This window comes from Glycine soja, chromosome 11 (genome assembly GCF_004193775.1).
Source record: "Glycine soja cultivar W05 chromosome 11, ASM419377v2, whole genome shotgun sequence".
Lineage (NCBI taxonomy): Eukaryota > Viridiplantae > Streptophyta > Magnoliopsida > Fabales > Fabaceae > Glycine > Glycine soja.
In genome coordinates this window covers 14,174,880-14,319,058 of record NC_041012.1, presented here as the reverse complement: position 1 = coordinate 14,319,058, position 144,179 = coordinate 14,174,880, and the positions used below count along the sequence as shown (strand labels likewise).

Here is a 144,179-nt window from a genome sequence, read left to right as displayed (position 1 = left end):
CAATCTCCCCCTTTTTGATGATGACAATACAATACCTGAAATCAAGATTCAAGCAAGCAACAAACAATTGTATATAGATAAAATGTGCATTCGTTTACTCCCCCTATATTTCGGAATTCATGATCACTTGATTTCTAAGTTTGTTAAGCTTTTTCTTAAGCTTTTTCTACAACCTTTTCTCCCCCTTTGGCAACATCAAAAAGCCAAAGACCTCGGAAATCAACACAGATATGACAAAGGAGTAGAAAATATATAAATATCAGAGTATAAAACACAAGAAGCCAAACTCACAAAGAAGAAATAATCAAACCAGAATCCAAATAACTGAAAATGTCAACAATCACAAAACATCCAAGACTGAAATTTTAAAGAAAAAACACAAGATAAATAAGCAAAGTACTTAGCATAATAATGTAAATTCTAAGAAACTAAAAGCCAAAATACACGGCTTATAAAAGATAAATAATCAGAAACTAAAATCTAAGAAGACGGAGGTGGTGGTGGAAGATCGAAACTCTGACGAATGTATCCGACATCCTCTTCAAGCTGTGTAAGACGAATGTCCATACCGGCAAAGCGTGAATCTAACGAGTCGAAGCGGTCACCAACATAAGAACGAAGACCCCGTAATTCGGAGAGGACTTCATTCATGAGTGCAGAATCTTCACGATGAGGAGGAGGTGAAGGAGTACGTTCATCTTGAGGAGGGAGTGCATCCTTCTTCAGCCATTGTCCATTTCGATCTTTACGATACCCAAAGGAGGTCACTGCACCAGCACCAATGGCAAAGGAACGCTTGACTTGAACAAAGGGTTCATCATCAAGCGGAATTTGAAAATGACGCAAAAACAGAGTAATCAAATGTGGATAAGGAAGAGGTGCATTGGCCCGTAATGCCTTATGCATTCGGTACCGAACCAAATGGGCCCAGTCGATCTGACGACCGGTTAGAAAAGCCCACATAAGAATCAAGTCCTCCTCAGAGGCTTGTGCTAAATTTGAAGACCGAGGAAGCAAAATTCTAACAATGATATAATGCATGATGCGATTATCAAAAGTTAATGACCCGGCCAACAATCTACCGGTCATTTCAGCTTGATCATTGCAGACCATGCGACGAGCATCATGACTCGAATAATCGAATTTCCAATCATCAACAATGGTGCCCTCAAAAGGTGCACCTTGACTGGGTAAATGAGTCAAAGAAAAGAAAAGTGACTGATCAATGACCATAGAAGTACCATGCACCTCAGACATAATAATACCATCCTGAATTTTTAAATTGCAGTAGAAGACCATTACAAGTTCAGGATAATATGGCAATTTAAATGACATGAAATCAACAAGACCAGAATTTTGAAACACTTGATAGCAATCAAACGTTTCATCATTAAAGAACTCTACGTCTAGGTACTTAGGGTCTAAGATTATTCTAGAAGAAAACTGAGAAAGGTACTGTAGACGTTGATCATCGGATGAAAACAGTGTTGATGATCTTGGAGATGACAAAGAAGGAGGAATAGGTGCTGTGGGTGCTCCGGATGGGCCGTGACGGCGATGGGCAGCAGCGGTAGCGGTGGAGGATGATCCCTTTCTCTTCTTTGATGGCTCTGCCATTTGATGAAGTTTTTCTGGATTTTGATCGGTGGAAGTGAAAGAGGAGTGAAAAAGAGGAAGATTGGGCTTTACGGGACGTGATTTGGTGAAGAATTGAGTGAGAATCGAAGGTTTGAAGTTCTAGGTATGGAGGAAAACGTGGAGGAAGCTTTGGCTGCGCAGCAGCTCTGATTTCGTGAGTATTTATAGAAGATGACGCATTGTAATCGATTACAGGTATTGGTAATCGATTACAGGCCCAATAAGCCTTCTGGTAATCGATTACAGGATGTTGTAATCGATTACAGGCTGCCTGTTCATGTGTAATCGATTACACTGGATGGTAATCGATTACCAGAGCCTATCCTAGGCTAGTTTCTAAGAGAATATCTATATTTAAGCTCAAATACATCCTATATGACTAATTTTCACTACTAATACACTAAATTCAATCATTCAATTACTATATACACAAGAAATCATAAATTCTATCATAAAAACAAGAATTCAAACAAGATCAAACAAAATAATCTACAATCAAAAGGTAAAAGTAAATCAACCAATCAATCAACCAATCAATCCTATTTTTCTAAATCTCTTACATCTAAGAGACCTAATTCTCTTCTAATAGAGAAAAACACTTCCTTGGGGAGAGGTTTAGTGAAAATATCAGCAAGTTGATTCTTAGTATCAACAAATTCTAATACACAATCTCCCTTTAAGACATGATCTCTAAGAAAGTGGTGTCTAATCTCTATATGTTTAGTTCTTGAATGTTGAACTGGGTTTTTGGATAGATTTATGGCACTAGTATTATCACACTTAATAGGTATGCGATCAAGAATGATGCCATAGTCAGATAATTGTTGCTTCATCCATAAAATTTGTGCACAACAACTACCGGCAGAGATATACTCCGCTTCAGCAGTAGATAAAGCAACACTGTTTTGTTTCTTACTATGCCATGAGACAAGAGCCGATCCAATAAATTGACAAGTTCCACTTGTACTTTTTCTATCAGTTTTAGATCCGGCAAAATCAGAATCAGAATATCCTATTAAGTTACATGTTGAATTCTTAGGATACCATAATCCTAAATTGATTGTTCCTAATAGATATCTCATGATTCTCTTTACTGCACTTAGATGTGATTGTTTGGGGTTGGATTGAAACCTAGCACACATGCATACACTAAACATAATATCAGGTCTACTAGCAGATAAATAAAGAAGAGATCCGATCATACCTCGATATTGTTTTATGTCTATAGACTGACCAGATTCATCTTTATCTAAGTAACAATTAGTGCTCATCGGTGTAGACATGTGTTTTGCACTATCCATCCCAAATCTTTTGATCAATTCCTTGCAGTATTTGGATTGATTGATGAATATACCTTCTTGAGTTTGCTTGATTTGTAATCCCAGAAAGTACTTTAGTTCTCCCATCATTGACATTTCAAATTCACTTTGCATATCAAGGGAAAACTCCTTGCACAATGAATCATTAGTGGATCCAAAAATTATATCATCAATATATATTTGAACCAACAAGATATCATTATGCTTTCTCTTTATGAATAATGTGGTATCCACTTTACCTCTGGAGAAATCTTTTTCAAGAAGAAAATTACTTAATTGTTCATACCATGCCCTAGGGGCTTGTTTCAAACCATAAAGAGCCTTTTGTAATTTATAAACATGGTTTGGTTTATCAGAAATTTCAAAACCAGGGGGTTGTTCAACATATACCTCTTCTTGAATTAAGCCATTTAGAAAGGCACTCTTAACATCCATTTGATAAAGTTTAAAGTTCATTATGGATGCATATGCCAAAAGCATTCTAATGGCTTCTAATCTTGCAACAGGAGCATATGTTTCTTCATAGTCTATTCCCTCTTCTTGATTATACCCTTTTGCTACTAACCTGGCTTTATTTCTAATGATTATACCATGTTCATCTAATTTATTTCTAAAAACCCATTTTGTTCCTATGATAGGATAATTTTCAGGTTTTTCTACTAATTTCCACACATTGTTTCTTTCAAATTGGTTTAGTTCTTCTTGCATGGCAATGATCCAATTATCATCTACTATGGCTTCTTTTATATTTTTAGGTTCAATCATAGATACAAAAGCCATATTATTGCATAAATCTTTAAGAGAGTGTCTAGTTGTTACCCCTTTTGAGATATCACCAATAATGTTGTCGAGGGGATGATCTCTTGAAGTTTTCCATTCTCTTGGGAGTGCATCATTGGATTTGCCTTCTTCTGGAGGATCTTCATTGTTTCCTTTGTCATTTCCTTTGGAATCTTGTTCATGAATGTTCATATGTTCTAAAGAATCTGCAATGTCATCTAGCATATTCTTTGTTGACAATATAGCATTAGATTCATCAAAGGTAACATGAATGGATTCCTCTATATTCATAGTTCTCTTATTATATATTCTATATGCTTTGCTTTGTAAAGAATATCCAAGAAAAATGCCTTCATCAGATTTTGCATCGAATTTTCCTAGATTATTTTTACCATTATTAAGTACAAAGCACTTGCAACCAAAAACATGTAGATGAGAAATATTAGGTTTTCTACCGTTAAATAACTCATATGGGGTTTTCTTTAAAATAGGTCTTATCAAGGCTCTATTCATGATGTAACATGCAGTATTGACAGCTTCAGCCCAAAAATACTTTGGAAGAGAAGTATCATTTAATAAAGTTCTTGCAATTTCTTCCAATGACCTATTTTTCCTCTCAACAACTCCATTTTGTTGAGGGGTTCTCGGTGCAGAAAAATTATGTTCAATACCATGTTCATCACAAAATAATTCAAAATCTTTATTTTCAAATTCACCCCCATGATCACTTCTAATGGATGCAATCTTGAGATTTTTCTTGTTTTGTATGACTTTAGCAAGTTTCCTAAATACTTGGAATGAATCACTTTTATGTGTAATAAATAATGTCCAAGTATATCTAGAAAAATCATCAACTATAACTAAAGCATAGTAATTTCCTCCAAAACTCATGGTTCTAGATGGACCAAATAGATCCATATGCAATAACTGTAATGGTCGAGTGGTTGAAACAACATTTTTAGATTTGAATGAGACTCTTGTTTGTTTGCCCTTTTGACATGCATCGCATAGTTTATCTTTTTCAAATTTCAATTTAGGCAAACCAACTACTAAATCTTTTGAAATTAATTTATTTAAGTGATCCATGTTTATGTGAGCAATTCTTTTATGCCATAACCATGGATCATCATCTTTACTAAGAAAGCAATGATTGTTTTCTTGTTTTATGCTTAAGTCTATCATGTAAACATTATTGACTCTATGTCCTACATGCTTTATATTAATGTTATGCGTATGTTCTATAAGACATTTCTGAGAATCAAATGATACTAGATAGCCTTTGTCACATAGTTGACTAACGCTAAGCAGGCTGTGCTTAAGGCCTTCAACAAGTAGAACATTTTCAATGGAGTTTGAAGAATTTGTACCTATTTTACCCACTCCAAGAATTCTACCTTTGTTGTTGTCACCATATGTTACATGCCCGCTTTTCTTTGGAGATATGTGTGTAAAATTTGATGCATCTCCAGTCATATGTTTTAGGCATCCGCTATCTATGTACCACTTCTTTCTCAAAGATACCTGCATAATCAAGTTTTTGACTTAGGTACCCAAATTTTATTGGGTCCTTACATGTTAGTATAAACTGAGGATCCTTTTGGGACCCATATCATTTTAATGTTACTGTAATTTTTCTTGAAGTAGCAAGATGATATGCCATGTCCTCTTCTTCCACAGTAAAAACAAGTGATAGAATTAGAATTACATTTTTGTGTGGAAGTGAAAAAGTTTTTATGAACCTTTTGTAGTTTTTCAGATTTATACCCTAGTCCATTTTTATTAGACATATATCTTTGTTTACTTAATATAACATCTAAATTATTTCTACTATATGAAAATTTTGCAAGAGAATTTTTTAACCCTTTAATTTCTTTTACATATTTATCACAACAACTACAAGAATCTGTTATTTTCTTGTCATTAATAGTGGAGATATTAACTTTTTCATTTGTTTTAGAGATTGAGACTTCATTTCTAAGAAGATCTAATTCTTTGTTTAATTTTGAAATTTCATTTTCTAAATTTGAAATTGTTTTCTTTGATGATGAAACTAATTTTGCAAGTTTAATTGATTCTTTATGCAAATCAACAAATGCATCTTGCAATTCATCAAAGGAAATAGATAAGTTGTTTGAAGATGTTACCTCTTCATCACTTTCGTAACTTTTTGCCATAAGGCAAAGATTTATCTCTTCATTTTCAGAATCATCAGAGGATTCCAAATCATTTTCATCCCATGTAATGTATGCTTTCTTTAGTTTCTTCTCACTATGATTTTTCTTTTCAGATTTTTCCATCTTTTTCTTGAAGATGGGACAATCAACCCTCAGATGTCCAGGTTGATTGCATTCAAAGCATTTTAGAGTAGAGGATGAATTTTTTGTCCTTCTCTTTGATTTAAAATTTGGTCGCCTCTGATTTCCTCTTACTTTAAGAAATTTGTTGAATCTTTTTACAAAGAGACTTAGATCATCATCATCATCTGCATCATTATCCTGATCACTTTCTTCTTGAATTGAGGATGATGCTTTAAGAGAAATTCCTTTCTTTTTCTTGTCATTTTCTTCATTTTGGTGCAATCTCAATAGTTCCATCTCGTGTTCCTGCAACTTACCAAATAAAGTGGCAAGAGACATGTTAGACAAATCTCTTGATTCAGAAATAGCCGTTACTTTGGGTTGCCATTCTCTACTTAAACATCTTAGCACCTTGTTTATAAGATCTTCATTTTGAAATTCTTTGCCTAAGGCTGCTAGATGATTTACTATATGTGTAAATCTCTTTTGCATACTCTGAATATTTTCATTTGCATTCATTCTAAATAGTTCATACTCATGAGTTAGTGCATTTATCCTAGATCTTTTAACATCTGTAGTTCCTTCATGTGTTAATCAAAGAGTGTCCCACATTTCCTTAGCATTCTTACAATTTGAAACTCTGAAATATTCATCCATTCCTAGGGCAGATGTTATTATGTTTTTGGCTTTTAGATTGTATTGTACTCGTTTTCTATCCTCTTCAGACCATCTATCTCTAGGTTTTTCTATGGTTATGCTTTCACTTGATGAACTACCATCTATTGAAACTCTTTCTACTGTGGTGGGTATATAAGGCCCTATTTCTATGGCTTCCCAGATATTTAGATCTATTGCCTCGATAAAAAATTGCATTCGGGTTTTCCAGTAGTGGTAACCCTCTCCATTAAAGATTGGAGGTCTATTGATAGAATTCCCTTCTGGAAATAAGGAATTTGCTGAGGCCATCTTTTTCTTGAAGCTTCTAAACTTTGTACAAGAATGAAGCTCTGATACCACTTGTTAGACAAGTGGCCTCAAATATCTTAAGAAGGGGGGGTTGAATTAAGATATTCCAAACTGTTTCCCCTAATTAAAAATCTATTTCACTTTTTACTCAAGTTATGAATTCCCTTAATGACAATCTTCTTAAATATTAATTCAAATGAAGCAACTTGAATATGAATATAAAGCAATAATAAATAAAGGAGATTAAGGGAAGAGAAAATGCAAACTCAGTTTTATACTGGTTCGGCCACACCCTTGTGCCTACGTCCAGTCCCCAAGCAACCCGCTTGAGAGTTCCACTATCTTGTAAATTCCTTTTACAAGTTCTAAACACACAAGGACAATCCTTCCTTTGTGTTTAGAGATCCTTTACAACAAGAGACTCACAGTCTCTTAATCCCTTAGAGAATGAGAAGAAGAAGAGGAACAAATCTCTCTAGAAAGAGATGGATTTTACAGATTGAGCACTCAATTAATTCCTTAATGAATTGCAATTGAATTGGCCAAGGAATTCTTAAGAGGATAAAATGAATTTGCTCTTTGAGAGGATAAACACTTTGTTGTTCTGAAAATCTCTGAGCAATTTCGTGTTTAAGTCACATATATATAGACCATTGGTGGTCATGAGTAAAGCCTTTGAAAAGTTGTGACTCTTGAAATTATTTTTCTGAAAATCCTGTCTGGTAATCGATTACAGTAATTGTGTAATCGATTACAGCTTTTAAAATTTGAATTAAAACGTTCACTAACTGCTGGTAATCGATTACCAAAATTGTGTAATCGATTACAGCTTTTAAAATTTCGAATTCAAATTTTTATAACTGTTATAAAATGTATTTGGCCACTGGTAATCGATTACATCCTCTGGTAATCGATTACCAGAGAGTAAAACCTTTGAGAAACACTTTTTATTTTAAATCACTTGGCCAAACCTTTGCTAATTCAATTAGGAATTCCCTTCCTAATATTCTAGTGATCATCTTGATGTTGTGACTTGTAATCTTGAAGTATTGTCTTGAATTTTAATCTTGAAAAGCCCATTTGCATCAATTGCAACACATCATCATGATCATCATCAAAACATCAAAGCCAATTGCATCTACAAATTTGCATTTGGGTTTTCCAGTAATGGTAACCCTCTCCATTAAAGATTGGAGGTCTATTGATAGAATTCCCTTCTGGAAATAAGGAGTTTGCTGAGGCCATCTTTTTTTCTTGAAGCTTCTAAACTTTATACAAGAATGAAGCAACGATACCACTTGTTAGACAAGCAGCCTCAGATATCTTAAGAAGGGGGGGTTGAATTAAGATATCCCAAATTACTTTCCCCAAATAAAAATTTATTTCACTTTCTTTTCAAGTTATAGATTCCCTTAACAATGAACTTCTTAAATATTAATTCAAATAAAACAATTTGAATATGAATGTAAAGCAATAATAAACAAAGGAGATTAAGGGAAGAGAAAGTGCAAACTCAGATTTATACTGGTTCGGCCACACCCTTGTGCCTACGTCCAGTCCCCAAGCAACCCGCTTGAGAGTTCCACTATCTTGTAAATTCCTTTTACAAGTTCTAAACACACAAGGACAATCCTTCCTTTGTGTTTAGAATTCCTTTACAACAAGAGACCCACAGTCTCTTAATCCCTTAGAGAATGAGTAGAAGAAGAAGAATGAATCTCTTTAGAAAGAGATAGATTTTACAGATTGAGCGCTCAAATAATTCCTTAATGAATTGCAATTGAATTGGCCAAGGAATTCTTAAGAGGATAAAATGAATTTGCTCTCTGAGAGGATGAACACTTTTTGTTCTAAAAAAACTCTTTTCAAATCGTGTCTCAAGTCACACATATATAGGCCTATGATAGCCATTCAATAACCACATGAAAGGATGTGACTGTTGAGAATGTTTTCTGAAAAACTCCTCTGGTAATCGATTACAATAAGTGTGTAATCAATTACACTCTTTAGAATTTAAATTAAAACGTTCAAAAACTGCTGGTAATCGATTACCATATATGTGTAATCGATTACACAGTGCAAATTTTGAATTCAAATTTTAATAGCTGTTGTAAATCAGTTTTGGCCACTGGTAATCGATTACATCCTCTGGTAATCGATTACCAGAGAGTAAATTTGTTGAAAAACACTTTTTTAACTTAAAATTCTTGGCCAAACCTTTTGCTAATCCAATTGGAATTTCCTTCCATTTTAATATCCTTTCTAAGACTCTATAGACTGTCTTGATCATCCATCTTGATTATCTCTAATTGCTTTGTCTTGAGTAAATCTTTGAGAAGCATATGATTCATGTAATCCTTTGGCATCATCAAAACATTCATCTTGATGAAAGCATACATCACATGGGATGAAAATGATATGGAATCCTCTGAAGATTCTGAAAATGAAGAGATAAATCTCTGCCTTATGGCTAAAAGTTACGAAAGTGATGAAGAGGTAACATCTTCGAATAACTTATCTATTTCTTTTGATGAATTGCAAGATGCATTTGCTGATCTGCATAAAGAGTCAATTAAACTTGCAAAATTAGTTTCATCTTCAAAGAAAACAATTTCAAAGTTAGAAAATGAGATTTCGAAATTAAACAAAGAATTAGATCTTCTTAGAAATGAAGTCTCAATTTCTAAAACAAATGAAAAAGTTAATATCTCCACTATTTCTGACAAGAAAATATCAGATTCTTGTAGTTGTTGTGATAAAGATGTAAAAGAAATTAAAGAGTTGAAGAATTCACTTGCAAAATTTTCATATAGTAAAAATAATTTAGATGTTATATTAAGTAAACAAAGATATGTGTCTAATAAAAATGGACTAGGGTATAAATCTGATAAACAACAAAAGTTTCATAAAAATTTTTCCACTTCCACACAAAAATGTAATTCTAATTCTATCACTTGTTTTTACTGTGGAAGAAGAGGTCATGGCATATCAACTTGCTACTTCAAGAAAAATTACAGTAACATTAAAATAATATGGGTCCCAAAAGGATCCTCAGTTTATACTAACATACAAGGACCCAATAAAATTTGGGTACCTAAGTCAAAAACTTAATTATGCAGGTATCTTTGAGAAAGAAGTGGTACATAGATAGCGGATGCTCAAAACATATGACTGGAGATGCATCAAATTTTACACATATCTATCCAAAGAAAAGCGGGCATGTAACATATGGTGACAACAACAAAGGTAGAATCCTTGGAGTGGGTAAAATAGGTACAAATTCTTCAAACTCCATTGAAAATGTTCTACTTGTTGAAGGACTTAAGCATAGCCTGCTTAGCGTTAGTCAACTATGTGACAAAGGCTATCTAGTATCATTTGATTCTCAGAAATGTCTTATAGAACATAAGCATGACATTAATATAAAGTATATAGGACATAGAGTCAATAATGTTTACATGATAGACTTAAGCATAAAACAAGAAAACAATCATTTCTTTCTTAGTAAAGATGAAGATCCATGGTTATGGCATAAAAGAATTGCTCACATAAACATGGATCACTTAAATAAATTAATTTCAAAAGATTTAGTAGTTGGTTTGCCTAAATTGAAATTTGAAAAAGATAAACTATGTGATGCATGTCAAAAGGGCAAACAAACAAGAGTCTCATTCAAACCTAAAAATGTTGTTTCAACCACTCAACCCTTACAATTGTTGCATATGGATTTATTTGGTCCATCTAGAACCATGAGTTTTGGAGGAAATTACTATGCTCTAGTTATAGTTGATGATTTCTCTAGATATATTTGGACATTATTTATTACACATAAAAGTGATTCATTCCAAGCATTTAGAAAACTTGCTAAAATCATACAAAACAAGAAAAATCTCAAGATTGCATCCATTAGAAGTGATCATGGGGGTGAATTTGAAAATAAAGATTTTGAATTATTTTGTGATGAACATGGTATTGAACATAATTTTTCTGCACCAAGAACCCCTCAACAAAATGGAGTTGTTGAGAGGAAAAATAGGTCATTGGAAGAAATTGCAAGAACTTTATTAAATGATACTTTTCTTCCAAAGTATTTTTGGGCTGAAGCGGTCAATACTGCATGTTACATCATGAATAGGGCCTTAATAAGACCTATTTTAAAGAAAACCCCATATGAGTTATTTAATGGTAGAAAACCTAATATTTCTCATCTACATGTTTTTGGTTGCAAATTCTTTGTGCTCAATAATGGAAAAGATAATCTAGGAAAATTTGATGCAAAATCTGATGAAGGTATTTTTCTTGGATATTCATTACAAAGCAAAGCATATAGGATATATAATAAAAGAACTATGAATATCGAGGAATCCATTCATGTTACCTTTGATGAATCTAATGCTATCTTGTCAAGAAAGAATATGCTAGATGATATTGCAGATTCTTTAGAACATATGAATATTGATGAACAAGATTCCAAAGGAAATGATAAAGGAAACAATGAAAATCCTCCAGAAGAAGTCAAATCCAATGATGAACTTCCAAGAGAATGGAAAACTTCAAGAGATCATCCCCTCGACAACATTATTGGTGATATCTCAAAAGGGGTAACAACTAGACATTCTCTTAAAGATTTATGCAATAATATGGCTTTTGTATCTATGATTGAACCTAAAAATATAAAAGAAGCCATAGTAGATGATAACTCGATCATTGCCATGCAAGAAGAACTGAACCAATTTGAAAGAAACAATGTGTGGAAATTAGTAGAAAAACCTGAAAATTATCCTGTTATAGGAACAAAATGGGTTTTTAGAAATAAATTAGATGAACATGGTATAATTATTAGAAATAAAGCCAGGTTAGTAGCAAAAGGATACAATCAAGAAGAAGGAATAGACTATGAAGAAACATATGCTCCTGTTGCAAGATTAGAAGCCATTAGAATGCTTTTGGCATATGCATCCATAATGGATTTTAAACTTTATCAAATGGATGTTAAGAGTGCCTTTCTAAATGGCTTAATTCAAGAAGAGGTATATGTTGAACAACCCCCTGGTTTTGAAATTCCTGATAAACCAAACCATGTTTATAAATTACAAAAGGCTCTTTATGGTTTGAAACAAGCCCCTAGGGCGTGGTATGAACGCTTAAGCAATTTTATTCTAGAAAAAAAATTCTCTAGAGGTAAAGTGGATACCACATTGTTCATAAAGAGAAAAATATATGTTGATGATATAATTTTTGGATCCACTAATGATTCATTGTGCAAGGAGTTTTCCCTTGATATGCAAAGTGAATTTGAAATGTCAATGATGGGAGAACTAAAGTACTTTCTGGGATTACAAATCAAGCAAACTCAAGAAGGCATATTCATCAATCAAACCAAGTACTGCAAGGAATTGATCAAAAGATTTGGGATGGATAGTGCAAAACACATGTTCACACCTATGACCACTAGTTGTTACTTAGATAAAGATGAATCTAGTCAATCTATAGACATGAAACAGTATCGAGGTATGATCGGATCTCTTCTCTATTTATCTGCTAGTAGGCCTGATATTATGTTTAGTGTATGCATGTGTGATAGGTTTCAATCCAACCCCAAACAATCACATTTGAGTGCAGTTAAAAGAATCGTGAGATATTTATTAGGTACAATAAATTTAGGATTATGGTATCCTAAGAACTCAACATGTAACTTAATAGGACATTCTGATTCTGACTTTGCCGGATCTAAAACTGATAGAAAAAGCACAAGTGGAACTTGTCAATTCATTGGATCCGCTCTTGTCTCATGGCATAGTAAGAAACAAAATAGTGTTGCTTTGTCCACTGCTGAAGCGGAATATATTTCTGCCGGTAGTTGTTGTGCACAGATTTTATGGATGAAGCAACAATTATCTGACTATGGTATCCTTCTTGATCGTATACCTATTAGGTGTGATAACATTAGTGCCATAAATCTATCCAAAAACCCAGTTCAACACTCTAGAACTAAACATATAGAGATTAGACACCACTTTCTTAGAGATCATGTCCTAAAGGGAGATTGTGTATTAGAGTTTGTTGATACTAAGAATCAACTTGCTGATATTTTCACAAAACCTCTCCCCAAGGAAGTGTTCTTCTCTATTAGAAGAGAATTAGGTCTCTTAGATGTAAGAGATTTAGAAAAATAGGGATTGATTGGTTGATTGATTGATTGATTTACTCTTATTTATTGTTTGTAGATTAATTTGTTTGTTTGATCTTGTTTGAATTCTTGTTTTTATGATATAATTTATGATTTCTTGTGTATATAATAATTGAATGATTGAATTTAGTGTATTAGTATTGAAAATTAATCATATAGGATGTATTTTAGCATAAACATAGATAGTCTCTTAAGAAACTAGCCTAGGATAGGTTCTGGTAATCGATTACCATTTAGTGTAATCGATTACACTAGAACAGATGGCCTGTAATCGATTACACAATATTCATGTAATCGATTACCAGTAGGCTGCCTCCTCCTGTAATCGATTACCATTACTTGTAATCGATTACCACGCGTCCTGCTCTATAAATATCACGTTTTCAGAAATCTCCTGCGCAGCCCCTTCCTCCTTGCGCCGTACCTCCATTCCCAAACCTCCAAACCTTCCTATCTCACTCATTTCTTCATCAAATCGACTCCCGTAAAGTGCAATCTTCTTCTTTTTCATTTTTCTTTTGATTTCACCGATTAAAATCTACAAAAAAAACTCCCTCAAATGGTAGAATCATCAAAGAAACGAAAGGGTTCTTCCGCCTCTGCTTCGGCTTCAAGAGCTCATCGTTCTGGAGCCACTAGCGCATCCACAGCACCAATTCCACCCTCATTGTCCTCTTCCCCAGTGTATTCTTCCGACGAACAGCAGAAATGGTACTCCAATCTTTTCTCATCTCGTTCCATTATCGACCCTAAGTTTATTGATATGGAATTCTTTTCTGCTGAAACCTTTGATTGCATTCAAGCCTTTCAGAACTTAGGTCTTCTACCTTTTATGTCATTACAATTGCCTATTTATCCTGAATTGGTTAAAGCTTTTTATTGTAATCTTGAAATTCAGGACAGCACTCTGATTTCTGAAATTTTTGGGATAAAAATGGTCATTGACCAATCCCTTTTCCATGACTTAACCAAATTACCCAGTGACGGTGTACCATTTGAAGGTACACTGAATGACGACTGGAAATTTGATTTCTCTGCCCATGATGCCCGCCAGTTGGTTTGCACCAACAATGCGGATATGACCGGACGTCTTCTTGCCGGGTCATTGGCTTTTGAAAGCCGCATCCTTCACTATTTAATTGTGCGTATTTTGCTTCCACGGTCTTCCAACCTTGCCCAGGTTTCTGAGGAAGATCTAATTATCATGTGGGCCTTTCATACAGGGTGTCAACTTGACTGGGCACACTTAGTCAGATATCGCATGCATAAGGCATTGCGATTAAATGCTCCACTACCATATCCACAGCTTGTCACTCTCTTTTTCCGCCATTTTCAAATTCCTCTTGATTCTGAACCTTACGTTCCAATCAAGAGATCCTTTTTAATTGGTGCTGCTGTGATTGCTTCTTTTGGTTACCGCAAAGAGCATGATGGCTCTTGGGTCAAAAAGGGTGCTCCACCCATTGATGATGAAGGCAACCTACCAGTTGAAGATAATTCCTCTCTTCTTCGAAAGCTTTTGGAAAAGTTCGATGGTCTTCAGACTTTTGTTGGTGACAAGTTTGATACTATGGAATTGCAAGTCGACATGCGGTTTGATGCCATGGAATCAAGGATCACCAAAGTTGAAGAAGATGTCTCCTTCATCCGTACTTGCTTTGATCCACCACCACCGCCTCCATCATCCTCTTAGCTTATATGTTATTATTAAGACTAAGTATTATTAGTGGTTAAGTATTATTAGTACTCTGTTTTATCGCCGTGTATTTGGCTTTTTATTGCTCTAGTTATCGTAATCTTGCACTATAATTATATTTCTAGACATTGCTTTTGTTGATTATGACAATGTATGGATTTATTTTGGTTTAATGGTTGGCTTTGTTTGGATATTTATTGTGTTAATGTTTGGATATTGATTGCCTTGCTCTAGTTCTTTTTGATGTTGCCAAAGGGGGAGAGAACTTGGGAGAGAACATGGGTTAGAAATCAATTAGAAATTTAGAAATTTATCGTTAAGAAAAGTTAGGCATACATGCCAAAAGATAGGGGGAGTAAGGGTTGTGTGAACGTGCTATCATCTTGCATATAGCTTGTCTTGATTTCAGGTATTGTCATCATCAAAAAGGGGGAGATTGTAGAATAAAGGATCAAGATGAATGTTTTGATGATGCTAAAGGATTACATGAATCATATGCTTCTCAAAGATTTACTCAAGACAAAGCAATTAGAGATAATCAAGATGGATGATCAAGACAGTCTATAGAGTCTTAGAAAGGATATTAAAATGGAAGGGAATTCCAATTGGATTAGCAAAAGGTTTGGCCAAGAATTTTAAGTTAAAAAAGTGTTTTTCAACAAATTTACTCTCTGGTAATCGATTACCAGAGGATGTAATCGATTACCAGTGGCCAAAACTGATTTACAACAGCTATTAAAATTTGAATTCAAAATTTGCACTGTGTAATCGATTACACATATATGGTAATCAATTACCAACAGTTTCTGAACGTTTTAATTCAAATTCTAAAGAGTGTAATCGATTACACACTTATTGTAATCGATTACCAGAGGAGTTTTTCAGAAAACATTCTCAACAGTCACATCCTTTCATGTGGTTATTGAATGGCTATCATAGGCCTATATATGTGTGACTTGAGACACGATTTGAAAAGAGTTTTTTTAGAACAAAAAGTGTTTATCCTCTCAGAGAGAAAATTCATTTTATCCTCTTAAGAATTCCTTGGCCAATTCAATTGCAATTCATTAAGGAATTATTTGAGCGCTCAATCTGTAAAATCTATCTCTTTCTAGAGAGATTCATTCTTCTTCTTCTACTCATTCTCTAAGGGATTAAGAGACTGTGGGTCTCTTGTTGTAAAGGAATTCTAAACACAAAGGAAGGATTGTCCTTGTGTGTTTAGAACTTGTAAAAGGAATTTACAAGATAGTGGAACTCTCAAGCGGGTTGCTTGGGGACTGGACGTAGGCACAAGGGTGTGGCCGAACCAGTATAAATCTGAGTTTGCACTTTCTCTTCCCTTAATCTCCTTTGTTTATTATTGCTTTACATTCATATTCAAATTGTTTTATTTGAATTAATATTTAAGAAGTTCATAGTTAAGGGAATCTATAACTTGAAAAGAAAGTGAAATAAATTTTTAATTGGGGAAAGTAATTTGGGATATCTTAATTCAACCCCCCCTTCTTAAGATATCTGAGGCCGCTTGTCTAATTTTGCAGTACAGGAATAATTTTGCAGGCCTTGAAAGGAATGCAAAAACACAAAAAATGAAGTGCAGAATTTAAGATAGAATAGAATTTTGAAAGCAGAATATGAAATAGATTTAATAGCAATTCAAATTATCATAGTTGCTACAAGCAATGATCATATTGTGAAAGTTTAGTCAATTTCATTAGAGGTAGTTCAATGGAATTAATCCCTAAATTCATTGAGATATCAAATTAGATTGAAACATCATCCAATCAATTTGTGATTAAATTTGAAATTAGGAAATGAATCCATAACCTAATTCAGTTCCAATCCTAAGCACCCTCATAATCATGAAAATGAAAAATAGGATTGAAGAAGAAGATGAATATTCACACAGGATTTGAAATACTAAACCAGAACTTAAATTCCTTCTTGCTTGGACTAGATCCTTGGACTGATTAGGTTTTTAGCCTTTCATGATCATCACCAATGGAAGAGCAACAAAATTTGTGCAAGAAAAATGAATAACAATTGAGAGAAAAAGAGAGAAAAGAGTTTTTTCTAAAAGCTTGCAAAAGAAGTTTCTAAATTCTATTTCATACAAAATGGAAATAACTAACTAACTATACTAATATATATTGTGACTAATTGGAAGGAAAAGATGGGTCTTGATTAGGCCCATCTAATCTATCTAATTAAGCTAATTACACAAAGCAAAACCTAATTTCGCAGCCCAATTATCCAAGTGCAAAGGCTCTGACTTCCAAGCATAAAATGACCCTCAAAACAAAAGAATTGGCCTAAGCTTATTTCTAAAACAATTGTAGCTTTTTCCCTTAGCTTTCTAGGGATTACTCATATTCACCATTTGGCATTTGGTAGTGTCCTATATGATGGAAGATTGCTTGAGAAGCTTCTAAGGAGGCTGGATCTTTGAGCTTCAATAAGGTTATTCAATGGTGATTTTTAGCCATGGAGTTGCAGCGAAAGATAAAGGAGAAGAGGTGAGAGAATGTGTCATCCACTAGGGAATAAGCCATGGAAGGAGAAGCTTCACCACCAAGAGTGTGCCTTGGATTAGAAGCTTAGAGAGGAAGCTTCAATGGAGGAAGAGAATGAGAGAGAGAGAAAGTGGCGTGGAAAATTGAAGAAAGGGAGAGAAGTTGAACTTTGAAGTATGTTTCACAAGACTCTCATTCATCCAAGTTGTGAAAAGTGTTACACATGTTTCTATTTAAAGTCTATGTCACTAACTAAATGATATTCACTTTATTTCATGTGAATCAAAGAGGAATTTCCAAGGATATGTCAAAGGTATCTTAGCATATTCCCTTTAGATGCCACAAGAATGGAAGGTGTAACTCGAGCACATGGGAAAGGAATATGCCACAAGAATATTCTACAGGAATATTCCAAGAATATGCCAAAGGCATCTTAGCATATTCCTTAAGAAGCTAGAGGGGGGAAACTCCACACCCCTCTAATAGCTAAGCTCACCCCCATGCCAAAATACATGAAAATACAAAAAAGTCTCTATTACAAAGACTACTAAAAATGCCCTAAAAATACAAGGCTAAAGCCCTATACTATTAAGGTACCCTTAACTCGTAGGGTAGGGTGTTATTAATTTGTAGGATATCCTACAAACCTAAAATTGCAAAAATACAAGGCCCAAAAGAAGGAAAGCCTATTCTAATATTTACAAAGAAAAGTGGGCTCATACTTAGCCCATGGGCCCAAAATCTACCCTAAGGCTCATGAGAACCCTAGGGCCTTCTCCTGCATCTCTGGTCCAATCTTCTAAGAGTCTTTTATCCAATGCCCTTGGGGGGTAGGATTACATCATCCCCTCTCCCTTAAAAAGGATTTGATCTTAAATCCAGAGGTTAATGAAACTTTGGGCTTCTTCTCTCAATACCTGTAAAAAGAATAAAAACATATATATTAGTGGTGTTGAGTATGTTAAAGTAGGGTGAGGTCTAAAAACCTCTTTCCTAGGTACCTTCCCATGAGGGAACATGGTTCCTCACCAACTCAATGAGTGGTGCTACAAGTATAGAAAAATATAGGACAAACCTTTTGTAAGAGTTTGTTAAGTCATGCAAGCCCCAAATTTCTCTTATACTTGGCGGAGTAGGCCACTCAGGAAGGACCTTTATTCTCTTTGGGTCTGTGGAAACCACTTGATCACTATTTAAAAAATTAAGGAAAGTAATGAAATAAAACATACCTTTTTATATTTTCATGTTGATTACTCCTACCAAAAAGTATGATAAACCTAAGGTGTTCCATATGAGCACCTAGGTTTGTATTGAAACCAAAAATAAGAACAAACCTACCTAATGAGTCCCTATGTATGTGAATCATGAAGATATTGGATGCATGGGTGGTTTTACCAAAGAGGGTTGCACCACTCAACACATTCATCATACCACCTATCATAGGGATTTGGTGCCTCTTAATACCTATTTTGGGCACCAACAAAGCACAGGGGTTTAAGCTCTTACGAACCAAACCCTCATCCAACAACTCTTTTACTTGAGGAATAACCTCAAGCTCAAGAGGTATGGTAGTGCTAAGGGAGGTTTCCCTTGATAGGAGAAGATAGAAGGATTATTTAAGAAGGAGTGTTCTTTTGATATCACCTTTTGTTGCAAAATGATTTTCCTTCTTAACGATCTTCTTGGAGGAATCCTTTTCCCCTTTTTCCTTCCCCTTGGCCTTTAATAAAGACAAGGCCTTACTATCCTTCTTTTTCTTTTGCCTTAACCTTGGTCTTTCTTTGGATAAGAGTGAGAGCCATAAGATTTTAAAGTAGGCTTTCTTTTAAGTTGTTGCTCTACCCTTATGCAAAGTTGGACTAGGTCATCTAGGTCCCTATATGGAAGAGCTCAACCTTATCCCTCACTTCCATATTAAGTCCACTAAGGAACCTAGCAATACTTGTTCTTTCCTCCTCCCTAAGCCCAGCTCTCAAAAGGAGTAGTTCCATTTTTTACCTATACTCTTCAACACTCATACTCCCTTATCTAAGCCTTTGAAGCTTGTCCCTAAGCTCCCTTTCATAGTAGGAGGGGATGTGCCTCTTCCTAAGGGGACTTTTCAAGTCATTCCAATACTCTACTGGAGGATTCCCATAAATCCTTCTTTCCCTAACAAGGGAAGTCCACCTATAGAGGGCATAATCTTGGAAGCTAAGGGTAGCCAAAGGAATCTTCCTTTCCTCACTTGTATGATGGAAAGCAAAGAGTTGCTCAACCATCATTTCCAAATCTAAATAAGCCTCTACATTGTCCTTTCCATTGAAGTATGGGAGGTTAATGTTATCCTCTTGAGGCTTTCTTTCCTTTTCTCTCCTATGGGAGTGAGGTCTAGGATATGACCTATGCCTTCCTCTATAATAGTCACTAAGTTCTTCACTTAGGCTTTTGCAAGAGTCATGACTACTATAGGAGGCATGTTTTTATTTTCTTAACTCTTTTAGTATTTTCCTTCTTTCTTTTTTCCTTATTTGTTCCCTCTCATCTTGACTTATTTCTACCCTCTCTTTTCCTTTTTCTTTTCTTTCTAGTTTTTCTTTCCATAACTAAAGGGAACTCAACTCATCTAATATTCTAGATAGAGGGTCCTTATGACTAGCTAGTACCCTCCCCATTAACACTAGATGAATGGTGACTCATGTTGGTTCCTAAGTTGTGGTTCTTTCTTGTTGGGGGTTTGCAAAAGGTAAAAGCTAGGGTTCAAAAGAACTCAAGAAAAGCGTGATAGGAAGAAGAAAGTATTATATAATAACAAGATAAACTGGGCGTGACTAGTAAAGAAAATAAGCTATGAAGGTAAGCAAGACACTCACTATCCTAAGAGTGTTTGGATGACCTTATTTAAGGTTCCCAACAAAACACTCACTATCCTAAGGGAAAATTGCCTAAAATTATTACACACAAATGGAAGTAGGGTGACCTATTGGATGCTCCCAACTTACTTCCAATGAAACGCATTTTTGTTACAAAATTTGAAAGCAAAGCAAATTGCCAATTACAAAATTAGAAAAAAAATTCCTCAATTTTGGTGGCTATTCTCTCTTTGGTGTTTCACTCAATTTGGAGTGCTTCTTAGTCCAATAGCTCTTAAGTGTGTTAGCCCCTTGCTTCTTGACTCAAATTCTCCAATTGATGTCACCAATCCTCCTTTCCAATTTCCTATATGGCAACTCACAAACCAAGAAACAAAGAGACAAGCAATGATGTAGCTCCATGTGGAGCTTGTAGGCCTTGGATCTTCTTCATAAATGGAGTCCTTTTCTTCTTGAATATCAATGGAAGTGAACTGGAGAAGGAAGAAAGATGATTGGAGAAGTCACTTCAAGGAGAAGATGAGTCAAGAACAAGCTCACCACTATAGGAAGCCATGGATAAGAGCTTGAAGGTAGGCGAAGATGAGTGGAGGGAGAAGGAGAGAAGGAGCACAAAATCTTATGCCTCAAATGAGGTCTAAACTTTGAATTTTAATTCTCAAATGATCAAAGTTGACCAAAATGCACACACAATGCCTTTATTTATAGCCTAAGTATCAAACAAAATTGGAGGGAAATTTGAATTTCTATTTAAATTTCACTTGAATTTGAATTTGAATTTGTGGAGCCAAATTTGGAACCAAAATGTCACTAACTATGATTAGTTAATTTTAGCTATGGTTCAGCCCACTAATCCAAAATCAAGTCCAAGATTCTCCATTAAGTGTGCTTAGGTGTCATGAGGCATGTAAAGCACGAAGGACATGCGCAAAGTGTGACTATATGATGTGACAATAGGGTGTAGCAAGCAAATGCTCACCTCCCCCTCCATAATTTAATTGGATTGGGCTTCTCCAATTCAATTAAATTTATCTCCCAACACAAACACACATCAAATAGTGCACTTAATCCATGTGAAATTACAAAACTACCCCTAATGCAAAAACTAGTCTAGGTGCCCTAAAATACATGGGCTGAAAAATCCTACATTACTATGGTACCCTCCCTACACTATGGAGCCCTAAATACAAGGCCCAAAAATAACGAAACCTTAATCTAATATGTACAAAATTAAGTGGGCTCATACTTAGCCCATGGGCCCAAAATCTACCCTAAGGCTCATAAGAACACTAGGGTCTTCTCTTGCCTCTATGGTCCAATCTTCTTGGAGTCTTCTATCCAATTCCCTTGGGGCATTGGATTGCATCAAGCAACAACCAAAGACCACAAATGAAATGAAAGCTAAACCAATAGAGTTTTAACATGAAAAATTTTCAAGGATTATTCAACAATTAAAGCAATGAAAAGCACATAAAAGCAAACTAGGACTCAAAGAGAAACCTAGAATGGCTCTAGAGTAGAGTAAAAAAAACTATAAAAAAAAGACTCAAGAAATATCTAGTTTTGACACTTGTTTTCACACTACTTTTCAATTGAAATTTCAGAACTATGATTGGTCTAAAATAGGTATTAATTATAGAACAAATTTTGAGCCAAAACAACAAGCACACTTCCCTTTCACTTTTTTTTTTTTTTCCTGGACACTGATTTTTTTCTACCAAATTGTATTATTTTTTCCTTTTACCAAAATCACTTGGTTCTTTTTCTCTAATTTTTTTCCAGATGTCTAGAAAATTCAGTAAAAATTTTAGTTCAAAAGTCGTAGTGACCAATTCCCAGTAATTTTGATAAGTTCGTATGTTCAAGCTTCCAGCACCAGTAGTTTTAGGCTTTGAATTTGTTAAGCATGGTATATTGATTGTCTTAGGCTTACTTTCAACTTTCCTATGTATGTTAAACTCACTAGGCTTGTTTACCACAGTTTTAGGAGTTCAATATACACTTAGGATCAAAATTCCAGCCAGCAATTCAATCACCAAAACTCAAATTCACAATAGACACAATCATAAGGAAACCTAAAAGTTCAAGAAAAGGTTCACAATCAAAGACTCTCTAAGAATTTTGCATGAACATGTTAAGGACTAATTGACATGCAAGATTTGACTCAAATCAAATAATAGGCTAAAAACAATTTCGTACACTCATGAACAAATGAGTTAGGCAAAGAAACAAGAAAAATAAAATTCAGCACAACATAAGGAATCTTATGTGACAAATTTCATGACTAGACATGACTTTTGTGACAAAACTACAATAGGTGAAAATGTCACTCTAGATTTTTGAGTTTTTCTTCTACTTTAATGTTTTTGTAAGAATTTTATGGTTTAGGTTTCTGTTCGACCAGAATACCTGTTTACTCCCTCTTCCAAATTGGTATTACTTGTTTTTATATGGGAGTGGTCTTACCAACAAGCGCATCGGGTCGCCAAGTAAAATAATTAAAACAGAATGAACCGAGTATCGAACACAGGGAACTTGTTCATTTAGCAAAGTTTTGTTAAATAAGCAGGCATTTGCAAACAGAAATTAATGATTGTGAATTAAAGCAAAAGTATGTTCTATCCTAAGTAAAAGCAATAAACGAGAACAAGTAAGTGTGAAAACATATATCTAAAGGCATTCGGTCCTCCTACTGAGTAAGTTGATGCAATTAAAGATTTTTTTCTAATTAAAGATGTTCTTGTGTTCTATGCTGAGGACGAAAATACCAAACACCGATTCCTCTAGAGTTTGGACTAATTTAAATCAAACTTCGTTCGCAGATCCCTCTTGTTGAACTTAGCCTAATAAAGAAAACTAAAACCCTGCACATTATCCCTAGCAATGCAGTTATTCAGTCCCTGCTCTATCAAGTTTTAAGGAAGCAGTACATTTCCCAATGCTAAAGTCCCTAACGGCACACACAAATGGGTGATCAAGCCACAAGTATGCATACAATAAGCATAGATAGAAGCAGTGAAGACATAAAACAACCTTAATTAGATATGAAAAAGAGTTTACATCAACTACTCAATAAGAATCCCCAACTGAGGGTTTTATCCTTTTATGGCAAGGAAGCGCTTTTTACACTGAAGAAGAGGAATCAAAAGAAATTGCTTGCTTACAAAGGAGTGGGGATGTTTCCTCCACCTCTAGGAATCTCACAATCACTCAAAAACTCACTAATCTCCCTAAAAGATGAAAACTTGGCCCCTTGCTCTACTCTACGCTCTCTGAAATTCACACTCTTCAGGCCTCTGAGTAGTGAATAGTTCTCTTCACTCCCTCTCAATTCTGTGCAAATCAAGCTTAAAAAGGGCTTCCTGATCTTGACATCGCGCTTAGCGCCAATCTCGCGCTTAGCGCGAGTAAGTGAATTTGTCTTAGCGACAATCTCGCGCTAAGCCTGGAAAGCAACAGACGACTCACTTAGCGAGCTAATAACGCGCTAAGCACGTGCTTGCATAGCAGATGTCTTTCCAGATTCCCCTTTACTTGCTAAGCATGCTGGTGTTGGGCTTAGCCGTTGATGTGCATTAAGCGCATTGAGCTCACTTAGCGCGATGAATCCTTTGGCACTTCTTCAAAATAGCTCCTTTTTGCCTGAAATTAAAGAAAATTTAACATTAATTCCATGTAAAGAGGCTTCTACTGAGCAGAGATCAAAACAAAGCAATTTTATTTACAATCCTACCAAAAAGAACCATAAATTGGGAGATTTATATACATTTTGGAAAATTTTTCTATACAAAAGTTAGTTGTAAATGACGACTAACAGTTTCAGCCACAAAAAGAAATAGCAATACAAAACTCAAAGGAACCTAAACTCAACACAATTCATGGTTCAAGAACAAGAACAAGAAATTTGAACCATAGAAAATAAAATCTAGCTTTTGTAGCAAGTTTAATCGGTGGAAATTCTAAAGGATCATGTTAACAACATTCAACACAAGACATGTGAGGAAATACATGTAGAAAAATTAAGAAATAACAATGAAGGATAATGGAGGTTTAAGGAGTACTTACTTAAAGCTCTTGTACTTTGATACCACTTGATGGAAGCTTGCTTGAGAAGCTTCTATGGTGGCTGGATCTTTGAGTTTCAATAAGGTTCTTCAATGGTGATTTTTAGCCATGGAGTTGTAGCAGAAGATAAAGGAGAAGAGGTGAGAGGAGGCGCCATCCACTAAGCAATAAGCCATGGAAGGAAAAGCTTTACAACCAAGAGAGTGCCTTGGATAAGAAGCTTAGAGAGGAAGCTTCAAAGGAGGAAGAGAATGAGATAGAGAGAAAGTGACATGGAAAATTGAAGGAAGAAAGGGAGAGAAGTTGAACTTTGAAGTATGTCTCACAAGACTCTAATTCATCAAAGTTGTGACAAGTATTACATATGTTTCTATTTATAGCCTAGGTCACTAACTAAATGAAAAGTGAATTTCATTTTCATTTCATGCGAATCTAAAAGGAATATTCCAAGGATATGCCAAAGGCATCTTAACATATTCCAAGAATATGCCAAAGGCATCTTAGCATATTGCAAGAATATGCCAAAGGCATCTTGGCATATTTCTTTTAGATGCTACAAGAATGGAAGGTGTTACTCTAACACATGGGAAAGGAATATGCCACAAGAATATTCCAAAGGAATATTCCAAGAATATGCCAAAGGCATCTTAGCATAGTCCTTGAGAAGCTAGAGGGGGGAACTACACACACCCTTCCAATAGCTAAGCTCACCCCATGCCAAAATACATGAAAATACAAAAAAGTCTCTACTACAAAGACTACTCAAAATGTCTTAAATTACAAGGCTAAAACCCTATACTACTAAGGTACCCTTAACTCGTAGGGTAGGGTGTTCTTAATTTGTAGGGAAAGCCTAAAAAAAGGAAATCCTATTCTAATATTTACAAAGAAAATTAGGTTCATACTTAGCCCATGGGCCCAAAATCTACCCTAAGGCTCATGAGAACCCTAGGGCCTTCTCTTGCATCTCTGGCTCAATCTTCTTAGAGTCTTCTATCCAATGCCATTGGGGGGTAGGATTACATCATCCCCTCCCCCTTGAAAAGGATTTGACCTCAAATCCAGAGGTTCTTGAAACTTTGGGTTTCTTCCCTCAATACCTGTAAAAAGAATAAAAACATATATATTAGTGGTGTTGAGTATGTTAGAGTAGGATTGCATCACTATAGGTCATGTAGAAGGCAGATAAGTCAAGTAAGCACAAAAAATCCGAAAATAAGCAACAATTATCAATGAGGCCTATATATTTGCCTAAGTTGAAACTGAGTTGAGGTGAGAAAATAAGAGTCAAAGAGAGGTCCTATGAGCTAAGAAGAATAGAAAAACACTAAACTAAAAATGCTCAATCAATGCACAAACACACAAATATTATGAAGACCTTGAAATGGGAAAACATAATCTTTGGGTGGAATATGAAGAACACAAGAAATCAGTGAGTTTCTTGAACAATAAGCTTTTGAAGTATCAAGAACTTAAGGGTAAAAATTCATGAAGAAATAATAACCTTAAAGACTATATTATCCAAATTTATCAAAGGAATAGACAATCTTAACAAGTTGTTAGGATATTATAGAAGTTCTTCTAACAAATCTGGAAATGGATATGATGGAAAGGTATATGTTCATGATGAAGACACAATTGTATGTTGTTTCTATGAAAAAAACTGGACACATGAAATTCAGATGCAGGGATCGTCCTAAGACGGGTTCACCCAATCATTTCATGACTAACACAAAAGGACCTAAAAAGATTTGGGTACCTAAGAAAATATATTTTTTTTGTTACAGATATCCTTGATAGTAAGAAACAGATTCTTGTCATGGTACCTGGATAATGGTTGCTCACGACACATGATGGGAGAAAAGTCTATGTTCCAATGCTTAACTCTCGATCATGGTAGAATAGTGATGTGTCATTATTTTCTCATATTTCTTAACCCTTTTTGTCACCATTTTAATTACTGATTAGCCTTAATTATCAAATTAATAATGCAGTTTTATCATTTAGGCCTACTTGACTAATTTTGTGTATTTAATTTAATTTCAGGAGAAATATAAGCAATTGGACTTGAATCCGGAATTGGGCTTGGACTTGAAGAGAGCAGACAATTTTATTTTATCAAATCTTATCTTATCCAGATTTTATTTCATCCAATCTTATCTTATCTTGTCCAGATTTTATTTTATTTTGTTTATGGGCTTGGACTTGAAGAGAGCAGACAATTTTATTTTATCAAATCTTATCTTATCCAGATTTTATTTCATCCAATCTTATCTTATCTTGTCCAGATTTTATTTTATTTTGTTTATGGGCTTGGACTTAAAATAGAATTGTAAGCTTTGGGGCTGAGAACCTATATAACAACACCAAGATTTTAGTTTTAGGGAGTTTTGGGAGTTTTTCGAAGAGAAGAATAATTCTAGGATTTTAGAATTCCAATTTTTACTGTTCATGCGCACTGTTCACGTAGAATAAAATTTGTTTTCTGCAATTTCGTTTATGCTTCAATCTACAATTTCATTTTCTACTGATTAATGGAAGGCTAAGTCTCCAGCGTTGTTTTCTCTCGAGGATCAAGCACAACTCTCTTTGAGGTTTTGTTATTATTATTGAATTCTGATCAGTTTTTCCTCTTCGCCAATTACTCTATATTTGTTTCTATTAATCCATGCATGCTTAGTGCTTGATTAATTGTCTCTGCGCTTAATTTACGTTCATGCTTAATGATCACTTTCGTTCATGATTAATTGGTGTATGTGTTGCTTAATCACATAATGACAACCTTATGTTAATTTTTGCTTAGTAATTTAATTTAGGGTTGGATTAAGTGGTTGAACTGATTAAGGATAAATTCTCGTTACCTAGGATAAGAGACTTGCTTGTGAATCAAGGGGAAACAACATGTTTTAATTCTGTTATTTTCTAATTCAAATTTGCTTGTTGTTTAATTTACAAAAACAAACAACCCATCCCCCAATTCGTTACTATTTTCTTACTATCTGTTATGAGCGTTTGGTTGACCATTGCTCGTTGGGAGACGACCTAGGATCACTTCCTATATACTGCATTTTTAATGTTTGTTTGATTCGGGTACGGCCTCAATCAAATTGGGCGTCATTGCCGAGGAGCAGTGGTCCAAAGTTTCATAATAGTGTTTAGTTGTTTTGAGTCTAGCTCTGTTGTTTAGTGTGTGAGTGTGTGTTGTTTTTTTTTTTTTGTGTAGTGTTCTATTTCGCATTTTAGTCGTGTCCCTTGTTTAGCACTTCCCTATTTTAGTTGCTCACAAAATTGCGACTGATTTTGTGTAATGCTGATTTTTTTGTGTAATGTTGTGAACAATGTTTAGTGACTGAACTAGCGACTGATTTTGCAATTTAATTGGCGATTTTTGTTTTGATAGTTAGAGTTGTTATTTTTGGCTGATTTTTTGTGTGGTAGTTTCTTTGGATCCATATTTTGTGTGAAAAATACCAGGAGCACTTGGTGTGGCTGAATTTGAGAGAGACAAAAAAATTGGGAACTTGTTTTTAGCAAAACTTAAAACAACCATAACTTTTGCTCCGGGTATCAGAATGACAATTATTATATATGCATTTGGGGTAGAAGAAAATTTCCCATGCCATGGCAATAGACCGGAGGTCCATTTCCATTTTAAACTTAAAAAATCAGCCGCTTACTAAGTTTTTTTTTTATTTTTTAGGTATTATTGTCTTATTTTTCTAAACTTTCCTTAGGTAGTTTTCATTGTTAGACTTTTGAATTTTTGTTTGAAATTTTTTGTGCTATCTTTTCATGATTTTAGGGTGTTGTTCACAAAATTTCAGCTCATTTGGATATCGTTTGACTATAGTTGTAGTTTTACCCCCTTGTTAGGTGCTTGTTGAGAAACACATTATTTGTTGCATATAGTGCATGACTAGGGGCAATCCAGGTGATTTAGAATCCTTTGATCCTGAAATAGATAGAACCTTTCATAGATTAGCTAGGCATAGTGTGCATCCTGATCATTTTGAGCATTTTGAGCATTCTGAGCATATGTTCTCAAGACTAGACTAACACACTTGCTACCTAAGTTTCATGGTCTTGCAAGTGAAGATCCTCATAAGCATCTTAAGGAGTTCCATATTGTTTGTTCCACCATGAAGCCCCCTAATGTCCAGGAAGATCATATCTTCCTAAAGGCTTTTCCTTATTCTCTGGATGGAATGGCAAAAGATTGGTTGTACTACCTTACTCCCAGATCCATCTCCAGCTGGGATGACCTTAAGAGAGTGTTCTTGGAGAAATTCTTCCATGCATCTAGGACCACTGCCATCAGAAAAGACATTTCAGGCATCAGGCAACTTAGTGGAGAAAGCTTGTATGAGTACTGGGAAAGATTCAAGAAATTGTGTGCGAGTTGTCCTCACCACCAGATTTCTGAGCAACTCCTTCTTTAATATTTCTATGAGGGACTTAGCAACATGGAGAGGAGTATGATTGATGCTGCCAGTGGTGGAGCTCTTGGAGATATGACCCCTGCTAAGGCTAAGAATTTGATTGAGAAGATGGCTTCCAACTCCCAACAATTCAGTGCAAGAAATGATGTTATTGTCCTTAGAGGAGTCCATGAGGTGGCCACGGATTCATCTTCATCTACTGAAAATAAAAAGCTTGAGGGAAAACTTGATGCCTTGGTCAACTTAGTAACTCAGCTTGCCATGAATCAGAAATCTGCACCTGTTGCAAGAGTCTGTGGTCTATGTTCTTCTACAGATCACCATACAGATCTTTATCCTTCTTTGCAGCAATCTGTAGTCCATGAGCAACCTGAAGCTTATGTTGCAAACATTTATAATAGACCCCCTCAGCAGCAAAATCAACAACAGCAGAATAATTATGACCTTTCGAGCAACAGATACAATCCAGGTTGGAGGACAATCATCCAAATCTGAGATGGGCAAGTCCTCCACAACAACAACAGCCTGTCCATCCTTTTCATAATGTTGCTGGTCCAAGCAAGCCATATGTTCCTCCTCCAATGTAGCAGTAGCAGCAAAAACAACAATAAAGGCAACAACCAACTGAGGCCCCTCCTCAACCTTCCTTAGAAGAGTTAGTGAGGCAAATGACCATCCAAAATATGCAATTTTAGCAAGAGACAAGAGCCTTCATTCAGAGTCTGACAAATCATATGGGGCAGATGGCTACTCAGTTGAACCAATCTCAGTCCCAAAATTCTGACAAATTGCCTTCACAAATTGTGCAGAATCCAAAAAATGTGAGTGTCATCACCTTGAGGTCTGGCAACCAAATTCAAGTGCCTCCACCAGTAGCAGCACCTGCACCTGAACCTGTCAAGCTTCATTCTACACCTGAAAAAGAGGATGAGATAGTTGCACAAAAGAGAAAGCTTCCTAACAAAAATTTTCATGCAGGTGGACCTTCTTCTAGTAATTCTAACTTACAGCAGCCTTTTATCCCTCTTCCATTCCCACCTAGAGAAATTCCAAACAAAAAAAGATGGAAGAAGCGGAAAAGGAGATCTTGGAGACCTTCAGGAAAGTAGAGGTGAACATACCTCTGCTAGATGCCATCAAGCAAATTCCATGATATGCCAAGTTTCTAAAGGAGTTGTGCACCCACAAAAGGAAGCTCAAAGGAAATGAAAGGATTAGCATGGGCAAAAATGTGTCAGCATTGATAGGTAAATATGTTCCTCACATTCCTGAGAAATTTAAGGACCCAGGTACTTTCTGTATACCTTGCATTATTGGGAACAATAAATTTGAGAATGCCATGCTAGATCTAGGAGCATCAGTTAGTGTCATGCCTTTATCCATTTTCAATTCTTTATCTCTTGGACCTTTGCAATCTATAGATGTGGTAATTCATTTGGCAAATAGAAGTGTTGCTTACCCCGTAGGTTTCATAGAGGATGTGTTGGTTCGGGTTGGTGAACTTATTTTTCCTGTTGATTTTTACGTTCTTAATATGGAAGAGGGATTTTCCCATGGTTCAGTTCCAATTATTTTAGGCAGACCATTTATGAAAACATCCCAAACCAAGATAGATGTTTATGCTAGCACGTTGTCTATGGAATTTGGTGATATTGTTGTTCATTTTAACATTCTTGATGCCATGAAACATCCATTTGAGGATCATTCTATTTTTCATGCTGAGATAATTGATCAGATTGTTGATGATTATATGTTTGATTTTGATTATGTTCTTCATGGTAGGAAACATCCATTTTTATCTGATCTACATACTTGTCATTCCTTATGCATTGAATCTAAATCTGAGTTTGAATTTGATCTTGTATCTGATTTTTATCCTGAGAGTGAATTTGAATTTGAGTCTGGTTCTGATTTTCTGGGTGTTGTACCTCTTGATGTTGATTTTTTAGAGTCAGAATGCACTTACCATGTTGCAGGAAGTACAGATACTTCTGACTTGCTTTATGAGGTATAGGCTGAGGAACCTTCCTCTTCTCCTACCCTGGTTCCTCCCACTGTTTAGCCACCACCCACACCAGAGTTGAAGCCCTTACCAGCAAACCTCAAATATGCTTACTTAGAGGACAAGGAAAAATTTCTAGTGATCATCTCTGCCTCCCTTGCTGCTAAGCAAAAGAAGAAGTTGTTGCTAGTGCTCAAGAAGCACAAAAAAGCCATTGGATGGACTTTAGTAGACATTCCTGGTATTAGCCCATCTACCGGCATGCATAGGATACTTTTAGAGGATGGAGCTAAACCAATGAGGCAGCCACAACGGCGACTCAACCCCGTTATTCTAGATGTGGTGAAAAAGGAAGTGACCAAGCTCTTACAAGCAGAAATCATCTACCCCATTTCTGACAGCCAGTGGGTGAGTCCAGTCCAAGTGGTCCCTAAGAAGACAGGCCTCACAGTGATTAAGAATGAAAGGGATGAGCTTATCCCCACAAGAGCGCAAAACAGCTGGCGAGTTTGCATTGATTATAGGAGGCTGAACCAGGTAACCAGAAAAGATCATTTTCCCCTGCCATTCATTGATCAAATGCTTGAGCGCTTGGCAGGTAAGTCCCATTATTTTTTATTGATGGTTTTTCTATTTATTTACAAATTCATATTACTCCTAAGGATCAAGAAAAAACCACATTCACTTGTCCCTTTGGCACTTTTGCCTATACGAGGATGCCTTTTGGCCTATCCAATGCCCCTGGTACCTTCCAGCAGTGTATGCTTAGCATTTTCAGTGATTTTTTAGAGAGTTGCATAGAGGTGTTTATGGATGATTTTACTGTTTATGGATCCTCTTTTGATGATTGTTTGGATAGTCTGGATAGAGTTCATAATAGATGCATTGAAACTAACCTTGTGCTGAATTTTGAAAAATGTCACTTCATGGTAGACAAGGTATAGTTTTAGGGCATATCATTTCCAGTAGGGGCATAGAGGTATACCCTGCAAAAATAGCTGTTATTTCACAATTGCCTTACCCCTCTTGCATTCGAGAGGTTCCTTCTTTTCTTGGTCATGCAGGGTTTTATAGGCACTTTATCAAGGATTTTAGCAAAGTGGCCCTTCCATTATCCAATCTGCTGCAAAAGGAGGTGGAATTTGATTTTGATGACCGGTGCAAAGAGGCTTTTGATTGCCTCAAGCGTGCGGTGACTACCACCCCTATCATTCAGGCACCTGATTGGACAACCCCATTTGAGCTAATGTGTGATGCATCCAATAACTCATTGGGGGTTGTCCTTGCTCAAAAGATTGATAAGCTGCCTCGGGTGATCTACTATGCTTCCAAAACTTTGGATGCTGCTCAAGCAAATTACACTACCACAGAGAAGGAGCTATTAGCGATAGTTTTTGCTCTTGAGAAATTTCGTTCATATTTGCTTGGTACTCGTGTTATTCTTTATACTGACCATGCAGCTCTGAAGTACCTATTGAAGAAGGCTGAATCAAAGCCTAGATTCATCAGGTGGATGCTTTGGCTCCAAGAGTTTGATTTGGAGATTCGTGATTGGAGCGGTGCACAGAACCTCGTGGCTGACCACCTAAGTAGGATTGAGCGTGTGTCTGAGGACTCACCCATTCGGGATGATTTTCCGGATGACCATTTGTACATTCTGTATAGTATTTCTGATTCCTTCCCCACTCCTTGGTTTGCTAATATTGTGAATTATTTGGTTGCTTCTGTTTTTCCTCCCTTAGCATCTAAAGCTCAAAATGATAAAATTAAGAGCGATGCTAACATTATATTTGGGATGACCCCTATTTGTGGAAGTTGTGCAGTGACCAGATTATTAGGAGATGCATTCCAAACCCTGAGATCGACTCGATCCTACAATTCTGTCATTCTTCCGCACCAGGTGGCCATCTTGGCATACAGAGGACAGCTCGCAAGGTGCTTGACTGCGGTTTCTATTGGCCCACCATCTTCAAGGATGCGTGGAGAATTTGTAGCACTTGTGAGCCTTGTCAGAGAGCAGGAGGCTCACTTTCATGGAGACAACAAATGCATCAACAACCCATGTTATTCTGTAAGGTGTTTGATGTCTGGGGTATAGATGTTATGGGGCCTTTCCCTGTCTCTTTTGGTTTTGTTTATATTCTCCTTGCTGTTGATTATGTTTCAAAATGGGTGGAAGCCAAACCCACCAGAACTAATGATGCTAAGGTTGTTGTAGATTTTGTTAGATCTAATCTGTTTTGCAGGTTCGGAGTCCCTAGAGCCATCGTTAGTGATCAAGGCACCCATTTTTGTAACAAATCCATGTATGCCTTGCTCAAAAAGTATGGGGTCGTGCACAGAATTTTCACACCTTACCATCCCCAAACTATTGCGCAGGCTGAGATTTCAAACAAGGAGATAAAAAGGATCTTGGAGAAGATTGTGCATCCGAATAGAAAGGATTGGAGCACCAGGCTGGATGATGCTCTTTGGGTGCATAGGACTACCTATAAAGCACCCATGAGAATGTCCCCTTATCAGGTTGTCTTTGGCAAGGCATGTCATCTTCTTGTAGAGATAGAGCACAAAGCCTACTAGGCTGTAAAGACCTGCAACTTCTCTATTGATCAGGCTGGAGAGGAAAGGAAGTTGCAACTGAGCTAGATGAGATCCGTTTCGAAGCCTATGAGAATTCCAAATTCTACAAGAAGAAGACCAAGAAGTTCCATGATAGTTTGATAGCTAAGAAGGACTTCGGGGTTGGACAGAAAGTTCTATTGTATAACTCTAGGCTCGAACTCATGAGTGGTAAGTTGAGGTCAAAGTGGATTGGTCCTTTTGTGGTGACTAATGTTTTTCCTTATGGTACAGTTGAGATCAAAAGTGAATCCACAGATAAGAGCTTGAAGGTCAATGGACACCGGCTGAAACCATTCCTCATAAATCCCTCCTTGGTGGATATAGTGGTAGAGGAGACCTCTTTACTTCACCTTAATTCTCTCCCGTCATGACTTGGGGAGTTTTCTTTTTCTATCTCCTTCTTTACTTTTATTGCACTTGTCCAAATTTATCGATTGTTTTGATTGCTCTTGATCTTATGATTGTGCTACATTGAGGACAATGTGTTTAAGTGTGGGGGGGAGGGGGAGATTGTTCTTTTTTGTTCTTTATTTGGAGTTTTCTAGGTTAATTTTGTTAGGTATTCTAGGTTAATTTTGTTATTTTGGTTTTATGTTTTGTGTACAACATTGCATGGTTCTCTTTGAATTATAGGTTATGTACAGATAATGAGTAACTATTTTTGAAATAGGAGTTTTATGGCATTTTGTGAATAGAAATCCTTGTTTTTTCTCTACATGTCAACTTAGTTTTGAAAGTTCGAATTGAAAGTGATAGATTTACCCTTGGTGAGAATTTGAGCCATCATCATCTATTTTATTCGGTGTGTTTTGCCCCATTGATTGCTTGCACTATAGTCTTGGCTTGACTCTTGTTGATACTTCTTTCTTCACATGCATGCTGGGAGATGATTTAGGCATTTTGTTCTTATAAGCCTCTAGCCAAATGAGCCTACCTTGAATTAATTCCTTTGATAGCCCCTTTGAGCCTATGTTCCCCTTTCTTTGTTTTGAAGCTCATTACAAGCCTTAAGTGAAAAACCATGATCTCACCCTACCCTTAAGGAATTTTGGAGCTTTTGGAATTGTTTTGGGAATAAGTGTGTGTGTGTGTGGGGGGTGGGGGGGGGGTATGTTTCATTGGATGATATGTTTTTGTTGGTCATGCTTGATGATGTATTTTGGTCATGCTTGATGTATATACATATATTGCCTAATTGTTGCTTTATTTTTCAAATGCTATTGTTCACGTTTAAAAAAACAAAAAAAAATGAAAAAAAAACAGAAAAAAAGGAATGAAGTTGAATAAATGAGGTCTTGGTTTGAAGACTTGGATTGGTTTGAGGACTTGGTTGATTTTGTTTTGGGTTTACTTTTTATGCTTAATTTTTAATTTTGGATTTGGGGTTTATTACTCTTTCTTAGTTCCCACTTATTCCCCATTGCTCCTCTATTCCTTTGGGTTTTAGCTACTTATCCCATACTTTCCTCTACCTTGTCCTTGGCCCCATTACAACCTTAAAAGACCTTTTGAACCTCATGTGTATGTGTTTGTGGTGTGGTTGTCAATTTTAGAGTCTTGCCAAGTCTATGTGGTGTTTGTTTTCATGGGTGCTCTGAGAGTAAACAGTAGCCTAGACACTTGAGAGATAGAGTGCATATCTTATGAGGCTGTATCACTTTCCATTTTTGAGTTGATTGACTATCTTGCCATGTTTGAGATGCTTGGATGATTTTCATGACTGTCTTGATTCTTTAACTCTCTACGTGTTAGATGTTGCCCATTCCTTTCATTCATTGAGATTCATTGAGAAATATGTAAATGTTTTTGTGTTTGTTTGTCTCTCTTTAATGTCTCTAGATTTGTTTCTTGCTTTGTTTTTTTATTTTGCCCAGGAGTGCAAAAGGATAAGTGTGGGGGAATTTGATGTGTCATTATTTTTGTCTATTTCTTAACCCTTTTTGTCACCATTTTAATTACTGATTAGCCTTAATTGTCAAATTAATTATGCAGTTTTATCATTTGGGCCTACTTGACTAATTTTTTGTTTTTAATTTAATTTCCTGAGAATTATAAGCAATTGGGCTTGAATCCGGAATTAGGCTTGAACTTGAACAGAGCAGACAATTTTATTTTATCAAATCTTATCTTATCCAGATTTTATTTCATCTAGATTTTATTTCGTCCAGATTTTATTTCATCCAATCTTATCTTATCTTGTCCAGATTTTATTTTATTTTGTTTATGGGCTTGGGCATGTAGACTCTGTAGAGAGAAGACAGGTAGACTCTATAGTGAGGAGAGTAGACCAGATGGAGAGAAGACAAACAATTCGAGGCAGAGGAAGACCCAAAAAGACTATAAGAGAGGTTATCAAAAAGGATCTCGAAATTAATGGTTTGGATAGAAGTATGGTACTTGATAGAACATTATGGCGGAAGTTGATCCATGTAGCCGACCCCACCTAGTGGGATAAGGCGTTGTTGTTGTTGTTTATGGGCTTGGACTTAAAACAGATTTGTAAGCTTTGGGGCTGAGAACCTATATAACAACACCAAGGTTTTAGTTTTAGGGAGTTTTGGGAGTTTTTCGAAGAGAAGAATAATTCTAGGATTTTAGAATTCCAGTTTTTACTGTTCATGCGCACTGTTCACGTAGAATAAAATTTGTTTTCTGGAATTTCGTTTCTGCTTCAATCTACAATTTCGTTTTCTACTGATTAATGGAAGGCTAAGTCTCCAGCGTTGTTTTCTCTCGAGGATCAAGCATAACTCTCTTTGAGGTTTTGTTATTACTATTGAATTTTGATCAATTTTTCCTCTTCACCAATTACTCTGTATTTGTTGCTATTAATCCATGCGTGCTTAGTGCTTGATTAATTATCTCTGCGCTTAATTTACATTCATGCTTAATAATCAGTTTCGTTCATGATTAATTGGTGTATGTGTTGCTTAATCACATAATGACAACCTTATGTTAATTTTCGCTTAGTAATTTAATTTAGGGTTGGATTTAGTGAGTGAATTGATTAAGGATAAATTCTCGTAACCTTGGATAAGAGACTTGCTTATGAATCAAGGGGAAACAACATGTTTTAATTCTGTTATTTTCTAATTCTAATTTGCTTGTTGTTTAATTTACAAAAACAAACACCCCCCCCCCCAATTCGTTACTGTTTTCTAACTATCTGTTATGAACGTTAGGTTGACCATTGCTCGTTGGAAGACGACCTAGGATTACTTCCTAGATACTACATTTTTAATGTTTATATGATTTGGGTACGGCCTCAATCAAATAGTCACTTTCGAAGGGAATCAAAAAGGTAGAATAACCAACATAGTTAAGATAGGTATTCACCCATATCCCTCTATTGATAATTTTTTATTTGTTGAAGGTCTTAAACACAATCTACTAATCATAAGTCAATTATGTGACAATGGATATGATGTCTCCTACAACAAGGATGAATGTGCCATCCTATATGATGATGGGTCCCCATTATTATCTGCCAAGAGAAATGGAAACCTCTACAGGATAAGATTGGGGGAACTCTCAAATCAAAAGGTGTCATGCTTACTTTCTATCAAAGAAAATCACTCATTATGGCATAGAAAACTTGGCCATGCAAGTTGGAAGTTAATCTCCAAACTACAGAAAAACAACCTCATAAGAGGTTTACCAACTATGTCATATAAGGATGATTTACTTTGTGAGGCATGTCGAAAGGGGAAACAAATTAAAAACTCTTTTACTAGTAAAAACATTTTTTTCACCTTTAGACCTCTCCAACTATTACTACTTGATTTATTTTGTCCAACCAAAACTGCGTCTACCAGTGGTAAGATGTATGGACTTGTCATAGTGGACGACTACTCTAGATAGGCATGGTTTATGTTCCAAAACCACAAGGATGAGTCTTTTGACATCCTTAAATTCTGTAAATGTTTTCAAAATGAAAAAGGAGTATGCATTACTTCAAAAAGGATAGTATGGGAGGATTTGACTCAAAAAGACTCCCTACAAACTGTGGAAGCGAAGGAATCCTAACATATCATATTTTTATCCATTTCAATGGAAATGTTTTATTCTTAACACAAAGGATAGTATGGGAGGATTTGACTCAAAAAGTGACTATCGTATATTTCTTGGATACTCTAAAACTTTGAAGGCATTCAGAGTGTACAACTCAAGAACCTTAGTTGTTGAAGAAGCTATCCATATAAGATTTGACGAAAATAAGCCTGATAAAGAATTATCAGAGCTAGATGAGTCTTTTGTAGATTTACACCTGGACTATAGCTCCATAGCAACTAACTCGTCTAGACAGGACCTAGAGCTAGTAGCATCCACTCAATAAGAAGCTCATGCTAAAGTTAGAGAACCAACTAGATGTGTCATGAGAAAGAATCATCCAGAAAGTCAGATCATTGGTGATCTAGCAGATCATGTTCAAACAAGATAGTCATTAAGAATACAAGGACACATTGCATTGATCTCTAAGACGGAACCCAAACACATTGACGAGGCCATGAAAGATGGCAATTGGGTGAAAGTGATGCAAGAAGAGCCTGACCAATTTCAGAAGAATGATGTTTGGAAGCTAGTCGAACTACCAAAAGGAAAGAAAGTAGTTAGAGCAAAATGGGTATTTTGCAACAAACTGGACAAAGGTGGTAAGGTTATGAAGCAAGGCAAGGTTATTTGCCAAAGGTTACTTACAATAGGAAGGTATAGACTACAAAGAAACCTTTGCACCTATTGCACATGTATGAGCAATATGCATTTAACTTTCATTTGCGGCTTATAGCAATATGAAGGTGTATCAAATGGATGTAAAAAGTGCATCTCTAAATGGCTTAATCCAAGAGGAATTTTATGTTGAACAACCTCCAGGATTTGAAAGTGAAACCCTTCCTAAACATGTTTTTAAAATCAACAAAGACTTATATGAACTTCAACAAACTCCCAAAGCTTGGTATGAAAAACCAAGTTCATTTCTTTTGGAAAATGGCTTTGAACGAGGAAAAGTTGACACAACCCTCATTTGTAAGAATTATGATTCTCAACTTTTATTAGTACAAGTGTACGTGGATGATATATTTTTTGGTGCTTCTTAAACACCAAATTTACTAAAATTTCATATCCATTTTATGACGTTTATTTGGCATTTTAGTTAACTTTAGGCCTTGTTTTGAATCAAATTAGCTTTAAATTCAGTTTTTACTTTGTCTTCGGTATAATTTCATGTTTTAGTTACTTTTGATGAATTTTTTAATAGTTTTTCTAGCCAAAAACCGGTCACTCTAAGCATAGCTCTAGATGCCTAAAATTAGCATAATGTTTTGGAAGGAGAAATTGCAAAAATTGAAGATAAAAGCTAGGAAAATCAAGAGCAAGATATTTTTCAAGGATATATCACCTGAAGAAAAAGATAATTACTTGAATTAATTATAGATATTACTTGTTTATAATTTCTTGTGATTATCTCCTTAATTAAACCTAGTTATAATTCTATAAATAGTAGATTACACATTCATTGTAATAGTGGTAGAAGTCCCGAGCAGTTCTTAGAATTATATTTTGGATTTCCACCTACTAGACGCCTCCATTATTCCATTAGACACTCTAGGTTTCATTGTATTATTTTTATGAGTGCAATTCCTTCCACCTAGGAGATGAAAGGATGAACCTTGTTTTACTTTAATTCTATCAATTCAATACTTTAGCTTGAGTTCTTTATTTGTTTTCGTACTTAATGCTTTTATTTGATTGGTCATCTTATAGATGAATTCAGGAATTGACTTGCGCTTTGGCGAGCCTTGTTGAAACCTAAACATGAATCAAGTACTTAATTAGGATTATCTCAAGGGATAGAATAATCTTGGTTAATCCTCGCTAATTCTCCACCACTAATGTGCATTGCTTGTGTCGGTATGTCCAAGGCATTGGGTATTGGGCAAGAAATTTAGAATCTTCGACCATGTGGGAACTGGGGTAGAATACATTACTGAATTTGGGATGAGCAACAGAGAAGAGTGGAGAATTGTGAAGTTGCAGTGGATTAAGTGAATTCCATGTCCAAACCTAGACATTCATTCATTAAGATCGACTTCACCATCCAAGTCTAGTATTTCTATATTTAATTAATTATTTTGTTGTCATTTAATTTTGATTGCAATTTATTTTATGTTATTTATTTCATGACATTCACAAAAATACAAAAACCTAGTTTTTAGTTAAATAATTACATGAAATCCCTCCTTTATTTCTTTGGCAGACGACCTAGACAATAGTTCAGTTACTACATCATGATTGGGTTACACTTGGCCTATAAGTTGAATCTAACGTGAAATAAAATCCTAATAGTGCTACTAATGAAATGCTTTGTGAAGACTTTTCTAAGCTAATGTAGATTGAGTTTGAAATGAGCATGATGGGAGAGCTAAAATTCTTTCTTGAATTGCAAATAAAGCAAACAAGCCATAAACCAAGAGGGGGTGAATTGGTTTTGAAATCAAATCAAACATAAAAATAGAGTTTTGGAAAACTTTCACTTCCAAGGATCGTATCACAAAATTTTGTTTAAAACCAATATCTAATCACTTGATAATGATTGTCATCATCTGTGAATCATGCATGTTTTGATTATGCCGAAAAGAATTTACTTGATAATGATTGTCGTCATAAAAAAGGGAGAGAATGTGAATGTATGAATATAGGGTTTTGATGATGTCAAAGTAGAATCAAACAAGGTTTCTTACAAGGTTACTTCAATAAACATTCAAAGGTTAAGCACTGCTTCAAGATTAATTCAAGGTCAAGCAAACAAGATCAAGAAAAAGATAAGGCCTTAAATAATCAATTGGTTGATTGGTTTTTTCCTTAAACAAATTGTTTCCAAGATATCAAAGGCTCTGGTAATCGATTACCAGGCGGTGTAATCGATTACCAGAAGACAAGTTTGCAAATCAGCTTTTTAAAAGGGTTTGAAATTTGAATTTTGAAAGTTGTAATCGATTACTAGTTGTTCGTAATCGATTACCAATAATAGAACTCCTGAAATTCAAATTGAAAAGTCATGACCCTTCAAAATATAACTGTGTAATCGATTACCAGAAACCTGTAATTGATTACCAGTGAAAAGTTTCAGAAAAGCTTTTTGAAAAGACATATCTCTTCAAACCATTTTGAAAAGGCACAATGGGCCTATATACATGTGTGTCTGACTTCGAAAAGCAAGAAGAGAGAGTTTTCGAAGAAAACTTAATTGTCAAATGCTCTCTAAACAACTTTTGGCCAAACACTTGCAAATCTATTGAGAATTTATCTAGGAACTTCAATCTGTATTATCATCTCTAAAAGAGAGAAATTCATCTAGGATCTTCAATTTTTATCATCTACTCTAAAGGAGAGAAATATTTCTTTTCATCTCTTGAACTCAGTTGTAATCAAGAGACGGTGTGTCTCTTGGAGTGTGAGAATCTTGAACACAAGGGTGAGGGATCCCAAGGTGTGGAAAATCTCAAGTGGGTTGCTTGAGGACTAGACATAGGCACGGGAAGTGGCCGAACCAATATAAATCGAGTATGCATTTCTCTCTTCCCTTATCTCATTTATTTTATTGCAATCAATTTTGTCTTGCACATTTAAAGAACATTATTAAATTGATTGTTGCTTCTTCTTCTACATTCTAAGTTGATCATTTAAAAAGGGGGTTAAAAGTTTGTTAGTGGGAAATTTTGTAAGACTTGATTCACCCTTCTCTTAAGTTATTGAGGCCATTTTTCCAACAATATCCTTTTGATAAAGTTCTTTAAATAAAAATCTTTTAAACTCAGTAAGTTGATCAAGAAAACAATGAGAGAGAGACAAGATCAAGAGAAAAGGTACACCAATTTTTATACTGGTTCACTCTCTATCTCTAGAGAAGCTACTCTAGTTATCTAATTCAATCTGAATTAGATTCCCACTATGCACTTTGAGTTCTTACAAGCAATCACAATCAATCTCAATTCCTACCCAAATAAAAGAGACTAAGGTACCCAACCCTAGGGTCCTTTGTGAATGAAAGCCTAAGAGACTCCTACCCTTAGCCCAAACTAGAAACCCTATTCTAGCATGCCTTCATAAACTCATGCATATGCTAAACAACATAAAAAAACATATGAAAATTGAGTGAAGGAGAAACACAACCTGGTCATTCAAATGCAAGAACCAAACTTGATTGAATGGATCTCTTCTTGATCTCACAAGATGTTAACAACTCACTTTAACCATGAATGCTACAAAAATGAAGACTAGAATGTGTGAGTCGCAAATGCTCGTTCTAATTCATTCATTCGAATTCATGAAAGTGAGAACACAAGGTGGGTATATATAGAGAAAACAATTATAACTACCTGTAGTTGATTAAATTGCCATGGTAATCAATTATTTCAAAGAAGTAATCAATTAGATTCTCATTTTAATTGATTAAAGTGTTCTTCCCAACACTTGGAAAAATTTCAAGAACAATGTAATCAATTAGATTCTTGATTTAATCGATTAAAGTGTTCTTGATCACTATTGGGAACACTTCCAAGAACGATGTAATCGATTACAATAACTTGGTAATCGATTAAAACAAAGACTCATGAAAATGAGACATGGTCTCAACTGAATAATGTAATTGATTACAGATAACTGGCAATCGATTAAACCCGAATGAGGATCTCTTTACAAGCTTCAAATGACTTGTGTAATCGATTATGAATAGCCTGATAATCAATTAAAATAGAGGGTTTTATACACTGAAGAGGTTTCAAACTCTAGAAACAATCTTCCTACTTCTACATGATGATGCATGATGTACATGAGGATAGATTAAGACTAAGACACAATAATCAATACAAATGTCACTCAAGGAGTTGCGCATGTAAAAAGACAAAACTTCTTCAACCTTTAAAGTTTACTCTTTATGTTGCTCCCCCTATCTCTAGCAAAACAGACCGTGGTATCTTGAGAAGCATGGGGATACCATCTTTTCCACTCTTATCACCTCGAGCTATCTGTATGGAGAATAATAATTATAACAGGAAAAACAACATCATGTATGAGGCCAAAATCAAGCTCTGTGAAGAATGGTAGAGGTGGGGGATTGTTCTTTTAAACACTCACTACTATCATCACACTCTCATGGAACCACCGTTTAGAGACAAACGCGCAAAAGATGTCATATAGGAAGGCACAATTGAGAAGAATAGTTCCAACCTGATTAAGAGAAAAAGGTATATGTCAATCAGTAGGTGCTTTTGTTCATAATAAAAGTTCAGTAGTATCCAACAAAGCTATATCTTCAATGATTTGTTAGTTTAACTATTATATACATGCCCCATGTGTGACTCTTATTCTTAAATTCAAGAGTATCACAAACAAGTAAATAAGGACATAGTGCCTTAGATGAGTTTTTTCAAAAAACCAAAGATTGAGAAAAAAAAATAACTATAAATCATTAATTACCTTGAGATTTAGTATGCAAACAATCTGAAGAACTATAATTATCAATGTGATACCTTGAATGACAAAAGGAAAAAAAGAAAAGAAAACATGTTTAATAAATATTAATCTGCCTCTTGATTCCTTGGAAGTTTTATACTATAAATGCTTACAATCTTAAATAAGGAGTGTTAGTAATAATTAGTAAGAAATCCTTAAGGGCGGAACTTTAATTTATATTCAAAACTACATTAAAAGGGAACAAGTATTATTAAGAGAAATAGATTTTTTAAGTGATAAGAGAGGAAAAACATTGACGTGAAGCAGAAAAGTAATAATCATGGGAATGGAAACTAATAGCAGGTATATCAATGGGCCAAGAACAATCTATGACCATGTTTCATTTTGATGATTAGTTACAGCCAAATTTCTTATATAAAGTAGATATTAGGAATTTGATTTTGTTCTTCAAGACGTTTCCATTGATCGATAGCAAAAGAATGCCTTCCTTGATACTTAGTTCATGATCCCACACTAGCAAATAGTGTTAATGCAATAAATAATTGGTTATTGGGCATGTATGATATGTAAACCAAAACAAAACATTTGAAAACTCAAACGTGGTATCTTACGGTCATTGCTTTAAGGGAAAAAGTTGTTTTTAGTCCCCATATTTTCAGTCAAACTTTGTTTTGATCCTTGTACTTTCAAATTGGTGAATTTAATCCTCTAACTTTTGAAAATATGTGAATTTAGTCCCTCCTTGTGTTTTAACTTAACATTTAGTGGTAGTTTTTTACCGCTACAAAGTTGAAATTGGGACTAAATTCACATATTTTCTTAAGTTGAATGACTAAATCCATCAATTTTAAAGTAAATGGAACAAAACCAAGTTTGACTAAAAGTACATGATGCAATCCTACCCCGCAAGGGCATTGGATAGAAGACTCCAAGAAGATTGGGCCAGAGATGCAAGAGAAGGCCCTTGGATTCTCATGAGCCTTAGGGTAGATTTCGGGCCCATGGGCTAAGTATGAGTCTGTTTATCTTTGTACATATTAGATTAAGGTTTCATTATTTTTGGGCCTTGTATTTAGGGCTCCATAATATAGGTAAGGTACCCTAGAAATGTAGGATTTTTCAGCTCTTGTATTTTAGGGCACCTAGACTAGTTTTTGTATTAGGGGTAATTTTGTAATTTCACATGCATTAAGTGAATATTTGATTGTGTGGTTGGAAATAAATTTAATTGAATTGGGAGAAGCCCAATCTAATTAAATTTTAGAGGAGGAGGTGAGCATTTGTTTGCTACACCCAATTGTCACATCATATAGTCAGACTTTGTGCATGTCCTTCATGTTTTACATGTCTCATGACACCTAAGCACACTTAGTGGAGAATCTTGGACTTGATCTTAGATTAGTGGGTTGAACCATAGCTAAAATTCACTAATCATAATTAGTGAAATTTTGACTCCAAAATTTGGCTCCATAAATTCAATTTCAAATTCAAGTAAAATTTGAATAGAAATTCAAATTTTTCTCCAATTTGGTGAGAGGGCGAGGTTTGGATGATGAGTGAGTGAGGGTCTGAACGTACCTTTAATTTGTAAATTAAAATAGTACACAAACCTCGATGTTTTTACAAAAAAAACCTCGTTGAACACAAAATTTCACAACAATTTTTGTAAAGCCATTGTCATTGACCTCTTCCTATTTGCAAAATTATTACCTTCATATATTCTAAGATAATTATTTAGAATCGATGCCTTTTGGCATCATAGAATGTACTCTTTTTAAAATATTATTCCTTAATTCATTACTGATTTTTTTTTTTACTGCTGGGTGGACAAAATGTTTTAGTGTATCTCAACTTTTGTTATTTTATGAAATTATATTGATCACGCTTTCTCATTTAGAAAACATATTTGGACACCGATTAATATATTTTTATATTCTAATACGGTTATTTAAATATTTATGTCGCATCACCTGACTAAAACGGTGGGAACGTACACGGTACACCAGACGGTGTCCACTGCTTGGTCCAAAATTAAACAACTTTTCTGATTTTTTTTAAAATTTTAATAGAAAAAGAGAACACATTTTATTAAGTACCAGTTTGGAAATTAATATAAGAAAAAAATATAAAAATGTTTTGATTCCCTCTTTTATCTTATATTTAGTACTTTTTTCATCTCGTTCTTTTTTTATTAAATTATTTATCATTTTTATTATTTTTTTCTTCTTATTTTTACCCGAATTCTCCCAAAATAGGGTACATGATTGTTTTATCATATAATCCTTATATGAAATTACTGAACATATTTTTACTTTTTTTTCATCTCATTTTTATCGTATATATTTTGTTATCTTTATATGTCACTTATTTTTTCATCACATATATTTTATTACATTTATTACTTTCTCATAGTATCTTTTTTTTTATCTCTATTTCTTGATGCCAATCCACCTCATTTCAAAGCGTGCATTTATCATTATTCATCCTTATATAAATAGGAATAATTACTGTGTTTGTTTTTTCCATTTTGAACCCATCAAATAAAGTTCAAGCAAGCGCAAGAATTTATTTCTTCTCACACTAAGATAAGTATAACGTGTATATCAACATGCTCATTATTATTTGACGAGATTCTACTCCTTCAATAAATTTTATTAATGTTTTGTCAAAATAAAAAATAGTAACATAATATATTTCATTAAAAACTAAAAGTCTTAAAAAATTAAAGATGAAATCTTAACACATCAGAATCTCATTTTGTTTTACCACTTGAGAGAATATCTTTCCCCTAACATCTAGATAACACCTAAGGAGAGAAGAAAGAAATAAAAGTACAATAGATGAGAAAATATATTAAAATTGTGAAAAAAATTATTTTTATAATATCATATAATCACAAATTATTATTATTATTATTATATATATAATAAATTTATTAAATTTAAAAATAATTACTTGAAAAATCACACTAAAATTATTAGTGTTTTTTTACGGGGTAAAATTGATTAGTTACGTCTCAGTACTTATTCATTTAACTTATAATTTTTTTTGAGAGCTTCATTTAAATTATAATATTTAATAAGTTTAAATATATTTTTTTATCTTAAAAAAATATCTAAATTTTTTTTATGCTCCCTACAATTTAAAGACACACGTCACCTATCCATGTGGTAGCAGACGAAACCTAATTAAAGGGAGCAAAGACAAAAAAAAAAAATTAATTATAAGAACCAACATTAAAGAAAAAAATTTCTGAGAACAATAATAAAATTTAACTATTTTTTGGAATAAAAAACATATTTAATTCCGATTAATATCATATCATATCATACTCTAAATAAATGACCCCCGACTCTCCAACAAAACTTAAAACCTTTTCATTCATCATTCCTTCCTTCGAATCCCCAAGCACACATCAATGGCAACCAAAACCTCCATTCCAAGTTCTCAATCCCCAAAACTCTCTCGTCTCCGCCCTCAATACATTCCCAACCACATCCCCGACTCCTCCTACGTCCGCATCTTGGACACCACCCTCCGCGACGGCGAACAATCCCCGGGAGCCACCATGACAGCAAAGGAGAAGCTCGACATCGCACGGCAGCTGGTGAAGCTGGGCGTGGACATCATCCAGCCCGGCTTCCCTTCTGCGTCGAATAGCGACTTCATGGCCGTCAAAATGATAGCACAAGAGGTTGGCAATGCTGTTGGTGATGATGGTTATGTGCCTGTCATTGCTGGCTTCTGTCGGTGCGTTGAGAAGGACATTGCTACTGCATGGGAGGCTGTGAAGTATGCTAAGAGGCCACGGCTTTGTACTTCCATAGCTACGAGCCCTATTCACATGGAGCACAAGCTAAGAAAGAGTAAAGATCAGGTGATTCAGATTGCCAGGGATATGGTCAAGTTTGCACGGAGTTTGGGTTGCAATGATATTCAGTTCGGTGTTGAAGATGCTACTAGGTACGAGTCTTTCATTTGTCTTACTCTTTTTGGATCACGTTTTTACTCTTTATATTTTAAAATAAACATATTTAGTATTTCATTTTTGTAAATTTTGGGTTTTTCATTAAATTCAAAACGCATAATTGATAAGAAATTAACATAATGTGATTAAAGTATGTTTTCAGATTGAGAGAGAATGAACAAAACCGCAAATCTTGCAAAAAAAATAGAGAAGTAAATATCTCTATTTTAAAATAAAAATTAAAATTATAGATTTTAAAAAATAAAAAAAATTAGATTTCTTTATATTAAAATGAGATCAAAATTAACGATTTAAAAAATTAAGAGACCAAAATTTCTTTTAAAATGTTTATGAGAAATACTCCTAGCATCTCTCACACTTTCCTATTTATGATTAACTAATTTATTAAAAATTTCTCATTTTAGCAATTGTCACTTTTAAATCAGAAAAGAAACATTAAATAAAAAAATATGATTTATGAGAATATAAGATTGGTCTAATGCTAAAAAGAGAAGGAAAGAAAAAAAAATCAGAGTTCAAATTTTCTCACTGACAAAAACTAACCATATTTACAATTAATAATTACTGATAAAAAGAGAGTGGTAGAGAAAGTATTCCTACCATTTCTTTAGAATTTTTATAATTTTATCTTCAAAGAAAATTTTGATCTTCCTTTAGACTTATTTATATCTAATTTTATAATATTGGATGAGACAAGATTCATAGATGGAAAGTATAAGTATATTTTCTTTAAAGAATTCAAGAGGTTATAGTTAATTATTTGGCTACCCACTTTATTCCTATCTGTGTTATAAATATATGTGTCAGAAGATTAAGATCCTTATATTTTTTAGTGGCAGCCATGTTTCCATTATTTTGTGACACTTTAAGGCCTACTTATCGGAAATATTCGCTCTCACAGCATCACTAATGGCTGTTGTTTTATTTCTTTCAAAATATATAAATGTATCAGAAGATTAAGATCCTTCATTTTCTTTTAGTGGCAACACCATGTTTCTATTGTTTTTACACTTTAAGGCACACCTATCGGAAATATGAATTCGCTCCCATATGGCATCACTCATGGCTGTCGTTTAATTTCTTTCCAGAAATATACCATGCTGAAGCCAAAGCAACCACCCTTCTTAATTACCTTCTTGTTGAAATTTCTTTTGTGCAGCGAGAGATTTTACTATTTTAGTTACAAGTACTAGGACGATGGACTAATTTAGGGAATTTAACAAACTATTTATTAAAATGAGGTTGTTTTAAAACAAAAATTACTGACATAAGATTGGTTTAAATTACTAATGATTATCTTCTGAATATCTAAAAAAATACACTAATGGTCATTTTTTGACAGTTTTTTTAGACTGTAAAAAATGATATTAAGTAGTTTTATATAAATAATCTCATACCAGTGATTCGTTTTAAATAATCCTATTTTTTGTAAATAATTTGTAAGAGAGACCCAAAGGTCAATCACTCTTGATATGATGTATTTTTAAAGTGTCAAACTTTTTTACGCATTATATTATTTGTCTTACATGTTAATGTTAATTACTTTAAAATTTCTTACATCTTGGCTGTGTTATAATATCATATAATCATAAACCATTAAAATTGTGAAACTTTTTTATAATATCATAATTATAAATTATCATATATATATATATATATATATAAAAAAAGGTCTTGCATGTTAATTATGTTAAAATGTTTGACAAAACTAACTTAAAAATAAGCTAAAAGATAGAAAGTTATTTGAAAGTTGAAAAATTAATTTATTAAATTATAAATATTAGATAAAATTAATTGTTGAAGTAGTTGAAAAGTATATAATAACAGAAAAATAATAAAATTATGATTTATTTAAAAAGAATAATTAAAAATTTTGATAAATAGATTAACAATAAAAATGAAAAGAAAATATAAAAAGTTAAAAACTAAAGTTTCAAAAATGCTAAAACTACTAGAAAAAAAACTTATTTAATTTATTAAACAGTTAAATAAACTTTCAATTAATAAAAAATCTAAAAAATAGCTGAAATGAAATTCCTTCCCAAAAAAGGCCTTCACTTCTATCCCGGTAAAATCTATATTAAATTACTGTTGATATACGCCGTTGACATGATATTTTGTAGCTCATATATACGCTTGTTCTAAGTTTGAAATATTGAATAAGGATTTAACTACACTTAATCAGTTATGTTGAATCCTTGTTTTCTCTTCAAGTAGTCTAGAATGAAATCTTTTAAACTTTAAACACCGGTTTTATATTGAGATAACTTCCTTTTTAAATGGGTTGTCTCTAGTCCGAATTTGACTATTGAATTCTAAGGTTGGCAAGTGTACGATGATCATTTCTTCCTCTCAAGATATACTATATGTTCCGAATTTTAAAACTTATTCATCTCATGGGTATTTGTTTAAAACAAGATTTTTTATTTATTTAATAGAAAGCATTAAATTAAGAGTGTCAAATTAATATTTCGTTAAGATTTGAGAAAAATAAAATAAAGATTAGGTAATTGGCAAAGAAAAGAGGAGAACAAATATATTATAGGCTAACCCGCTAGATTAGTTGATTTAGTGGTTGAGAGTTTGAATAATATGTATGAGATTAAAGGCTCTATCTACCCTGTAACCATTGCTATAACAACTTGTTACGTAAAGCTACAGGAGAAAGAAGGAGAGTATTCGGAATAGAGAGAGAACTAGATATTTTCTTCTTATTCCTCCTACAATGCGCTATCATATATATAGGCATTTGTCGGGCACTAAAAGATAAGCACTACACGAAAATACAAATATTATAATGGGGAACAAGCCCTAACATCAACTCGACAAGCATAAAGAAATATAATTGCCTAATAGCATATTGTTGTATGCTACCCATCACTCGACAAAGACATGCACTAAATAATAGAATCTAACAACGTCTAGCTATGCTTTTGGAACATTAGCACTTAAACGTAATCGCAAAAACGTTGAGGAGGTGAGACCTTCCTCTGGGGCCTTCCATGCTGGGCTTCATGCATGTTGACTGGTCTATCACTCCTGGCCCCTTCTAAAATCACCTTGTCCTCAAGATGATATTCCTCCTTTAATGAAGCCCATTATTCCCAAGATGTGTCATCAACTGGTAAACTGGCCCTTTGCACTAGCACTTGTAAATGAGGTCCATTGTTTGTGTCTACCCAACGAGTATTGAGGATAGTTAGAGGGGTGATGAGAGGACGGTTGTCGAAGTCCTTTCCAGGTAATGGAAGTGGGCTGGGTTCAGTTCTTGCATCATGCCGGAATGGCTTGAGGAGTGAGCAATGAAAGACAAGGTGGATACGTGAGTCCTACGGAAAAAGGAGCTTGTAAGCTCTGGCGTCCCCAAAATAATGAATGGTTTAATAGTAATGATTTAATTAACAAAAACCATGGTAAATTTTTTTTTCCTTCTTTTTCTTTTTCATTTCTTTCTCTTTTCACCATAACTAGGTTTAGAAGGAAAATCCTCACTATAGAGTCCTGAATGGCCAGTTCACAACTCTATTCAGAGTCATTTCTTTCTTACCGCTCATAATCTCTAAACTATTTTACTGTTTCAAAAGGAAGAATGTACCAGTCATTACTTTAGGTCGTCACGTGAAAATAAAAGAATAAAATAAGGTCGATAAACTCTTTTACAAATAAATTTGCTAATGCTTTCTTTTCGAGTAACAAGATTGATCATAAATACATTCATCATTTAAAGCTGTCCAAAATATGGGAGTTTTACAAAATACATAGTGTCATCCAGAGCAAAGGTGTCCACAGTGTTGACTTCAGCCACATGTATACAATCATCAAATTCCTATACAATAGGTCTACCCATACAAAAACAAAAGAGTAAACCTAACAGTCAGTCCTAGATACGCCCACCCTAAAAAAGTATATAAAGCTAGTCCATGGAACTATCCACTATGATGAAGAGCCTCCACTGGTCGCCATCTCTCTCGGGCCACTATCCTCCGTAGAGTCTGCCTCAGATGCCGACATGACTTCCTCGTGAGAATCCACCTCAAGAAGTGGATCCTCATCACCCTCTAGAAAGTCAAGAGCATCCACAGCAGGCTCAGGAGGTAGCTCCTCAAGATCCTCCTCAGGGTCTTCCTCGGATGACGTTACCTCGATCACTTGGACGGGTTCCACTAGACGATATGGTGTAGGCGTGGGTAGTATCCACGCTACAGTGCGTTGAAGCGTACGCGCCGGTTCATCTGGGTGAACCAATGAAGTAGCCGTAAATCGGATCGTGCCCCGAAATCGGCACCTCGTGTTGCCTTCGAGGGTCTCCCAAGCTCCCTCTAGGCACTCCATCTCTACTCGATCACGGATTAGCTGCGCCGCCATCACGATCTACAAGAAAGAAAAGAAAGGGGTAGACTCTTTCACAAGAATCTAGCTATGCCGCCGCACAATGCGTCTCATAACCACTACATGCAAGTAAAAAGGGGTATCTTAAGGCTTTTCATCTCTGGTAATCGATTACACAGCCTTGGTAATCGATTACCAGAGGCCAAACTTGAATCACACAGCTTCAGAACATGAAAACCTGAAATAGACACTGTGTAATCGATTACACATACCTGGTAATCGATTACCAATGACCCATTCCTCTGTGTAATCGATTACACAGACTGGTAATCGATTACTAGAGGCCTCTACAACCTGTTGCCTTCAATTCTAAGCCTGGTAATCGATTACACCCCCTTGGTAATCGATTACCAGAAGCCCTCATGGCTTCCTGACCTCGTTTTCAAGCCTGGTAATCGATTACACCCCCTTGGTAATCGATTACCAGAGACCATCTTAGCCTCTTGTCTTCATTTTTAAGCCTTGTAATCGATTACCCACCCTTGGTAATCGATTACCAGAGGCCATAACCCATATATCACACAAGATTCACAGCTGGCCAGCCACCACAAGCCTCCTTGCTTTGTGGTCTTTGTTCCTTTTATCTGTTGACTGCCAGGAGCTCGCCTGTTTAGGTACATCACAGGTTCTCACTGACTGACTATGCCCGGGTTGGGTCGGGATTGGTCAAGCTTGGTTTTGGGCAATAGCACCCCACCTGACGTCCCCAAGGTCTCCTGACCCTCGTGACATATCTCCAAGTACCACTCTGTGGTCAACGAATAAAAGTAGGAAGTTTCACCCTTCTACACTTCCTCATCTCAAGCTTGTAGGATTATGGGGTACCCATCACATGTGGTACTAGGTGGCGGTCGGGCGATGGTGCACAACAAGTTTTCCACATCCACAAAGCGCGCATAAACCCACCATCCCCTGTTGCGCACCTCCAACTGAGCTCACGTACTCCCACGTAGCCCATATCCTCGTTTCTCTCAACACCGGGTCTCCATCAATCCTCCCAAGCTTCCCCAACATCCAGGTAAAACAACATTCAAACAGCACAAACTATCACAGCCAAGAAAAACAGGGCAAAGGCAAAAGCTCAGCCCAAAACACAACTCAAAATCACAGCTTTTTTCACTTAAAGACCCCAGTAACAATTCTTTCTTTCCAGTTCGTTAACCGTTGGATCGACTCGAAAATTTTATTGGAAGTCTCTAGTACATAAGCCTACATTTCGGCCGTTGGGATCTGATAGCAAACATCCAGAACTCATTCTGCACTACTCTTTCCACAACCAGCAAAACATAGCATTTTTATGCACTTATGCAAAATTCTGCTGCACAATTTCACAGCACAATTCTGCATAAAGTGCAGATTTCGAAAACCACACTTCCTCTCATCCAATCTTGCCCAAATCAAATCCTACAAGTCCCAAATCATGTATCAATCATGTCTAAACCAAAGTCCAGATTCAAAGCACAGCAACACAGAATCTAGGTGTCCAATACCCCTCAATTCAATGGGTTTTCTAGGTTTGAGAAGTGAAATTGAGAATGAGGTAAATTTGGAGCAAACTCTCACCTCACACAAGTCTATAACATCAATCTAAACTTGCTCAAACTGGATTTACACCTAAAATTCCACCGAATCAAAATTTGACTCCTCAACACCCAATTTTGCTCTAGAAATGGCTCTTGGTTCACTTTGGTCATTTGTTTTTCTCTCTAGCTCAGCCTAACCTTTCTCATAAATCCTAAATGGCATTTCAAGCTAGGATTAACTCATTTTAACCTCCATTTACCACATAATCCAGATTTAACCTTCCAACTCTCAAAGCCTCACTCTTTTTCCACTCATAACACCACATTCTCACTTTCTAACCCTAGGTTAACTCTACCCTTCATCTCTAATAGTTTTTCATAAGCAATTTCAGCACATAAACATCACAAACATCATCATAAAAACCCTAAAACAGAATGGGTATGTTTAATTCATCCAAACATGGCAAGTTCAACATGCTTTCCACAAGTTCCTTCACAAATAACTATCATGAAGCAGAAAACTAGCAAAACTACCCATCATATCTCCCAAAACCCCATACCCACGAAAATCAAGAGAGAAAGAAGTCCACCCAAACCTGAAATTTCAAAGTCTCACACGTAGAGACGCGCTTCACAACTCCGAAAATGCCCTCCTTTCGCGATTTGGAGCAGAAATGATGGCCAAAGGTTGGAGCTTTGTTTGGAGCTTCAATGGAGAATGAAGGAGAAGAGAATGACAACGTGAGAGAGAGAGGAAAAAGGCTTCTGAAATTGTGGGGCTGAGTGAGGAGAGAGAGAGTTGCTTTTTAGTTTTAAAAAAAAGCTTTTTCCTCTTTTCTTATTATTTTATTTAAGCTATGCCACATGTCCCCATTTGAGTGGAGCAAAAGGGCCCACTTTCTCTTTTGATTGTGACCCATACTCAGCCACAAAAGTGAGAAAAATCTGACCTTTGAAACGCTAAAATCCTACCTCGGTTTGCGTGCCATTTCTCTGGTTCCAGTTCCTCGCGTTTCTCTGCGTCCGTCGGGGCCAGTTTTCGAAAGTAATCAATATATATATCAAAACGCTCAGAATAAGACCCCGAGCGTGGTTCAGAGGTTGGTTTTGCTAAATTTTAAGTCACACGCAAAACGATGATTTTTAAACTAATTAATTAAGAATTAACCCATAACCTCCCAGTTATGGATTTCTCTTCCTTAATTAGCATAACCCGCGTATCTTGCCCCCACTATTCCTACTTCTACCAAGTACATATATGCACATACGCTGAATAATCATTCAAAATACATCGTTTTCAAAAATTCCGGGTAGAATTTTCCAGGATGTCACAATACTCCCATCCTTTTAGGAATTTCGTCCCCGAAATTAACTACTCTACGAACAAACTTGGGTACAATTCTCTCATCCTATCCTCCAACTCCCATGTAGAATCACCCTCATCGGTTCCCAACTGCTCCTTCACCAACGCGATCTCCTTTCCTCTCAACGACTTCATTCTTCGGTCAGTGATCTTCTGAGGTTGTGCTTTATAGTGAGGTTATCCTTCACCTGTACCTCGTCCACTGCAAGTATATGTGATGGATCTGGGTTGTACCGTCTCAGTTGAGAGACATGAAACACAGGATGCAAATTCGATAAACTCAGAGGTAAGGCGATATGATAAGCTACAGGCCCAACCTTCTTCAAAATCTGATACGGACCTAGGTACTTGGGCGTCAACTTCCTAGATTTGAGAGCTCTTCCGACCCTGGTTACGGGAGAAACCTTCAAAAACACATGTTCTCCTTCCTGAAAATCTAGTGGCTTCCTCCTTCTATCATAATAGCTCTTCTGCCTATCCTGAGATGCTTTTATCTTTTCTCGAATCAATTTCACTTGTTCGTTAATCTGTTGTAGCATTTCAGGTCCAACAAGCACTGCTTCTCCATCATCGTACCAACAAATAGGAGTTTTGCACTTTCGTCCATATAAAGCTTCAAAAGGAGCCATACCAATACTGGCTTGGTAGCTATTGTTGTAAGTAAACTCAATCAATGGCAAACAATCCATCCAGCTACCTTGTTGCTCTATAATACATGCCCGAAGTAGATCTTCCAGAGTCTGAATGGTTCGTTCAGTCTGACCATCTGTTTGAGGATGATAAGCTGAACTAAGTTTTAGCTTTGTCCCCAAGGCTTCATGTAGACTTGTCCAAAATCGTGAAGTGAACCTCGGATCCCTGTCAGATACAATACTAGAAGGAATTCCATGCAACCTTACTACTTCCTTGATGTACAACTCCACTAGCTTCTCCATTCTATACTTCATATTCACCGGAATAAAATGAGCAGATTTGGTGAGTCGATCTACTATGACCCACACAGCATCATGTCCACGACTAGTCTTGGGTAAACTAGATACAAAATCCATAGATATGCTCTCCCATTTCCATTCCGGAATTTCCAATGGCTTCAATTCTCCTGATGGTCGCTGGTGCTCAGCCTTAGCCTTTTGACATGTCAAACATCTCGCTACATATTCAGCTACATCTTTCTTCATGCCATGCCACCAAAAACTTCTCTTCAAATCTTGGTACATCTTAGTCATTCCTGGATGGAAACTAAGACGACTTTTATGCGCTTCTTCCAAGATCTTAACTTTCAAATCATCTAAAGATGGCACACATATCCTCCCCTTGAATCTAATTAACCCGGTTGTGTCCTTCTCAAACTCCACACCCTTATCCCCCATTACTTCTAACACCTTGCCTTGCAAAAACGGGTCATTCTCTTGAGCTTCACGTATGTGATCTACAAATTCATTGGTAATCTGCAACACTCCCACAAATAAGCTCTTGGGTCGCATCTCGATTGCTAGATTCAAATCTCGGAATTCTTCTATCAACCTCTGCTCCAAACTCATCATAGTCGCAACATGTAAGGACTTCCGGCTTAGCGCGTCGGCTACTACATTAGCCTTTCCCGGATGGTAGGAAAGACCAAAATCATAGTCCTTGAGGAACTCCATCCATCTCCGTTGCCTCATATTGAGTTCCTTCTAATCGAACAAGTATTTGAGACTCTTTTGATCACTGAAAACTTCAAAACGAATACCGTATAAGTAATGCCTCCAAATCTTTAAAGCAAAGACCACCGCTGCTAGTTCCAAGTCATGGGTGGGATAGTTAACTTCATGAGGACGTAATTGAAGTGAAGCATACGCCACTACTCTTCCCTCTTGCATCAACACACACCCCAAGCCTTGCCCACTTGCATCGCAATACACTTCAAACGGTCTCTTAGGATCGGGTAAAATTAACACTGGAGTTGTTGTCAACCGCCTCTTCAACTCTTGGAAACTTTGATCACACTTCTCATTCCAGACAAACTTCTCATTCTTACGAGTCAACTTAGTTAGGGGCAATGCCAATTTAGAAAATCCCTCAATGAATTTTCTATAATAGCCAGCTAACCCCAAGAAGCTTCGAACCTCCGTTGGAGTTGTCGGTTGTTGCCACTCCATAACCGACTCCACCTTGTTCGGATCCACCGCAACCCCGTCCTTAGAAATCACGTGCCCCAAGAACTGCACTTTCTCCAACCAAAAGTCACATTTCGACAGTTTGGCGAACAACTTCCTATCCCTCAGGATATGCAACACAATCCTCAAGTGCTTCTCATGCTCCTCCTTATTCCTTGAATACACTAGGATATCATCAATGAACACAACCACGAACTGATCCAAGTAATCATGGAATATACGGTTCATATAATCCATGAAAATAGCTGGAGCATTAGTCACTCCAAATGGCATGACTAAATACTCGTAGTGCCCATACCGAGTCCAAAACGCAGTCTTTGGGATATCTTCCTTCTTAACTCGGATTTGATGATATCCCGATCACAAATCTATCTTCGAAAATACCGTCGCTCCCCTCAATTGGTCAATCAAATCATCTATCCTTGGTAGAGGATATTTGTTCTTGATAGTGACCTTGTTTAATTGCCGGTAGTCTACACACATTCTCATACTTCCATCCTTCTTTTTAACCAATAAGACCGGCGCTCCCCACGGTGATGCGCTTGGGCGAACAAATTGTTTGCTCAAAAGATCCTGCACTTGTGCCTTCACCTCTGCTAGTTCTACCGGAGACATTCTATAAGGCGCGATCGACACTGGATTCGCCCCAGGCACCAAGTCAATAATGAATTCCACTTCTCTCTCAAGTGGCAATTCACAAATGTCGTCAGGAAAAACTTCTGGAAATTCCGACACCACCGGTATACTACTAACTTCAGTGTCCTCTTCCACATTCATAGAGAACAACACCATGTAAGTTCGAACATCCCCCGTTCCCTCGTTGGCCGCATCCTCTTTCAATGGTTCACTTGGAACTACATCTCCACCAAACACTAGCATCTTCTCCTTGCAGTCTAGAAAGATATGGTTAGTAGATAACCAATCCATCCCCAAGATCACATCTAGGTGAGCTAAAGGTAGGCAAATCAAATCCGCCATAAAAGGTCGACCCTCGACAATTATAGGACACTTCAAACACACCCGAGAGGTGGTTACAGGCTCGCTCGTCGGAGTAGACACCACCATATCATATGGTAACTCCGTCGCACATAACCCCAACCTCTCCACACATGCATGAGATATGAAAGAATGTGTACCACCTGAATCATAAAGTACATCTAGTAGTTTATCAGCAATCAAACACTTACCCCGTATCAAATCATCGGAGGCAGCCGCTTCTGAACCACTCATAGCAAATACCCGGGAGGGTACTTTTGGTCTTCCACCACTAGTGTTGTTGTTGCTAACATTATCGCTCCTTGTGGAATTAGCAAGTCCACGATTGACGGTGTTGGAATTGGTGGTCACCGTCGGTCTCCCGGTCACCCTACATTCTCGAGCATAATGGCCCACCTTGCCACACACATAACAACGGTTCTCCTATGTCTGCTGGAGCTGTGGGCAATTCCTCATAAGATGCGGTCCCCCACACTAAAAGCACTGTACCCCAGTCCCCTTTGACTGGCTCATGTTGGAGGTAGCCATAGGTTGCTTCCCCTTGTTGCTAGCATACGGCTTCATCCTTTTGTTACTATTTCCTCTAAAAGGATGGTTTCTCTGAGGTCCTCCAACGCCTCTAGCTTGCCTCTCCTTCATCTTATCTTCAAAAATCCTGCACTTTGTCACCAGCTGGTTAAAATCTGTGATCTGCATGTAGCTAACCGCCTGTTGGATCTCCAACCGAAGCCCATTCTCAAACTGAGCATATAGATCTTCCTCATTCCGAGCATCTTGGTATTGAGGCCAATACTGCAGAAGCTCATTAAACTTAGCCGTGTACTCCCCAACAGACATGTTTCCTTGCTTCAAATCCAGAAATTCCCTCGCCTTCCGCTTCCTGAGATCTCGTGGAAAGTAATTCTCCAGGAATTTGTCCTTGAAGGCATTCCAAGGAATCATGCCTCCAGGTGCAACAAATGAAGGCTTCACGAACTTCCACCAATTCTCGGCCTCCCCTTGGAGCATAAATGTCGCATAAAGGACCTTATGCTCCTCAAGGCAACCCATCGCCTCGAAAATCTTCTCCGTCTCAGCCAACCACAACCTAGCACCTTCCGGATCATAGTCTCCACTGAACTTTGGCGGGTGGTTCTTACGGAAAGCCATGAGTCCCCGATACTCCGCCGGCTCCACATCACGTTCCTGCACTAGAGTTTCCAGCACAGCGGTGATGCGGTCGAGGACATCACGGTTCTGATCCCTACCACGTCCTGCCATACCTATCCTATAGGAAAACTATTAGTACCCAAGAAATCCTAATGAGAGAGTGTACCACACAGGCTATGACAGTTATAACAACATCCTTCTCTTTATACATACTTATACACGCAACAACCCTATGAATCAGTCACACATCCATGCTTAAGACAAGAAAGTAGAAATACACACAATGTGTGACTTAACATCACTCCCCGAAACCTACTTCCAAGTTTCAGAGATACACAGCATTCACACAGCAAGACCATAACAGGTTCACTAGAATCCAACTTTTGCTCTGATACCACCAATTCTGGCGTCCCCAAAATAATGACTGGTTTAATAGTAATGATTTAATTAACAAAAACCATGGTAAATTTTTTTTTCCTTCCTTTTCTTTTTCATTTCTTTCTCTTTTCACCATAACTAGGTTTAGAAGGAAAATCCTCACTATAGAGTCCTGAATGGCCAGTTCACAACTCTATTCGGAGTCATTTCTTTCTTACCGCTCATAATCTCTAAACTATTTTGCTGTTTCAAAAGGAAGAATGTACCAGTCATTACTTTAGGTCGTCACGTGAAAATAAAAGAATAAAATACGGTCGATAAACTCTTTTACAAATAAATTTGCTAATGCTTTCTTTTCGAGTAACAAGATTGATCATAAATACATTCATCATTTAAAGCTGTCCAAAATATGGGAGTTTTACAAAATACATAGTGTCATCCAGAGCAAAGGTGTCCACAGTGTTGACTTCAGCCACATGTATACAATCATCAAATTCCTATACAATAGGTCTACCCATACAAAAACAAAAGAGTAAACCTAACAGTCAGTCCTAGATACGCCCACCCTCAAAAAGTATATAAAGCTAGTCCATGGAACTATCCACTATGATGAAGAGCCTCCACTGGTCGCCATCTCTCTTGGGCCACTATCCTCCGTAGAGTCTGCCTCAGATGCCGACATGACTTCCTCGTGAGAATCCACCTCAAGAAGTGGATCCTCATCACCCTCTAGAAAGTCAAGAGCATCCACAGCAGGCTCAGGAGGTAGCTCCTCAAGATCCTCCTCAGGGTCTTCCTCGGATGACGTTACCTCGATCACTTGGATGGGTTCCACTAGACGATATGGTGTAGGCATGGGTAGTATCCACGCTACAGTGCGCTGAAGCGTACGCGCCGGTTCATCTGGGTGAACCAATGAAGTAGCCGTAAATCGGATCGTGCCCCGAAATCGGCACCTCGTGTTGCCATCGAGGGTCTCCCAAGCTCCCTCTAGGCACTCCATCTCTACTCGATCACGGATTAGCTGCGCCGCCATCACGATCTACAAGAAAGAAAAGAAAGGGGTAGACTCTTTCACAAGAATCTAGCTATGTCGCCGCACAATGCGTCTCATAACCACTACATGCAAGTAAAAAGGGGTATCTTAAGGCTTTTCATCTCTGGTAATCGATTACACAGCCTTGGTAATCGATTACCAGAGGCCAAACTTGAATCACACAGCTTCAGAACATGAAAACCTGAAATAGGCACTGTGTAATCGATTACACATACCTGGTAATTGATTACCAATGACCCATTCCTCTGTGTAATCGATTACACAGACTGGTAATCGATTACCAGAGGCCTCTACAACCTGTTGCCTTCAATTCTAAGCCTGGTAATCGATTACCATTGGTAATCGATTACCAGAAGCCCTCATGGCTTCCTGACCTCGTTTTCAAGCCTGGTAATCGATTACACCCCCTTGGTAATCGATTACCAAGAGTTTCATCATTCTTGTGCCATTTAAGATCTTATTCACTCAACTTTATTGCTTTTCTTTTTCTTTCTTTTTTTTTCGATTTTTTTTTTTTTTTTTTTTACTCTTTGGCCTTTGAGAAACAACATTTCATTCAACATGTCCAACATTTAACCAATATACAATGTACATCAAGTATGGCCCAAAATACATCAAGAAGCATAGCCAACAAACAAGTTGTCCAATGAAACAAAAACCCCCCACACTTATTCCCAAAACAATTCAAAAGCTCCAAAATTCCTTAAGGATATGGTAATATCATGGTTTTTCACTTAAGGCTTGTAGTGAGCTTCAAAACAAGGAAAGGGAAACAAGGCTCAAAAGGGCTATCAAAGGAATTAATTCAAGGTAAGTCCATTTGGCTAGAAGCTTATAAGAACAAAATTGCCTTACTCATTTCCAAATATGCATGTGAATTAGGACGCATCAACAAGAATCAAGCCAAGGCTATTGTGCAAGCAATCAATGGGGCAAAACACACCAAATGATTATAATGATGGATGGCTCAAATTCTCACAAAGGTAAAATCATCACTTTCAAATTGAGCTTTCAAAACTATCATGACATGTAGAGAAGAATCAAGGATTTCAAGTCACAAAATGTCAAGAACTTTTATTTTCAAAACAATTACCCATTTCTTGAACATATCCTATAATTCAAAGAAAAACATGCAAAGTCGTACGTGCACATGAAATTGACCCAAAATATTAAACTGAAAATCCGACGAAACTAACAACATTAACAAATTAACACAACTAACAAATTAACAAAACCAACAAAACTAGCAAAACCAAAGAACACTCCCCCCCCCATACTTAAACAACACATTGTCCTCAATGTAGCACAATTAAAAGATTAAAAACAATTAAATCATCAAAGAGAATCGGACAAGTGTAATAAAAGCAAAGAAGGAGATAGGAAAAGAAAAACTCCCTAAGTCATGGTGGAGGAAGAGTAGGGTGGAGTAAGGAAGTCTCTTCCACCACTACGTCCACTAAAGAAGGGTTCGTGAGGAATGGCTTAAGTCGATGTCCGTTGACCTTGAAGCTCTTGTTTGTGGAGTTGCTTTTGATCTCAACTGTACCATAAGGAAAAACATTAGTAACAACAAAAGGACCAATCCACTTAGACCTCAACTTACCACTCATGAGTCCAAGCCTAGAATTATACAATAACACTTTTTGCCCAACCACGAAGTCTTTTTTAACTATCATGCTATCATGGAACTTCTTGGTCTTTTCTTTGTAGAACTTGGCATTCTCGTAGGCTTCTAGGCGGATTTCATCTAACTCACTCAGTTGCAACTTCCTTTCCTCGCCAGCTTGATCCATAGAGAAGTTGCAAGTCTTCACTGCCCAGTATGCTTTGTGCTCAATTTCCACTGGAAGATGACATGCCTTTCCAAAGACAACCCGATAAGGAGACATTCCTATGGGTGCTTTGTAGGCAGTCCGATGTGCCCAGAGAGCATCATCAAGCCTGGTACTCCAATCTTTCCTGCTTGGCTGCACAATCTTCTCTAGAATTCTCTTGATTTCCCTGTTAGAAATTTCTGCCTGTCCATTAGTCTGGGGGTGGTATGGTGTGGATACTCTGTGTACCACCCCGTACTTTTTAAGCAGGGCATGCATTGTCCTGTTGCAAAAATGGGTTCCTTGATCACTAACAATTGCTTTAGGTACTCCAAACCTGCAAAATAGATTAGACCTGACAAAGTCTGCGACAACTTTAGCATCATTAGTTCTAGTGGGCTTGGCTTCCACCCATTTTGAAACATAATCAACTGCAAGGAGAATATAAACATAACCAAAAGAGACAGGAAAAGGACCCATGAAATCTATACCCCAGACATCAAACACCTCACAGAATAGCATAGGTTGCTGAGGCATTTGTTGTCGCCATGTAAGTGTATTTCCTGCTCTCTGACACTGCTCACAAGTGCTGCAGATCTTCCACGCATCTTTAAAGATGGTGGGCCAATAAAAACCACAATCAAGCACTTTGCGAGCTGTCCTTTGAACACCCAGATGACCTCCCGGTGCGGAAGAATGACAGAACTGCAGGACTGAGTCAGTCTCATGATCTGGAATGCACCGTCTAATGACCTGATCACTGCACAATTTCCACAAGTAGGGGTCATCCCAAATAAAATGCTTAGCATCACTTTTAATCTTATCTTTTTGGGCCTTAGATGCTAAGGGAGGAAAAACAGAGGCAACTAAATAATTGACAATGTTAGCAAACCAGGGAGTAGAAAGAGAGTCAGAAATACTATACAATATATACAAATGATCATCCGGGAAATCATCCCGAATAGGTGAATCTGCATCAGAGACACGTTCGATCCGACTCAAATGATCAGCAACTAGATTTTGTGCTCCGCTCCTATCACGGATCTCCAAGTCAAACTCTTGGAGCCAGAGCATCCATCGGATCAACCTAGGCTTAGAATCAGCCTTCTTCAACAAGTACTTTAGAGCTGCATGGTCAGTATAAACAATAATGCGAGTACCAAGCAAATAAGATCGAAATTTTTCAAGAGCAAAAACTATGGCTAGAAGCTCTTTCTCAATAGTAGTATAATTTGCTTGGGCAGCATCTAAAGTCCTAGAAGCATAATATATCACCCTGGGCAATTTATCAATTTTCTGAGCAAGGACAGCCCCCAATGCATAATTTGATGCATCACACATAAGCTCAAAAGGGGCTGTCCAATCGGGTGCCTGGATGATGGGGGTGGTAGTCAACGCTCTTTTGAGGCAATCAAAAGCCTCTTTGCATCTGTCATTAAAGTCAAACTCCACCTCCTTTTGCAACAAGTTGGACAGTGGAAGGGCTACTTTGCTAAAATCCCTTATAAAGCGCCTGTAGAATCCTGCATGACCAAGAAAAGATCGCGCCTCTCGCACACAAGAGGGGTAAGGCAATTGTGAAATAACAGAAATTTTTGCAGGATCTACTTCAATGCCCTTATTGGAAATAATGTGGCCTAAAACTATACCTTGCTCAACCATAAAATGACATTTTTCAAAATTTAGAACAAGGTTAGTTTCAATGCATCTATTCAAAACTTTTTCCAAACTATTCAAACAACCATCAAAAGAGGATCCATATACAGTGAAATCATCCATAAACACCTCTATGCAATTTTCTAAAAAATCACTGAAAATACTAATCATGCACCGCTGGAAGGTACCAGGGGCATTGCACAGGCCGAAAGGCATCCTCCTATAAGCAAAAGTGCCGAAGGGGCAGGTGAATGTGGTCTTTTCCTGATCCTCAGGAGCAATAGTAATTTGCATATAACCAGAAAAACCATCAAGGAAACAGTAGTGGGATTTACCTGCCAGGTGTTCAAGCATCTGGTCAATGAATGGCAGGGGAAAATGGTCCTTTTTGGTAACCTAGTTCAGCCTCCTATAGTCAATGCAGACTCTCCAACTGTTCTGCACCCGAGTAGGAATCAGCTCCCCCTTCTCATTTCTGATCACTGTGAGGCCAGTCTTTTTCGGGACTACCTGGACGGGACTCACCCATTGGCTGTCGGAGATAGGATAAATGATTCCAGCTTGCAAAAGCTTGGTTATCTCCTTCTTCACTACATCAAGAATCACCGGGTTGAGTCTTCTCTGTGGTTGTCTTACTGGTTTAGCTCCATCCTCTAAATTTATTCGATGCATACATGTGGATGGGCTAATACCAGGAATGTCCGCCAGGGTCCAGCCTATAGCCTTCTTATGCTTCTTGAGAACTGACAACAACTTCTCCTCTTGCTCATCAGCAAGGGAGGCAGATATAATCACTGGAAAACTCTTGCTATCATCCAAGTAAGCGTATTTTAAATTTGATGGCAGAGGCTTCAATTCTGGTGTGGTCGGCTGGACAGTGGTAGAAGGAGATGGTTTCTCAGCCTTGACCTCATAAAGAAAGTCAGAGGTATGTGTACTTCCTGAAACATGGTTAGTCCTATCTGACTCTATAAAATCAATCTCAAGAGGTAAAACACCACCACCAGGCATGCAATCAATATCACTCTCAGATTCACTCTCAGCATCAAATTCAGACATATGATCAAGTACAATTTCAGACTCAATGCATGAAGAGTGAGAGGCATGCAGATTAGAATAAAGATCAGTCATGTATTCATCAACAACATGGTCAATTATTTCAGCACGAAATACAGAAAGATCTTCAGATGGGTATTTCATAGCATCCAGAATATTAAAATGAACAGTTATATAACCAAACTCCATGGACAGTGTGCCTGCATAAACATCTATCTTAGTTCTAGCAGTTTTCATAAAGGGTCTGCCTAGAATGATGGGAACTGATCCTTGAGAAAATCCATCTTCCATATTCAAGATATAAAAATCAACAGGGAAAATCAGTTCACCAACTCTAACTAAGACATCTTCTATGAAACCAACAGGATAGGCAACACTTCTGTTAGCTAAATGAATTACCACATCAGTTGACTGCAAGGGACCTAGAGATAGAGAATTAAAAATAGACAGAGGCATAACACTAACAGAAGCTCCTAAATCTAGCATGGCATTGTCAAACTTACTATTCCCTATGATACAAGGTATGCTGAATGTACCTGGATCTTTGCATTTTTCAGGAATTTGAGGAACAGATTTACCAATCAATGCGGAGACATTTCTGCCCATGCTAATCCGTTCACTTCCTTTAAGCTTCCGCTTATTAGTGCACAGCTCCTTCAAGAATTTGGCATATCTTGGAATTTGCTTTATTGCATCCAACAGAGGTATGTTTACCTCTACCTTTCTAAACGTTTCCAAGATCTCTTTCTCTGCCTCTTCCATTTTTTTGTTGGAAACTGCTCTTGGAGGGAATGGAAGAGGGGGAATGTGCTGCTTCTGCAAATCAGAATTACCTGTGGAAGAAGATTCACCTGCACAGAAATTGTTAGGTAAATTTTTGTCATCACCTTTTTCTGGAATAGAGTGAAGTTTGGCAGGTTCATTTGCAGATGAGGAAGGTGCTACGGGTTGAGGTCCTTGACATTGCTTTCTCGACCTCAATGAAATGGCACTGACATTTTTGGGATTTTGGACAGCTTGAGAAGGCAGCTTGTCAGAATTCTGGGACTGTTGTTAATTCAATTGGGTAGCCAATTGTCCCATCTGATTGGTTAAGCTCTGAATGGAGGCTTTGGTCTCTTGCTGAAACTGCATGTTTTGCATAGTCATTTGCCTCACAAGTTCTTCGAGGGAAGGTTGTGGAGGGGCCTCAACTGTTGGCTGTTTCTGGGGTTGTTGCTGTTGTTGGATTGGTGGAGGAATGTATGGTCTGCTTGGGCCAGCAGCATTTTGGAAGGAAGGAGCAGACTGCTGTTGTTGCTGAGGGCTAGACCATCTGAGGTTAGGGTGATTCCTCCATCCAGGGTTGTATCTGTTGCTGGAAAGGTCATAATTGTTCTGCTGTGGTTGATTTTGCTGCTGAGGTTGAGGAGGTCTATTGTAAATATTTGCAGCATAAGCTTCAGGCTACTCAATTGCTCCAGGTTGCTGCATGGAAGGGCAAAGGTCTGTATGGTGGTCAGCAGAGGAGCACAAACCACAAACCCTTGCGACAGGTACAAATTTCTGATTCAAGGCCAGCTAGGTTACCAAGTTGACCAACGCATCCAGTTTGCCTTCAAGCTTCTTAGTTTCAGATGATGCAGATGGGTTTGTAGCTACCTCATGCACTCCTCTAATGACTATGGCATCATTTCTGGCACTAAACTGCTGGGAGTTGGAGGCCATCTTCTCAATTAAATTTCTGGCTTCAGCAGGAGTCATGTCTCCAAGGGCTCCACCACTGGCAGCATCTATCATACTTCTCTCCATATTACTGAGTCCTTCATAAAAATATTGGAGAAGAAGCTGTTCTGAAATCTGATGGTGAGGGCAACTGGCACATAGTTTCTTAAATCTCTCCCAGTACTCATACAGGCTCTCTCCACTGAGTTGTCTAATACCTGAGATATCCTTCCTGATGGCTGTGGTCCTGGAAGCAGGGAAAAATTTTTCTAAGAATACTCTCTTAAGGTCATCCCAGCTCGTGATGGACCTTGGAGCAAGGTAATACAACCAGTCCTTTGCCACTCCCTCTAATGAATGAGGAAAAGCCTTCAGAAATATGTGATCCTCTTGGACATCTTGGGGTTTCATGGTGGAGCAGACAATATGAAATTCCTTCAAATGTTTGTGCGGGTCTTCACCTGCAAGGCCATGAAACTTTGGAAGCAAATGAATTAGTCCAGTTTTAAGAACATATGGGACATCCTCATCAGGGTATTGGATGTACAAGCTTTCATAGGTGAAATCAGGTGCAGCCATTTCCCTTAGAGTCCTCTCACGAGGTGGAGGTTGTGCCATGTTCTCAGAATGTGCAAAATCAGAATGCTCAGAATCAGAATGCTCAAAATTATAATGCTCAAGATCTGGATGTTCAAAATCACCAATAACAGAATGCACAGATTCACCAGTTATGGAATGCTCAGAATGATCAAAAGGTATAAAATGATGCCTAACTAATCTATGAAATGTCCTATCTATCTTAGGATCAAAGGGTTGTAAGTCAGATGGATTGCCTCTAGTCATACACTACATTCAGCATGCACACAACTAGTTGCCTTGTCATGTAAATAAAGGTGTAGGTTTGAACTACAGCTACCCTCAAATGATATCCAAATGACTTGAAATTTTGTGAGCAACCCTATAAAATGATGAGAAGATAGCACAAAAAATTTCAGACAAAAATTCAAAGTCTAACTATGAAATCTAAAAATGGTAGGTTAAGAAAAATAAGTGAATAAAACTTGAAAAATAAAAAACTTTTGACAGAATCGCTTTTTTTGGACGATGGAGACCTCAGCCGGCCTATGGCAGGCTGCCACAGTGTAGGAAATTTTTTTCTACCCCAAATGCATATATAATAATTGCGATTCTGATAACCGGAGCAAAAGTTATGGCCGTTCGAAGTTTTGACAAACACAAAATTTGCTAGTTTTTTGGAACTTTCAAATCTGACCAAACTAAAGGCTCTAGCTATTTTTCCCACAAAATATGGATTAAAAGAAGTTACCACAAAAAAATTCAGCCAAAAATAACAACCCTAGCTACTAAAACAAAAAATCCCAATTAATTCAGCATGGGTGGTCGCTAAAATCCGTCTCTAATTGATTTCTACTACTACTCTGTTTTTGCCGCAAGCTGATTTCTACTACTACTCTGTTTTCAAGCACAATCTTCACAGCAAAACACACAAGACTGAAACAGGGGAAACGCTTAATGGGAAAACTGAAACAGAACACACATTAAACAAAATACCAGGACACTAAACAACACTAACACACATACTAACACAATACTAACAATTAAACATAAAACACGAAAGGATTAAACACACAGCACTAGCTAGCTATTATGAACCTTTGGACACTGCTCCCCGGCAACGGCGCCAAATTTGATCGAGGCCGTACCCGAATCAAATAAACATGAAAATGCAGTAACTAGGAAGTGATCCTAGGTCGTTTCCCAACGAGCAGTGACAAGCCAAATGTTCATAATATACTTGCAGTAACAGTAACGATGGGGGGGGGGGGTTTGGTTGTTTGGTAATTAAAGAGCAGACAAATAAAATGGAATACGAAACTACTAATATTAAAAACGGGTTATTTCCTCTGATTCAGAAGCCACTCTCTTATCCTGGGTTATGGAGAATTCGTCCCTAACAGTCATCCACTTAATCCAACCCTATTTCAATTTACTAAGCGAAAATCAACTTAGGGTTTTCAATACGTGATTAGGCACCACATACACCAGTTAGCCCTTCGTCCATTAAGCATGAACGCAAGTTAGGCTCAGAGGCAATTAATCGAACACGAAGCGTGCACTGATTAATATTCACGAAATTGGGATAACTGGTGAAGGGAAAACTGCCATGAAACCACATTACAAACGAAACCTCAAAGAGAGTCGGGCTTCGTCCTCAAAAGGAAACAACACCAGAAAATCTAGCCTTCCATGGATTCAAATAGAGAACGCAATTGAAACATGAAGCAGAAACGTAAATGAACGGAAACGTAAATGAACAGAAACGTAAACAAACAGAAATGTAAAATGGAACAGAAACGTAAATGAGAGTAGAAGAAGAAACAAGAACGAAATTGTAATTAGAAGCAGAAAACGTAAAATTGCATTACGAACTCAGAAACGTCAAAACAGAAAAACGAAAACCCTAAAACCAAGCTCTGAATAATGAATAGCATAACAGAATAGAATCCCTGCACGAATCCCAAGGCAGCTATTTAAAAAGAGTCACTCAAAGTCACTGGGCCCTATTACAATACTCTAGCCCAAAACGAAATAAACACTGAACAACATAAAATAAAATTGCGAAATTTCCTAATTAGAAATTAACTAAGGTAAGCGCTTCTTTATTTGCCCTCTTCAAGTCCACAACCAAAATCCGGATTAAGCCCAATGTTTCATTAATTCCTGAAATTAGATTAAAAACATCAAATTAGCTAAATGAGCCCAAATAATAAAACTGCCTAATTAATTGACAATTAAGACCAATCAATAATTAAAATGGTGCAAAAAGGGTTTAGGAAATAGAAGAAAATGATGGCACATCAGTAATCGATTACCAGAAGCCCTCATGGCTTCCTCACCTCGTTTTCAAGCCTGGTAATCGATTACACCCCCTTGGTAATCGATTACCAGAGACCATCTTAGCCTCCTGTCTTCATTTTTAAGCCTTGTAATCGATTACCCACCCTTGGTAATCGATTAGCAGAGGCCATAACCCATATATCACACAAGATTCACAGCTGGCCAGCCACCACAAGCCTCCTTGCTTTGTGGTCTTTGTTCCTTTTATCTGTTGACTGCCAGGAGCTCGCCTGTTTAGGTACATCACAGGTTCTCACTGACTGACTATGCTCGGGTTGGGTCGGGATTGGTCAAGCTTGGTTTTGGGCAATAGCACCCCACCTGACGTTCCCAAGGTCTCCTGACCCTCGCGACATATCTCCAGGTACCACTCTGTGGTCAACGAATAAAAGCAGGAAGTTTCACCCTTCTACACTTCCTCATCTCAAGCTTGTAGGATTATGGGGTACCCATCACATGTGGTACTAGGTGGCGGTCGGGCGATGGTGCACAACAAGTTTTCCACATCCACAAAGCGCGCATAAACCCACCATCCCCTGTTGCCCACCTCCAACTGAGCTCACGTACTCCCATGTAGCCCATATCCTCGTTTCTCTCAACACCAGGTCCCCATCAATCCTCCCAAGCTTCCCCAACATCCAGGTAAAACAACATTCAAACAGCACAAACTATCACAGCCAAGAAAAACAGGGCAAAGGCAGAAGCTCAGCCCAAAACACAACTCAAAATCACAGCTTTTTTCACTTAAAGGCCCCAGTAACAATTCTTTCTTTCCAGTTTGTTAACCGTTGGATCGACTCAAAAATTTTACTGGAAGTCTCTAGTACATAAGCCTACATTTTGACCATTGGGATCTGATAGCAAACATCCAGAACTCATTCTGCACTACTCTTTCCACAACCAGCAAAACATAGCATTTTTCTGCACTTATGCAAAATTCTGCTGCACAATTTCACAGCACAATTCTGCATAAAGTGCAGATTTCGAAAACCACACTTCCTCTCATCCAATCTTGCCCAAATCAAATCCTACAAGTCCCAAATCATGTATCAATCATGTCTAAACCAAAGTCCAGATTCAAAACACAGCAACACAGAATCTAGGTGTCCAATACCCCTCAATTCAATGGGTTTTCTAGGTTTGAGAAGTGAAATTGAGAATGAGGTAAATTTGGAGCAAACTCTCACCTCACACAAGTCTATAACATCAATCTAAACTTGCTCAAACTGGATTTACACCTAAAATTCCACCGAATCAAAATTTGACTCCTCAACACCCAATTTTGCTCTAGAAAGGGCTCTTCGTTCACTTTGGTCATTTGTTTTTCTCTCTAGCTCAGCCTAACCTTTCTCATAAATCCTAAATGGCATTTCAAGCTAGGATTAACTCATTTTAACCTCCATTTACCACATAATCCAGATTTAACCTTCCAACTCTCAAAGCCTCACTCTTTTTCCACTCATAACACCATATTCTCACTTTCTAACCCTAGGTTAACTCTACCCTTCATCTCTAATAGTTTTCCATAAGCAATTTCAGCACATAAACATCACAAACATCATCATAAAAACCCTAAAACAGAATGGGTATGTTTAATTCATCCAAACATGGCAAGTTCAACATGCTTTCCACAAGTTCCTTCACAAATAACTATCATGAAGCAGAAAACTAGCAAAACTACCCATCATATCTCCCAAAACCCCATACCCACGAAAATCAAGAGAGAAAGAAGTCCACCCAAACCTGAAATTTCGAAGTCCCACACGTAGAGACGCGCTTCACGACTCCGAAAATGCCCTCCTTTCGCGATTTGGAGCAGAAATGATGGCCAAAGGTTGGAGCTTTGTTTGGAGCTTCAATGGAGAATGAAGGAGAAGAGAATGGCAACGTGAGAGAGAGAGGAAAAAGGCTTCTGAAATTGTGGGGCTGAGTGAGGAGAGAGAGAGTTGCTTTTTAGTTTTAAAAAAAAAGCTTTTTCCTCTTTTCTTATTATTTTATTTAAGCTATGCCACATGTCCCCATTTGAGTGGAGCAAAAGGGCCCACTTTCTCTTTTGATTGTGACCCATACTCAGCCACAAAAGTGAGAAAAATCTGACCTTTGAAACGCTAAAATCCTGCCTCGGTTTGCGTGTCGTTTCTCTGGTTCCAGTTCCTCGCGTTTCTCTACGTCCGTCGAGACCAGTTTTCGAAAGTAATCAATATATATATCAAAACGCTCAGAATAAGACCCCGAGCGTGGTTCAGAGGTTGGTTTTGTTAAATTTTAAGTCACACGCAAAACGATGATTTTTAAACTAATTAATTAAGAATTAACCCATAACCTCCCAGTTATGGATTTCTCTTCCTTAATTAGCCTAACCCGCGTATCTGCCCCCACTATTCCTACTTCTACCAAGTACATATATGCACATACACTGAATAATACATATATATATATATATATATATATATATATATATATATATATATATATATAATCATTCAAAATACATCATTTTCAAAAATTCCGGGTAGAAATTTTCAGGATGTCACATAAGCCACAGTACTTATGCATTCCAAAACCTTGAAGGGGCCATAAAAACGTTTAGCGAGCTTGGTCTTGTTGGGGCCCGTTAGGGACGACTGACGTAGAGGATGGAGTTTGACCATAGCCCAGTCACCTTTTGCATAGTGTACTTCTGGATGTTTATTGTTTGCAAAATGTTTCATTTGAGCTTTCGCTTTTAACAATTTATGGCGTAAGCTATCAAAAACTGCCTCCCATGTGGTGAGTAATGTGTCCACTGCCTCCACTGAAGAAGAGCTTGTGATATACTGAAGGATTGTCGATGGTTTATTGCTGTATGTGACCTCAAATGGGGAGGTTCCAGTGCTAGTATTTCTGGAAGTATTATACGACCACTCGACCCAAGGTAAGAACTTACCCCACGGCAATGGGTGATGATGAACGAAGGCATGCATAAATTGCTCAATTATGCGGTTCATAACCTTGGTTTGACCATCAGATTGAGGATGATAAGTCGAGCTTAAGTGTAACTTTGTGCCAGATAGCTTAAACAGTTCTTGCTAGAACTTACTAATAAACAAGGGGTCTCTGTCGGAGACTAAGCTCTGAGGCATACCGTGAAGCTTGGAAACTATGTCCAGGAAAAGGGTGGCAACTTGATAGGCTATATTGAGATGGAAGAAGACCCAAATGAATACCTTTGGAGAATCGATATACAACTACCAGTATTGTGGTGTTTCCTTTATATATTGGTAATTCAACAATGAAAATTGAGTGATAAGTTCTCCTATGGCTGAGTATGAAAAGGTAGTGGAGATACAATCCTGCTGGTTTCATGGTCACATATTTGTTGTGTCGACAGTTGAGACACTACGCAACAAAATCGTGAACGTCCTGTCAAATAGAATTCCAGGTGAAGTTGTCTTGTAGTCTGGCCAAAGCTTTTGTGACACCCATATGACTGTTTGTGGGTGTGGAGTGGAATTCATGCAATAAAAGCCTGATGAAGTTCAGTTTGTTGGGTAGCCAAATGCGACCATTTTGTAAGACCAACCCATCAGTGTAAGTCAGAGTAGGACGATTGGTTGGGTTCTCTTGTAAGTCTTGTCGTAGAGCATTAAACTTGGGGTTACCAGCTAGCTCTCCTTTTAGTTCATCCATAAAAATGAAATATGGCATTAACAGAGTGAGGACAATTCCCTTGGAATGGTCAAAGGTACAAGATAAGGCATTTGTGACCACATTGGAGCGGCCAAAGCGATATTGTATGATAAAATCATATCCCATTAAACGCATGAGATACTTCTATTGCTCTGGTGTCATGATAGTTTGAGTCATTAGTTCCTTAAGACTCCTATGGTCAGTGAGAATAATCATGACCCAATAGGTATTGTCTCCATTTTTTTTACGACAGTTGTTATGGCGCATAGTTCACTGACATAGGTGGAGGCATGGAGAAGCTTAGGGCACAATGGTTTACTGAAAAAAGCTATGGGGTGCTGGTAGGCATAACACTGGTGCTGAGCTGACTGCCTCTTGTAACGCGTGAAAGGCTAGTAGGGCCTCCGGTGACCAGACGAGGTGTTCCTTGGTCAAGGGATGAATCAAAAGGGCTGCTATGGTAGCATATCCTTTGATGAAGCATCTATAAAAACCTGTGAGACCCAAAAATCCCCGTAGGGCTTTAAGGGAGGTGGGTCATGGCCATTGTTGAATGGCAAGTATCTAGTCAGGAACGGGCTGAACACCAGTAGCGGACACCACATGACCCAAGTATTCAATTTGTTGTTGGACGACACAACATTTAGATAACTTAAGGAAGAATTGACCATCTTGTAGGATCCAAAAAGCACAATCCAAATGTTGAAGGTGGTCTGCAAATGTCTGACTGTAAATTAAAATATCATTGAAGAAGATGATAATGAATTTATGCAGAAAGGGTTTAAAGGTGGTGTTCATCAATGCTTGGAATAAAGAAGGAGCATTGCAAAATCCAAAGGGCATTACAAGGAATTCGTAATGCCCATGGTGAGTGCGGAATACAGTTTTATGTACATCGTCCTCGCGCACAAGTATCTGGTGATACTCTTGTAGAACATGAAGATTTACAGTGAGTCCATGTCCCTGGAGCTTAAGCAAAATGTGCTTGCAAATTTACAGACATTCGATCTCGATACCATTACCAATCATAACGCGTAACAGTGGAGTAGACTGTGCATGTAGCCCTAGCATGGTGACCAAGCGTTCCTCGATGAAGTTATGAGTACTACCTCCATCCACCAAAATGAGGACTTTCTGGTCAGACATAGACCCCATCATGCGTAACGTTTCCGGTGCCATGTGCCCTGAGATGGCATGGAAGTTAATTTGAGTTGGAAGTGGATCATCGGGTTCCTGTGCAACCGGAAAAGCTTTAGTTGGTGGAATCTCTTCCGGTGAAAGTTCATCATCATCAGCTATCAGTAGAAAACATTTGGAAGAGCAACGATGGCCGCGACTAAACCACTCGTCACAATTAAAGCAAAGTCCCTTCTCTTAGCGTATGGCTATTTCTTAAGGTGAAAGGCATTTGAAAGGTATGGAGAGTTTTGGTGGTGTGGGTAATAAGGGTGGAGGTAGGAGTAATGGTGGGGTTGGTGAAATATTTAGTTGAGGGGGACGAGGGCCGAAGGAATGCGGAGAGTAAGCATGAGAGTGGGTTGGATGACGTAAGTCACAAAAATTCTCCTCCTGAAGCCGCACGAGAGCGGTGGCTTGACTAAGGGAAAGAGGTTGGAGCGCTTGGACTTCCCATCATATTTTTGGTGAAAGGCCAGAGCTAAACCAACTTAATAAAAAAAGGAGGCGAAAGGCCTATTATTTTGTTAGCCAAAGCCTCGAAGTCAAAGAGTATTCACTCACGGAATCTTGCTGGATGAGTTTGAATAGGGAACCGGTGGGATCATCAAAGTGAGAGGCTGCAAAGCGAGACTCCAGAGAGACATGGAACTTCGAGGGTCAGACCCATCAAAACATGGAACTTCGAGGGTCATGCAATATGGTTGCATGGACAGAGAGACAGAAGAAGTGGGGGAGTGTGTGGAAGACGAGACCGAAGAATGGTGAGTGGACTCCATAACCTCTAGTTTCTGATGAAGGTCATCGAGCTTGGTTGACATTGATGCTTGAGTTGGGGTGAGCTTGGCTATCGCATCCTCTAAATGATCGAGGTTGGATTTGGAGCGAGTGGATTCCTCCATGATTTAACTCAATGAAAGCACCAGTGTTACGTAAAGCTGCAGGAGCTACAAGAGGAAGAAGTAGAGTATTGAGAATAGAGAGAGAGAGAGAGAGAGAGAGAAAGAGCTAGATATTTTCTTCTTATTCCTCCTATAGAGCACTATCCTATATATAGGCACTAGTAGGGCACCAAAAGATAAGCACTACACGGAAATACAAATGTTATAATGGGGAACAAGCGTTAACATCAACCCGACAAGCATAAAGAAATATAATTGCCTAATAGCATACTGCTACCCATCACTTGACAAAGACATGCACTAAATAATAGAATTCTAACAACGTCCAACTATGCTTTTGGAACATCAGCACTTAAACGTAATTGCAAAAACGTTGAAGAGGTGTGACCTTCCTCTAAGGCCTTCTGTGCTGGGCTTCATGCATGTTGACTGGTCTATCACACCCAATGGGATATTACATTTGTCTTCTTATATCACTAAATTAATAAAACTTAGCATATAAAAATTATCAGAGTAACCTACACAGAAACTAAAACTTAAAAGTTAAAACATACATTACATGAACAAACTAATACAAATCTCTTGACTCATGTCTTTTACAAAAATATAAGAAAGATACATTAACATCCACTAAAATCCCATACATTGGGAGACACAAACCATACTAAACTTTTTCCAAGTAACTCCATGCTCCAAGCTTCTCCTTGAGCACATTCACCTGCTTAACTTAAACATAAAACTAAAAGGGATGATACATATCTCAATGAGTGCTCTAAAGACTCTAAGCCGACTCTCCATTCTAGATATCCTTTTCTTAACTCTTGCTTTCTCTTTTTCTTATATACCTCACGACTATTGCCCCAAAACATCAACATTATATGCGTGTTGGATCATACCTTAATCTTTACTTAGGCCATTAGAATTGATCTCCTATACCAAATCTAAGACCACTAGTGCACTAATGCACCTAAACGTCATTCTTACTCTTGATTGCTCACTAGGGTTCCACTTGACTTCAGTATGACATTGGATAGGAATGTGCATAGCATTTACTTTACTCTAAATTTCCTAAATATTGGGTTTACATCACCTCTCTCTCTGTGACGCATAACTTCCAACATACCTCTCTATGTAGCTTACATCAAATTTCTATGGGTATAACCCCTCTCCAACCACTAAGGGTAGATTCCAACTACACACGTCCTCATCTAATGTATTGATTTACCTTACATCATACAATCAAAATTTTCTAGTTTGTTTCTACAACTGTGTTGCTTGTAATATCTTTATTATTAGATTTCACTTCCGCACATAAGGTATAATAACATGAGGTATAGTCTTAAATGTCATAACCATATCTTATTAAGAGGTTTATCGTTCCATACAATCCTAAGCATATGCAACAATCATATGAATAAAACCACATTTAGCTACACAACTACATCCACAATCCATAAATAAGATTTAATAAGAACTCCAAGCAATAACAACTATACAAAGAACATACATGGGAGGTAGTGAAATAAACAAGCATAGATTGCACATTAGTCCTCAAACAACTTTAATTCTAATTCTAATAGTCTCACTCCCAACCTAAGGTGTTTCCACACTTAACATGTAGTTTAGAAACTCAAACCCCCTCTTTTGCCTCCCACACACCCAACATGAGGAACCTCATGCTAAGCTTAAAGTCCCAAGCCCAACCTTAGCCTTTCAAACTAACATTCTAATCTGGTTGTGAATGTCTTCTTATGGTCATCCATAATCTATCAAAAATTCATACTTAGGGTTCAAAGGGAAAAGGGGGAAAACATGAAACAAGTATGGAGGGATAAGGAAAACAAAGGAAGGAAGCACTCACCTAATCTCTGGATCTAAGCTCTCTTTTCTCTCTTCCTCTTCTTCTTTTCTCCTCCTTCTCTCTAACTTTCCCTTTCTTTTTTATTTCTCTCTCTAACTCTCCCTTCCCTCATCTTATAATAACATGAATGTGTGTTAGATGTGGTGGGCCTTGGGTACCCATTTGGATCCTAATATCTTGTTCCTGTCAAATCCTAATATAAGGTGAGTATTATTAATAATGGCTAAAGGTATCCTTTAACCATTAAATAAAAACTATTTCCATAGAAGGGGTCTATTTTATTTTATTACTAAAGTCCATAAAATTTGGGATGTTACAATTGTCACTACAACAAAATTTGAATTTTACAATAGGATTCTAGATTAGTTGCAAAACAACTAATCTAAAACAATGTGGTGACATTTTTGTAATTATAACAATCTTTTTTACATTGATTGTATTTAATTATAATTGATGTAAAAATATATGTTTACATGTGCTGGGAAATATGAGGAGAGATATTCACCAATGGGCCATGAACAAACCACATAAGTGAACTTGACACCACACTTTAACCCAAAACCTTAAGGCATTAACTTTGTGGATCTTTTTCTCACTTATATGTTATTAAAGTTTTTTCCAAAACTATCCATTGTGTGACTTCAACTGTACACTTGCACTCCAACTATATCTCTAGAGTTGTTAGTAATAGAAATCAGAATTCTACAATAGAGTAATCACACACACTAACACAAGATTTACGAGATTCTGCAAGTGTGTCCACGTCCTCAGGAGAAGAACAATTGTTTCTTTTATCCTTGTTTGAAATCAGGGTTACATATGTTTATAAAATAATATATTACAAACCACTTACAATATCTTACACGTAAAACATTATCCTTGTATCGTACCACGAGGGCTTCACCCCTGTACCCTTACCCACATCGTAAGCCAACAACAAGTGACTCAAGCTAAGCCCAAAGGGTAGATGCTTATGCTTTATTGTGCTATTCTTTACTACACTCCAACATTTGTCCGCTCATAAAACATGAGCCATGCACAACAACGTCATCTATATAAATTGAACTAATGTAAAATGTTATCTTATACTAGTTATAATTATAAATACAACAAATTTAAAAACTTTTATGTTTTATTTGTATCTAAAACATCCATTCTTCATTCCCAACCTCGTCAAACACCCCAACTCAATTCAAAACCAAGATTCTGAAGAAGAAACCCTCATTCAAGTCCAAATAAAATGTCAGTGATTTGACATTGAAGATCATTGGCATGATGTCGAAGCTCCTCCACCTCTGGCTCTCTATCTTTGACACCGCCATCATTCACATCTAAAACAACATTGTTAATCTTGTGGGCATGAGGAAGATCATCTTCAGTAAGGATATGTAGATATGAACCTATGGCTTTAGTTCCCTCTACATAGGAGGTTATTGATTGGTAAACATAGTGAAAAGGCTTTAGGTTATTCTTCAATTCAATTTCACTTCTTGGTGCTATTTCTTCATTATCAATGGTGGTAATATTTTGGAGTGGCCCATGACTTTAGTGAAGAGGGTGTGGAAGAGTTTCTTGGTGGACTAGGTTTGAGAGGTTGGGCCCAATGAGGGTTGGGATGTGGTGGGTCTATGAAGGGTTTTCAGACTTTGGGGATTAAGGAGTGACAATGTACAAAAATAGAAAAGGGTATTGAGGATACTCATGGAGAAAATTAAATGAGTAAAGTATCAACCAAATGGCGAAACCTCAATTACATCCACAACATTGCACATTGTGAGCACCAACAATGACAAAACCATTTGTATTTGGAACTAGCAATTGTGACAACCAAACATTCACATATGGAACTAGTATTCACATTTGGAAAATGGAAATGACACTATGTATAGAACCGATGTAGAAAAAGAAATATTTTACATCAATTCAGTTATAACTAATTTAAAAAATTCTGACTTTGTGTATCAGATGTCTACATCACCACAATATCCAGTATAAAATGTCCTATTTAACCTATGCAAAGTGTCAAAAGTGAAGTGGTGTGTACATCAGAAAAAATATGTATCATAGGCTATAAAAGGTAAAATAAAGCATTTACTCTAAAAAATTGGTACCACTTTTGATGCAAGCTCCATTGGAGCTTGTAGGCCTAGGATCTTCTTCATCAATGGATTCCTTTGCTTCTTGGAAGATAAATGGCAGCGGAATGGAGAAGGAAGAGAGAGAGGAGACACCACTTCAAGGAGAAGATAAGTCTAGAAGAAGCTCACCACCATAGGAGGCCATGGATAAGAGCTTGGAGGAAGAAGGAGATGAATGAAGGGAGGGGGAGAGAAGAGCACGAAATTTTGTGCTCAAAAAGAGCTCTGAAATCTGAAGTTAATATTCAAATGATCAAAGTTGAAAAAAATGCACACACATGACCTCTATTTATAGCCTAAGTGTCACACAAAATTGGAGGGAAATTCAAATTTCACTTGAATTTGAAATTGAATTTGTGGAGCCAAACTTTGGAGCCAAAATTTCACTAATTATGATTAGTGAATTTTAGTTATGGTTCAGCCCACTAATCCAAGATCAATTCCAAGATTCTCCACTAAGTGTGCTTAGGTGTCATGAGGCATGAAAAGCATGAAGGACATGCACAAAGTGTGACTATATGATGTGGCAATGGGGTGTAGTAAGCAAATGCTCACCTCCCCCTCTAAAATTTAATTGGATTGGGCTTCTACCAATTCAATTAAATTTATTTCCAACCACACACATCAAATATCCACTTAGTGCATGTGAAATTACAAAACTACCCCTAATACAAAAACTAGTCTAGGTGCCCTAAAATACAAGGGCTGAAAAATCCTATATTTCTAGGGTACCCTACCTACATTATGGAGCCCTAAATACAAGGCCCAAAAATAATGAAACCTTAATCTAATATTTACAAAGATAAGCGGGCTCGTACTTAGCCCATGGGCCCGAAATCTACCCTAAGGCTCATAAGAACCCTAGGGCCTTCTCTTGCATCTCTGGCCCAATCTACTTGGAGTTTTTCTATCCAATGCCCTTGCGGAGTAGGATTGCATCAACTTTTTAATTTGATATATGATATTATGAAAAAATAAATCTAACTCCAGTCTTCGACAATAGTAAATCAATTTGGTTCCTAAGATAGATATTATAAGATAACTTAGCTCTTAGCTTTTTTTATTTTAAGGTAGCTCCTAGCTTATTAAATAATCCATTTTTTGAAAAAAAAATATTTGCACTGAAAAAATCAACCATTAGTATTGAAAGTTGGCGATTAAACTAAATTCGGCCCCTAGATTCATTGTTATCTTTGATGTTAGAGGTCAAATTAATTAACATGTATTAGGGACTAAAATGCATGATAAATATCAACATGAAAGATCAAACTATATATCCTAATGTTTAGGATTGAAATGACCAATAAATAATACGTTCAATTAATTCGTAAATCCTTGAACTTTGATATTTTTTTAAAATGTTTCCGGAACTATTTTTGTTAATTGGGTTCTCGAACTTATTCTTTTTTTTTTACTTGGGTCCTTCTGTGTAACGGCCTTTACGAAAAATTAACTGCCTTAGTCAATTACGTGAGTTTGAGCGGGTTGTTGTAGAATGAAGCTTGGAGAGACTTGTAAAAGAATAATTGAGTTGAGTGGATCTAGAGAGGTGAGAAATATTGGTTGAAAAACTTGATTAAGAATACTAGATTTAGAATTTATAGAGGCGAGAAGACTTACATGAAAAGGCGATCATATATACTTACATAAAGAGGTGTGAATATTGGCCTATAGAGATGAAAATGCATAGTGTAGACTTGTAGAGGTGACAATACTAGATTCAAAGACTAATTAGGTTCTTGTGATTCATTTTCCATAATGAGAGTTAGACAAAATGACACAATTAAAAACAAGTACAGGTTTAAGGACTTAATTGAAACTAAAATTCAAGGAATTAATTAAAAAATAATGTTAAATAGTTTAGAGACCTACAAATTAATTTAACCTAAATATATTAATTTCAAATACTTTTATTTTAAGGACTAAATAACTAACAACAACTAATGGTGGTTGGTTTAGTGGAAGGAACTAGTCCTTTAGTATGTGATGAACTAAAGTTTAAATCTCTATTGAAAGAAGTATCCATATGTAGTGTCAGATTATATCTCTAAATAGAGTTGTCTTTAAAGAAAGATATATATAAGAGAAAAAAATAACTACATTTTTAGAAAGTTTTACATATTTTGTTAGGGTTTTCTTAACCATTCTCAATTATTTGTATGCACTAGTTATGCGTAGTAGAAATTGTTTAACATTTTCTAGATTATGTAACAACAATGCCTATTTAATTTTTATTACTTAAGTATGTAGTGAATTCAGTACCAATAAACATCACAATTTTAAAGCTTCATATCACCAGGATGATCTATATAGCACTTGTTTAATAAAATGTTGTATCTACGGAATATTATGTACATAATTGTTTGTTTTAAATATTGTTGTATTTATGAATTTGAACCTTTATTTTGTATTGTTCAATATGATAACAGATCAGATAGAGAATTTCTCTATGAAATTCTTGGAGTAGTTATTGAAGCCGGGGCAACAACAGTGAACATAGCCGACACTGTAGGTATAGTAATGCCATTGGAGTTAGGAAAATTAATTGTTGATATAAAAGACAATACCCCAGGAATTGCGAATGTTATTATTTCGACTCATTGTCATAATGATCTTGGGCTTGCTACTGCTAACACCATCGAGGTATAAAGTACAACTCCACTAGTTAATTTGGACAATTGAACTACATAGCAATTTTTACATAGTCTTGGTTACTCTCAGGGTGCTCGTACAGGTGCACGACAATTAGAAGTAACCATTAATGGGATTGGTGAAAGGGCTGGAAATGCATCGTTAGAAGAGGTAAGTATCAATCTTTCTTATGTATGAATTTTTCCATTATGGAAAAAAATCATTTTGTTATATTTCAACATGATTCCTTTGGATTCATGCTCAATTTAACACTATTATAAATTAATTTGTCCAATGCGAATATGAGACTAAACACAATATTTTGTGTTTCCTAAATTTTTCCACGATAAAGGTGTTAAGTCCTAATGTTTATTTCTATATACTACAAACTAAAAGGGTAGAAATAATGCATTATGTTTCCCTTGATAATGTTCATAGTCTCTATATTTGTAGCTTTCTTTATTTCTTCATTTTTTGTCATCAATTTATTTACACAATGTAATCTAAAGGTTTTTGGTTTCCTTTGTTATTCAACTTAAGTATCACTACTCTTAACATGCATGTTATCACTGTTTTTTTTTTGTGAATAAATTTTTTTAACATGCATCATTTATAATTTTTGTTTGTCATTATGCTAGTTATAAAGAATATCAATGACACAATCAGTTTCTTAATCCTAAAAATTAACAAAGATCACATTTCTAGGCATGTTATCTTCCATGAGAATGTTTTTTGTTTTCTTTTTTTATTTTTCCACAATCCGTTTCTTTTGTTAATCTTTTAAATTACTTAATCATACCATAGTTTCATATTTTTTTTTCGAATATCACTGCACAATAAACCTATATCTATTCAAACTTTCTGAAAGATGATCATAAATAAAATTGTTTTATTTATGTAACCATTCAATAGTCATGTTCTAATTAATCTGATGTAACCATTTCCCTCCTTATCATTGTTTATAACTTAAATTTTATGTCATATCATTTGTACTTTAATTGGCTCCTAAAAAACATTCTATAACATTCTTTGAATATAAATTAGAGGGACACGATGAAAATGTTAATGAAAACTAGTTAATACACACTTTGGAGTATTACTGTTAATGGTGATTATAATGTTCCAAAATCACCTGTAGGGATTCCTTTCTTAAAGGGAAGAATAGGCTATAGAAAATGTAAGCAAGATTCAATTGAATACAAAAGTATGATACCTTATAATGTTTTTCCTTATAAAATAATAGAATATATGATTAGGTATATGCTATTGGACACAACCTTGTACTTACTGGAAAAACAGCATTCCACCATGATTTTTCAAAGCATTCAAAGATGGTTTTGAATCCAACGTCGTGGAAAGTGAAGACTTTTCAGGATGATTCTTAAAAAACCATCTTAAAAAAATTATTATTCTAAGACAGTTTTTAAATAAATAATTGTCTTAGAATGTATTTTTTAAAAAACAAAAGGTTCAAAATTGAGAATTCTAAGATGATTTTTCCAAAAAAATGTCTTAGATTGTAGACTGTTTTTCAAATAATCGTCTTAGAATGTCTTTTTCTTAACAAAAAATTTAAAAATTGAGAATTCTAAAACGATTTTCCCAAAAACCGTCTTAGAATGTCTTTTAAAAAGGGAAAATTAAAAGAAAACCACTATTTTTTTGAATAATAAAGAAGATTTATTCATGAAATCATGTAACATATAACAAATCATATATATTACTTTAATAACTATTTAAGTGACATAACATATCTAAATAATTTATAAAGAATAAATTAAAGTCAAAAGGAAATAAATTAATAACCATTGAGCTGATCCAATGAGCATTTATATCATGTGGATAAAGAACATAAAATCTTACCCAAAAAAAAAAAAAGAAAGCTAATTAATGCAATAATGATTCAAGCATTGTTTAATTCTTCATCGTTCCTCATTGCCAATCGAATGTGGCGCGACACAACTCGAGTCTTCTTATTGTCTCTCACAGCGTTTCCAACCAACTCCAAAACTTACAAAATAAAAACATCAAATTCAATTTTTCCAATCATCCAATTGCTCAAAAAACAAACAAGTATTAGGGGAAATTAAACCAATTGAAATTCAAAACCCTAGATCGAATCACATGGTGAGATAATTTCAAAATCAGATTTAAAATTGCGGCTATTACCTCGGCTGTGAGATATTCGAGGATAGTGGCGAGGTAAACGGGAGCATCGACGCCAACACGCTCGACATATTTTCTGGCCTTAAGGAAACAGGCGATAGGCTGACCGAGAATTGGAGGCCAGCTTTGCTACTCCTTGAGATTGCCTTTTTGCAACGCTGGACCCTAGGGTTTTGCCACAACCAGCCATTGATGAACTTTAACCTAGTTGTCGGAAAGAGAGGGTTCAAGATGTGCGAAGTGAAGGTAGAAATGAGTTATGGTGACTGAGAAATATGAGAAGAGTATGTATTTCAAGACTTTTAGCGAATGCGAGGTTTATATGGTGGGATGCGTGAAAATTTGGCCAATGAGAGTGAATGATGCAGAGCCAAACCAAAACATAAAGGAGGGGAAAGGGCATTGCAGGCGAGAGCAGAGGTGGAGCCAAACCTCAAAAAGAAAGCGCGAGAGGTGATGGCTTGGGAACCTTAGAGGGGGAGTCGAAGGGGAAGTTGAAAAGTGAGAGCGCGAGAAGGTGGAGGGAGAAATGAAATATTAAAAACAGTGTAAAATATTCTAAGACTATTTTGTAAAAAATGTCTTAAAATGACAGTTTTCTAAGAGGGTTTTCGCAAAATTATCTTAGAATGACAACCTTCTAAGATGATGTTTGAAAAACCCTCGTAAAGCTGTTACATTTATTTACAAAAATGTCACCGTGTTCTCTCTAAGTTGGTTTTTTTTATCACAAACGATTTCTTCATGAGGTGTGTTTTGGCAATGCCCCTAAAAGATTTATCTGTGGTATCCCATGTAAGTCCCCCATGACACAACAAGAAATTCTCATACATTATGAGGCTACAAAACTAGCAAGGGCTAAAACTTAAACCTAGGAACAGAGAAAGCAAACTAGAGAAGAGAAACGAGGTGAGATAATTCTTGATGTGAAAAAATAGAGTCAAAGAGACTCATATTTATTGGGTTGGAAGGGACCACATGACTGTTTGAGTAATTAATAATAATAAAGATAATAATTAAAATAGTTAATGATAATTGATACTAATTAATTAAACAATCAAATGATTGAGGAAGAAAGAAGGAAAATCCCATGATTTTCGTAATTAGATCAAATAAAAAACTGTCTCATTAAAATTGGAACTTTTGGATAGGCGTGCTTTTTGAATTCAAAATAAATCTCAAAATAATTTAATTGAATAAAACTTTAAAGGATTGTACTCGCAAGGGGGAGGGTAAAATTAGTGGATTTGCACTATGACAAACCCACACAACTCAAGCTCATGTGCATGAGACTTCCATCTCTTGGCAGCCACTTTGAAAGTCCATATCACAAAATGGTATATAAACACTTGAGCCAAAGCTATCCCAAGCAACATGGGACTTTGTCTTTTGCAATACTCAAAACTACAACATATTCATGTATGATTGCAAAGGAAATATAAGTCACATTGACTTTCACTTGTGATTAAACTAAGTTCAAAGAATGAAGATTGTATATGTTGGTGGATCAATACAATATATTGAAAATGAAATACATAGAAACTAATGATAAAATGTTTCAAATATTAAAAACTATCATTAATGGTTTTATGGCTATCAGAAGAAAATACAAATATAAGGATAACATGATAAAACTCCTCACAACTTTACCTTTATCTAAGAGCCTAAGATCATTGTCAATCAACAACCTTTTTAGATGAAAGGAAAGAGAAATTAAATAACTTAAAATTGTTGAAATACATGTAAAGAGTGCATAAATACACAAGCATACTGAGTTTTGAAAGTGGTAAATACATCCAAGGGCATGAGTGAGTCAAGGCGCATATAATGGAATCTGATGGTTGAATATACAAATAAAAGTCTGAAGCCTAGGCCTACCCATAACAAATACATTGAGAGATAAAGGTCTTGGACTTAGAGCAGTAATCTCTAACACCCAACCCAATTTGGAAACTACACCCAAGCATAAGTCAGTAGGTGTTTGAGCATAACTAGGATACCCAAGGAAGTGATCTATGCCTCTGATCACATCGTGTATCCATCGCCTCCAAGTGCACTTATCCTCGAGATAGTGTCATCTCTTTACCCCTAGTATGATCCTAAAATGAAAACATAAGGGGTGAGTCATTCTGCTTCATTAGACAAAACACAAAAACCCTTAGTTAAGTCAAAACACACAAGGATAACAACCACTACATTATGGTTATTCACTAGGTCTTACATGCATCCTAAGGTGTCTCTTTTTACTAACTCAATCATATAGATCACATTAGCCAACCACCACTGAAACTCACAAAACTCATTAGAGTTACAAAATTTTATTTTGGGTGATTACCAGGAACACACCCTATGCCATGGTATGATGGCAAGCTCTCACTGGCCAGTTATGTCTTGCATTTTTCAAGATTGCCAAGTCGGCACTATGGAAAATGAGACCTCAACCTCAACACCATATCCCCAAGAAACAATAAGTTAGTGAACATAACCCAGGTACCACCTGTAAGGCCATCCTAACTCTAAGGATTTAATCATCTATCACTCCTCATTGAGTGCTTACTTTGTCATTATCGTGGGGCCCAATTGCAAAGGTACAAAACATCATAGAAAGGTGAACCAAGTCCGAGAATCAATCAAACTTAAGATAATCACAAAATAGTAATCCCATCTACACCTCTTGGTGGAAACTGCCAATCGATCATCTTCTAGAGAACTCTCACAACTTCTTGCACGTCCCCCAAAGTCGACTCTCTTGAAAAAAAATCTTCGCATATCGTTGAGAGTCTAAATTTCTTTGTACGTCTCTTAAGCGCATTAATCTCTTGAAGGAAACATCCTAGTCACATGGGTACTTATGTTCATGTTCTTGCAAACTAACGCAAAGCATTGTACGTCGTTTGAGACACACAATGTTCACTAGAACGGGGTTCTAATCCACGCCTGGTGCATGCCTTTCGAGATGCACTATGCCCATTAGAACATTGTCCTAGTTGACACCAGGACTCGTGCCCGAGTCCTTGTATCTACCACACATAGGTCTTAGCACACAAATCATTATCGTCTCCAGTTGCAAGCCAACCAGGTCACACACAAAAGATCACGTGCAACAGTGCCTGATGTCACACCTCCCAGTCTCCAATTAAAACATCACATTCCATAGTTATAGTTGCTCAAAATTCACACTCCTTTGGCCTTTCAATAATCAAAAAACAGGTCTTAACTCATTGAAATCATTAAATTCAGCACACAATCCTTAGACAAAAAATTAACAAGGAAACACATCAACACATAGTGAAAATTTAATGATTCAATACATCAAGTAACATGCATTAAAGACCCTAGGTTTTAAAAACATGGAAGATTCAAGCCTCTTTAAAATTTATCAAAAAAATTTGATTGAAAATTTTTCATACAGCCTTAAAGGAAAATTTCTTATCTTTCCAACAAGGTAAAGTACTTCATTAGCAAAAATCTACAAAAACACATAAAAATTTCAATAAGACAGCAAGACAGGGAACACTTCAGTTTGGACATAGTTCAAAGATTTGCGAATTTATACCTCTTCCCAAAACCAAAAAGAATTATATTTTTTACAGTGTGAAACTAAAAAACCTTCTTTTAAGCAAGGTAAAAATTACACAAAAATTCTCCCTATGTTTCTCCCAGTAAAATTTTCTTTCTAACACTTTTCCCAAAACCTAAATATTTCCTTTCTTATTGAACTCCGTTTTGCTAGGCCTTTAGAAAATGAAGATGAAATCCATATTTTTTTAAATTTAAATTTCTAAATGGAATTTATTTCTATATTTTCATAAAAAGCAAACATTTTGTTCAGATGACAACCACATAAGCTAAAAGTTACAAAAAATCGAGCACGATCAGACACTCGTTGCACAACAAGTTAGTCACTTTGCATGTCATAGATGGGCTTCAAAATGACCCCATCTCTCAAGGTCTTGAACACTAAAGGTGTTGAAAATTGTGCCTAGAGTTAAAAACAATTTCACAAAAAACCAACAAGTAAGTTTCATTCAAGGCTTGAAACCTCGAGACTTGTCCCGAGAACAAAGCCTTCCAGCCAGCCTCTCCCTAATCATTGCCCATTTTTGAAAATCCAAACTTTCTTTATAAAATATAAAAAAAACATGGAAAAAGTCTCCTTTTTACTAGGAGCTCTTCTAAAGCATGAAAATGAACAAAAGAAGAAGATAAGTCATGCATGCAAAGAAAAAGATCTTAGCTTGTCAAAGCACAGTTGCAAAAAAACTATAAAAAAAAAAATACTTTTGATGTGTGCAATGAAATGGAGGATCAAATCACCATGGTTTCCAAGGTTGCGTTCACCAAAAAGACCCTCCTGACCATAGATTTCACTGCTACATGAAAATTAGAGGAAGAGGTGGTTAAGATTATGTAAGCTTCCAAGCCTTGCAAACACAACACAAAACTAGTACAAAGATTTTAGAGTGACTCTTCCTTCCAACTTGGTGGTTAATGAATTTGTGTGTTTCAGAAGAGGATATGAGTGCTCTTGGTTCAATTGAGGGTCATCTGAAGCGTTTTTGGTGAGAGAGAGAGAGAACCTAAGTTATTTGCTAAGTTGAGGGAAAATGAGTAGAGAGTGAGTGTGAGGGATATGCATGAATTTTGATTGGTTAGGAGGGTGGTGTGTGAAGGTTGAGTGTTGAAGTGGCTAAAGAGAGGATTCAGGAAGGGTGTGTCAAGGAATTGTCAGCCCCTTCCCCCATTGGTGACTAGAGATTTGCTATGATTGTGAAAAGGGTTTACACTGGTAATTAATTTACACAGTGTAACTCTACATTGTAAAAATATATTAAGAAACTACTAATTTCTTCTATTTTTCATTTTTTACACAATTATTTTATTAATCACATGCAATTTCTAAAGACATTCTTATTATAAATAATTAAATAAATCTTAACTAAATTACTTACGTAACAATTTACAGGGTTATATATTTTGAAGTGTTACAAATAAACTTTTTAGTTTATTAAGAATCTGAGTTATATATTAATAAAGAAGAACCTAAGTGAGCATGTCCATTACCAATCCAAAAATAATATTCTAACTTCAAGTCTTAAAATTATAGTGACCATCCCTATGTGTTTTGGGTGTTGTTGGGGTATTTTGTTTGGGATTGAGTTGTTGGTTTTATTTGGCTAAATCATATGTGACTTTTTAACATGGCTAATGCACTTCTCTTGCTAAGGATAGTTTTCCATAAAGATGTTTATTTACATCTCATCTGCACATATCAATAAGTCATATACATCTTTACTAAGGCTTTGTCATATTTTATTGTTCCGTTATTTTTTAAATAATCTATTTTTTCTTTTGTTTCTTAAGAGTCAAGATGGTGATAAGATAAAAAGATATATATTCATTTTATTTTCATAAGATAAGATCAAAGTGCTACTTTCTATAAAAACTTAAAAAAAAGTAAAAGTTGTTTGTGAACTTTCATTTTTAAGATTAAAAGTTCCTTTCAAACAAAAAGTTGAATGGTATTTTTAAAAAAAAATGCAGTTTTATTTAAAAATCATTATCTTATCAAAGACAAAATATTTTTTAAAATAAAAGTAATATTGCGAAAATTTTATTATATGTGTATAGAATTATTTTAAAGATGATAAAATATTAATTTAAGTAATTAAAACTTTTAATTTTAAAAATATTAAACATATTCTAATTAATAAAATTTTATGAAATTATATAAAAAGATTATAATTTTATAGTTAATAATTCATACATAATGGGAATTAAATTTACAGGTCAATAATCTATATTTACAAATATCCCATGAAAAGAAAAGATTGAAGTTAGCATAGGTGTGTTCCACCCAATCCATTTAGGTTGCTTTTAAAATTATAACAACTGAACTTTCAAATCAAAGCAAAAAAATAAAGAAGCAAAGTTAAAAAAAACATATCATGACATGATTCAAACAATGAATGTTTAGAAAAAGCTCCACTTAAGTTGGATTTAAGTTCCTCTCATTAGCTTTTATTTAAGCTATATTATTTTGACAATTTTTTTAAAAAAATAAGCGACTTGTTTTTTAAGTACATGATTTTTAAAAAGAGTGTTTGGATCAACTTCTGTTTTTTAAGATATAAAAAAGTAGAAAATAAGTTGGGCTAAACATACTCTTATAGTGCTTACATGTGTCCACTGTTATTTAATCAATCTTTTCCTTAATATTCTATCACACATTCCCTTGTTATTTTTTTCAATCTAGGTTGTGATGGTCTTGGCATCCAAGGGAGATCATGCCTTAAATGGTCTATATACAAGAATCAATACAAGACACATATTAGAGACAAGCAAGATGGTTTTTAATTTGAATCCATTCTTGTATTTTATATTTTCTCTCTTTTTTACTTACCTTTGTTCTTATCAAATTTTCATAACTTCTATCAATAGGTCGAAGAATACTCTGGTATGCATTTACAACCTCACAAGCCTCTTGTTGGAGCTAATGCATTTGTCCATGCAAGTGGCATTCATCAGGTTAGTCGTATCCTGTACATGCTATGTGTTGCTATATAATAGTATAAAGACACTTCACTCATTGTATTCCTAAAGCATACAGGTTTTAGCTTTTAAGTTATCAATTTAATCTACCAGTATGCTACATTTTTTTATGTAAAACTGTTTACTAGAGTTTTTAACAATTAGTAATTTAGTCATACTAGTATACTAGCATGAAAGAAGTATTAGCAAACACTTCATTGCGATATCCAAATTTCAAAGTTAATTAGTTTTGCAATTTGTGTTTTCTTTTAATAAATCTATGGAATTTTAAACTTTGCATTGTAAATGAATATCCACAAATAACGTTTAAGAATTTGAAAACTTACTTGATGTTCTTTTAATCTATTATCTTAATGTATATTTTGTTCTTACTTTGATTAAGATTATCATTTAGAACACAAAACAACACTTCTCTCTCTCTCTCTCTCTCTCTCTCTCTCTCTCTCTCTATATATATATATATATATATATATATATATATATATTAAATATTTCAATATTCATTTTCTATTACTCATAGTTTTTTGGATTCGTGAATTGCTTGTCATTTACAAATTTTAATGTCTTTAAAATTCTTAGCTTGTTTTAAATCAATACATTTGTTGAATTTTCTATTATATTAAACATTCAACAATACAAGATTTATAATTTATAGTAAGAATCTAATATATGATTAAAACCTTTTAATCTTCATTTACACAACCCTTGTAAAACTCAAAATCAAATGTATATTATAATTTTATTTTGATTCCTTTTATATAATTAAATTTCTTTGCAAGAATACAATTTAAGTTTTTCATTTCTTTCTTTCACGGGTGTTATTTGTCTAGTGAAGTTAGCTCTAAGACTATATGAAACTTCTCCTTTATATTTTGTCCAATTTTTTTATTATTTTATTTTCTACTTTGTAGGATGGAATGCTTAAACATAAAGGTACATATGAAACAATATCTCCTGAGGAAATTGGACATAAAAGAACCACCAGAATTGGTATTGTGCTAGGGAAGCTTAGGTATGCAAATTACTTTTTTTCTCAAATATGCTTATGTTAGAAAAAGCATGACTATCAATATAAGAGGAAGGTGAATTGGACTTTCAACAATATTATTTCACAAATTTGTTTCTGACTTCCTCAAATTGAAATTTAATTGAAAATATTATTTTGTGTTGTGCTTGTGATGTAGAAATTGAAATAAAAGAAACACACTAGAAGATGAATTGAATAGTGAGTATATGAACTTTGAAAACTTTTTGCAATTTTTTTGCAAAACAAAAACTTTTAAAACAAGTATGAAAAGCTTTTCATCAGGAAAATGTGAGAAAAGAAAAAAAAAGAAGTGTAAACACAAGAACACAAGTTGTATACTATTCACTCAAAATGAGCTATGTCAACTTTTCCTTCAACCTTAGAAGGGTTATACTTATCAAATTGAGGTTGTGGACGAGTATTTTTTATGTCACTTATGGCTACACCAAATATTATCTAGTCCATTTTTGACTTTACAACAAATAATTTCTCATTGAGATTGAAAACTTGAGTGTTGTTTCAAACTATGTTAAGTTCTCTTTCAACCTTAGAAGGGTTATACTTACCAAATCGAGGTTGTAGACGAGTATTTTCTATGTCACTTATCACTACACCAAATATTATCTAATCCACTTTTGACTTTACAAAAAATAATCTTTCCTTGAGATTGAAAACTCAGGTATTGTTTCAAACTAATCCACTTCTCACTTTCACAAACAACATGTTTGAATATTGCAAGAATCTACTCACAAAGTGAGGATATAGAAGTTTAGCACACAATTATAAAAACTGTGCAACGCATAGGATGGACATTTTAGAGCGCTTATAGTATCAGAATGTCTTGTCCACATATGCTTTGAATATTTTTGTTAATGAATCCTTCTTTTAATGTCTTCTCTCCTAGTCTTTATATAGGCACTCATAATAATATTTTCATTGGGAAATGAGACCTTGAAAATTTCCCATTATCAATCTTTATTGAATGTAAGGAGAGCTTGACACTTTTCTACTTTAAACATGTCTACTATTGGAAAGGAGAAAGAAACATGTTTCTTGAAAGGGACTGTCCTTTTTTTTAATAAAAAGACACAATTGTCCTTTTTCTAACCATTTTTTCTTTTATGAAAATCCTTGCCTTCACTACTCTTGTCTTTGATCGGGAGTAGTACTTAGACTCAATTCTTTTTTTGCTTTTTATTAAATTATTTAAATTCAAATGTTAGAGACAATACAAAAAGTTGAGGAAATATTAAATGCATAAAGAAATATAAGAGCAGGGAAACCTTAGCATCCGAAAACACAGATCTCATCCTGTGATATTGCTTTGGATGAAAAACTTAATAAAATATATAAATTAGGGTGTAAGTTTCTTGTTAAGTGTTGGATAGAAACAACACATTGAACATTGGGTTTTTTGCAAAGCACTGAACACAATATTTTGTTAGCCTATTGGACACTATGTATTTTATGAAATTTGATTGCAATAACAGCACTACAAAGGTGGTAGCTAATGGCAGACCAGCAAGGAACCATAACAAACCCACTTACCTCAGGGATTACGTTTAGTGGAGACAACCTTAGTGCGCTTTATTCAAGCTCCAACAGCACGACTCGGTGAATGAGTATCTCACCGAGTTCAAACATCTTGCGAACCGCATAGTTCGCCTAGCTCCACCCTCCTTGCTGAGTTGTTTCATCTTCGATCTACCCTGAACTCCACCGCGAAGTGCAGGCGTTTCAACCCCTATCCCTTCTACAGGCCGTAGCTCTCACAAAGTTGCACGAGGAGAAACTCAACGACTGTCGCCACCATTATCGGCCCAACCCTTCTTCTTTTGTCCCTACCACTGCCTTCCCTCCAAACCTGAAACCCCCGATTAAACGCCTTTCGGTGGAAGAGTTGGCCACTCGATGAGACAAGGGCCTGTGCTATCATTGTGATGAGAAATGGGTTCTCGGCCACAGATGTCGCCCTCGTCTTCACTTACTCATCACAAAAGATGAAGACAATGAATCCTCCTCGATTCCTCCGGCTCCCCTTTCCACTCCTAATCTGGACCACCATCAACTCGACTTGCCTTGTGAGCCCCAAATCAGCTTTAGTGCCCTATCAGAAATGCCCTTGCCAAAGACGTTTTGCATCTACGACACTATTGCTCACCATCGTGTTGTGATTTTGGTGGATAGCGGAAGCATTCACAACTTCCTCCAACCCCGCTTGGCTAACTTCCTCCACCTTCCTTCCAACCCGACGTCCACGATGCGCGTTATGATTAGTGATTGCACCATGCTGGATTGCACCTCTATGTGCCTTAACATCCCCATTACGATCCAGAGACATACTTTTCCTGTGGACCTTTACCCCTTACCTATTGGGGGCACAAACATCGTCTTAGGGGTACAGTGGTTAAAGCTTTTAGGTCCTGTGACCATAGACCATTCAGCACTCACGATGAGCTTTAGTTATTTGGTCCATAATATAACATTGCAAGCAGATGTTCCCTTTACCCAAGCCCAGCCTCAGCCCAACAACTCAAACGGTATGCCCAGACTTATAGCATTTCTCCTCTTTACGAGATAACCCACATCCCAAACCCAATAACCCCTCAGTCATCTTCTACACCACACCACGACCTCCACACACCCCCTTCCCTCGACAACCTCACCAACTCCCACCGTCACACAATATTACCCATCATGTTCATCTTTTACCTAATTCGAGCCCCATTAATGTCAAACCATACAGATACCCATACTCTCAAAAGAATGAACTCAAACGCCAAGTTATCGTGATGCTCCAATCCAACATTATCTAACCTAGACATAGTCCATTCTCTACCCCTGTCTTACTGGTTAAGAAAAATGATGGCAGCTAGCGCTGTTGTGTTCACTATCGGGCACTCAATGCTATCACCATTAAGGACCATTTTCCCATGCTGACGAATGATGAGCTACTGGATGAACTGGATCGTGCTTCTTGGTTCTCAAAACTAGACCTCAGCCAAGGTTTCCATCAAATTCGCATGCACGAAGCCGACATCCATAAAATTGCATTTCGAACGCATCACGGCCACTATGAGTTTAGAGTGATTCCTTTTGGACTTTGCAATGCTCTGTCAACATTCCAGGCCACCATGAATGATCTTCTTCGGCTATTCCTCAGGAAATTTGTCGCAGTCTTCTTCGACGACATTCTAATTTACAGTCCTTCATTTCTCTCTCATTTGGAGCATTTGGAGGCCGTTTTCTCGTCCTTGTCACATAATGAAGTATACCTCCGTCGTTCCAAATGCATATTCACCAAACAACAACTCAATTACCTTGGCCATGTGGTGTCGTCTCATGGAGTGGCCCCAGACCCCAACAAAATCCAGGCCATGCTGGATTGGCCTACTCCATCCCCCCCCCCCTCAGATTTTCTTGGTTTTCTAGGCTTAACCAGTTTTTACCAGAAATTCATTCGCCACTATGCAGCCATTACAACACCATTAACTGTGCTCCTATGGAAAGACCAATTCTCTTGGTCACCATCCGCTCAAACTGCGTTTGACCAATTGAAGCTAATAATGACGCAAGCCTTGGTGTTGGCGACGTCGGACTTCACCATTCCCTTCACCATTGAATCCGATGCTTATAGCACGGTGATGGGCACAGTGTTGTTACAAAACTCTCACCCAATCGCTTTCATTGATTGTTGCATGAATTGTGAACATATTATCCTATTATTTTATATATGTTAAAACTAAGAAAAAATAAAGTATTATTGAATATTATGAATATGAAGGTCATGGTAGGTTAGCATACTAATTCTGATATCCATCTCATGGATATTATATCTTGCAAAGATCTTATTCTCTTGTCAAGATCAATGTTGGCAGAACTTGGAGGAGATAATTCTTTTATTTGATGTAGCTCCATTTTTTCCACAAAGTAGCTATTTAAAATAAAATTTATAATTTTTTAGCTACATCAATCAAAGAATTAGAATAAACTAACAATTTTGTTTGTTGAATGTTACAAAATGTGTATAATAAAAAAAAAAAAAAGGAAGTTCATTTTACTCTATCTTGAACTTTGCAAAATTAGGATTGTTGAGATTGATATTAATTCTTGTACTTGAAGTTGAATTGATTGAATACTCATCTGAAAAATAATTATTAAAATATAACTGTTAGTAAATTAAAATTATCATAGTAAATAAAATATAAAAAAAATTATTGTAAGCAGAACGTATGATATAGACCTAATTGAATTAAAATTATTTATTTATTAAATAAGTTGAATTGAAAACAATACTTAAGATAGTAAAGAAACATCTCATATAAATAAATAAATATCAAATTAAATAAACATGCTAACATAAAAATAAAGAGATAGGAAATTATGGATTAATTTTTATTTAAATGTTATTTAAAGATATTATATATATATATATATATATATATATATATATAAAGAAAAGAAAAGAGATAGAGTAGTAAGATATATAAAGTGTAGAATATAAATTTTGTTAAGGATTTTAAATGTGTGAAAGTAATCAAACCTCTTAATTTCTTAACCATGATAAAAGTGATTGCAACTATCTTTGAATCTTCTTCTTGGATGTTGAATGTTTTTTCAAATTCTGAGGCTATGTTTGTCTACAAAGTAACTTTAACAACTTCATTTATGAAAATAACCCATAAAAAAGGGAGATGTGAAAATATAATGATATATATTACATTCTATTGTGTAAAAAATGTATATATTAATGAATTGTATAAAATTATTATTTAAACAAAATTTATAATAAATAAAGTAAGGATAATTTATTTACTCTTTTAGTAGCAATTCCAATCCTCTTTTAGAAATTACTAATATGAAAAAAATGAATGATATGCAAAATGTAAAAGAAAATGGTTATACGATGCAATATAGAACATTGAAAAATGATGGTTGTGAACGTGAGAAGCATTTGAAGGTCAATAAGATTGAATTGAAATGTTTTGGTATAGAGTTTTGTTATGTTGTGAATAACATTGAAGAAGGAAGAAAAAAAAAAGTGAATATTATTCTTCCTCCGAATCATCAATTTTGCTGACGTGACCGTGTAAAAGTAAGGAACTCAACTTTTATATATTATAAATAGATATTTGTTGATGGCAGAGCAAGTAAAGGCCTAAACTTGGGTGAAGTAGTAGGCCATTGCATATCCAACAACCTTGCACCTTAAGAAGTCAATCGAGTTCAAATTCTACCCTAATAGGATTTGTCAAAGGTTTCCAATCATTAACTTTCATAAAAGGAAAGGTGTGGAACCTGAGGAAGTAGATATGGCAACGAAGGCCAAAGTGGAGTTCCAACAATACTTTGAGCTTTTTAAAGAAGTTTGGAAAAAACCTTGGCTCACAAACCTAGAAACAAAATTTACATGAACTCATAAAGGAGATTTCATCATCCAATCTATTAGAGGAGGAGGAAAAGGAAATAGAGACAACATTCAACAACGCTTGGTCCTTGCATCTAGTAAGAACATACCATTTCACAAATACAATGATCATTGATGAAGAAGATATCACTTATCTAAAAAATAGTTACACTTATTGGATCTTGGTTCATTGTTTGATAGGATGAACTTTGAGATTCTATTTTGTAAGATGTTTTCACCTCCTGAGCCTAAAATTCTACCCTCCAAGGAAGACACTTCCATGATTGGTGTTTCTTCACCATAAGGTGAACCTCCAAAGACTCTTCCACCTCCTCTTGAGATGTCAATGGTTGTTGCATCTACTTTTGCACAAAATTCTAATGTTGCACCATCTCACATACTGCTAAAATGCTAACTATGGCTAAAGTTGAAGAGCTTATTGATGTCTAGATCAAAGATCATCTTTAGAAGCAAGATTCTAGGATCATTGAAAAACTTAGTCATAAGTTTTGGTATCTAGACTCATGATTTGATTAGCAATTCAAAAACAATTTTCCCCTATGATGGCACTCCTTCAATCCATAATTCCATGGATACCTATTCAAGCATCTTAAACTAAGAATCCACCTCAAGCACCACCTTGTGTGGAATCAAAAGAGCAACAACAATAGCCTCTAGAACCACCCAAAGTACCACCACCACAATTACTATCATGTTTTTACTCTTTACCTTTTTGGATGATGCCAAAACAGGGAGTATTATTTGGGACTTAGAACATTCTAGTTTGTCTTGTAAATATGGTTATTTTGATTGCAATTGAGCTTATGGTTTGGTTTGCTATGATATATCTTGTAGTTCTCTTATATATGCTATATGATATATGCTCTGATTTGTATGCATAATGATGCATTATGCTTTGATTCTCATGCATGTATGAGTATTGGACTCAAGGGGAGTCTAAATACTATGCATATATCTATAGCTTTGTTTGATGACATATTTTAACTATGATGTATAGCATGAGTTTCTGCCCCGATGTTTTTTTTTACGCTATGTTTGATCAAAATTTAATATTGTTTGTCATTATAAAAAAAGGAGAATTGTTAGAACCAAAGACATAGAAGATGTTTAACTCCTAAGAAAATCTTGTAGTTTTTATGAAAAAAAAATATATTAAAGTTTGATGGACTAGTAAGTTTGAACGAGTTATTAAGGAAAAACATGCATCTAATGTTGATATAGGTATAATCTTCCTTACTTTAGATACTAAAATTGTTTTAAATGAACATGTATCCAAGTCGCTAAAATGGAAATAAAAAATTGTTGGGGTTTCATGGTCTATAATTTAAAACTTTCTAAATAAACCTTGAGCAGAAAGAACCCTATCCAATGGACTACACATTACGTAAGAGTCATGAAGGGTTTAGAGGTTACCTTCTCAGGGTTCTTTCAAACAACAAAGAGGTTGCCTTTGATCACCAAGTGTTGAAGGATACAATACCTTTATTCAATCAACAAGAGCAACAATTGAATGGGGTTTCAGTGCAATTGACACGTAAAATATGTATGCATAAGGGAAATTATACCCTACATAGTAGTAACAATGAACCTAGTCTAGATATCATACCCAAAGGACCAATTGTGTTCCCCAATAGCTAAAATTATTAAACTAAACAATCGGAAGAAATATTAAAAATTAATAGAACTATTTTTTGTAAATTTGGTTTTTAAAAGAAAGCAAGTAAAACAAGATAAACGAGAAATTTGAGTGATAGTAAAAGCTGTTGTGATTATGATTCACTAGTACGAATTCTACCCCAACCCCGTTCCTAAGAAATTCCTACCCCGAGTTGATTAATAATTCCCAAAGTCACCTAAAGCCTTTGATCCGGGTCAATGGATGTTTTTGCCTTAAATCAATACTCCAATGATCATGAATATATCAATTTAAGAAAAAGTATAAAATAAAGTCTAGGGATAACTAATTTAAAGATAAACTAATCTATTGGAGATTACCCAAACAATTTGATTAAACAGTTTGGTATAAAACATTCACTACCTAGATCTACAAAATACACGTGGATGATCACCACTATATATCTGATTAAGTTAAGATTGATCAAGTCTTAATTGACAATAAAAATAAGGTAGAGAACTAATTAACATAAAACATTGAGGAATTATGTTAAGAACAAGGGAAAGAGTACAATTGGGAGGTTATATCATAACCTCAGACTAGGGGTGATTAGCCGCTCATGATCAAAGCAAAACTAGAAAGCCTAGAAGAAATTAGTATAGATATACCACTAGGGAAGCAACCATGATAGGTATTCGTCATCCCAGTGTTGACCATGCCTCAGAAGCGCTCAAAACACTCTCAAAGCTCTCAACATAAATAGGTAATGAATTTCAAATATATAAACTATAGACTCCAAAATCTTATTTATTGACTCCTAAACATAGTTTTCTTTATTAGGCGCACTACGGTCGTGGTCAGAGTTATGACGTTGAAGCCTTAGACATACAGGATGTACCACTGTCCATTTTAGATGACCACAACCATGGTAAAGTTTACCACAATACGGTCATTGTCAAAAGTTGAAGGCACTAAAGGCTTGAGACATTGTCAAATTCGTGGTCAAATTGTAGCTTCCAAAAATCTCTTTAACTTGTTTTGCTCAAATTGTAGTCTAACCTTAGGTTTTAATAGCCAAAGAACTCATATTTGGCATCAAAATTTCAAGAAAAAATAGCCTAGCATATAGTTCCAAGACATGGCAGCAAGCACGAAAACTTCAAGAACACCACAACTACATTTTTGAAGCTAAGTTTCCAAGCATCACATGGTTAGGATTCAAAGATTGGAGAGACCCCCCTTACCTCTTGTAGTTTCCATGTGAAAGAGAAGGGTACAACCAAGAATGAAGTCTCTTGAGTAAAAAACAAGCTTCAACAAAACTCAAGAACATGAGAGAAAATTCAAGTGATGAAGAAGAATGAACAAGGCTAGAGTGAAGGGTCAACTTGCTTACCAACAGGCTTCAAGGTTTCTAGACCAGCCCTCAAGAGCAAGAAGGAGAAGAAGTTTTGCTGCTCTAAACTGCCCTAAAGCTAACATGAAAATATGAAGAAATGATCATGTTTTAGGGTTTTAATGAAGCTTGTAAGTGTGCTTAAGGCTTTGGTCCAATGGATTAAGGTATTAGCTTATCTTAATCACTCAATTTTTACTCAAGAATGACTCTTGGCATCTCATGGAAATCGTGTACATCAAGCCCACAATTAGTATTGTTTCCTTTTGAATTTTCTACTATAAATGGTTAAAGTACAGCTTTGCAAAAAATGGATATTCTTGTTTTTTTCATCAAAACTAGTAAATACTATCCTAAACACCTTGATTACTGTGCTAATCTCCCTAGAATTAAGTGTAACCAAAGTGAACCTCAGACAGAGATTGATCGAGGCCGTACCCGAATCAAATAAACATGAAAATGCAGTAACTAGGAAGTGATCCTAGGTCGTTTCCCAACGAGCAGTGACAAACCAAATGTTCATAATATACTTGCAGTAACAGTAACGATTGGGGGGGTTTGTTTGTTTTGTGATTAAAGAGCAGAACAAGTAAACTGGAATACGAAACTACTAATATTAAAAACGGGTTGTTTCCTCTGATTCAGAAGCCATTCTCTTATCCTGGGTTATGGAGAATTCGTCCCTAACAGTCAACCACTTAATCCAACCCTATTTCAATTTACTAAGCGAAAATCAACTTAGGGTTTTCAATACGTGATTAGGCACCACATACACCAGTTAGCCCTTCGTCCATTAAGCATGAACGCAAGTTAGGCTCAGAGGCAATTAATCGAACACGAAGCGTGCACTGATTAATATTCACGAATTTGGGATACTAGTGAAGGGAGAACTGCCAGGAAACCACATTACAAGTGAAACCTCAAAGAGAGTTGGGCTTCGTCCTCAAAAGGAAACAACACCAGAAAATCTAGCCTTCCATGGATTCAAACAGAAAACGCAATTGAAACATGAAGCAGAAACGTAAATGAACAGAAACATAAACGAATAGAAATGTAAAATGGAACAGAAACGTAAATGAGAGTAGAAGAAGAAGCAAGAACGAAATTGTAATTAGAAGCAGCAAACGTAAAATTGCATTACGAACTCAGAAGCATCAAAACAGAAAAACGAAAACCCTAAAACAAAGCTCTGAATAATGAATAGCATAACAGAATAGAATGCCCTGCACGAATCCCAAGGCAGCTATTTAAAAAGAGTCACTCAAAGTCACTGGGCCTATTACAATACTCTGGCCCAAAACGAAATAAACACTGAACAACATAAAATAAAATTGCGAAATTTCCTAATTAGAAATTAACTAAGGTAAGCGCTGCTTTATTTGCCCTCTTCAAGTCCACAACCAAAATCCGGATTAAGCCCAATGTTTCATTAATTCCTGAAATTAGATTAAAAACATCAAATTAGCTAAATGAGCCCAAATAATAAAACTGCCTAATTAATTGACAATTAAGACCAATCAATAATTAAAATGGTGCAAAAAGGGTTTAGAAAATAGAAGAAAATGATGGCACATCAGAGATCACTCTCACATAGAGCTAAATTACACTATCACTCAGTGTACAACACAATTTTGTTATAGAAGGAATTTTTGTTCAGGAAGTTTCCATATCTTTGCCAAGCTAGACTAAACAAATTATTTACACTAAATATAGACATATATAGCATGGAAATTATGCACTTAAAATTATATAGAGAATAAATTAAATCATACAGGCACAAAATTAAATTACACAATACAAATTTTCACTGTCTAGCTTATCAAAGTGTAGCAAAGTAAATTAAGAAGGAAATTTCAGGGTGTTACATTAAGCCAGTTCAAGTCATGCATGCTAATGTTCCCTCCTGAGGAAATTCTCAAAACCCAATAAAAACATTTTTACACATTGATGGAATCGGAATAAATGCAAAAAGTCCCATATATCATATAAGCTCAAAGTTGGGAATTGATGATACCCCTCCCCCACACTTTATACATGCAGTGCCCTTAATGCATAAAACAAACTAAAATATAGCCTAAAATACAAGACTAAAAATGAAATACTGAAAACTAAAAACAACCAAAAATGAAAGTGAAGATAGGCTAATATAAAACAAAAAGAAATAAAGGAAAACGAAAATAAACCTCCCTAAGATGAAGGTGGACCTTGAAAGAAGTGGTCCAACATCTTCCTAAAGAACACCATTTGAGCCGCAAAGCTCTCAGTCATCAGCTAGTGATGCTTCTCAAATCTAGCAACATGTGCATCCAAACGACTAAGCACCATCATCTGATGTAGGTCTCTAGCTAGTCAAGGTAGTGCACCGAGGAGGTAATATTGAACTGCTCTTGATGTTGAGCCCTCTCCTCTATGTGATGTACTGGAGAATGCCGCTGACAGTATCATTTTGGTGGTTGTTGCAGTTGAGGCTCTGGCTGTTATGGCTCCCTAAGTAGTAGAGGAAGAGGATGCGTGAGAGCATATCCATTACCCCTCTACTGAATCACCTTCATCTAGAGAAGGGTGTAACAGTCAATGGGTTTTGTGGGAACATCACTAGTGGTCATCACAAAATCAAACCCAAAGTGGGTGGCAATCCTTGTGATAAAAAAGCTGACAGAAAAAAACCCACTATGGTTGGGGGAGACATACACCTTTATGTTTTGGCAGTGTCTAGTGAATTACATACCAACATTGGACTGTAGTTCATGGCTCATGCACCAGATAGGGAAGAGGTCCTTGGAAGTGACAAATTTGTGCTCTCCCTCTTCCCATGAAGGCTATGGCACCAAAAACTTGATGTGTAAAATATGTATGCATAAGGGCAAGTGTAACCTAAGTAGTAGTAACAATGGACCTAAGTCTGGATATCTTACCCAAAGGACAAGTTGTGTTTCCCAGTAGCTAAAATTATTTATCTAAACAATTGAAAGAAATATTAAAAAGAAGTATAATTATTTTTTTGGTTTTTTTTAAAAAAAAGCAAGTAAAACTAGATAAACGAGAAATTTGAGTGATATTAAAAGTGATCGGGGGTTCTAATTTACAAGTATCAATTTTCCCCTAACCCTGTTGTTTCTAAGTAATTCCTACCATAAGTTAATTACCAATCCCTAAAGTTACCTAAAGCCTTTGATTCAGGTCAATAGGTGCTTTTTCCTTAAATCGATACTCCAATGATCATGAATATATCAATTTAAGACAAAGGAAAAAATAATGTCCAGGCATGACTAATTTATTGATAAACTAATCTATTGGAAATTACCCAAAAAGTTTGATCATGCAAATTGGTATAAAGCATTCACTACCTAGATCTACCAAATACACATGGATGATCACCACTATATATTTGACAAAGAAAATAAGGTACAAAATAAATTGACATAAAACATCAAGGAATTTTCATAAGAACAAGGGAAGGAGTACAAATGGACGATTACATCATAACCGCGATACTAGGGGAGACTAGCCACTCATGTTCAAAGCAAAACTAGAAAGCCTAAAAGAAATTAGCATAGACAAATCAGTAAGGAAGGAACGATGATCACAACTCATCTTGTCGGTGTTGTCCATGCCTCAAAAACGCTCAAAAGCATAAATAGGTAATGAATTTGAAATATGTAAATTATAGGTTTGAGAATCTTATTTATAGACTCCTAAAGATAATTTCCTTAATTAGGTGAACTATGGTCGTGGTCAAATCCACCATCACTATGGTAAAGTTTACCACACCCATTGTCTAAAGTTGAAGCTATTCAAGGCTTGAGTCGTTGTCAATTTGCCATAACCCTTATGAACTTACCATGACAGTGGCGATATTTACCATGGTCGTTGTTGACAATTATTCATTGAGGCCTTGGTATATTGTAATTTGGACACAACCCTCCTCATGAAATTGACCATGGCCCTCTATAGCTGACCATAACCCTTATCAAGTGAAAATAGCATTAGATCTTCATGAAATTGGGCATTTTCCAACTTTTCCTCTTGATTGAGTGGTTGTACTTCTTCAATGTAAAAACTAACGTCTAAACATGAGTTCTGCTAAGAAAATACATGAAATAGCACAAAATTCACGCAAAATATTACTCAAATTATGGTTTATTAGTTAGTTGATGGTACACACGTAGGGATTTGGTGTGATACACTTCTCTCTCTCTCTCTCAATAGTGAATTATCAGTTTCACGTCATCCACAGTTCCATCTCTCTCATATATATATAGGAGCAAGGTTGTCAAAATCGAGATTTTACCTAAGATCGGATGGGAGTTAAAAACTTGAAACTCGAGAATTGTAACTCGGATTGTAAGATCCTACGTCGCTATCTAAAATATTAGTATATGATAGTATAATACATATGCATGGAAAATTACATTGATAATAAAGAAAAAAACCAATAAATGACAACATTAAATAACCTAATATCACGATTCTTAAACTATACACTTTATTTGCTTAAGAAATAATATAGAGAAAAAAAAGGTTTCTTTTTAAATCCAAGAAAAAAAGGTTATGGCACAACCAATATAACACGTGAGTATTAAGAACAATCCATGTAAGTGCATTGGTTATTTGTTTTGAAAATACTACCAAGTCCATAAACTAGAAATTAGGGAAATATGATAATTCTAGGCGAACAAAAACTAGCAAAGCTTCATCTTCGCGTGCAAAAGTTTGATTTTGTTTTTTCATAGATTAGGTAGGTAATTCTCGATGTTATTGGCCTTAATGGTGCAGTAAAAACATTGAAATAACAACTGCCACACTAGAAAGGGGGGTTGAATAGTGTGTTAATCAAAGATATAAGAAACTTATATCAACTTTTAATGCGATTATATATATGGAAATGTAGAAGAGAGATAACTTATCCACTAAGGAGAAAAACAAATTTTAATAAATACAAGTTTAATCGTCTAGAGACCTAGTAACAGAGAGTCCTTTTAAAACTGTTTTTCAAATAAACACTTGGTATTAAATAATTGACAGAGAGTGTTAATAGAATGCTCAATAAACCATAAAAGAGAGAAGTAGAAACACTTAGTTTATACTAGTTCACTCAACCTAAGCTATGTCCATTTTTCCTTTACACAATAGTAAAGGGTTCTACTAATCAAAACTTGATTACAAACAAGTATTTGGACCTATCACTCCTGGCTCTACAAGTATTTTTAATACCACTTATGACACTTTCTTAAACTCCCCCTGAATCTAAGAAACTCAAGTATTTTTAACACTAAGCAACTCCTGGCTTTCAGAAACACAAGTTTGAATGAATACAAGTATTCAACAACACTCAAAGAATGAATAAAAAATAAAGATAAATTACAAAATGAATTTTCTTAGCAAAGAATAAACAAATGAAAACGTTGTATTGATTGTCTAGTAATTTCAGCAGTATTTCACTTTTGCTCATTTCTTGCTTTTCCGTCAGCATTTTCCTCTACTTCTTTTTTAGTAGTGGTTGCCTTTTAAAGACCGTTGTCTCATAATGAAGGAAAAGCTACGTGTCGTGCTTTGATTTGTGAGGATTTGTATGATAGTACAAACATCCTCATGTTCTCCTTTGTCTTTTAATGAAAGCAACCTTTAGAGAATATTCTTATTAGCACATTCTATTTTTCCATTTCCTTAAATTCAAATATTAGCATTTCAAAATAAAGAGAGACAAAATAAATTTGTATAGGATGGAATATGTGTACTTCCTTTTTATGGTTACCACAGACTTTTTGTTAATGCTGATCATTTCAAAAGATGTATGAGTTACTTATCGGTTGGACGCGTGATATAACCAATAACATAGTGTATAACACTAATTGTCATAGAGAGTGGTCGCCGTTTAGTTTTAGCGTGTTGGACGCTGGATAGATAGTTAACAAAGTAATCCTTCTAGGACAATACAACATATTCTTAAGTCTTTTAAGAAATAGAACCAGTCCACTTGTCAAAAAGTCATTAGAATATTATTAATTTATACTTTTTGTTATTCATCAAAATCTAAAGTAGATAAGACTAGTGATTGTCTAGACCTAACAAACGTGGCAACCAACAAGCACCTAAAAACGGGCCACACAGAGAGATATTTGGGAGTGACTCATAATTTGATATCGAAAGGGATCAAAGATCCCACGCTTACATTAGTAAGCTTGTGATTTTAGGATGATTCAATATCTTGACAATCTTGTGCACGAGCCAGCATGGTGAAGAGGCTGTCAATTGTAAAATTGAATAACACTACGAGTTGTAGTGTGATCCTAATAACCAGGTATAAGAGAATGATCTGATTCAAATCCCAATCATATCTTATCCTACCAAATCCTATTTGATCTTATCAAATCTTATTCGATTAGATACATACATACTTATCTTATTTGATTAGATCTATAGATAATTAATTAAATCATATATAATTAGCTATCTTACTAGACTATGTCCTATTTAATTAAATCTTAATTAAATATGTCATTAATTAAGTAAATCATATTTTATTAATTAACTATGAACTAAATTAACTCACATTTAATTTATTCATTTGCTCTAATTAATCACTCTATGTGTTTGACTTTATAGGCTCCCACTAGACTGGAAACAATATTATCTTTATAATATTACAGAAAGTGTTTGACATCTAGCAATGCATCGTTGCCACCCCGCTGATAAGAAAATCGGTGCTTCAATATCAATCTTACCACAACCATTTTCACCATGTAACGTTTGTCTCTTCATCCAAATGTCTTGATCAAACAAGAGGCACAAGAGAGTCATCCTTGTCAAGTTTGATCTTCAATTTCTCGATCCCAAAGTGGACACATAAACAAACTACTCACATAATATCCTCAATGCACTATTGTCACCCTGTCAATAATAATACTTGACTACAGATACTTTTAAAACAACAATGAATCTCACACTCAAGTCTCATTTGATTTGCCATTGAATGAATTGCCTATTCTAAAGAAATTATTATGCTATAAAACTAATAACATAATAATTGACATGTCTTATGTATATAAAATATATAAACAAAAGTCGTGATATAAATATAATCTAAAATAGGTTAGCCTCTAGGGTTAACTCCAACAAATTCATCATAAACCCATTGATCCCAAAATGTTTGTTTACCAGTAAAACATAGGTGATGTTCTTCATTTACCCTTAGCCATTCAAATTCCTAAAATATATTAGTGTAGATTGTAAGGGGATGTTGAAGGAAATACCTTCTAGTAGATGAAAAGGGCTGGAAAAATATATGAATCTCAGTGATGAAGTCTTTTGACCTCACTTTGGGAAAGATGGCCTTGTTTAGAATTTGATGGAACACTTGAGCATTACACCTTAGCATCCCTTGTCATGTTTCCAAATGACAGAGGAAACTTGAATTTGTCTCCTAATAACACCTTCTATATTGCCTTGGACTCAACATAGGGCATATCCTAATCATTCTACAAATAATTGTCTACTCTTTCACTACAAATTGTAGTAGTAACGGTTGTGGGTGTAATTTTCGTTGTTTTCCCCAAAACTTCTCCAACAATCATCCATTTACTAGAAAACTTTGTAGTCCTTCAATACATCATGATCAACTTTGGGTATATGACCTCATTCATATTGAAGTAGCTTCTGATTCCACATATCTATGTTCTTCTTGATCTTCAGGCCAAGTTTATCTAGATAATCAATAGTGAAGTAATACTAAACATTGAGTATTGCACTATTGATATCAAGAGGACTCTGTGAGTAGGAACAATGTCAACAAAATCTTCGTTGGAATCCATATTCGGGTTCTGGTTAGGATTAACATTAGAAGTGGTCTTCTTGGATTATGAGTGCAAAAGATAGAAGAGAGGAAAGTTATGTAGTAAAAATCACAAGATTGTAAGTGAGACTCGAAGGCTAAATTTTTTTGGTAATGTGTTTATTTCAAATGCGAAAAAAATTTGGCACTCATTGAATTTTAGTAGAGAGAAAAGGTAATTGTTCTGCATTTAATGTGACATGATGAGGTGTTCAAAGGGAGGTATGGGTAATGATGCATAGTTCTAGGCCATTCATGTGATTCAGTAGGGAATTTGACACTTATTTCAAATCATTGTTAGTTAACGGACTAATGAATTTTCCGTTTTGCATACAAATGCACATATAGATTATAAACACAAAGACATATGATACACCATGAATTAGACGCAACACATGGATGGATGAATGCTCATGTATTGGATGCAACCATCCATTGGATGCTAGGTCCTTTGCATGAAAGGTCCCATTGGACGCAACATATGGAATTGTTCATTCCTTTGTAATTTCTCCAATGGTAGTTGAAGTCTTATTTTAATGTTTTTCAACATGTAAATTCACTATAGTAAGGAACCTCGTCTTATACAGGTGATTGGTGATCCTCTTGGTGCTAACCTAGTTGGGATTATTATGATGCTTTAGAAATCCTAGCCTTTTATTAAAAATTAAGAAATGTATATTTATAACCAAGAAAAAAATAATATTTTTTTGTGTTAGGATATTGAATTCCAAGGCTTCTTGTGTTAGGATATTAAATTCCAAGGCTTTTTGTGTTAGGATATTGAATTCCAAGGCTTTGTGTAATCTTTACTAACAACTTTTTCATTATTTTGGTATTTTATTCATTGCGCAATCAATTTCTAACTAATGTTTTCTTGATTTCTATTATTTTTTACATTTATTGATGAAGTGGAAGCCAAGCTTTGAGAAAGCGACTTGAAGAGGTATACAAATACTTTTTTTTTATTGCGTATTTAGATATAGAGTTTTATGAAAGAATGTAACTTTAAGGAGGATATGAAATACTATGTTTGGCTTTATAGCTTGAGTAAATTTAAAATTTTATACTAATCTCAATGGTAATTTATTTCTTAAATGTGCTAAATTAAAATTTCAACAAAATAGGTGGTAGTCTACTAAAATACAAAGACAAAAAAGTATTTAAGAGTGTACATGCGCACTCACACACATATATAAGTGAATGTTAATATCCATCCTAATTAGTTTGCATTAGCGTTTAACACATAAAAATTGGACTAAAAAATCATTCAATCTTTTATTTTTCAAAATTTAATTCAAAGACATTATCGTATTTTATTATTTTAATTAAAAAATAAAAATATTTCTCATATATAAGAGAGAATCGTGGAAAAAGATACGAGAGAGAAAAAAAATTATTTTTATTTTGTGAATTAAATGACAAAGTTCTATAATATCCTTAAATTTTGGAAAACAGAAAAATAAATAATTTTATAGTCCAAATTATTTTGTGTTGAATGCTAATACACTCCAATTAAGAAGAATATTAGCATTCCCCATATATATCTCATTTCTTTTTCTTTCTTCTTGATCTTTTCATATATGACTTCTTTTAAAATATCCATGTATTCATTTTGTGTGCTTTAATATCGATCAAATTCAACACTACCATAGTCCATGAGATTTATCATCAAGTTTACATTACTAATATATATTTTTCTTGCATCAATAAACATTAAACAAATTAAGATTCACCAAAAAAATATAAATTAAATTAATCAACACCTAGCAAATTTTATTTTTTACAATATAACTTTTTTTTTCAAAAATGAAGAAAACTTAATTTAATTATTCTATTCAAGAAAAAAATAGAACTAAGTAAATTCAATTACTATAGATTCGACTTCACCGGGTGGAGTAAAGCTTTGTTATTGTTTTTTCTATTACTCTATCGAAACACATTGTTAATGTTTAAAATATACTTAATGTTACCCTTTGCTATTTTGGTTATCATCTATATTTCAGCTTGGTTATGATCTTAAGGAAGATGAAGTTGATAGTGTGTTTAGGCAATTCAAAGCAATGGCTGAGAAAAAAAAGGTTAAGAACTACTAATTTTCTTCCCTCCATATAATTTTATTTATGTGTCTTTCTATATGTAAGCATATCAATTGAATTATTTTTTTAGTTTTGTGAAGTGGGAACCATAAATATGAGTCATACAATTATACATAAATGATCAAGAATAAAATTTAGTAAGTGGTCACATGATCACTTAAAAAATCATGGGCATTTTTCTTTTAATCTTGATCATCCTTTTATTATAAGCAAAGATGTATGATTAAAAGTTTTTCAACCTTAGCACAAGATGTGCAAGGAGTAGAAACATAATGTATAGTACAAAATTCCCATTTTAGCCCAACCCCACCTATATACAAAACCAAAACACCCCATCTTTAATATTGATCATTCAAATATAGTAAGATATCACAATGTTAATTCAAAATGTTAGGTCCATGTTGGTATATTTAGAATAGAATACAAATAACCTTTTATTGTTACATCCATTTTCACTATGCCAAAGTTAATTTATAACACATAATACCTCTAAGAGAATAGCAACATACTATCTAATACACCCTTTTGAATATAATTTTATTATTGATTAAATTTTATTAAAAATCACATAATTATATAGGTATTTTTTTTAGTAAAAAAGGAATTACAAACTAGAAACCATGAGGAAAAATAATGGAAGTATTAGCATGAAGAGAAACAGTTATAAAATCTGGAACTATATTGAAAATCCTATAAAAAGAAACTTCACTAGCTAGACTATATTTAACTAGGAGATTAAACAATTGATTTACTTATCTAAGTAATGAGGATCTACTCATAATTTTTTAATTGGTAAATTTTAACTAAAACTGGAAAAAAAATTTAAAAAATTTGTTAAAATGTATGTTACTAAGATTCCTTTATTTCTTATTTTGTATTTAATCTAAAAACATCACTGTTAGATATACCTTTGACAACCTCTTAAACATGGTCTACCTACCAACAATCTCTTAAAAACTACTTTTTTATCGTTAGATCAATGGGTTCATGTTATCTATGATTTTCTAATTTTCTTTTGTTCTTACATAACCTCTAGCTGTTAAAGTAGAACCCTTTTTAAGCAAAACAGTTTTAATGACAACAAGTTTTTAAGAAGCAAGTTCTAAGTTGTTTAGACTTGTGCTACTAATGGATAATTTGTCTTTAGTGTTTTTAAAAGACAAAACTTAATCAAAAAGCATGGAGAAAGGTCTAAAGCATTAGCCTACAGTGAAGGTACCTCAAGTCTTAAGATTGTCTAACTTCATAAGAAATATACTATAAGCAGAAGGGTAATCATGAGTTCTTTGTCAAAGTGCAAATATTCAAAGTTGCATATGACTAAAAGCATGATTCTGGAAGTCACTTTAGTCAAAGGGTAGATACTAGAAGCTACACATGACTAAGGGATCATTAGAGAATGCACTACAAAAGAGAATAGTGTAGACAAACATGCCTACACAGTTCATAAGCACGCACCAGAAGTTATAAAGAAGACGTCATAAAAAAATGTACTCGGGTCCTGTCATCTAAAGTGACAAGTCGTTTTGAAGACAAGAATCATCTTGAAGAAGAAAGAGATAGTCATTAAACTATAAGTCCTATACAAGCAAGGCAACCAAGAACAAGAAAAGGAGTCTTGAGAAAATTTCACCTATTCAAAGAAGACTTACTTGTAGAAGACTTATCTTTGAAGTATAAAAAACTCATGGCTATGCTAGAGAAAAGAAAAGTCATGAGCCACTAACAACAACAAGCACCAACGATCATAATTTCAAATTTAAAAATATGCAACCTTTTCTAATTAAGAATAAGTACGAACCAGCGGTGTTAGTGAAGACAATTCACATATGATATCCTTGACCTCCAAGCCTCTCGAGAAAAGGAGCAATGATCATCTCGAAGCTCTATTTAAGGATGGTGAAGTGAAGTTCAAGTTCATTGCTAGGAAGGAAAGTAGGATACAAAGAATATAGATCAAGAAGTCGTATTTTACATATGATATTATTTCCTTAAGATACTTGTCTTTCTAAGCCTAGACTCTCTAGGAAATTAGAGTCAAATCCACTTAGCCATAAAGTGTCTATAAACACCTTCTCGGGGGGAGCTTACTAATTAGTTTCCCCTTAATGGTGTATTAGGTACTTGTCCTCAAATAGAACCTATTTAGGATAGAGAACCTCATAAGAGAAGTCAAATGATTGTTGCTTTTGAAGTTTGAGAGTCAACACAATATAGTGTTGCGTTAGTCAGGTAGGAATTGCTCCTTTGAGGTTCGAAGCCTACAGAGACCTTTTGAAATAATATTGGATAGAGTCTGCAAAGGCTTGGAGAATACTGGAGGTAAAGCCTACAAAGACTATTAGAAAGAATACTTGGATGAAGCTTGAATAGGCTTTTTGAAAGAATACTTAGGGTGAATCCTCGAGAGGATATTCGAAAAATACCCAAGGGGAGCCTTTAAAGGCTTGGAGAATACTTGTTATAGGAGCCTCTGAAGGTTCTTGGAGAATACCACAATTGGTGCTTCTATTAGTGGAAACCCTACAGGTGTAGAAACTAGATGTAGCTCAAGGTTGTGGGTGAACTGGTATGAATGGTGTGTGTGCTTCATCCTTCTATACCTCTATGGATTTTTTGTTTATCATAAGAAACATCTATTTTTCTTGAAAAGAGACAAAAACATCTATTTTAGCTAGAATATGATATTTTCAAGTAACTTCTGAAGCAATATTTATTAGTATCTTTGAAGTAATTTAGTAGTTAATTATTATCATACAAATTAATTACTATAGAAGTATAAGTTGTACTCCTAACAAGGCTTTTGATATTCAATCTGAAAGTCTATGCATAATCTTCAAAAGTCGCATGTTCTTTTTAAAAAAAAAGTGATTGGTAGCTAAATGCTACTATTCATCTTCTAGTGTCTTTCTAATCCACTTTACTAAGTTTAGTTTTATGTTTAATATGTGAATTTTGGAATAAACAAACTAAAATAGGGCTTCATGACTTCTCCTTATTCTTCTAATGTTTTCTAGGTTTTAAATAATTGGCGAAATTCATTGGTTTCCATTTGGCAAGGTCTAGATCACTATAACAATTCTAATTCTGCACACCAAGGTCATTAAACAACCATTCACGTAATAAGCTTTATTCTATAAACATTATTAAAACTAATCCCTTTGTTAAAAATTAAAGATATGAAATATATAACGCAATAGCATGACTATTCTTTAGTATCTTATTTCAACATGTGTTCGTTTAGTTTACAATAAACACATTTCATCATTTAAAAGGATTTATATAAATATTCCTTAGTTAGTTATTTCAATTAATTTATTGAAGAAATAAGGCATGTTGCCCATAAATAAGAAGGGGGAGAGAAAGAGATCATGTTATTCAGGTTAGCTTGTGAGAGGAATAGAGCTTTTGGGCATTGGGAGGTATGACCCTCGAAATTCTGCTAGTTAGAAATTTTTCTTTCTATATATTTAGTCTAGTTTTTATTAACTAGCATGAAAGCTATGATATTTGGAGCCAGGGAAATAGTCATGAAAAAGTTTAAAAGATTAATTCCATGATTTGATGGACATGAGGTATACTATCGATGTTATTTGGGCATTGGGAGGTGTAGACCCTCAAAATTTTACAAGTTAGAAAATATGTTTTTAGTCCCCATTAAATAATTAAATTTTATTTTGGTATCTAATATTTTTTAAACTTTTTAGTACGTAATTTTTTTTCTTTTTAATCCCCAAATTTGTTTAAATAACCCTTTCAAAAGTACTTTAGATAGCACTTGAGGGACAAAAAATAAAATAAAAATTATTGGGGATCTAAAAGTTAAAAAAAAAGTATTTGAGACTTTAAAAAAGTATTTATCAGGATCAAAAATATATTTAAGCTTTATTTATCCCCAAAAATAGAGCCTAGTTACCAAGGAGTTTACAACAGCCGATGAATCATACTCAACCAACTAAGTTAAACCCCCTTGATATTTAAATACTATTTTAAAATTGCATTTATCAAATTTATGTAATAATTACTTTAAAAATATTAAGAAAATGATTTATGTTTTTATTTTTGTTTTTATACAAGTCGGTTGAATAAATTACTTAACATTTATATTATTTTATGCTAATAGATAAAAAAAAATCAAAAGCATGAAGAGATTTATTAAGACCTAAAAGAAGCATACTATCATAACTATAGGATAACGAAAAATGTAGAGAAGAATATACACATGATGCTTAAAGTTTACCCAAATATTATGTATGGTGCATGCGAACCATAGCCAGCTAATTAAACTTATAACACTAGACAAATTTGTGTAAAGCTCACAAAAAAGGTTACCATTTGACACCTCTAGTTCTAAACTAATTGTAGTCCCAAACTAGGAATGTGACAAAGATTCAATGACTCAATATATTTAGCATGAATCTATCCTTAGATGGAAGAAACTTTAATTAGTACTCAATAACTTGGGCTATTTTGGTTAATGCATAACAAAACTTTATTTAATCAGGGTCAAGTAGATATGGTAAGCATCTTAAATCTTATCAAATCTAGGTCTTGGTCATGGATTATGGCAACAAAGAAGGAGTATTGTTTTCAATTTTCAAAATGGGATGTCAACGCTTTAAATTGTATTTTTATTGTGATTGGAATTATTTGATGTGTGGTTTGCACATATTTTTTAGTACCCCTTGTACTCATCTAATATAATTTATTTATCAAAAGGAAAACTAATTATATCACATAACAAACTTTTAGAGTTTTTATGGGTTTATTTAATATACTAGACATATAGGGATTAGTGCGTCAAATAGTGTTGAAAGTTGAAGAAAGTGATAAGTGGGTGCGGAGGGCATACCCCTCTAGTGCAAATTTTGTAAAATAGATATATAACGTTATTAGGATTGCAAATAAGTCCCACTCAGATGATTTTATCAAAAGCATTTGGAATGAATGTGCACTCTCCAAGGCGGTTGCTTTATTATGGGAATTAGCTCAAGATCAACCACCAACTCTTGATAATGAGGAAAGTATACATGTTATACTGAGGAAAAAAGTATATGCAATATCTTATTGAATGAAGTGCAAATTGCAAACCATATTTTTTTGAGTTTGAATTCGTAGACAAATGTGACTAATGTGGTTGCAATTATAGAAAATACTACAAAATTCTTTTCATTATTGCTACAAACACAGTCTCACCATATTTTAAAAACCTTATGCCATAGGAAGCAATCTGACCTCACTCATAAGGAAAAGGCCTTATTCTGATTTGTGATGGAGATGAAGGAAAGAATGTATGATATATGTTTTATTTTTAATTTTAAGAAACAAGATAACAAAAGGAACTGTGCAAAGGTTTTGCCACTTCAACTCTGCATTAGTGCATTTGATTATAGCACATGTTAATGGGAGGTATTTTGCGATGTTGGAAAGAAATAAGAAAGAAAAGAATAGGAAATCAAATTGGATGCTATTTATTTATTGTATGAAACACCAATTTGGGTGTCCTTTCATGTGGGTGTGCCAAGATCCTAAAAGTGTTATTCGTGTAGTATTCATAGTAGTTTGCACTGACAAACATCTTTGATGTTACACCTTTGTATATTATATCGATGCATTTAAGCAGTAAACCTTGTCCTTAAGTTGCATTCTTCAATGTAGAGAAAGAGATCATGCTTAACATTTGGTTCTTAAATTGTTAATGTTTTTTGAGGTGTTGAATTTACCATGGGTGTTAAAACTTGTAATCTTGTGTTGTATGCTAAGATATTTTTCATCATACGTGTTTACTTTTTACTATAATTGTAATTGTACTATTATGATATATTATTATTTGCAAGATATCTACGCATCCATTTTGAAGAAAATATTCTTTTCTTACTTTTCAATTTCAATTTTTGTATTCTTAGGTTGTAACTGATGTCGACCTCAAAGCACTAGTATCACATAAAGCTTGTCATGCAGAATCTATCTGGAAGCTTGGTGGTTTACAAGTATATTATAATATGCCTAATTTAAAACTAGATTTTCATGTAATGTCATAACTTTACATTAATTAATATTTACGAATGTAGGTGACTTGTGGAACTATTGGTCTTTCTACAGCAACAGTAAAACTTGTTAATATTGATGGTAGCACACATGTTGCTTGTTCTATTGGTATAGGAGCAGTGGATTCAACTTACAAGGCCATTAATCTCGTTGTGAAGGTTTGTAATTTACAAACATTTTTCACTATTAAGTCCTTTTCATTTTAAGAGCTTTATCGAACATATTTCAACCTATATAAACATTTAGCCCCTATTGTGATATGATATCTTATCTATCCTACAATAATCTAAGAGTTTAATTTCTATGGACTACAAGTTTAAAAATTTCATAGTATCAATCAATAAAACAATTATACTATGTATGATTGTTATCAATAATTATTGTAATAGTCATCAAACATAACATACATCACAATTTAATATTAGTTGATTATGTAAAAATCCTTTTTACTTTAGGGCATACTCTATTTACTCATAATCTAATCATATTTATAGACTAAGCTTTAAAAAAGGTAAAAGGTTGTGATAATTTCCCCTATTTATGTAAGATTGTGATAGATTTTTATGGAAAAATATATAAAGGGCTAGAAGGTTTTCAATATTAAACGCTGATAATTTTGTATTGAAACATTATTAATTAATCTTGTTTTTCTTTAAATGTAACTTCAAAAATTTAAAATCACTATCACACAAAACTCTCTTGGTTATACAAATTATTCAAAAGGAAGTTTTAAAATCATTTAACTGGATTTTATATCAGACAAATTGCAAGGAATAAAAAATGGGAGTGAATTGAATTTTCAAAAACATGACCCAAAAAGTTTTTCTAAACCCTCGGAAAGATTTTCTTTTAAAAAGGTTAGCATAATTTACTTAGATTCTTGGGATGCAGAAAACATGATCATATAATTCTAGTGTTCCTATATGATGCATAAAATTCTGTTACAAGCAAACAACAATCAAGATACCTCTTGACATCAATCATTTTCTTGAAATTCCTCGTACTTAGAACACATTGTAGAACCCTTTTAAGAAATCCCTTTGACAGAGTTTCAACTCTTATGGACACATAGACCTATACGCAAACAATGAAATCACCTAAATATGTAGAACAACCAACTTTAAATTCCAACTTCTTTACATTTATCTATCTTAATTAAGAGAAGAAACCCAATCAGCAGAGTTTGAATTCTATGAAAAATTGTAAATGATTATAGTGTAAAACAAGTGTTCTCTCACTTTTTGTTTTTCCCTTCATCTTTTTGTCATTATGTTATTTTTGGGTTTCTGTTACTGATCTAATTGATTATTGTTCCAATTAATCAATTAAACTATTCAATTAGACTATATGGATTTCAACTATAATCAATGAAATTAATTAAACTTTCATGTAATATATTATTATTGAACCATTTTTCTTATAAAAAGGTTTTAAGAGATAATAAATTATTAAATTCATTTGTAATTGATTATTAAAAACGAATAGTTTTTTATAAACCAATCTTTAGAGCATGTAATCAATTATCGTAAGCCACTGTCAAAACTCAAGACAAAGAATTGAAAGTCTTCATGTCTTCCTTCATCATCATCCTTTGCTTTGTTTCACATTCTTTTCATTCTTCATACATCTGTAACTATTTTTTGTAGGAACCTACAAAACTTTTGGATTACTCATTGAATTCAGTTACAGAAGGCATTGGTGTAAATGTCACAGCACGTGTTGTAATTTGTAGGGAGAACAATCATACATCTACTTATGCTTTCACTGAAGATGCTAATTATCCAACATTTAGGTATGATAATTAAGTTTATTTCTCTAGTCTATCATGTTCTTTTAAATCATATACTTGCACCACTAGTTAATGTATTACATTTATTGTAGTGGGATTGCAGCAGAAATGGATGTTGTTGTTTCCACTGCTAAGGCCTATCTGGTTGCACTAAACAAGTTGTTACGATGGAAGGAATCATTTAGATGTGCTTAATGTATTCAATTTTTTTATTGAAGAGTTTTGAATTTGTATTATTATCAGGGATAATCATTTATATTTCATGGTAACATGAAAAAAAAATAAGAATAATAAGGAGTGGCGGTGCAAGTTCCATAAATCCAGCTAGTCTCCTCTATATATACTTTGTACTTGAATAACAACATGTCAACACTTCATTCATTCAAATGAAATGCAGTACCTTAAGAGCATTTAATATATCTCTATTATATATTTTATATTTGTTAAAAAATGCAAACACTAAATATGTTTTTAATGTAATAAATAATTTTTGTTATATAATTTTTTTTGTTTCCTTTGCCAATAACTTATATCTTGAGAGATGCACCACTACAAGAAGTGGTTTTTATGTATTAAAAGTGTCTTACCAAAAGGATTGGTCCAAACTCATCTTTTCCAAATTACCAGAATTTTTATACCCAAACTATATAAATTTTGAATTTGTAGAACTTATACTTTCTAATGTACAAATTGGACAAATGTTTGAGTTTTGTAGAATTAAGAAAAATGAGATTGTTATTCTTGATCCATTGAAGTGCCTTTCTTTAACTTAAAATCTATAAAGACAAAAAAAATACAAGAAAGAGAGTTGAATTGTGGTTTTAAAAAAATTCACATACTTTTTTTCCCTAAGAACATTATCGTTTGATAAGAGAAAATATAAAAAGAGTTTTAACAACAATGTGTCGGATGAAAGAGTTGAATTGGAATTTTTAAAGTAGAAACTTTCACAAAACAAAATCAGAACTAAAGTTTAGGAAACAAATAAATAAGACAACATAATAACACAAGATACAGGTATTCTTTACACTTAGTCACTTCTGATTTTTTCTAAGCATTGTTTACAGTATCTTTCCAAGCCAATATCCCCAAGTATTGTTTCCTACCAAGAAACTTCTAGATCTAAATAAATCAACAAATTTGTTTAAGGTTGGGCACAAATAGAGTTAAGTTAACGCTTTACAGACAAATATACAAGGTTAACCTAATTGAAATAACATATATCACACTGGTAGAGGGATTGAATAATGTGTTGGATAAATATGAAAATCATTTTGCAAAGAATATAGTTTTCACAAGCAAATAAGGTTTGGGATTAGACGGAGGTTGTTTCTTAGGTTTTTTGGCTCGATCTGAAGGCTTAGGGTCAGATGGTGGTGGAGGTGGGTCTTTTATTTGGGTAAGGAGTTTGGGTTTGGGTTATCTAGGTTTAGTCTTCTGAGATGTACAACTTGACTCAAGATCAACAGGTTGCCTAAGCGTGTCCACGTGACACTGTCACTTAGGAAAACTAGGCAGCAAATGTCGATGTCATCCTATCGTACACAGGCAACTCCCCCCTCCCCCCATGGTGATCAACCTGGGTCTCATCATTAATATTATCTAATCTCAATGACATTATCATCACCAACATCATCCTATCTCAATGTCATTCTCAACATCAACATCATCTCATCTCAATGACATTATCATCATCAACATCATCTCATGTTACATTATCATCAATAACAACATCATTAATTCTCATATCAATATTATCACCAATAACAACATCATTCTTTATCAATACTATCATCAATAAAAACATCATTCTTTATCAATATTATCATCAATAACACCACCACCTCATATCAACATTATCATCGATAACAACATCATCAGTAATCACATCCCACAAATACATACATATAGATTTCATGCCTAAGACTCACACCTCCCAGGTCTTCAAACAACACAAGTCTAATAAAATTATACATCATTTATCAATAGCTCATGTATCACATCCCATTAGTCGAAAATATTATTTTTCTTGAAAACCAACATGCACAGGGACAAACACTCATTCCCATAATTGGGTTCCTGGCCCCAATTATGGTATCAAAGTCATAAATTATAATAAACTCTTCTCACCTATCGTGAACTCTCTGTCAGCTCCTCTTTGCGTCACTTAGAGACCTCTGCATTCATGTTTGTCGGTCCAAATGCAGTGTTTTATATACCTAATCGAAGGAAATTTAATATAAATTTCACAAACAATGTTAATAATAACATTCAAGGTCACGAAAATAACATCAATTTTATAAAAAGATAACTTTTACAGCGTCTCATTTTTAAGGGTTTTTCAAAGGGAGTGTAAAAACATCATACTACGGTACCTAAAACACAAGAGACAGTAAGAGAACTTCCAACTAACTTGGAGAAAGACATATAAGTTAAGATTACCTTAGAGAAACTACAAAAGAAAGGATTGGGAGCTTCTTCTCCACCAAATCCTTGAGGTGGATTTTGAGGATTTTGCTCTGATTAAAGTGTTCCTCTCTGTGTTGTGGTCTGGCGGTAAGCAACAGTGACTCATGGTGGCCATCAGTGGTTGTGGGTGGTGGAGGAAAAGTTTCTAGGGTTGTTTGGGCAGAATTTGGATGTGAAATCGTATTTTTCACGTTGAAGAACGTATTTATAATTTGAATATCTCGCTTTGTGAGCTCGTCTCGCTAAGCGGAAATCCACTTTTAGCACTAAGAATAACATTTCGTGTTGATCACAATTCTACTCGGGTTGGAATTTGTGCTAAGCATGACATTTCGCGTTGAGCGCAATTACTCTCGGGTTGAAATTGCATTTAGTGCACTTGTCTCGCTAAGAGAGATGTCCAAAAGCGTTACTTTTCAAATCCCAATGTTCAAAGCATGAAGGTGTGGGTTTTGAACCTACAGACCCAATTTGAAGGCGATCCAACGGTGAAAAAGTTCAAGATCATAGTTTTACTGGAACAGGTTTAGGTAAAACTTGAAATCTCACAGTTTCAACATAGGTCAATAAAACTCCACATAACCTAACATCCACATCAAGCAATCACAATAAGCTAATTAACACAACACCTCAACTCATCCAAATCAATCAAATAATACAAGAATTACATTAAACATCAATTTTAAGTTATCAAAATTCTAGGATGTTACATAAGGCACATTGGAAGTAGACTTAATGGGCTTGGTTGCCTTGATCATGTGGTTGATGATCAGATGGGGTAGACGGAGAGGAATCTTCTTGCATAAGTAGTAATTGACACAAAAATCATGGTCATTTACCTCTTGGAAGGTGCTAGCCCTTGGCACCACAGGGTGCATGTTGATCCAATGGACAATCCTTCCAAAGGATGTTGAGACTTAGACTTAAAGTCTATATCCTTGTCCTCCAAGCACTTCTTCATAATCTTTGTCTTTTTGAGCCCCATGATCTCAAACTAGTATTCATAGAGCCTTAAACTATTAGCAGGAATTCCTAAAAGGTCTGCTAGGAGTTTTTCTGAGATCAAGGCCTTCAAGGTGGCCTTCAGGGTGAAGTTGTTTCTATCCACCACGATAGCTTCAAAGAAGGCTCTCACTAGCCTTGGGTAGATTGGTTCATGCACTTCAAAGAACCCTATCCACTTTTGCTTCTTGACAAAACACAAAATGTCCCATCCACTCTATTTGATCTATAAATGATCAATGTATTTGCCATAAACAACTTTCTTGCTTGCCCAACTCTTGTCAAACTTCTCCTTTAACTTCTTATCATTGAAGAGAGTAAGAGACTCGCATTTTGACCTTCTCCTATTTTTTCCAGACTTTTCTTTCTTCACAGAGCTTTTCTTCCTAGATGACCCACTCACAATGCCCTTGGTACATGGGGTGTGAGGGTCATTCCACTTTCCTTACTTGCGCTTTACTTTTAAAGACTAACCATGCTTTGGTCTATACATTCTAGTTTATGCTCACATAGTCTCATTCTAGATAAATTAATCTCTCTCTATGTTCTTAAAGGGTCGCATCTCATCCATTCCATGTCATCACAATAATTTCACATCACAATATATGATAACTAAGGATGGAACCATTCACACATAACACAACAGTAACCCAAGGCATTCATGGCATCCATGTGACACCCTCTACCCACACAAATATAAACTAATAACAAAAGAAAAAAAAACCACATGGAATTAATTAAAAAATTTAAAACACATTTAAATAAAAACAATTCAAAAGGGTAAAAGGTTCACATCCACTTAGTGAAATCATAATAGAACTTGTTCGAATAAATGATAAAATTATCCCGAATCAAAACAAGGCCACCTATTCTAAATGAAAAAAAAAACACTAAAGCAGAAAACAAAAAACAATTATATCATTCATGGGATTATAACATATGAAGTAAAACCCTATACCTCGATGCCACATTTATCAGAGCATTTCTCTATCACAGGCTAAGTCTCTCCATCTCTAGCCTGGAACTCATCATATGTTGGCTCACCTAAAACAAAATGGCAATCAACCCAAACACAAAACACACACTTGGAGTGAGTTATAACATTTTTAAATAAAATACAGATAAACAAAAACATAAGTAAAATACATTATACAATTATTTATAACATAACTCAACTTAATTCAATCCATATAACTTCACCACTATATCATTTAAAATTCTTATTTCAATCACCAATCACACACTCGAGTCAAGACATAACAACACTCATCAATTTCATAATAAACAATTCACAAGCATTATGCAACAATTATACTAAGTCTCAAGCCTATATGCAATGTGGTACTAAGTTAGTGAAAAACCACACTAGGGCACTTAGGAGTACATAACAAGACATAGCACACAATGGGTATGTCAGGTCACTTTCAGCACACAATGGGTATGTCAGGTCACTTTCACTAAGTAAAATCGTAAGGTGACCAGTCAGGGTCACTTTGTTTTGCAAGAATGTTTCAATCACATGGGATCAACATAGGCTTAAAGGAGCACTCAAACCAAGTGTCTTTACCCCCAAGGCTTAGACTCCAAAGAATCTGTTAGGTCCTTACCTTCCTGATTTTTTTTACCCCTAAAACAATTTTTTGCATACAGACACTATTCATGAATTATACAATACACATGACCTCTCACTTATGCTTCAAGCACGTTTAACACATTGTGCTATAATTTAACACTTCAGGTTCCTAACTTGGAACCCTACATTTTTCTTTTAACACTTTGCGCATAAACATTTTTTTTCAAGAAAAACACCAGTCGGGTTATTGTATAATTCACAACTCACAACACAAGTAATATCACATCAAGTATTAATCACACACTTATTCATAATCATATCTCATGTCTACAATTTAACATCTCACAATTTAACTAATTACAAAATATACTTAACAAATAGATAAGCATGTATAATAATAATAACAAAACACATCTAACTTGAAGACTTATAAATATATTTACATGTATCAAATATATATAACACACCACTATACAATTACATGTAATACTAAATATATATATATATATATATATATATATATATATATATAACAATAATAATAAGTGTATCATTAGATAAATATTATATATATACATGCATAAAAATAATTAAACACATTAAATATATATATGTAAGTAATTAAATGTATTATAAACATTAATATATATATATATATATATAAGTAATTAACATACTAAAAACATTAACATAAATATATTAAAATATTAACGTAAAGTTAATTATATATATATATATATATATCAAACATATAAAATATTAAAAGAAACGTATTATATATATATATAAATTAATAACAATAATATCAAACATATCATTGGATAAATATATGGTATATATATATAACAAATAAAAAAATTATATACTTATATGGATTTACATAGAAAGCATGTATACCTATATCCTAAATATATTTCAACGAAGTCATGGACATCCAGTAAATGCCTAATTACAAATGTGAATAAAGCTTTAGTCAATTCCTACAAATAGCTTTAGTCAATTCAATTATCTAATAACCACTGCACCTATGCATTTGATGGTGAGAAGTCATGTACGCAGAAGAAGAAAAATAAAGCTTGTGAATAAAAGTGTCAATAAGTGTACGTGTATACAGTTCAGCGTTGAAAATTTTAGACAAAACAAAAAGAAATCAATAAGATTGAAAGGCCGATATATCAAGTATAAAAAAAATCACCGCCACACAATTTTTATGCTAATTATAAAGAATATCAATTTCTGGGGTTCACACTCAACACAAGAACACATCAATTTCACAACAAATTCGCATCGGGACACCAATTGGTCTATCAAACATAGTCAATCGGCGATTAAAAACATAAAAACAAAATTGAATTTCATAAAACAGTCCAAAATAACCCAAAACTTGATCTTCTAGGAATCCCTACACATGTTCATTCTAATCCCCAAGCATGAGTAACTCATCCCTTACCTTGAGATAGTCACTCAAGCGTTCTCCGTTAGCAATGGTGACATTTCTAGTGCTTTCTAGAGCTCCTCCTCCGGTTGCTCTGTTAGGATTCTTGAGAGTCAGAGAAAAAGGAACAAAAATGTTTTTACAAAGTTGCTCAGGATTAAAGTTCCTTTATATAGTGAGTACTAATGACCTAATCATATTTTACATTCCCCCTGTTGTTAATAAGTGCATTGAAGTTGGAACAAAATTGAATCGTATCTCTAAATCAACATAGGTTATTCTTGTACTGCGTAATTAATCCTAGTTTTATTTGTTTTGCAATGATTCGACAATCGTTATCAAAACTGGCATCGCTGCCAAGGATACAATTCATTGTGTGCCAACCTGAACTAACTCATAACTAGATAGTAGTATTAGTGTAATAGGTTTGCATCTGTACATTGGAAAAGAAAAAAAAATACACATCAAATAGATTCCAGAATATGCAAAGTTCTTGAAGGATTTGTGCACCCATAAAAAGCTGAAAGGAAATGAGCCATCAAATAAAAATGTTTCTACACTTATATGGGGCAAAACTATTGTTGCCATTGCACCATTCACCTTGCCACAGAAGTGCAAAGATCCTGGCACTTTTAGTGTCCCTTGCACCATTGGAGATTGCACTTTTACAGATGCCATGCTTGATCTTGGAGCCTCAATTAATGTCATGCACACTTCAGTTTACAAATCACTACATCTTTGTGATTTGAAACCTATCATTGATGTCATTCATCTAGCCAACCAGAGTGTTGTGATTCCACTTGGAGTTATTGAAGGTGTTGGTGTAAGTTAAGGATTTGATTTTTCCAGTAGATTTTTACATTTTGGATATGGAGAATGAGTCTTCCAACCATGGGTTCACATTGGTCCTAGGGAGACCATTTGTGACGACAGGCAGGACCAAAATTGATGTGCATGCAGGAACTCTTTCCATAGAGTTTGGTGATGATGTTGTGCATTTCAACATTTTTTAGGCCATGAGACATCCTGTTAGAGATAGGGGAGTAACATGAAGACTAAGCTTTGGAGCTTGAAGAAGTTTCATCTTTTTACATGCCCAACTCTTTGAGTGGCATTTGTATTAATTTTTGCATGTTAGTCTCTATCTTTTCATATGTACATCATGCATCATCATGTAGAGGTAGGAAGATTATTTCTAAAGTTAGAAACTTCTTCAATGCATAAAACTCTCTATTTTAATCAATTACAAGGCTAATCGTAATCGATTACACAAGTGTTTGTATCTTGTAGAGAGATTTTAGTTTTGGTTTAATCGATTACCAATTAACCGTAATCGATTACATAGTTTAGTTGAGACCATGTCTGGTTTTTCATGAGTCTCTGCTTTAATTGATTGCCAGCTGATCATAATCAATTACTTTGTTCTTAAAGGTGTTCCCATAAGTGATCAAGAACACTTTAATCGATTACATCAAGAATCTATTTGATTACATTGTTCTTGAAAGTTTTCCAGATCTTTGGAAGAACACTTTAATCGATTGATATGGAAATATAATCGATTACTTCTTTGAAATAATCGATTACATTGGATATGTAGTCAATTGCAGGCGCTTATAACTGTTTTTTCTATAAATACCCACCTTGTCTTCACAATTTTATAAAAGAAGGAAAACAAGAGAAGAAAAAGTGCTTAGAATAAGTTTATAACTCACAACTTCTAGACTTTGTTTTTTCTGAAGCTCTCATCGTAAAAAGTGAGTTGTGAATTTCTTGTGAGATCAAGAAGAGACTCATTCACTTAAGCAAAGGTTCTTGCATGTGATTGATCAGGTTGTGTCTCTCTTTGACTCAATTTTTTCATGTGTTTTACATGTTGTTAGAATATGCATGAATTTCTGAAGGCATGTTAGAATAGGTTTTTCTAATTTGGGCTAAGGGTGGGTTTCTCTTAGGCTCTTATTCATAAAGAACCCTAGGGTTGGGTACCTTAGTCTCTTTTTTTGGGGTAGGAATAGAGATTGATTGTGATTGCTTGTAAGAATTCGATATGCATAGTAAAAATCTAATTTGGTTTGGATTAGTTAACTGGAGTAGCTTCTCTAGAGATAGAGAGTGAACCAGTATAAAAAATGGTGTACATCTTCTCTTGATCTTATCTTTCTTTCTCATTGTATTCTTGATCAATTTGCTAAAGGTTAAAGAAAATATATTTTTGAATAAGAACTTTAACAAAAGGATTTTGTGTTAAGGATGATTGATTAAATATTATTTTTAACATAAATTTGTGATATGATCCTTGGAAGAGAAAACTTTTCAAAACTATTTTTTTATTTGATTTAGAAACAATTCACCCCCTTGGTTTGTGAGTTCCATCACCTTCTCTCACATCCTGCAAATGAGCATTATGTTTTCCTTGTAGATATCATTGATGATGTAGTAGATAGTGTAAACATTTGTACAAATTTACTTTCTGAGTTTTCTGACTTTTATGATTTTGATATTTGTTCGTTTAGTTGTGCATGTGATGATTCTGTTGTTGTATGTAGTACTTGTGTAGATATTTCCTCTGCAATTCACTTTGATTGTGATATAGGTGCAGGTCCTGATTCTTCTACTCTTCCACCAGCCATCAACCTTCTATTGCCTTTCACCATTCAGCCACCTTCCTTGGAGCTGAAACCACTACCTGAGCACCTTAAATATGCCTATTTAGATTATGCTTAGAAGCTCCCATTCATCATAGCCAACATCTTTTCACATGAGAATGAGGATAAGTTTCTGCACTTTTAAGAGGCCACAAAAAGGTCATTAGGTGGACACTTGCTGACCTTGATGGAATAAATCCTTCCATATGCATGCATCAAATACTCTTAGAGGATAATTTCAGGCCTGTAAGGCAGCCAAAGAGGAGGTTGAATCCCACCATTCTTAATGTGGTGAAGATGATGAAGTTACTAGCTGCAGGGATCATTTATCCCATTTCAGATAGCACTTGGGTTTCACCTGTCCAAGTGGTCCCTAAGAAGTCGGGCATCACTGTTGTGAGGAACCAGGATAATGAGTTGATCCTAACTAGAGTTGCCAATAGTAGGTGAGTTTGCATTAACTATATGACACTTAACCATGCCTACAAGGACCGTTTCCCTCTCCCATTCATTGACCAGGTTTTGAAGAGGTTAGTAGGTAAATCGCATTATTTCTTTTGTTATCAATAATATTTTCCCCCATGGTGCAATTGAGATTAAAAATGAAGTTATCAAAAAAGTCTTCAAAATGAACGGTCACCAACTCAAGTTTTTTCATGAGAGCCCTCAAGTGAAGGAGGAGTTTGTGGCGAACCTCTCTTTGGTCCTGCCAATTTTATGTGATGATGTGCCTTGATGGGCACCTGAGGAGTTTCCTTCTCCCATCTTTTATTTGTTGTCTCTTTGTTTACATTTCATTGCATGCTCACATTTAAGACAATGTGCATTTCAAATGTGGTGGGGGAGGGTTTAGAAAAAAATCTGTTTTTTGTTTCTGTTTAATGTTTACTATTTTTCTGTATCTGTTGTTGTTTTTTGTTTTTGTATTGTGTTTAGTTTTTGTGTTTGTATCTGTTTTTTGTTTGTTGTTCTGTCTGTTTTCTATATTTGTATGTTTTTCTATTTTTCTTACTATTTTTTTCTATTTTCTTGTATTTGTTTTGTTTTGTTACTGTTTTTACTGTTTTAACATACAAAAAATAAAATAATAATAATAATAAATACGAGGTCACCATATCCTGCACAGACAACTTCCCTCCCCCACCATGGTGATCAACATGAGTCTCAAGGGAGTTCCAAACCAAGTGACATGCACCCAAGTACAAGTATTTTCCCTCATGAAAAATTATAAGTACTTATTGACAAAGTTTATACTATTTCCAAGCAGTATGAAATATGAAATATGGACACCATCAATACGCTGAATAATTAAAGATTCTAAGCCATCACCCTACAGAGATGCTTAAAACTCTTTAACCACTTTATTTCCCCCACCAAGGACATCTAACTTGGTCACTGCACCCCTCATGTACGTGTACATACACATCATACATCATCACAATGATATCATCAACATCAACATTATCTCATTTCAATGTCATTATCATCATCAACATCATCTCATCTCAATATCATCATCAATATCAACATCATCTCACACAAACATTATCATAAACAACAACATCATCTCATATCATCATCATCATAAACATCAACATCACCTTATATCATTATTATCATAAATATCTACATTATCTCATATCATTATTATCAGAAACATCAACATCATTTTATCTCTATGTTATCAACGTCACCAGTAATCGCATTCCATATATATACATATAAATTCTTATGCCTGGGATTCACACTCCCCAAGTCTTCAGACAAGACAAATCTCATACAACAACGATATCATTCATAATTTCTATCATCAATAACAATTAACTACATCCCATTAGTCAAAAACACAGTTTTTCTTGAAAATCGGCATGCAACAGGGACAGACATACATCACTATAGTTGGGTTCCCTGACCCCAACTACATTATCAAAGCGGTAAATCAACATAAACTCACCTCACCTATCATGAGCTCTTCGTAAGCTCCTCTCTGCGTCGCTCAAAGACCTCTCTTGTTCACATTCGTTGGTCCAAACACAAAGTTCTATATACCAAATCGAAGAGAATTTAGTATAGATTTCAGAAACAAGGTTAATAATAACATTTGGGTTTAATTACCCTTGTCAAATCAAAAGGGCTAATGGGTATTTTGGGTTCTACTACAAAGAGACATCATTTTGAAATTCTAATCACACCAATGTGACTGGGGTTCAGCGAAGGTCACAAAAATAACATCAATTTTATAAAAAGATAACTTTTTCAATGTCTCATTTTCAAGGTTTTTTCCAATAAAGATTAAAAATATCCTATTACGATACCCAAAACACAAGAGACACTAAGAAAAGCTCAAACTAACTAGGAGAAAGGCATAGAAGTTATGATTACCAGAAACTACGAAAGAAAGGATTGGGAGCTTGTTCTCCGCTGAATCCTTGAGGTGAATTCTAAGGATTTTTCTCTGATTAAAGTGTTCCTCTCTGTGTGTTGGTCTGGTGGCAAGCAACAGCAGCTCGTGGTGGCCACCGGTGGTCATGGGTGATGGAGAATGAGGGTTTAGGGTTTTTGGGCACAAGTTTTAGAAAGAGGTATCTCAAAATACGTAATTTTATGTTGTTGGATGTATTTATAATCTGTAGATCTCTCTTAGCGAGCTTGTTTCACTAAGCAGAAATCCACTTTTGGCACTGAGCTTGTTTCACTTGGGAATTTCACTTAGCGCGCTTGTCTTGCTAAGCAAACTATCCAAAAATGTTATCTAGACAATCTCAACAGTCAAAACATGCAGACTTGAGCTTTGAACCTATAGTCCAAATATGAAGGTGATCTTACGGCTAACAAATCTGAGATCGTCGTGTTATAGGAACATGTTTGGATAAGACTTGAAATCTCATAATTTTAACCTAGGTCAATTAAACTCCACATAACTCAACATCCATATTAAGCAAATCACACATGGATAATTCACACAACACCTCAAATCATTCAAATCAATCAAATGATCAAATAACATGGGAAATACATTAAACATCAATTCTAAGTTATCGAAATTTCAGGGTGTTACATCTTCAGTGTTCCCAGTAGTAGGCTCTACAGCCATTATCCATTCGTGATCAACATACCTTATACCAAGTGTCTTGGGATGTCTTTCAGTTATCTCACTAGAGGCTTTGGTAAAATCCACAATCTCATCAAAGACATCAACCTTAAAGTAGTCAACGAATTAGAGGCAAGCACAACATATGGAAACTCATAATCCACAAGGCGATGACATTTCAACATAATGTCTTCAATTTGCAGTACCCAATTCATCTTGATACCTTATTTCATACCATAAACTATCTGCAGATCATCATCTGGTACCTGAGCATGATTGCTTGACCTTGGTGTGAGAATGTAGGTGATGAGGTATACTAGCATTTTGTCCTCAACAGTCAATCCACCAACTCCTTAGTGATTTCTCAAAATCCTAACAGGATCAAGAAACATTCCCCTATAGATCTGCATCTTGTTGTAACCATCTATAGTTTCATCAAACTTGCAGACTCCACCCATGTCCAGACTAGCAACTTCCTTCCACACAGTAGCATTAATGATCATATATACTTCATTAACAGTAGAGAAGAGGTTGTTAGTGCTTAGCTTTACTGAGCTTTAAAAGATTGGCTAAAATTTTGTTAAAACATAAGCACTTAGACAATGAAGGAAAGCTGGAGTTGCTGCACATGATGTCCAACGTTATGACAAGGAATCAGATTGGGGCTGCACAATGCACAAGGCAAGATAAAATGTCAAATGAAGAATTGAAGCTGCAGGATCCACGATGTCGGATACGATGTCCAGGACATCCTGCCCGAAAATACTGGACACATAAATCTGTTATATCTTTAACAGATTAATGTGCAGTTAGCAACAGATTTGGCGATCTATCTTTAGGAACGAATTAAAAGATAATTAAAGTTCGAATTACAAACTTGAATAGTTCGTTCAGGGATTAAAGATTAAAGATAAAAACTAAAAGATCAAACTTTATCTTTTAGATCTTTAAGTGCAGATTTTTCAGGAGAATGATAGATCTTATCCAGCGCAAGTTGTTGCAGCCCAGATACGCACACTGCTATATAAACATGAAGGCTGCACGAGTTTTCTACCAAGTCCGAGATTGAAGAGTTATTTTGTGAGTTTTGGGACTTGAGTGTTTTGTGAGCCACCTTGATGTTACACTAACATCAAGTGTTGGACCTGAGTGTGTAGAGTTGATCTCTATTGTTCAGAGAGCAATCTCTGTTGTGTCTTTGATTTATTTGTAAACACGGGAGAGTGATTGAGAGGGAGTGAGAGGGGTTCTCATATCTAAGAGTGGCTCTTAGGTAGAGGTTGCATGGGTAGTGGTTAGGTGAGAAGGTTGTAAACAGTGGCTGTTAGATCTTCGAACTAACACTATTTTAGTGGATTTCCTCCCTGGCTTGGTAGCCCCCAGATGTAGGTGACGTTGCACCGAACTGGGTTAACAATTTTCTTGTGTTATTTACTTGTTTAATCTGTTCATACTGTCAAATATAATCTGCATGTTCTGAAGCGTGATGTCGTGACATCCGGTACGACATCTGTCATTGGTATCAGAATTTCAATTGGTATCAGAGCGGGCACTCTAAATCACTGAGTGAGATCTAGGGAGATAAATTCTGATGAACATGGAGAGAGAAGGAGGACCAGTGAACAGACCACCAATTATGGATGGAACCAACTATGAATACTGGAAAGCAAGGATGGTGGCCTTCCTTAAATCACTGGATAGCAGAACCTGGAAAGCTGTCATCAAAGGCTGGGAACATCCCAAGATGCTGAACACAGAAGGAAAGCTCACTGATGAATTAAAGCCAGAAGAAGACTGGACAAAAGAAGAAGACGAATTGGCACTTGGAAACTCCAAAGCCTTGAATGCCCTATTCAATGGAGTTGACAAGAATATCTTCAGATTGATCAACACATGCACAGTTGCCAAGGATGCATGGGAGATCCTGAAAACCACTCATGAAGGAACCTCCAAAGTGAAGATGTCCAGATTGCAACTATTGGCTACAAAATTCGAAAATCTGAAGATGAAGGAGGAAGAGTGTATTCATGACTTCCACATGAACATTCTTGAGATTGCCAATGCTTGCACTGCCTTGGGAGAAAGGATGACAGATGAAAAGCTGGTGAGAAAGATCCTCAGATCTTTGCCTAAGAGATTTGACATGAAAGTCACTGCAATAGAGGAGGCCCAAGACATTTGCAACATGAGAGTAGATGAACTCATTGGTTCCCTTCAAACCTTTGAGCTAGGACTCTCGGATAGGACTGAAAAGAAGAGCAAGAACCTGGCGTTCGTGTCCAATGATGAAGGAGAAGAAGATGAGTATGACCTGGATACTGATGAAGGTCTGACTAACGCAGTTGTGCTCCTTGGAAAACAGTTCAACAAAGTGCTGAACAGAATGGACAGGAGGCAGAAACCACATGTCCGGAACATCCCTTTCGACATCAGGAAAGGTAGTGAATACCACAAAAAGTCAGATGAAAAGCCCAGTCACAGCAAAGGAATTCAATGCCATGGGTGTGAAGGCTATGGGCACATCAAAGCTGAATGTCCCACCCATCTCAAGAAGTAGAGGAAAGGACTTTCTGTATGTCGGTCTGATGATACAGAGAGTGAATAAGAAAGTGATTCTGACAGAGATGTGAATGCACTCACTGGGAGATTTGAATCTGATGAAGATTCAAGTGATATTGAAATCACTTTTGATGAGCTTGCTATATCCTATAGAAAACTATGCATCAAAAGTGAGAAGATTCTTCAGCAAGAAGCACAACTGAAGAAGGTCATTGCAAATCTGGAGGCTGAGAAGGAGGCACATGAAGAGGAGATCTCTGAGCTTAAAGGAGAAGTTGGTTTTCTGAACTCTAAACTGGAAAACATGACAAAATCAATAAAGATGCTGAATAAAGGCTCAGATATGCTTGATGAGGTGCTACTGCTTGGGAAGAATGTTGGAAACCAGAGAGGACTTGGGTTTAATCATAAATCTGCTGGCAGAATAACCATGACAGAATTTGTTCCTGCCAAAAACAGCACTGGAGCCACGATGTCACAACATCGGTCTCGACATCATGGAACGCAGCAGAAAAAGAGCAAAAGAAAGAAGTGGAGGTGTCACTACTGTGGCAAGTATGGTCACATAAAGCCCTTTTGTTATCATCTACATGGCCATCCACATCATGGAACTCAAAGTAGCAGCAGCGGAAGGAAGATGATGTGGGTTCCAAAACACAAGATTGTTAGTCTTGTTGTTCATACTTCACTTAGAGCATCAGCTAAGGAAGATTGGTACCTAGATAGCGGCTGTTCCAGACACATGACAGGAGTTAAAGAATTCCTGGTGAACATTGAACCTTGCTCCACTAGCTATGTGACATTTGGAGATGGCTCTAAAGGAAAGATCACTGGAATGGGAAAGCTAGTCCATGATGGACTTCCTAGTCTGAACAAAGTACTGCTGGTGAAGGGACTGACTGCGAACTTGATCAGCATCAGTCAGTTGTGTGATGAAGGATTCAATGTAAACTTCACAAAGTCAGAATGCTTGGTGACAAATGAGAAGAGTGAAGTTCTAATGAAGGGCAGCAGATCAAAGGACAACTGTTACCTATGGACACCTCAAGAAACCAGTTACTCCTCCACATGTCTACTCTCCAAAGAAGATGAAGTCAAAATATGGCATCAAAGATTTGGACATCTGCACTTAAGAGGCATGAAGAAAATCATTGACAAAGGTGCTGTTAGAGGCATTCCCAATCTGAAAATAGAAGAAGGCAGAATCTGTGGTGAATGTCAGATTGGAAAGCAAATCAAGATGTCCCACCAGAAGCTTCAACATCAGACCACTTCCAGGGTGCTGGAACTACTTCACATGGACTTGATGGGGCCTATGCAAGTTGAAAGCCTTGGAGGAAAGAGGTATGCCTATGTTGTTGTGGATGATTTCTCCAGATTTACCTGGGTCAACTTTATCAGAGAGAAATCAGACACCTTTGAAGTATTCAAGGAGTTGAGTCTAAGACTTCAAAGAGAAAAAGACTGTGTCATCAAGAGAATCAGGAGTGACCATGGCAGAGAGTTTGAAAACAGCAAGTTTACTGAATTCTGCACATCTGAAGGCATCACTCATGAGTTCTCTGCAGCCATTACACCACAACAAAATGGCATAGTTGAAAGGAAAAACAGGACTTTGCAAGAAGCTGCTAGGGTCATGCTTCATGCCAAAGAACTTCCCTATAATCTCTGGGCTGAAGCCATGAACACAGCGTGCTACATCCACAACAGAGTCACACTTAGAAGAGGGACTCCAACCACACTGTATGAAATCTGGAAAGGGAGGAAGCCAACTGTCAAGCACTTCCACATCTTTGGAAGTCCATGTTACATTTTGGCAGATAGAGAGCAAAGGAGAAAGATGGATCCCAAGAGTGATGCAGGAATATTCTTGGGATACTCTACAAACAGCAGAGCATATAGAGTATTCAATTCCAAAACCAGAACTGTGATGGAATCCATCAATGTGGTTGTTGATGATCTAACTCCAGCAAGAAAGAAGGATGTCGAAGAAGATGTCAGAACATCGGGAGACAATGTAGCAGATACAGCTAAAAGTGCAGAAAATGCAGAAAACTCTGATTCTGCTACAGATGAACCAAACATCAATCAACCTGACAAGAGTCCCTCCATTAGAATCCAGAAGATGCACCCCAAGGAGCTGATTATAGGAGATCCAAACAGAGGAGTCACTACAAGATCAAGGGAGATTGAGATTGTCTCCAATTCATGTTTTGTCTCCAAAATTGAGCCCAAGAATGTGAAAGAGGCACTGACTGATGAGTTCTGGATCAATGCTATGCAAGAAGAATTGGAGCAATTCAAAAGGAATGAAGTTTGGGAGCTAGTTCCTAGACCCGAGGGAACTAATGTGATTGGCACCAAGTGGATCTTCAAGAACAAAACCAATGAAGAAGGTGTTATAACCAGAAACAAGGCCAGACTTGTTGCTCAAGGCTACACTCAGATTGAAGGTGTAGACTTTGATGAAACTTTCGCCCCTGTTGCTAGACTTGAGTCCATCAGATTGTTACTTGGTGTAGCTTGCATCCTCAAATTCAAGCTGTACCAGATGGATGTGAAGAGCGCGTTTCTGAATGGATACCTGAATGAAGAAGCCTATGTGGAGCAGCCAAAGGGATTTGTAGATCCAACTCATCCAGATCATGTATACAGGCTCAAGAAGGCTCTCTATGGATTGAAGCAAGCTCCAAGAGCTTGGTATGAAAGGCTAACAGAGTTCCTTACTCAGCAAGGGTATAGGAAGGGAGGAATTGACAAGACTCTCTTTGTCAAACAAGATGCTGAAAACTTGATGATAGCACAGATATATGTTGATGACATTGTGTTTGGAGGGATGTCGAATGAGATGCTTCGACATTTTGTCCAACAGATGCAATCTGAATTTGAGATGAGTCTTGTTGGAGAGCTGACTTATTTTCTGGGACTCCAAGTGAAGCAGATGGAAGACTCCATATTCCTCTCACAAAGCAAGTATGCAAAGAACATTGTCAAGAAGTTTGGGATGGAAAATGCAAGCCATAAAAGAACACCTGCACCTACTCACTTGAAGCTGTCAAAAGATGAAGCTGGCACCAGTGTTGATCAAAGTCTGTACAGAAGCATGATTGGGAGCTTACTATATTTAACAGCAAGCAGACCTGACATCACCTTTGCAGTAGGAGTTTGTGCAAGATATCAAGCCAATCCTAAGATAAGTCACTTGAATCAAGTAAAGAGAATTCTGAAATATGTAAATGGCACCAGTAACTATGGGATTATGTACTGTCATTGTTCAGATTCAATGCTGGTTGGGTATTGTGATGCTGATTGGGCTGGAAGTGCAGATGACAGAAAAAGCACTTCTGGTGGATGTTTCTATTTGGGCAACAATCTTATTTCATGGTTCAGCAAGAAGCAGAACTGTGTGTCCCTATCTACTGCAGAAGCAGAGTATATTGCAGCAGGAAGCAGCTGTTCACAACTAGTTTGGATGAAGCAGATGCTTAAGGAGTACAATGTCGAACAAGATGTCATGACATTGTACTGTGACAACTTGAGTGCTATTAATATTTCTAAAAATCCTGTTCAACACAGCAGAACCAAGCACATTGACATTAGACATCACTATATTAGAGATCTTGTAGATGATAAAGTTATCACACTGGAGCATGTTGACACTGAGGAACAAATAGCAGATATTTTCACAAAGGCATTGGATGCAAATCAGTTTGAAAAACTGAGGGGCAAGCTGGGCATTTGTCTGCTAGAGGATTTATAGCAATTACTTTTATCTGAACATGCTCAAACGTTAATAGCGCGTTCACTACTGGGCCAAAACAAATTCGACCGTTGCTTCACACGTCCCTCTACATTCCTCATTCAAACTCATATTTTCGTGGTAATCTCGTTGTCATCAGCATTTCCCAACACCTCTCAGAGATTCACGAAACCACTCCAAAGGCTCTGCTTCTCCATGGCTACCTCACCAAAAGAAACTTCATCTCCTGGTTCACCCTCTGTACCATCATCTCCATCATCCACCAAAGCACCATCAAACCAGGAACAACCTGAATTCAATATCCAACCCATACAAATGTTTCCTGGTCAAGCCCCTGTTCCTGAGAAACTGGTCCCCAAAAGACAACAGGGAGTGAAGATTTCTGAAAACCCTAGCCTTGCAACAAGTCCTAGGGAAGTAGACACGGAGATGGATAAGAAGATCCGCAGTATTGTGAGTAGCATTCTGAAAAATGCTTCTGTCCCTGATGCTGATAAAGATGTTCCAACATCTTCCACCCCAAATGCTGAAGTCCTCTCTTCATCCAGTAAAGAGGAATCAACAGAGGAAGAGGATCAAGCCACAGAGGAGACCCCTGCACCAAGGGCACCAGAACCTGCTCCAGGTGACCTCATTGACCTAGAAGAAGTAGAATCTGATGAGGAACCCATTGCCAACAAGTTGGCACCTGGCATTGCAGAAAGATTACAAAGCAGAAAGGGAAAAACCCCCATTACTAGGTCTGGACGAATCAAAACTATGGCACAGAAGAAGAGCACACCAATCACTCCTACCACATCCAGATGGAGCAAAGTTGCAATCCCTTCCAAGAAGAGGAAAGAAATTTCCTCATCTGATTCTGATGATGATGTCGAACTAGATGTTCCCGACATCAAGAGGGCCAAGAAATCAGGGAAAAAGGTGCCTGGAAATGTCCCTGATGCACCATTGGACAACATTTCATTCCACTCCATTGGCAATGTTGAAAGGTGGAAATTTGTATATCAACGCAGACTTGCCTTAGAAAGAGAACTGGGAAGAGATGCCTTAGATTGCAAGGAGATCATGGACCTCATCAAGGCTGCTGGACTGCTGAAAACAGTCACCAAGTTGGGAGATTGTTATGAAAGCCTAGTCAGGGAATTCATTGTCAACATTCCCTCTGACATAACAAACAGAAAGAGTGATGAGTATCAGAAAGTGTTTGTCAGAGGAAAATGTGTTAGATTCTCCCCTGCTGTAATCAACAAATACCTGGGCAGACCAACTGAAGGAGTGGTGGATATTGCTGTTTCTGAGCATCAAATTGCCAAGGAAATCACTGCCAAACAAGTCCAGCATTGGCCAAAGAAAGGGAAGCTTTCTGCAGGGAAGCTAAGTGTGAAGTATGCAATCCTGCATAGGATTGGCACTGCAAACTGGGTACCCACCAATCATACTTCCACTGTTGCCACAGGTTTGGGTAAATTTCTGTATGCTGTTGGAACCAAGTCCAAATTTAATAACTATATTTTTGATCAAACTGTTAAGCATTCAGAATCTTTTGCTGTCAAATTACCCATTGCCTTCCCAACTGTATTGTGTGGCATTATGTTGAGTCAACATCCCAATATTTTAAACAACATTGACTCTGTGAAGAAGAGAGAATCTGCTCTGTCCCTGCATTACAAACTGTTTGAGGGGACACATGTCCCAGACATTGTCTCGACATCAGGGAAAGCTGCTGCTTCAGGTGCTGTGTCCAAGGATGCTTTGATTGCTGAACTCAAGGACACATGCAAGGTGCTGGAAGCAACCATCAAAGCCACCACAGAGAAGAAAATGGAGCTGGAACGCCTGATCAAAAGACTCTCAGACAGTGGCATTGATGATGGAGAAGCAGCTGAGGAAGAAGAAGAAGCAGCTGAGGAAGAAGAAGATGCAGCAGAGGATACAGAATCAGATGATGATGATTCTGATGCCACCCCATGACCATCAGACCTTTATTTTTGCTTTTACTTTTACTAGTTATTGGTCTGTAATATTTGCACATTAATTTCATGCATTCTACTTTTGCCAAATTCTGTCTAAAAAGGGGGAGTAGTAGGATATTATATTATGCATGATTTATGATTTTGAGGGGGAGTAGTAGTTATATGACTTTGAGGGGGAGTAGTATTTATACTACTGCTGCTGATGATGATTGATGTAAGCTACTGAAACTAGTAGTTGATAGAAGATGCTGCAGTGAACTGCTTCACAGCAGTAGGAGCATGGAGACAGGGGGAGCAGAAAGCTGATGTCACGTGAGATGTCTTGACATCCTGGAAACGACTTGCAACTTGCAGAATTTTGCTGTCGCCACTACAGATACCGCTGTGCTTGATTACTCTGATAATGAAAGTTGCTGATCCCACTTGCATAACTGCTCGTACCTGCTCAGGAAGTGTCTAAGTATGTTTTAGACAAAATTTGCCAAAGGGGGAGATTGTTAGTGCTTAGCTTTACTGAGCTTTAAAAGATTGGCTAAAATTTTGTTAAAACATAAGCACTTAGACAATGAAGGAAAGCTGGAGTTGCTGCACATGATGTCCAACGTTATGACAAGGAATCAGATTGGGGCTGCACAATGCACAAGGCAAGATAAAATGTCAAATGAAGAATTGAAGCTGCAGGATCCACGATGTCGGATACGATGTCCAGGACATCCTGCCCGAAAATACTGGACACATAAATCTGTTATATCTTTAACAGATTAATGTGCAGTTAGCAACAGATTTGGCGATCTATCTTTAGGAACGAATTAAAAGATAATTAAAGTTCGAATTACAAACTTGAATAGTTCGTTCAGGGATTAAAGATTAAAGATAAAAACTAAAAGATCAAACTTTATCTTTTAGATCTTTAAGTGCAGATTTTTCAGGAGAATGATAGATCTTATCCAGCGCAAGTTGTTGCAGCCCAGATACGCACACTGCTATATAAACATGAAGGCTGCACGAGTTTTCTACCAAGTCCGAGATTGAAGAGTTATTTTGTGAGTTTTGGGACTTGAGTGTTTTGTGAGCCACCTTGATGTTACACTAACATCAAGTGTTGGACCTGAGTGTGTAGAGTTGATCTCTATTGTTCAGAGAGCAATCTCTGTTGTGTCTTTGATTTATTTGTAAACACGGGAGAGTGATTGAGAGGGAGTGAGAGGGGTTCTCATATCTAAGAGTGGCTCTTAGGTAGAGGTTGCATGGGTAGTGGTTAGGTGAGAAGGTTGTAAACAGTGGCTGTTAGATCTTCGAACTAACACTATTTTAGTGGATTTCCTCCCTGGCTTGGTAGCCCCCAGATGTAGGTGACGTTGCACCGAACTGGGTTAACAATTTTCTTGTGTTATTTACTTGTTTAATCTGTTCATACTGTCAAATATAATCTGCATGTTCTGAAGCGTGATGTCGTGACATCCGGTACGACATCTGTCATTGGTATCAGAATTTCAGAGGTTACCTTTAAGGTCAACATGTGCATATGTGTAGAACACTTTGACTAGCTCTAGATAAAATGTCCCTTTCATTTCCACCAACTTTGTTAGCTTGTGAACTTCCAACAAATTGGGAAAGTTGAACTCTTGCTGAGAAAACCACTCCAAGTCTAGATACTTGGGGACTCTCACATTTTTTACAACATAAATCAGCTTGTAGTCACTCTTTTTTTCTTCATCTGTGAACCATGTATCCAAGCGATTGATGGCAGCTTGGAAGCATTCACCTTGCTTCCTTTTGGAGGATGTTTCCTTCTTCTAAGCTTTTAATGGGTTACTTTCCATTTTCAAAGAGAAGACAGAAGGTTGGAGAGAAGAAGAGGTTTAGGTTCAGAGAAATAGTGGTTGCAAAAACTTGAGAAATGGTGTTGGTGAGATTTATGGATAGGTTTAGGTTTGCTTTTAAAGAAAGGCTAGGGCATTTTGATTGGCTGAGGTGGTTGGAGGGAGTAAATGCAGTGATAAAGGTGGTTGATGAAGTGAAGACGAAGAAGTGTAGCGGACTATAACACAAAAAAAATGCAAGTAATTGATTAAAATTACATAGTAATCAATTAAATTCACCCTTATTTCACCCAAAACCCAAAATCTGATATAATTAAAAACATAGTGTAATCGATTAAAACATAGAATAATCAATTAAAATAGAACACAAAGCCAAAAGAAACCATAAACCATAGCATGTAATCGATTAAAACAAGGTTGTAATTAATTAAACCATAAACTTTAAAACATAAAAACACAAAAGCATACATCGCAATCGATTAAAATATCAAGTAACCGATTAAAATAGAAAAACACAAAACAACACTGTGTAATCAATTAAAACGAGCACATAATCAATTAAAATAGTGAAAAACATAGTAAAAATGTATCTTTTAAAAATTCAAACACATCTCAACATATCAACATACACAGGCTTTCAAAGAAAAAAAAATAGAGAGACATAGAAAGCATATATCAAGATGCACATACTATAGCACAACACCTTTCAATACTCGATCCATCTAGGATACCTAGCTCATTTCTAATAAAGAAGAACCTATCTCCAGAAAGAGGTTTAATAAAGATGTCAGCTAGTTGATGTTCACTATCAACAAACTCAATGCAACAATCACCTTTTGATACATGATCTCTTAGAAAATGATGTCTAATCTCTATATGTTTAGTTCTAGAATGCATGACCGGATTCTTAGACAGATTAATAGCACTTATGTTGTCACATTTTAGAGGAATGGGATCAAGGGTTACCCCAAAGTCTTCAAGTTGTTGTTTCATCTAGAGACTTTTAGCACAACAACTTCCAACTACAATGTATTTTGCTGTTGTAGTGGATAGTGCTACACAAGCTTGTTTCTTGTAATTCCAAGATACTAGTGAATTTCCCAAGTGTGTTTTTCCTATCAAGCTTGCATCTTGCAAAGTCAGAATCTGAAAAGCCAATTAGACTTAAGGAGGTACCCTTGGGATACCACAAACCAACATTGGTTGTGCCCTTTAGGTACTTAATAATCCTTTTAACAACTATTAAATGGAATACCTTGGGATTTACTTGATATCTTGCTCACAATCAAACACTGAGCATAATATCAGGTCGACATGTAGTTGAGTAAAGGAATGAACCAATCATACTTCTGTACGTTGACTCATCTATCGATTTACCTTTTTCATCCAAGTCAAGATAGGCGGATGTTTCCATTGGTGTCAATGCTTCTTTGCACTTTTCCATATTGAATTTCTTAATCAATTCTATACAATACTTTGTTTGACATTGGAAGGTTCCATGTTTCATTTTCTTTACTTGAAGTCCAAGGAAGAAAGTTAATTCTCCCATCTTAGACATCTCAAATTCTTCCTGCATAGAACTAGAAAATTTCTTGCACAAAGCTTCATCAGAGACACCAAAAATTGTCATTAACATAAATTTGCACAAGCAAGAACTCGTTGTATGATCTCTTGATAAACAATGTTTTGTCAACTTGACCTCTTACAAAAGACTGTCCAATTAAGAAATTGCTTTATCTTTCATACCAAAATCTAGGTGCTTCTTTTAAACCACACAGTGTCTTTTTCAACTTGTAAACATGATTAGGATGTTCAAAGTCTACAAAACTTGGAGGTTGGTCTATATATATCTCTTCTTCAATGTATCCATTGAGAAAAGCACTTTTCACATCCATTTGATATAACCTGAAATTCATAATACAACCAAAAGCAAGCAATAGCCTAATAGCTTCCAACCTTGCACCAAAGGCATAGGTCTCATCATAGTCAATGCCTTCCTCTTGGTTGTATCCTTTAGCAATCAATCTAGCCTTGTTCCTAACTACGATACATGATTCATCAAGCTTGTTTCGAAACACCCATTTGGTTCCAATTGGCTTGTGAGAGGCAGATTGAAGGACTAAATCCCACTCTTCATTCCTTTTAAACTGATTTAGTTCTTTATGCATATCCAACAAGCAATGTTCGTCATGCAATGCTTCATCTATGTTTCTAGGTTCAATTTGAGGAACAAATTCCATGTTATTGCATAAAATTCTAAGTCTAGATCAAGTGGATACTCTCTTAGATATTTCACCTATGATGTTGTCCAAGGGGAGGTCTCATTGAGTTCCTCATTCCTTTGGGAGGTCTTTAGGAGGTGTGGTTGTGATTTCCTTATTTTGTTCAAGATCCTTAACCTTGGTTTCATCTTCAAGTGCAATGTTCTTATCCTGAAGACCTATATCTTCATCTTCCAAAGCATTTTCTTGAATAAGAGAGTTAGTTTCATCACACACAACATGTATAGATTCTTCCACACATAATGTTCTCCTATTAAACGCTCTATATACCACCTTGCTTTCCAATGAATAACCAAGAAAAATTGCCTCATCAGCTTTTGCATCAAATTTTCCTAGAGATTCTTTTCCATTGTTTAAAACAAAGCATTTACATCCAAAAGCCCTTAAATGAGAAATATTTGGTTTTCTTCCTTTGTAAATCTCAAAAAGGAGTTTTCTTTAAAATAGTCCTTATTAGAAGCCTATTGAGAGTATAGCAAACAATACTCACAACATCAGCCCAAAAGTACTTTGGTAGCTTTGTTTCATTTAAAAAGGTTCTAGCTCCTTCTTCAAGAGACCTATTTTTCCTCTCCACAACACTATTTTTTTTAGGTGTTCTTGGGAAAAATTATGGTGAATTCCATTTTCTTCACAAAATTTTTCAAAATACTCATTTTGAAATTCACCTCCATGATCACTTCTAATTGAAACAATATTGAGACCTTTCTCATTTTGAATAACTTTGTCTAGTTTGCAAAAAGCATCAAAAGCATCATTTTTGGTTCTCAAAAACAAAGTCCAAGCGAACCTAGAATAATCATCAACAATTAATAAGTCATAGTAGTTGCCACCTAAACTCATAGTTCTTGATGGTCCAAATAAATTCACATGAAGTAGTTCAAGGGGTTTTGAAGTAAAAACAATGTTTTTACTTTGAAAAGAGTTTTTGGCGTGTTTCTCCTTTTGTTAGGCTTCACACAATTTATTTTTCTCAAACTTGAGTTTTGGAATACCAATTACTAAGTCTTTCTTAACTAGATGATTGAGATTATGCATGTTTACATGTGTAGCCCTACAATGCCATAGCCAAGAATCATCAATCTTACTTACCAAGCAACTAAGCTCATGAAATTATGCATGTTCAATATTCAGCATATAGATATGCCAATTCCTTTACCTACGTGAACAACCTCACCAGTTTTTGCTTCACAAATGAGACAACAATTCTTGTTGAATTCAATTTTGAAGCCTTTGTCACATAGTTGACTTATGCTCAAGAGATTGTGCTTAAGTCCATCAACATATAGAACATTTTTTATTTGTGTCTTTTTCTGATTTCCAATATTTCCTTCTCCCATAATTCTTGCCTTATTGTTGTCTCCAAAAGTGACATATCCGCCTTCCCTTAACACAAGGTCAGCAAGTCTGGACTTGTCACCAGTCATGTGCCTAGAGCAGCCACTATCCAGGTACCATAGTGAGTCTCTTGATTTTAGGCTACAAGACAAAATCAATTAAAGAGAGGTGGTACCCAATTGAGGTTGGGTCCAATGGGGTTAATTTCTACAATTAAATCTTTAGGAATCCTAACACATTTACCTCTTAGAACATCAAATCTCCTAACATAACATTTGCAGGATGTGTGCCCTCTTTTCATGCAACAATGATAAGTCTTTGCATCAAGCTTAGGATACATTATGTTTTTCTTTTTGGAGACTCTGTTTGGGTTCACCTTTTTGGAGGATGCAAACTTAGTTTTCTTAAAAAATTTAGTTTGCTTGTTATACCCCAAACCAGTCTTACTGGTAGTATGCTTTTGCACACTGAGAAAGTGACTAAGATCATTCTTTTCTTTGTTCATTTTCCTGAAAAGATATTTAAGATAGGAAAACTCAGTTTGTAACTTTATAAGTTCTTCATAGTGATCCTTTTTAAACTTTTCAAACTCATTTGGCAAAGATTTGTAATCATCCATATTAAGAGAATTAGAAACACAAACACAACCAATGGCTTTATAACTTGAAACAAGTTTTTCACTTTCATGCTTCAATTTAACAAGCTCACTTTGTGTTGAAGCCAATTTAGTGATATGCCATTTTAGATCGCTTCTTAGCTTATAGTTCGAAATAGCAAGCCTTTGTGTTTCCTCATGCATTTCATTAAAGGCTTCCAAAACTTTTTCAAATTTAGAATTTACCTCAGTTTCTTCAATGATTAAAGAGTCATCCTGCAAGTTCTTCTTCACTAGAAGAA

General features: G+C 35.6%; 1 protein-coding gene and 2 non-coding genes across 4 annotated transcripts; 2 read left to right on the top strand and 1 right to left on the bottom strand.

Moving 5' to 3' along the window:
* Positions 1-28,629: 28,629 nt before the first annotated feature.
* On the bottom strand, positions 28,630-28,736 carry LOC114377699. Its single transcript, XR_003659138.1, has one exon. It is a non-coding gene; the product is annotated as a small nucleolar RNA R71 (small nucleolar RNA).
* Positions 28,737-46,181: 17,445 nt separating this feature from the next.
* LOC114374601 (probable 2-isopropylmalate synthase) lies at positions 46,182-117,747 on the top strand. Of its 2 annotated transcripts, XM_028332262.1 has the most exons (12): positions 46,184-46,819; positions 81,183-81,396; positions 81,475-81,555; positions 89,807-89,899; positions 89,992-90,078; positions 91,014-91,114; positions 108,309-108,342; positions 109,403-109,477; positions 115,402-115,485; positions 115,567-115,701; positions 117,190-117,335; positions 117,425-117,747. In XM_028332262.1, exons 1-12 carry the CDS (start codon positions 46,275-46,277, stop codon positions 117,525-117,527), a joined length of 1,698 nt encoding a protein of 565 aa, XP_028188063.1. In that variant the 5' UTR covers positions 46,184-46,274; the 3' UTR covers positions 117,528-117,747. The 2 variants fall into 2 exon arrangements, 1 of the variants encoding a protein (XP_028188063.1); XR_003658589.1 differs by lacking the exons at positions 117,190-117,335; positions 117,425-117,747 and having other exon boundaries at positions 46,182-46,819; positions 109,403-109,476; positions 115,400-115,485; positions 115,567-115,584.
* LOC114377768 lies at positions 66,222-66,328 on the top strand. Its single transcript, XR_003659204.1, has one exon. It is a non-coding gene; the product is annotated as a small nucleolar RNA R71 (small nucleolar RNA).
* Positions 117,748-144,179: the final 26,432 nt, after the last annotated feature.

Excerpts from the sequence above, each read along its gene's own strand:
- LOC114374601 (XM_028332262.1), top strand. The coding sequence starts at position 46,275 with ATGGCAACCAAAACCTCCATTCCAAGTTCTCAATCCCCAAAACTCTCT. Across the intron at positions 81,397-81,474 it reads CTACTGCTAACACCATCGAG|GGTGCTCGTACAGGTGCACG; the intron begins GTATAAAGTACA and ends GGTTACTCTCAG. Across the intron at positions 108,343-109,402 it reads TGAGAAAGCGACTTGAAGAG|CTTGGTTATGATCTTAAGGA; the intron begins GTATACAAATAC and ends TCTATATTTCAG.